The sequence below is a fragment of the Trachypithecus francoisi genome, unplaced genomic scaffold, assembly GCF_009764315.1.
Source record: "Trachypithecus francoisi isolate TF-2019V2 unplaced genomic scaffold, Tfra_2.0 Lachesis_group0, whole genome shotgun sequence".
In the NCBI taxonomy this organism is placed as follows: Eukaryota; Metazoa; Chordata; class Mammalia; order Primates; family Cercopithecidae; genus Trachypithecus; species Trachypithecus francoisi.
This window is the reverse complement of record NW_022681453.1, coordinates 10359932-10504110: the sequence shown is the minus strand read 5'-3', so window position 1 is coordinate 10504110 and position 144179 is coordinate 10359932. Positions and strand designations below refer to the sequence as shown.

General features: G+C 38.2%; 1 long non-coding RNA gene across 1 annotated transcript; it reads left to right on the top strand.

Annotated features, from left to right (window-relative positions):
* Positions 1–37228: 37228 nt before the first annotated feature.
* Positions 37229–107152, top strand: LOC117079756. The gene is made up of 4 exons (XR_004435602.1): positions 37229–37691; positions 38099–38574; positions 81740–81871; positions 106690–107152. It is a non-coding gene; the product is annotated as an uncharacterized LOC117079756 (long non-coding RNA).
* The last annotated feature ends 37027 nt before the right edge of the window (positions 107153–144179 follow it).

Sequence of the window (144179 nt, the reverse complement as noted above, 5' to 3'; positions counted from 1 at the left end):
CCGCGATCATGCCACTGCACTCCAGCCTAGAGACAGAGCGAGACTCCATCTCAAAAACAAACAAACAAACAAACAAACAACAAAAAATTTTTTAAAAACATGACTACAATAAAAGTATAACTTTAAAAAATTACCGGCCGGGCGCGGTGGCTCAAGCCTGTAATCCCAGCACTTTGGGAGGCCAAGACGGGCGGATCACGAGGTCAGGAGATCGAGACCATCCTGGCTAACACGGTGAAACCCCGTCTCTACTAAAAATACAAAAAACTAGCCGGGCGAGGTGGCGGGCGCCTGTGGTCCCAGCTACTTGGGAGGCTGAGGCAGGAGAATGGCGTGAACCCGGGAGGCGGAGCTTGCAGTGAGCTGAGATCCGGCCACTGCACTCCAGCCTGGGCGACAGAGCAAGACTCCGTCTCAAAAAAAAAAAAAAAAAAAAAAAAAAAAAAATTACCTTTATGATTTAACAGTTATATTCAGAAACTAGAATTAGCTAATAAAATTAATTTTTCATTTAGAATGGTAGATACTGGTTTGGCCTGTTTTCATAAAAAAGATGACACTTAAAATTGGTAATCTGTTTCATCATTCAAAAACAAATGGTAAATTTTTTCTTTAAACAGAATAAGACTTCTAGGGTCTCATTAGTTGTGTTAATTTGTTCAGGAAACACATATCACTTATTAATGGGAAAAACGGCAATCTGTGTTTCTTGTCTGATAGGAGGAAAATTCACATCAACAGTACTATCTAATAATATCTATTTCCTCCATGACTTTTACAGTGTTTTGTGTTTTGCAGCCTAAAATGCAATTAAAATAGTTATTTTATTCTGCAAAAGAATCCTGTAAGTTGGTTATTATCAGATTTATATTCATTTAAAGAAGAGGAACTATAGCTCAGAGAGGTGAAGTACCTGTGTAAGCCCCAAGTCAGGCTCCAAAACAAAAATTCTGTGTCAAACTCTGGAATTTTTTCACCTAATCATACTGTTTTTCTACAAAGTCTTCTATTAGCACCCTCTGGCAAATTTTTACACTATCCATATTTCACATGATCAAACTTTCAAGTCCCTAAGTAAAGGGGAAAGGTAAAAATGAGAATGTGTCCCAGCTTTCTAATCTGACTAGGCTGCTGATGCTCAACACGTGTTTTTAGCCTGCATCACCCACACACGTCTTCTGACACAGCGTGCAGAGCCAGGCTAGTAATACTATCAGAATCAGGAGGTGAAATCAAACAAGTATCTCTTCCTCCCTGGAGAAAAATGACCTCTTGTTGGAGGGATTCCTCTTCCAACATAAAATTCTCTTCTGCCAGCCTTAGTTGCACACACATTGTTAAGGATCTGCAAGATTTATGCTTTGCTAAGACAAATAAGTAACATGATTTTTAAAAAATTATAAACCTTTCTGCTACTCTTTATTTTTCTCTTTTCACCACATCAAAAATGCTCATGCCTGACAGAATTTATTTTCATCATTTCTGTTGTCGTGGCTTTTATACTTTATTATTATGGATATATATAAGAAGACTTGATTTATATTACAAATCCAGAATTGATTAGTGGAACACTCAGAAACAAGACAAATTGAAATTTTAACAGTTCTCAAAGGTATTATTAATCTTAATCAAGTAATCACTTGGAACACAATTGTTTTATGAAGAAGAGAAAATAATTTTTGAGGTTTGGAATAGAAACAATTCAATTGACCAGTTGGAAACATTTTAAAAATAATATGTTAAATTGATATGTAATTATTATAATTTAATGATTCCTATCAGTTATTTTATTGCTTTTCTTTTGGAAATAGAATTACTACTCCCTCCCTCCCATCCCACCCCTCCCCGGCACCCCATGTAATTACAATGAGAACCTTCTCATCATCTATGATCCTGACTGCTACAGTAATCGTTGGGGAGGGTCCCTGTCTCAGGCTGGTCTACTCATAGTACCCAGCACTCCTGGACACAGTGATTGGTTGAGGTGTAGAACTGTGACCCAGTTCAGCTTGGAAAAAAGTCCTTCTATAAGGTTTTTGTAGCTGGGGCTGTGAGTTAAGTGCTTGTTTCCTCTTTGGTCATAAGTAAATAAGGTATACATCAGGAGCTTCTGGAAGCCAGATCTCCTACTTCTCAGAAACCCTGTGTAAGAGAATGTAGCCTGCCTGCGGAGGGAGGCAGAGAAGAAACCTGGAGAGTGAGAGCCCTGAGAATGCCAAAGCCTGTGTTGCTGCTGACCATCCAGCCAATCCTTCCCCTTCCTTGACCATATTTTGAAAGGTAACCAGAAATTACTTCCCTGTCACTGTTTTTGTTTCTGTTTTGCTTATACTAGTTTAAGTTTTTGTCATTTGCCAATAAAAAAATCTTATGTCTAGTATACATATACAATACTTTATTTCTAACATAGAAGTAGACATAGATTAGAATTCCTGTTCCATTCCCGTGTATCATTGGAAAAGTAACTTAAACTCTCTAATTTTATTTGTCATCTGTCATGTGAATAATATTTATTCATTGTCATCTACTTATGGAATGGTCATGCAGATTACAGGAGATGCTGTGTGTAAAATGCATAACTCTAAGCTTCTAAAAAATGCATAACTTTAAGCTTCTAAATTGTACCTGCTCTCATTATTTGTTTACTCAGTGAGTTAAACAATGTGGTAAATTGAAATATTGGGCTCAATACTCCATCTCTTCCTATGCCTGTCTCCTTTGTCTGTAACTTTGCAGTTTCTCCCTCTAAAGGCTGATATACTTCCTCATCCCATTGACTTTGAACTTGGCCTCATGACTTATTTTGGCCCATGGGTTGTTAGCTGACTTAACACAAGTACAGGCTTGAATAGTGCTTGCATTGTAGGGTTTGCTCTCTTGCACTCTGCCATTGCCCAGAGAGAAACATATCCTGGCTGGTTCCAGGAGAATGTGAGACATGTGGAGCAGAGCTGCTTCAGGGGACTCACAGACCCTTGAGTCAAATACATTCTTCCTGTTCTAAGCCTTTGAGATTTTGTGGTTACTATACAATAATGGCTGAGTGATACAGCAGTTAACCACATCCCGGTAGGTAGACTTTAACTCAAACTGATTCATATAATAGAAAATCATTCAGACCAAGGGCCTGTATTCTACCAATGGTAAAAAACAAAAGCAAAAACAACAACAACAACAACAACAACAACAAAAACAAAAAAACCCCTATTCACTACAAATACCGGAAAAGAAAGGTTTTGTCTGATGGGAGGAAAATTCACATCAGCAGTGCCGTCTAATAATATCTATTTACTCCATGACTTTTGGAGTAATTTGTGCTTTGCAGCCTAAAACGCAATTAAAATAGTTATTTTATTCTTCAAATGAATCCTGTAAGATATAGCAGAAAATGACCAAGGATGCTGGTTTCTAACCTATTGGGGTCATAGACTCTTGAGAATATGATCAGATCTCTGAACTCTCATGAGTCTGTTACAAACACAATAATGTGTATACAGTTACATGGAGCTTACAGATGTCTTAATGCCCACTGAATCTGTAATCCTCAAATTCAGATTCCTTGGTCTAGTGAGTCACAGTGTAGGAACACTGAGATAGCCATGTAGCATTCAGTCTGCAGTTTTGACAAAAATTCTGATTATGGGAAATTATTTAGAAGTATAGTTTGCAAGGGCTATGAGTTAGGTATTTTGGCCTCACCCTACCTGATATCCTCAGGATCATTCAATGTGCAAAATATATACATAGTAATGTTTAAATGTAATATGTGTATTCAGTTGATATTTAGTTGAATATGTCAGCTAAATATGATATTTAGCTGAATAAGTTGATATGTCATCTTATATGATTTTTTCTGTTTTTTTATATTAATGTACGATATGTGTCTACACATGAATGCTGGCTACAAGAGTTCAACAGAAAAAGGAATGACAAGGGGTTGGGTGTAGTTGAGAAGACATTTGTGAAATATTTAGTCATAGGATTTACCTTGAGGGAAGCATGACTCTTAAGTTAGTAGAAAATATGAGAAACACCAAGTGATGTGGGTATGAATGTCAGCAAATGTATATAGAGAAAAACAGACATGTCATGTATTATCATGGCTAATTTTATGTATCAACTTGACTGGGTCATGGGGTGTCTAGATATTTGCTTAAACTTAATTCTGGGTGTGTCTGTGATGGTGTTTCTGGATGAGAATGATGAGCGGATTGAGTAACGCAGACTGCCCTACCCAATGTGGAGGTGAGCTTCATCCAATCTGTGGATATACGGAACAGAACATGTAGGCTGAGTAAAGGGGAATTGCTCTCTCTGCCCGTCTTTGAGGTGGGATATCAGTCTTCTTCTGCTTTCAGATTTGGACATGGATTGGAGCTTACAGCACTAATTTTCCTGCTTCTCATACCTTTGAACTTGCCATCAGAACTATACCATTGGCTCCTGGGTCTACGGCTTACTGACTGTAGATTTTGAGACTTAGCTTTCGTAGCTGCCTCATGAGCCAATTTCTTATAATCAATCAATCAATCAGTCTCTTCTTTCTTCTCTCTCTCTCTCTGTTTCTTTTTCTCTCTCCCCTCCTTTATCTATGTCTTCCTGTCTGTCTTCCTGTATCTATCTGTCTATCTATCTATCTATCTATCTATCTATCTATCTATCTATCTATCCATTCATCCAATAGCTAGTTATCTGTCTAGATATTGGTTTTGGTTTTGTTTCTTGAAGAACCCAGATTATTACATGTGTTGAGTGGGATATTTTTGATAAGAATGTGAATGTATTGCATAAGGTGAGGTGAAAGACATTGCTTAGGTAGTAGAAATAAATAGAATTTAGGCTAACAAATTTAGAAAAGACTGCCTAGAGGTCAGCCAGCCTTTGTGGGAAGGAAGAGATAAAACAGTAGGGTAACAATGTGGAACTCTGGTTTGGTGTGCTTCCTTTTGATCATAAGACTGAGTCTAGCATAGAAATAGTGGGATTTTTTACTAGGTCAAGTTAAGTCTTTGTCAAAATTGTTTTGCACATTCTTCTCTTTGCTCTACCAATAGAACCTCTGCCTTATGGTAATTGCATTAAATGTAAATAAAGTAAACAAGAATTAGGTTTAACTAGTTGTTTTTTGTTTTGTTTTGTTTTGTTTTTGAGATGAAGTCTTGCTTTTATCCCCCAGGCTGGAGTGCAATGGTGTGATCTCGGCTCACTGCAACCTCCGCCTCCTGGGTTCAAGTGATTCTCCTGCCTCAGCCTCCCAAGTAGCTGAGATTACAGGCGCCTGCCATCATGCTCGGCTAATTTTTGTATTTTTAGTGGAGATGCGGTTTCAACATGTTGACCAGGCTGGTCTCAAACACCTGACCTCAGGTGATCCGCCCATCTCAGCCTCCCAAAGTGCTGGGATTACAGGCATGAGCCACCACGCCCGGCCGGTTTAATTAGTTTTAAAGCTTCCCTTGGGGAGAGTTTGTGCCAAAGACAGAGATGAAAGAATTTCCTGTAACCATTGACTTGTTACTTCTTTTGCTGACTTTGGCTGGTGTTATTTTTATTATTATTATTATTATTATACTTTAAGTTCTAGGGTACATGTGCAAAACGTGCAGGTTTGTTACATATGTATACATGTGGCATGTTGGTGTGCTGCACCCATTAACTCATCATTTACATTAGGTATATCTCCTAATGCTATCCCTCCGTCTCCCCCCGGTGTCATTTTTGAGTGAAGAGTCTTGGAATATTTTATTTACATTGTCTTGCTTAGGATCCTCTCCAATGCTGTTTATAAGGAAGTCCTAAAATTCTGAAACCCAGAAATTGGGAAAAGTGAAAAGCAACTTTTCTTGTGCCGACTATTGGGAGTGCTGATTTGGGTAGAGAGGTAGATAGAGATGAGGTTGGCCAAATAAACAAGGAACTAAGTGTGCAAGACCTTGAATGTAAGATTAAAAATTATCAAAAATTGTATGTATGTGTGTTGCCTTGGATTCGAGGAGTTAGGTGAAAATATTGATTTAATGATAATCACATGAGACCATGGATTGATAAATTAGAGATAAAAAAGTCACATGAAATGGCAGGTGTACCCTACACCATCGTTCAACATGAGTTTATTACATGCGGACTGCTGTGCTGGGAGACTCAGAAGATGTAAGCCAACAACTGTTCTTTTCTTGCATGGCATTGACACACAGAACAGCACCTGTATTCTAACAGCACCTGTATATTTAAAACAGTACTAAAGTGCCCGTGATATATTCAGAAGAAAATGACAAAGATAAACAAATAAGTAAGCACTTACATTGCCAAATTGTGTTCCCAAAAAGTAAATGACAATAAGTGGTTTGAATTAAATGAATGATAAAAGTGGTGGAGAGAATGAGTGTGTGGGTAAAGACTTCCAAATTGGGGAACTTGTATGCAATAGATTGCAAGGTAAGAGAGCAACAAAGATGTTAGCAAAGTAATAGAGTGGCAGTGGTTATGAGATTATAGGGAAATGAAGCACTAGTTATAACCACCGCTTAAGAGTTACATCTTAAAAAGCTGAGTCACTTCAGGGACTAAAATAAAATGTCATGTGCTGATGACTGCTAAGACTGCACATAGGAAGGGTGACCAGCAGCAGTGGGAAGTGCAGTGAATTCATTTTGTTTGAATAGAATTTGTGGTGGGAGAAGAGTGAGAAGCAGTTTGCTCAGTGTTTTAACATATCTGGAGATCAGCAGAAAGGAAGAGGGATATAAGAAAGGTGGGGAAATACAGCTTGAATTGTAAAGATGAAAGGATTGTTTCTTTTGCAGTGGAGTAAAATAGAGTTTGAGGCACTTAATTGGCATAAGACTTTTCAGATATAGACATAACAAGGCATGTTTCCTACACTAATGGCAAATACAGAGATAGTAGCAAACAAAATTGTTTCCTTCTGTTTTTGATTATTTAAAACTTGAAAAGAAAGGCTTAATTATGCTATAAGTGTCAGGTGCTGAGTAATTACTTTCTATAACAATTAAAAAAAAATTATGTCTACAATGTCTAAAACGTTTTGATGATTTATTGCCAGTATTGACAATATAATGAATGTGTTTAAAGGGTGCAATTTTTTTGGCTCCATATTTAAAGCCTCAGCCTATATCACTCTTAATGTGATGTAATATGGCAGTGTTTTAAATTAATAAATAATTCACAATGTTGATGTGCAGGTAAAAAACCATAATGCATAACCAAGTTACTTTTTAATGTGTAAAAACACTGAGTTTATAGAATCTACATCTTTGAGTAATGAATGTGTTTTTCTCCTTAGCATATTGCTGTAAATCAAGTTAATTTGTGAGCAGCATAGGAAGTTACAGAAAATTTAAAATCTTCATTTAGCTTCTCTTCTTAAAGATTATGACATCTAGAAAAGCATAAAGAGGTATTCTGTCACATGAAACACCTTTTGCTAAAGAAAACCTTCATGTAGGAGGCAACTCCCCCTGCTGTGATGTCTGGGAACAGGGAAACTGAAATCTGTGGTTGAGAGATGGCAAATGTGGGGGTTTTCATAGAATTAATAGTGCTGAAATTATTTTCTTTTTATATCTAGGATCAGATGAGGAACATTTTCATTGTCAATATTGTGTTGCCAAAAAGAAAATAGAAGCTATCTTTAATATTTGCACATGCAGCTCCTTCTATCCCTTTCAAATTCTTTAAGTAGAATTTTGCCTTTTGTTTTATTCTACCACATAGTGCGTATTTGTTCTGCTTCAGCTTCAGTCTCATTTAATTGTATTAAAACTTTTCCACTGGGCTGGCAGAACTTCAGGATAAACCACAGTTTCAAATGAACAGCTGCTTTTGAGTACTCAACAGATTAAATTGTTTCAAAATTTAATCTTTTATTGTAGCAAACAAGTGCAGATAGTTTAATGATTTAAAAAAGGTATTTTTTATGGACCATAGAAACACTCAACAACATACCTGTAATATATTCAGAGTAAGATGACAGAGGTAGAGAAACAACAGCCCATGAAGCACAGAATGAGCTTTGTAGCTATGCTTATTCAATTTATGAGAATGTTCAGTCTTTAAGCAATAGGCAATGCAGTCATCTTATTTCTTCAAAAGCCTTAAACGTTTTTATGTTGGATAACATCACACTTGATGGCATGGAGAAATAAATGTGTTCTTTTGATTTATCTTGTAATTATATGGGGCTGATGAATCTGGTTTCTCCTTGACCCTCTGAGGAAGTCAGTATAGGGAGCCGGAGTTACCTTGCCAGTGGCCCTGATCTAGGACGCTTCAATCAGGCAAGAAAAAGGGATGTAGCAGAGAGCCTCCTTCGTGTTTCAAACAATTGGAATAGGTGCAGTGAGGGTAGCAGAAGTTTTCTAAATGAGATATGACAAGATTTTTATTAAGTGTTTTGATGTTTCATAAAGAAAAGACTTACCATTTACAAATGAGGCCTTTATGATTTCCCATGATAAAGAGTAACATTTGTAATTTATGCAAATTAGGCATTGCATAATCTACTTATAAGCAGTTCTCCTTGGAAATGTGTTTGTGGATTTCGTAATTGTTATCTGAGGCACTGATGTGCAAGTTATAGTACAGAAGTAGTGCACTGCTAGATTTTGTCTTAGTTCTTAAATTTTCTGTCTATCACTACTTTCTCTCTTCTTGATGCTTGCAAAAGAATAACCTCCTGACATATTTCTCTGCTTCCACTCTTACTCTCTTATATTCTGTTTTCAGCAGTGGAGCCAGGGTGATCCTTTACAAGTATGTCAAATGTCAACAGCTCTCTTCAAAAACCTTCCAGTGGTTTCCTACTCAGAGAAAAAGCTAAAGTCCTTACAATGGCCTCCAAGATCTTCCAGCATCTGGGGACTCACGGCTCTCTATGAGTTACCTGCTGCTTTCCTCTGTTCCAGCCACCTGCCCCCCATAACTCCTCAAACACTCAAGCTCATTTCTGCCTTATAGATTTTGCAGTGGCTCTTCCCTCTGCTGAATGCTTTTCCCACAGGTAAACACTGATCTAAATCTTTGCTCAACTATCACCTTCATAATAGGCCTAGGCTACTCCTAGTTCTCCTTACTCTGCCTTATATTTTTTTCTATAGTATGTAATCACTTTCTATCCTACTATATAATTTACTTATTTACTATGTTTATTACTTTTTGTCTGTTTCCAGCCACTAGAATTTAAGTTCCAAAGGCAAGGAATTTGTACAATTTCTTGTACAAAAAAGAAAAAAGACAAAAAAACAAAAACAAAAAAAAACCCTTTATTTTCAGATAATTGTTGATTCACATATAGTTGTAAGAAATAATACAAAGACATCCTTTGTGTTTCATCCAGTGTCCGCCAATGGTAAGGCTGCAAAACTATATTGTAATATCACAACTAGAAAGTTGACACTGGTAGAATCCATTCACTTTTTTCAGATTTCACTAGTTTTACATGTATTTATTTGTGTATGTGTATTTAGTATGATGCAATTTTATTACATGTAGATTACATGAATGTAGATTTGTGTAACTAATACCAGTGTGAAGATACAGTACAGTTCTCTCAGAAGAATCAATGGTAAGAATTTTTTTTTAATTTTAGTTACTGATGTATTCCAAAGCCTCAGCACATAGCATATGCTCAATAAATATTCAGTAAATAAACCAAGTTATTTTTTGAAATGGAACTTGTATAAAATATTATAAGCATTGTGTTCTCAAATAATTTGAAACCATACTCAAGGTTTTTTTTTTTTGTTTGTTTTTTTAGGTTATTGTTAATTTAAAATATATTTATATGGGAGGCTGAGGCAGGTGGATCACGAGGTCAGGAGATCGAGACCATCCTGGCTAACACGGTGAAACCCCGTCTCTACTAAAAATAGAAAAAGTTAGCCAGGCATGGCGTCAGGCGCCTGTAGTCCCAGCTACTCAGGAGGCTGAGGCAGGAGAATGGCGTGAACCCGGGAGGCGGAGCTTGCAGTGAGGCCAGATCGTGTCGCTGCCCTCCAGCCTGAATGACAGAGCGAGACTCGGTCTCAAGAAAGAAAGAAAGAAAGAAAGACACAAAGAAAGAAAGGAAGGAAGGAAGGAAAGGAGAGAGAGAGAGAGAAAGAGAGAAAGAGAGAGAGAGAGAAAGAGAGAAAGAAAGAAAGAAAGAAAACACACGAATTAGTCTGTTGCTTCTTAAAGTGCTGATTATTATGCTGTGGTTACTGAAAATGTGACTTAACATAGATCCTAAAAACATTATTGCTTAAAGGCATAGAAAAATTATTAAATATCCTTGATATTTTAACTATTTAAATGTAATATTTTTAAGAAGTAAAAGACAAGTGTTTTACTGACAAGCTAATCCCATTTCAAATACATACCAGAAAAGTAGTATGAGAGTGAGTGTGGCAGGACTGGCAAAGCCGTTTTGTGATGTTACTATCCTTTTTGGAGAGGACTCATTAATACAGCAAAACTGGAATCAGACCAAGTCTTCTCCCACCAGGACAGTATTTTATTATTATCCACCTACGTTTTCTTGTCGTTATGCTGATTCACTCTCTAACAACAGTGATGGTTGCTCAACTTTATTTGTCAGTTTATGAAATAGCTGAGTTGGTTGCTTAGTCTGGAAACAAGGAGAGCTTTCCTTTTTGTTTTGTAAAGTTCCTTGGCATGTTCAGGCATTGCACTCAAAGTTTTAACCATATCAACACCACAACTTCATAACAGTGGGTGGTTAGGATAGATAACTGTGGGAAGCCTTCTAAGTTTAACAATTTCTGTCAAGATAATTCTCCAACCAATGGAACACATGAAACTTAAGGCCTATCAAATTTTTTAGAAAACAGTAAGCCCCTTCCCTTTCATTGCCTACATGCAAGCTTAAAGGTTAAGAATCTAAAAGCAACCTAACTTCCTCCTATTTTTCCTTGGATTTTATATCTCTTATAGTCTTGGATGACATTGTTTAGTCCTGCAAGAAAAAGAAACAAAGCAAAGAAACACTGAGAGCTCAAATAACCTTGAAATGTAGCTCTCCCTACTTAGCTATGTCTTGAGTATTTTTTTGTTTTGAACCAGGCATGTCCAATTTTGATTGAACCTGACTAATTTTGATAACTTCAGTTTTACACCTAGATTATTAATCTTATTAGCATAAGTAGAATACTAAAGAAAAAGTGGCTAAATTATATGAGATTAAAGAATTTTCTAAGGCCGATTGTGTGTAAATATTAAATAAGGAAATATAAGAAAATATTAGCTATCTAGCTGGGGAATGATTTCATTAGTGAAGAATATTAAAAGAAATTATAAACAAAAGGATCAACAGATATGATTAACATGAAACACTTTGTATTTTTAAAATTCATATATATTTAAAGCAAACTATAATGGAGAAGTATTTAAAACAAACAGATAATTAATATATTTACTACATAAAGCATTTTTAAAAGGTTCTATGCCTTTGGCATTATTTTCAGTTCTGTACATAGTTTAGCTCATGGAACTTGGAAATATATAGAAATCTTAAAAATATGAATCCTTTTTGACCAAGTAATTCCATCTCTTGGGTTCTACTCTAGGTAAATAATTAAAATGTGGAAAGTGATTTTTTTTTTTTTTTTTTTTGACAGAGTCTTGCTCTGTCACCCAGGCTGGAGTGCAGTGGTGTGATCTCGGCTCACTGCAAACTCGGCCTCCCGGGTTCATGTCATTCTCCTGCCTCAGCCTCCTGAGTAGCTGGTACTACAGGTGCCCACAACCATGCCTGGCTAAGTTTTTGTGTTTTTAGTAGAGATGGGGTTTCACCTTGTTAGCCAGGATGGTCTTGATCTCATGACCTCATGATCTGCCCGCCTTGGCCTCCCAAAGTGCTGGGATTACAGGTATGAGCACTGCACCTGGCCAAAAGTGATTTATTTTTAAAGGTATTCCTCATATCAAAAGAATAGTTAGACATAGCATATTTATATAAAGGGCTTCTACACAGCTATTAAGATCATATTTAAGCATGATTTTAAATAATGTAAAAAATGTATATGCTGTAATATAAAATATGGTATAGTGTAATCACAACTATGGAAAAATAAAGCATAGAAAGATTTTGGTAAGAAAAATACCAAACGGTTAAAAATAGTTGCCACTAGGTGGTTTTTTGGGAGCGTACTTAGAAAATAATATTATTTATATAATTACATAAGCTATAATTATATAATTTCCCTAAATTATACAATAACTTTGCATTGATTTTATAATAAAAATCCATGAAAAATACCTTATTAGCATAATAACTTAGCATAAAGCTTTTAATTCAAAGTTTTCATAGAGATAGATGAACTCAGAACTCTCAAGTTTTTCGAAATTGTTATAATAAGAGCAGCAGCAGCAACAACAAAAACACCACAATGTTGATACTTTTATGATCCTCATTTTATAGATGAATAGATGGTGCAACTAAGAGGTTCCACAGAGAGGTACAGTAAGTTTTCCAAGGTAGCACAGAAAGCCATCTGTAGTGCTGGGGCCTGTAGTCTTAACCACCATGGTGTTTATTGCCACTATTGGTTTGAAAGAGAGTTCTAGAAAATAAACAGGACTTGGCATTCATAGAACTTGTTTTCATATACCAGCTCTATACCACTGATTCACTGTTTGGCTCTAGTTAATTTAATAATGTAAAGATCAATTTCCCAGTCTGAATAGGTATGATGATGATGTCTATCTCAGAGAAATTCAGTGAACCTTATATTGTATGCCAAAGCTAACAATTATAGAAGTCTAATATATATTAGCTCAGTATGCGTACAAATTGAATACAAATATTTATCTGTATCTGACTTGGCCATTTTACTAAAGAATATATAAACATCTTTTTAAATTTAAATATTTGACACATATTTGAACTGGAAATAAATGCCTATCATATTATCTTATCTTTAATATTAGTAGGTGAGAAAATCAATATACTTTTACACTATCTCCACTCTTTTTCTTTTTAATTCCAGCTATAGCTATGTTTAAAAAGCAATTTCTACATTGTGTTCAGTAACCATAATACACATGTTTATATTTGTTTCAGTTACCACTAATAAAAGGAATTAATAGTCATTGCTAGTCAGTTTGCTTTGGTATTTCCAGACAACTCTTGTTGGCTGACGTTTGTCCTCTAACAGTTTATGTAAGAGAAGTGATGGGAAATATATTCTCTGGGTTCTCACATATTCAGAAAAAATTTTCAATGGCCTTTATACTTGCACAATAGTTTGGCTAAGAATACAATGTTTGGGTTATACTTTCTTTGTGGCTTTTGAGAATACAGCTCCAATGTTATTGAGTTGAATGTTTCTTTGTAGACATACAAGGACAGCCTGCTTATTTTCTCTTTATGATGATGTGATTATTGTACCCGGAGATCCAAGAAAGTCTTTATTTTAGAATCCCAAGATGTTACTAGGATATATCTCAAAGCTTACCATTCTGTGCCTTTTATATTTTTGGTCTGAGATACAGTACTTGCTTTCAATCAGAAAGAAACTTCTTTCTGAAAAGTTTTCTTAAAGTAAACCATTATTTATTATCTTTCATTATTTTTCTTTATTGTGAACATCAATTATGTACATATTGTACGTCTTTTATCCATCCCCCATATTTATTATTTTCCCTCAAAAATATTTTTGAATATTTTGTTCATTTATATTTTATGTTATTCTCTTTCCTTTGTCCTGTTCTTTATATGGCCTTCCTGGCTCACTAAAATCCCTAACACCTAGGAGAGTGAAGCAGAATAAGTATTTACAGCACAAATAAATTATAGTGTATGATTAAGAAAAACTCCTTAACTTTCTAGAGCCATAATCAAGAGGAAATATAGAGTAATTTTTAAGAACAGTGCTCCCCAACCTTTTTGGCACCAGGGACAGGTTCTGTGGAAGACAATTTTTCCACGGGAAGTTGGAGATGATTTCAGGATGAAACTGTTCCACCTCAGATCATCAGGCATTATTTGAATTCTCGTAAGGATCACATATCCTAGATCCCTGGCATTTGCAGTTCACAATAGAGTTCAGGCTCCTAGGAAAATCTAATACTGCTGCTGATCTGACAGGAGGTGGAGCTCAGGTGGTAATGCTTGCTTGCCTGCTGCTCACCTCCTGCTGTGTGGCCCATTACTAACAGGCCACTGGACAGGTACCTGTCCATGACCTGGGGGTTGGGGAAACCGAGCACCGCATATTCTCACTTATAAGTGGGAGCTGAACAATGAGAACACATGGACACAAGGAGGGGAACAACACACACGGGGGCCTGTCGGAGGTGGAGCTGTGGGAGAGAGAGCATTAGGAAAGATAGCTAATGCATGCTGGGCTCAATACCTTGGTGATGGGTTGATAGGTGCAGCAAACCACCATGGTACACATTTACCTATGTAAAAACCTGCTCATCTTGTACATATACCCTAGGACTTAAAATAAAAATTAAAAATTAGGAAAAAAATCCTAATTAAAAAATAAAAGAGGGTACAAGCTCTGAAGCTAGCTATGATCCTGAACAAATTTCTTACCTCTCTGTAACTCATTTTTCTTATTTGTATAAAGAGGGTATTAACAGTATTCACTTTATGACTTTGATATGAGGATTAAATAGAGTATGATATAATTAAAATAGCACTTGGATGATATGTGTTGTTGTTGATGTTATTACTGTTATAAATGTTGTTACTATTATTATTTTGACAAAATGAAACTGCAAGTTCAATGAGTCTTATGGAAATAAAAATCAATCTACTACTGATTCCTACAAAATCAGAGACAGATGTCCACAGTACAAGACATCCAATAACATCAAAGAACTAGTTGAATCATAGATAAGTGAAAATGTTTTATAAATAGATAAAAAGAACATTTAGATGAAAATAGCTTTTGAGGACAGATTATTTGATGAACTCTTTCCCAGTCATTTGTAATTAACAAAATGAGTCAAATACTGCAAAGACAGTTTGAAGCAGAACCTGGTTTTCAAACACCTTAATCTTACAATTAATCATCTCATCTCCTTAAATCTATCTCATGAAATCTCTTTTTTAATCTTAAAGTTATTTTAATTACGAAATATTTCAAATGTACAGAAAAATGGAGAAAATACGTCCTCCCTTTTTTCTCTATTACTCACCTATTAACATTTTGCTATATTGTCCTTAGGTTCCTTTCTATCTATCTGTTATTCTCTGTCTCATAAATTCTGCCACCTAAACAAGTTCTGTCTTATTTTAGTGAGGCTGAATTTCTAAAGACTCTCATTCCACTGTCTCAAGATTTTATGGTATCACTTCAATGATTCAGATTGCATATTATAGCTGTTTTTCTTCCCCACCTAGCCAAAAGTTCTAACTGACGAGTCCTACCTCAAGTCTTGTTTATAACCCTTTTACTTTTGAATCGTTAGAGCTGTGCACGCCTTTGTTTGGGGAAAGGAGAAGCCTCCTATAGGGGTGTAGTGGTAGTTGAATGTACTTCTGCCTTAAATATCTTCAACTCACTTGAAAGCTAATATGTGCTTTTTACCTCTGTAATAAACTCTGATATAATAATGTAAAGAAAAGAAATAATCACCTTTGGTCACTTAAAAGATAAAAAGAAATTTTTGTTGCTATGGATACTTGAGTCTTCCTGGCTTTTTCTCATCATTAAAACCCCAATATTATAACATTCTAGTCTCAACTTTCCCTGTTACAATAATGAATTAGAGATATAATTATTTCAAAGCCTCGAGGCAGGAAAATGCCATGGTTTCTGCAAATCATCATGTATTTTATATAAAAGTTCCACAATCAAAGTGAAAATATTAACTGTGGATTCAATAATCGGAAATATGCTGAGGGCTTCCTTGAAGACAAACACAAAGCATTTGCTAATTTACTCTTTTGAAAGTTAGACCTCTTCTAAAATATATAAGCTCTTTACAGTGGAAGAAAAGGGATATGTATTCACAGGTCGAGTCAATGGAATTCTGTATGAATTATGAGCACATATACTTCCTTTATTCATTCAACAAATATTTACCAAACAGTTATTGTATGCCAGGTACTGTTCTAGGTGCCAGGACTATATTGGTGAATGAAATAGAAAAAAAAAAAAAAGGGGGGAGATTGACAATTAATATATGGTGTACATTTTTCTTCTAACCATCTTCACCTGTATCAACGAGTTATAAGTCAGTCAGAGAGTTAGATTTAACCAGAGTAGGGGTTTTGCCAAGTGAGTACAAAGATGAGAAGTCAAGGTAAGGAAGTTGAGGGTGTACTCAGGGGAATACCATAGGCTTCGTCATGAAATGGAATCTTAGGTGAGAAGTTAAGTAAATAAAGGTGCTTTGGACGAGGGGAATCAAATGCTAGAGAAGTATTTGGATCAATGGGTTGTAGGTCCCAGTGTAGTTGAAGGACTGAAGGACTAAGATGCTTCAATGGGTGCTTAGAATTTAGATTTTAGGATCGCTTTATTTGTTGTGACAAGGTCTAGCATTCAACTGTGGGAGTGAGTGGCTGAGGTAATATAGAGTTCATGACAATTGGAGCATAGGAATCCAGAGAGTTACATGACAAGCATGTTGGAAGGGCAGTCCAAACATTTAACCATTAAAGGAGAGTGTTGGATAGAGTACCAATAAGATAGAAGCTAAAATCTTCCAAGACTAAAGGGAAATAATATAGTCACTAAAGACTGCAACAAAGAAGTACAGGATTATCTAATATCTCATACATAGGGAACTGAGATCCAAAATTTTGAACTGACTTACCCAGGATTATTTAACTGTAACTTATTAACTCAGTTGTACAACTTACACTAAACTAATCTATCTCCACACCAAGTGTTTTTCCCACTATATGATACCATTAGCCATGATAATTTCTGTGAATTCAACACTGAATGAGGATAAGAAATACTAGGAATTAGGAACTTTCTTTAGCTGTGTAGGAAGATGATGAATTAATTTCATTGCAGCCCAAATTTGAGCTACCTGTGAACACTATAGTGAAGAGGGTGACAATTAACTACAGGTTATACATTCAAGTGGAGAGGTTTTGTAGACATTTGGAGGTCACAGAGATCTCAGTTAAAAGTATAGCTTTGTGAACCATCAGTTTCTAATGATAGGTGAAGCAATAAATACAGATGAAATAAAAGAGGGAAAGAACGTAGGAGAGAAGAGAAGGCTAGCAAAACATTGAGAAGCAAAATATAAAGATTGAACAGAGAAAAAGGAATTCCGTAGGAAACAGAAAAGAGAGCCAAAGAGGTAGAAGAACCAAGAACGTGAAATTTTAAGTAATATTGAATGATCAGTGCTATCAGATGCCCCAAAAAAATTAAATGGAGGAAGGTATGGAAACAGTCCTTTGGATCTAAGAAGGTCATGGGACTATAGAGTTGAGTTACTGCTTAATAATATAGATCATTAAACAATGAATAGTAAACATGAAGCCCTGGAATTTCAGAGGTCCAGAAGAAGGCAAAAGAGATTATGCAGTTTTGACCACTGCAGTTCTGCTGGACTCATTGTCCACTAAGTCTATGGGAAAGCTCCAGTTCTTTCATCAGACAAGTGTCCCAACAATGTCAAAGATTTTCACATGATGAATGACAGAAGCATTTTCCAGAACACTTCTCCAAAGATATTCCTTAAGATAATGGTTCAGTGGTCAAATCATTTGGGAAACTGGTATTTAATTCCTCTTTGAGGTTTACAGTTTATTTTAGTATATGCAAGGCCCTAAGAAGTCCTACAGCAAAGAAACTAACTAAATTTTTATTAGCAAAATCTTTCCCAAGCTTATTGACCAAAGAACTTTATTATTATTGTTGTTGTTATTATTGGCAAATTACCTTTTAACATTCTAAGATTTACGTACTGCAGAACACACTTGGGGAAATGCTGGTTTATATTATTAGGCCAGTTTTACTGGTAAAAAGAAAATACTTCCAGCCATGAGGGTATACCTGGTCATAAACGTAGTAGGGGGTAAAAAATATGATTGGCTGGGCGCAGTGGTTCACGCCTGTAATCCCAGCACTTTGGAAGGCCGAGATGGGTGGATCACGAGGTCAGGAGATCGAGACCATCCTGGCTAACACGGTGAAACCCTGTCTCTACTAAAAATACAAAAAATTAGCCGGGCGTGGTGGCAGACGCCTGTAGTCTCAGCTACTTGGGAGGCTGAGACAGGAGAATAACGTGAACCTGGCAGGCGGAGCAGCCTGGGTGACAGAGTGAGATTCCGTCTCAAAAAAAAAAAAGTATATACACACACACACACACACACACACACACACACATACTATATATATGATTAAGGGAGGATGAAGCACTAGAGGAACCCCTAAATGTAGCATGATTGCTTCCTAATCATGCCCAAAAAGTAAACCTACTACTATTTTCATTCATTGTTACTATTATTATCACAATTCAAATTCTTAATCAGAGTTTTTGGTCAATAGGATTGTAATACTTTAGTTATTAAATCACCCCAAACCATTTTTTCTGTATATTAAATTTTCAATAATGATTGTGTTGAAAACCTCATTAAAAGTGCCTTGATTTAAGTTTACAATAACAGACTGATCGATTCAGATGAAAGAAAAATAAACCTCAACCTGCCTAGAATTTTGATCAGTTTTTATTTTTATTTTTTCTGCCATCAGAGGGAAAGTATGCTATTTATCTGAGGCTGTCTGGGACTTTCTTTAGGATTTATAGATGGTCCCTGCTGAGTATATTAAAGTAAAATGACATCAGAATTATTTGTAACTGACATTCATCAATTTTAAGATTGGCAGTACTAACAAAGTAGCTAGTTAAGAACATTCCTCGTGATGACAAATTACATTATTATTGAATTTAAACTGCCAAAGAGAGAAATGGCCTTAAAGCCAATAAAAAAAGAGATGTTTTTAAACATTTACCCTTCAGTGGGTAATTTTGAGATTAAGACTTATTTGAACAGTGGAAATTAACCTATTACATAAGAAATTTTGTGATTTTTAAGGTTAAATTTATGATTGTACATTACTTTGTTAACACTACAGATTAAGTAGGTTTTTCTGAATGATGTCATTATTCTCTTCTTACCAATGCAAACATTGGTAAGCACTGGTCAGTTTCAAGCAGAAGAAAAGCGTCATCTGACTTGCATTTTCTTTTTTCTTTTTTTTTTTTTTTTGAGACAGAGTCTCATCCAGGCTGGACTGCAGTGGTGCAATCTTGGCTCACTGCAACCTCTGCCTCCCGAGTTCATGCTATGCTTCAGCTTCAGCCTCCCGAGTAGTTGGCGCTACAAGCACGCACCACCACCACACCTGGTTAAGTTTTATATTTTTAGTAGAGCAAGGTTTCACCATATTGGCCGGGCTGATCTTGAACTCCTGACCTTGTGATCCGCCCGCCTCGGCCTCCCAAAGTTCTGGGATTACAGGCGTGAGCCACCACACCTGGCCCTGACTTGCATTTTAAAGACCCTTCGAGGGCTGCATGAAGAATTAACTGTAGGAAAACTTACTAAAGCACACCAGCCCGGGGCAGAGAGGATGCAGGTATGGACCAAGAAGATAAGAATGAAGGTGGTGAGAAGTGAACACATTTGGTGGGGGGGAGCTATTTTGAAGGCACAGGTGAAAGCTATTGGATTTGATATGGGGCCTGCGGGAAGAAGAGCCAGCAAGAATCATGGCTCTGTGTGGGCCTGAGCATCTCAGTTAATTATGTGAGATGGAGAAGACTAAGATAAAAGCACATTTACACTAAATGTTAAAAAAGAAATCTCATTAACACAATCAGAAGAGTCTCTAAAAATTCTTAAGGCTGTTTTTGTAAAGTTAGTTTACTTTGATAAAAGAAACTCCACTAGAATTTAAATCTTAATTACAAAAATGCCTTCGCTGGAACGGATGGCAAAAAAGTATATTTGGGTTAGAAGCTGCTTTTTGCAAGCATTTTTATTACTTCGGGAACATAAGTGAGGACAAAAATAGTTCATAATAAGATATAGATTTATGTATCTCTTTGTATGTGTCCTTTTCAACAAACTGTCTAGACTACATTAGATAGTGTTTTCAGTAAATACAAGTTTACTTGTACTTTTTCCTTTCTTTTCTTCTTAAAATCTATTTTCTTCCATGGATGCACAAGAGAAAAACAAATCAGCAGCCAGAGAGTCTTACTTGCCTTTAAAAATAAAAGCAGCTATATTCATGCTGAGTTATAGATGAGGAAGAATAACCTGCTAACCTTTCCTTTCACTGAAAACATAACGAGAACAAATTATGGAAGTAGTGACTGGAGTTAGGCACAGAGTAAGAGTTTTTGGCAGTAAATCAGTCTTATAAATAAGTAGTTGTTAGTCTAGAGACACCTAGACTAGATTATAACAAAACATTTTTCTATAATAGGCTTATAATGAAACAATAAACTTTTTAAATTTCCACAGGAATCTGTTCATGTAATTACTATTACATAATAAGAGAAATGAGGAATAATTACATTTACCTAAAAATACAACAAATTTTCTTCAGTAATACTGAACAGCTTCAAGACACTATTTGAGGGCTATTTGTTGCTGAAATAATCTCTAAGGTACTGTACGAGGATTCCTTACAGTATAAGCAAATTTCAGCAAGGTTTTCTCATGGTACGCTTTGAATGCCCCTTCCATGGTTTGAACCAATAAATTGAAATGCTTTGAGTTAACAGATGGACAGAACTATACTTTGAAATTTTCCAGATCAATGTCAATGTTTAATTTTTTTCTGTTTCATGAATTTTTAACATATGACTACCTCTCAGATCTGGACACAATAAAACAAAATTATCTAACTGTTCAGGGCTTAGATATTTAAAAACAAGTGAGCAGATCCTGTATGATCATACTTTTTATCAAATTAATTGTTTTTTAGTTGCTTTCAAGTTGTCTTTATGAGTGCAACTGAATTGTGAAGTGTTCAGTTCTTTAAAGAGTAAGAAATTGTGGAAAAGCAGAATTGCAAGATTTTCCAGAATGATCACCTCAGGGACTGAAGAGATAAGGTCTAAAGTATTTTCTCTAAATTTACTGCAGGCAGCAAACATTGATTAGCTCACCTTTGCTTAGGTCAAAATGTGTAGTGTACAGATATTTTGAAGGGAGAGAATTATAAAAAAGAGAGAAACTAGTTTTTCACTAAGACATGCTTCCAATAACAAGAAATATTGCCACAAATGGTGATTTCTATTTTCCTATCTGCCTATTGAGTAGGTCAGTGTGGGACCTTAAATTTGTTTCATGATATGTGAATTTCAACTCTTACTAGACTTGCAGAGGGAATCTCAGCTCTAATAGTGTATGATCCCAAGAATAGCCATACTAAATTTAATTAATACTCAAGAAAACATTCCCATTCATCACATTATAGGTATGATTTGTTACTTTGTAACAATTTTGTGTTTATTGCCTCACTTTTATATCCATCGCAAATGTATAGTAACAAATTATTGGCTTAATTCAGCATACATTACTCAGTAGAAACTGAATGTAATTTGCTTATATAAGGGAGTTAAGCCAGTTAAAAATTGTGTGGCTTTACCTTTAACCATCTTTAGTGTGATGTTACAATGCTTAATTACTTCATACATTGAATCTAACGAATTAAAGTAAAAAACCCCTTAGTTGTTCCTGTTCCTTATCAAGTTATATGTATTAAACAACCAGAACTAGATCTGTAAAAGAGAACTGTCAAAATTCTAAAGACAAAAATTTGTTCTCATTTAATTTTTTGCAAAGTAAGGATAACTTTTCTTCAGGTCTGAAGAGCCAGGCAATCCATCGGGGAAGCTCTCCTGAGCAGGCTTGATGAAATAATTTAAGTTAACCTTGTTTGGCAGGCAGTGCCGTCTGTTCTGTGGTAGCACTACTTGGCTGAGAAGGTGGGCCAGAGGTGATTTTCTCCTCTTAAAATATAAACAAAGCATGACTTATTTCTGTATGCTTTGCAAACATCATATGCCGTGTAATATTTTGCTTACAACATGAACTTTTTGAGGACCTGAAGTGGAAAATTTGAAAACATGGTAATTATTGCCAGCCAAGGAACCCTGCCAAGCTTTAGGGGATACCAATGGTCCTGACCAGGCAGAAGACACTGTACAAAAGTAAATCATCAAGGTAAAGTTCACAGATAGTGGAGAGAAACATGAAGATGGGTTGAATAATAATCTAGTCCTGCTTTCAGACATTAGAGAAAGGGACTTTGGAAGAAGAGAGCCCTGGGGATACACACAAAAAATCACCCGTGGGGATCTCTAAACATAATTTAGGGTGAGCCAATTCCTGATTATACTTCTAAGGAATATTTGCTCATAAAAGGTTTAACTTAACTAAACTAATTGAGAGATGTGATGGAATTACACTGGGAAGCTGTGAGCTATCCTATCTTTGAGAGTTGCCAAGGCAACTCAGAAGGATTGAATTGGGTATCTATGGGGTAGGTTTTTAAAATGAGACCTGGAGGAGGGAGAGAAGGGAGAGGACCAGAAAGAACAAACAACTGGTATTAAACAGTAGCGGAAGGCAAAAGAACTGGTAGGCTTCCCTTGTAAACAGAGCTGATTGGGCCCTATTGCTCATGCTAAGCCTTTGGGATTTATACATGAGAGGAATTTAGCAAGTCGCTGGTTGGTCTTGTGTATATTCTGGACCACACAATATGCAAAAGCAGGGCTGCATATCCAGTGAGATAAGGCATTTGGATTTTATTTTATTATTGTTGATTGTACACATCTCCATTTGTTTTCAACCCTTTTCCATGTGTGTTCATAAGAATACTGAATTTGGAATAGACAAAATGAGAATTCTAGAAGCTGATCCATATGTAAACCAAGCAAGGCGATAAAAGATAATTTGATAAATGTATTGTGCTTTACCTAGCCCCCAAAAGTTAAAACCAAAATGTTTACTGTGACAGACTAAATCTTTAGCTTCTAAGAATTTTCTTTCTTTCTTTTTTTTTTTTTTTGAGGTGGAGTCTCGCTCTGTCGCCCAGACTGGAGTGCAGTGGCGCAATCTCGGCTCACTGCAAGCTCCGCCTCCCGAGTTCACGCCATTCTCCTGCCTCAGCCTCCCGAGTAGCTGGGACTACAGGCGCCCGCCACCTCGCCCGGCTAGTTTTTTGTATTTTTAGTAGAGACGGGGTTTCACCATGTTAGCCAGGATGGTCTCGATCTCCTGACCTCGTGATCCGCCCGTCAGAATTTTCTTTCTTTAAATTTGCACTGCCAAATACAAACATGCTTTACCAAAACTGCCATCTTCTCCCCAGTACCCTCAGGGCCATGGTGCTTTTTGTATGGGAGTTGTATTACGTTGAGCACTTTTTTTCTGAAGTTTGAACCTAAGTCAATTAAAAATAAAGTTCACTTCTTTTAACATAGAACATTGTTTGTGATTATTTTAAAAATCCAATCAATTTTCTTCAGGCTTATTTTCAAAACAGCCTTTTAAAAGTGTGTATAAAATTTTAATTAACTGCTGTCCAACGATACCTATTCATAGCCTTTGTAAAATAATTAGATTTTAAACAGCTGGTCCTAAAACGCACACAGCCAAACACAGAAAAATTGATGCTGGGCTGAAAATGTGGCCTTTTTGTCAACATCTCCCTGTTCTGAACTCACCTATACCAATTTGGTGATACATAATGCATGAATTCTTTTGAGAAGATATATCAACAGTATCAGTGGATGAAATTTTGAGCTGAGTGAATACTATTCATGTTCCCTCAATCCAGCATTGTGCTGCTAATGTTAAACAACCAGCTCTGAAAAATGTGTGTGTGTCAGATACAGGTTTATTATACATTTGAAGCATGCAATTTACAAATAATCAAATATTACAACATTCATTATGTAAATTCCATATGCCCAGTTGATTGTCATGGAATATCTCACCAATTTGAGCCAAACAAATATCTGCAGCTAACCTATGATTATAACTGATGAATAAGTAGGCTCTACATGAATATTAGTTAATTTTTTTGTTGGAGTTAATGAGGAAGATGAAAGTAGAACTTTAAAGACACATTGGAACTTGATTTTATCAACAATGACATAGGCAACTTTGCTGAATCAGATGAGTTTTTGAATATTGGAAGAATTCCTTAGTTTTTTTTGTAATATTTATAATGTAATGACTGTAGACATGACATGCTCTTAAGTTTAATCTGCATTATTATTTTCTGCAACACTTTCTTAATACAATCAATAAAACTAAATCACACCCTGATTTGTAGAAAGTAACTGATAGAGATGTGGATAACAGAAACACTTGTGTTAACTCCCTTTGAAGAACAGTCTTCCTAATTAGAAGGCTAGTGGGCCACACCATAGACTACTTACTCCTGAATGAAATGTTTGCAGCCTTAGGGCTGTTGCATAAGTCAAACAGTACATACATAATATTACACTCTATATGTTAAAGTATTTTAATGTGCATTATAGCTATTGTAACACTGCCCTTTGATATCACTAAGATTTATTGGTTGTCACATGTCAACATGTCTGTAATTAATTACACACAAATAATGAGGTATAAGCTGTCTCTATATAAAAAGTGAAGCCCTAGGGACCACATAGAGTAATACAAAAGTAGTGTATACTTTCACACAAAAAATTAATAAAACAATATAAAAGCATATAAAATTAAAAAATGTGAAAGTTAATACCCCCTTGCCTACTACTGTAATCCTATTTTTAGTTAACTTTTTTTTTTTTTTTTTTTGAGACAGGGTCCTGCTTTGTTGCTCAGGCTGGAGTGCAGTGGCGTGATCTTAGTTCACTGCAACCTCTGCCTCTGGTGTTCAAGCAATCCTCCCACTTCAGTCTCCTGAGTAGCTGGGACTACAGACGTGTGTCAACCTACCTGGATAATTTTTGAATTTTTGGTAGAGATTGGGTTTCGTCACATTGCCCAGACTAGTTTTGAGCTCTTGGCCTCAGTGATCTGCCTGCCTCGGGCTCCCAAAGTGCTGGAATTACAGGCATGAGCCACTGCTCCTGACCAGTTAAGCATTCTTGATAGTTGGAATGTATCCATTAAATTTTTCTGCACACATAATTATTTTAATGAGATTGTATTATAAAATGCTTTACTTATTTTTAATAAGATAATATTCTACTATTTTTTATTCTTTCTTTCTTTTTTTTTCTTTGAGATGAAGTCTCGCTCACCCAGGCTGGAGTGTAATGGCGTGATCTCGGCTCACTGCAACCTCTGCCTTCCAGGTTCAAGTGATTCTCCTGCCTCAGCCTCCTGAGGAGCGGGGATTACAGGCAGGCGCTACCACACCCAGCTAATTTTTGTATTTTAGTAGAGACGGGGTTGACCACCATGTTGGTCAGGCTGGTCTGGAACTCCTGAACTCGTGATCCGCCTGCCTCGGCCTCCCAAAGTGTTGGGATTACAGGCATGAGCCACCGTGCCTGGCCCTATTTTTTATTCTTAAAAGGATACATTTATAAATATTATTCTGCAACTTTTTTTTCTATACTTAATATATTCTTCTTGGTCAGTACATATTATTCCACTTCATATTTTGTAAGAGTTGCAAAGCATTCTATAGCAAGAATTTACCACTCATTGTAATCATTCCCATACTAAGAGAAGTTTAGAATTTTTTCAAGTTTTTCACCATTTTATATGCTTTTTTATTTTTCAGTGAAAATAGCAGTAAATATCCTTTCATATATATTTTTGTACAGCATATGAATTTCTGTAGGAGATAGAATCCTAGAAACAAAATTTTTAGGCTTCTTCAATCATTGATCATATATATTCATTTATTTTGCAATTATTGAAATCATTCTGGCTTTAATTCTAGTTCTGTATACAAATATTTGCCAATACACCATCCCCAGCTAGTTACCAAATAAACCAAATAAACTTCAAGGGTCATAGAGTTCTGCATTATTTTGTAGTTGAATATTCTGTGGTTCAAAAGTTTTTGTTCTGGAATTAACATTTGCTACAAATGCTTTTATTAATGAATTATCTGATGATTCATTTTAAGAAACAAGTTATTTTATATATCATGTTTATTGTTAACAAATGAGAGTGGATGGAATTCTTATTTTTTGGGTCTATTAACACAACTCCAGAATGAGATTGTCAATGTCTCACTAATTTGAGTAAAAGAATATATAGCCTTAAGATATACTTGCTATTAAAGTGAGACAAACATTTAAAATTTTTCAAGGGCCGGGCGTGGTGGCTCAAGCCTGTAATCCTAGCACTTTGGGAGGCCGAGACGGGCGGATCACGAGGTCAGGAGATCGAGACCATCTGGCTAACATGGTGAAACCCCGTCTCTACTAAAAATACAAAAACTAGCCGGGCGAGGTGGCGGGCGCCTGTAGTCCCAGCTACTTGGAGGCTGAGGCAGGAGAATGGCGTAAACCCGGGAGGCGGAGCTTGCAGTGAGCTGAGATCCGGCCACTGCACTCCAGCCTGGGCGACAGAGCGAGACTCCGCCTCAAAAAAAAAAAAAAAAAAAAAAAAAAAAAAAATTTTCAAGTAGCAGAGATTGTTGTCCACAGGTTAGAATCTGTAAAAGTGACTAGCTGAGCCATGATAGGTATACTATTCTGGGGGCAACTTTCAGAGCTGTTACACAATAGGGGATTATTAAGCCATTCAAAATCGAAGCTGCTGCTGGAATCTGGGACAGGCAGATTCTTGAGTCTTAGCGATTTTAAAAGGTCTAAATGCGTGGAGGTCTTGTCAGTTTGCTTTTATAAAACATTTATATCACATATATAATATACTTCTTTCTGTTAGATATATCAAGGTTGTATCTGCAATTGAGCTAAGTGATTTGCAACATAAACTTGCTTCACATATATTCATTGGTGTTATTCAATGAGCTTAATTATCTGTTTTAATTTGTTTTGATGCATTTGAGCCTTTCTTTTCTGCCACCTTGAAATACTCAGATTATTTAAATGCACTTATGTAGAAAATGCAATCTGTATTGGGTGAGCAAGATGGTGTGTGTGTGTGTGTATATGAAGGTATTGTGTTTCTACTAAAATTGGTGACTCAAAAATATGAAAATGTTATGATATCTGAGAAGAAAATAAAATGCTTTAAGTATACTCTCTTGAGAAATGGGCTGGAGTATGGACACCCAGCACTGTATGAAATATTCACTGAGGAGGCCGGGCACGGTGGCTCACGCCTGTAATCCCAGCACTATGGGAGGCCGAGGTGGGTGGATCACGAGGTCAGGAGATCGAGATCATCCTGGCTAACACGGTGAAACCCCATCTCTACTAAAAATACAAAAGAATTAGCCGGGCGTGGTGGCTGGTGCCTGTAGTCCCAGCTACTTGGGAGGCTGAGGCAGGAGAATGGTGTGAACCAGGAAGGTGGAGCTTGCAGTGAGCTGAGATCATGCCACTGCACTCCAGCCTGGGCGACTGAGTGAGATGCCATCTCAAACAAAAAAATAAATAAATAAATAAATAAATTCACTGAGGAGAGAGCCTGATAAGGATGAACAGAAATAACTTAAAAAATTCTAGAAATAAAAATTTCAGGATCCTTCAATCACTGATGGTTTGTTTTCTATTTTGAAATAATCCTAGTTTTAATTCTTGGTAAAAAACTTCTCAAGTTTTTCATTAGAAGACAAAGCATTGGTTATAGAATCTGAATGGGGCCTTACCAACCTTATAAATTTTTTCTGTCACTTTTTGGCTTGAGAGGAACAAAGAGCTAAATTCATTAGCAGCTTCTCTTTCCACAGCTGTGTAAGCTCAAATTTCTGGTCTGTAGGCCTTACACTGTATTGTCAGTACAGAAATTAACACAAATCACTTGCGCTTTCACTGAGCTAGAAAGTCTACAGATCCAAACAAAGGGTTATCACAAAATTATGATGTAGGAAGATCAGGGTAATTTCTCATCTTTACTGAAAGGTCATCAGTATTTGATTTACAAGAGCAACAGTTTAGAAAAAGCAGTAACACAAAAAGTTCCTGAAGTAAGTTTTCTTGCTGTTTAAAACACTTTATCCTTTGTGATAAAAATCATTTTAGGTTTAATTTTAAGGACAATAGACTGGAGATTTTATAAAGACCATGAGAATATCTGCTTTGCTCCCAAGATCTCTAGGGCCTGGTACAAAGTAGGTGCAAGATAAATACTGCTGAATGAATGAATGATGGAATCACTAACCACATTTTCCAGGCATAAAGCGTTGTAAAATTGTTTGTCATTGAGGTTGGCAGTCTCTAGAATGGCTCTAATGATCCCTGCCTCCAGGTGTTCATGCCCTTTTGTAATCTCTTAAGTACGGGCTGGATCTAGTGACTTGCTTCTAGTGCACAGAGTACAGCAAATGTGATGGAATGTCTCTTCTGAGATTAGGTTACAGAAAAAATTGTGATTTCCATCTTGTGTGACCATCCTTATCCCCCAAGCCCTCATTCGGGAGGAAGCAAGCTGGCATGTCATGAGTCCTGTGAAGAGGCCCATGCAGAAAAGAGCTGATGACTCTGGCCAACAGCCACACGATTGGGCTAAGAAGTGGAGGTTTCCCCAGGTGAGCCCTGAGATGGCTGCAGACCTGGCCAACACCTTGATGCATGATATTGTGGCTTCATGGGAGACTCTTGAGTCGAAGGCACCAAGCTGTTACCTGTGGTCTCCTGTCCCACAATAAATTATGGGATAATAAATGTCGGTTTTCGGCCACCATGTTTTGGGGGGTATTTTGTTACACAGCAATAGATAATCAATCTAGTTGAATTACTTCTTGGACTAAATTCATTAGTTATAAAAGCTCCTTCTAACTGCATAACCCCTGAGTAACACTGATAGTTTGTTGAGACATAAGCCTTCCATTTCAACCTTATTTCAAGTGGCCATATCTTCTAAAACTAAGTTACTTTACTCAATAAATATTCATTTTGAGTTACTTAGTCGTTAAGAAGTATAAGCATGTTGATAGTCTTTTTACTGTTATATGAACAGTAAACATTATATTCAGATCAGTGAGTACTATACTTACTTAGACACTTACTATCTTCAAGGAACTATGCCCACACATTCAGATATAGTCCCATGCAGAGCACTGAGGTGAAACTTGTGGTCGGTGGTGTCAGACAGCCTGGATTTGATGCCAGCTTAGTTATTTATTATAAATAACTTAATACATTTGAGCAAGCCACTTGTCTGGCATTAGTTTTGTCATTTACAAGGGAAAGGGAATTGTAAAAATAAAAGACATCTTATATATAAAGAGTAGTCCATACAGGAGATGAGATCCATGTTCAGATAATATACAATCTACAATTTCACATAGAACTTGCTCAGGGAAGTTCCTTTTTCCCTGGTCTTTTCAATTATATAATGTCCTCTGAATGACATTAGTACATTTCTGTATTCATGGAGTAAGTGGACAACCTATTAACACCAGTGCTCCTTTACAATTTTTTAAAACAGTTATCACAGTTATACATGCACATAGTTTAGAGTTGTCCTGTTGAATAAGGTAGCCTTAGACTTATGTAGCTACTGAGTGCTTGAAATGTGGCTAATCCTAACTGAGATGTGCTGCAAGTATAAAATACACCCTGGATTTCAGACTTAGTATGAAAAAAGTGTATCTCTTTAATAATGATTACTTTTGAAAATGATGGTGAATTTGGTTAAATAAATTATATTAAATAAAATACATGGATAGACCAGGTATGGTGGCTCATGCCTGTAATCCTAGCACTTTGGGAGGCCGAGGCAGGTGGATCATGAGGTCAGGAGTTTGAGACCAGCCTGGCCAACATAGTGAAACCCCGTCTCTACTAAAAATACAAAAAATCATCCAGGTGTGGTGGCGCCTGCCTGTAATCCCAGCTCCTCAGGAGACTGAGGCAGGAGAATCACTTGAACCCGGGAGGCGGAGGTTGCAGTGAGCCGAGATTGTGCCATTGCACTCCAGCCCGGGCAAGAGTGTGAGACTCTGTCTCAAAAAAAAAAAAGGATATATTTGGTTAAATAAGATGTATCAAAATTAATTTCACAGCCGGGCATGGTGGCTCATGCCTGTAATCCCAGCACTTTGGGGGGCTGAGGTGGGTGGATCACGTGAGGGCAGGAGTTCGAGACTAGCCTTGGCCAACATGGTGAATCCCTGTCTCCACTAAAAATACAAAAATTACCTGGGAATGGTTGCAGGCACCTGTAATCCCAGCTACTTAGGAGGCTGAGGCAGGAGAATCACTTGAACCTGTGAGGTGCAGGCCGCAATAAGCCAAGATGTTGCCATTGCACTCTAGCCTGGGCAACAAGAGCAAAACTCCATCTCAAAAAAAAAAAAAAAAAAATTAATTTCACTAGCTTTTTTTTTTTTTTTTTTTAACTTTTCCTTAAATGTGGGTACTAGAAGATTTATACTTACAAATGTGGTACCAGTTTGTTCAGAAAAACAACAGTACATCTTTTCTCCATGGCCTCTGCATCTTCAGTCTTTGCATGCATTTTCACCTCTTTTAAGTGATTTATTTTGTTGGTAATTGTAGCATTTTCTCTAAATAACATACTTCTATCACAACTTTTTGATTTTTTAGCCTCTGGCATTATCTTTTGATGGCACATTCAGTCACCACTCTGTCATCTCTCAGTCCCCAAGGATTATTTTTTATCCCATCATAGCAGTTGCATCATTATGACTTACGGGGCCCCATTCACAATTGGGGCCAGTAGGGAAACATGATTAATTCCTTTTTCTGTACAACTTTTTGTTTCCTTGCCTTCTTTCATTTCATTTTCTGTGTTTTCTATGTACTTACAATTAATACAGTCCCAAATGCTTTGCCAGTTTTCTACCTCTCTTCTTAAGATGTCAGATGTGTCTGGCGTTCTTCTGGTTTCATCTTTCACAGAAGTCCCTCCCAGAGCCATCAAACCTACTCAGAACCACACCGGGTGTTCTTTTTATCAGGTGTACAGTTACCATCTGAGACTCTTTCTCTGCACCATCCCTGGGATTCCCCTTCTCAGATTCCTCTGTAGGATCATTTCAACTTTATACCAGGACTTCTTCTTTCTTGGTTTATTTCTTCTTTTCAGTGGAGTACATTTTCCAAAAGTTGTCAAGAAAAGTGAGCATAGGAGGTACATTTTTTGAGATGTGCATGTCTGAGAATGTTTTCCTACTGGCTGGGATGGTATGGTTGTGTAGAAGTCTGCAGAATTTTCCTTTTGAATTTTGAAAACCTTCCTTAAAATTTCTTAGCATTCATGCTGCTAACTGAGAAGCCTGAAGTTATTATGATTTTTTTTTTTTTTTTTGTACTTTGTGGCTATTTTTTTCCTTTCTCTGGAAGCTTTTGTGATTGTCATTTTGTCCCAGTGTTTAGTAATTTCACTATGATGTATGCTGGTTTGGGTCTCTCTGAATCTAATGATTCCAGGATCTGAAGTCTTTGTCTGCTTTTGTTGTTTGCTGTGATTGCTGACTCTTATTTCTCTCTCTCTCTCTTTCTCTGTGTGTGTGTGTGTGAGAGAGAGAGCATGTGTATTAGTAATTATGTAATCTTAATTTTTAAAATTCTAAATAGGAATTTTGTGATGACAGGGTTGAGAGGGAATCAATATTTACTGCTGCTATGGTGCTGGTGACAGTCCATCATCATCCACTCCTTAATAAGGTTTCTTCTTGGGGAATTTTGGGATAACACACGTGTGAATTCAGGCTTGAATGGGCTAATTTGTCCTTGCTAAATTCCAGGGGTATTTTCCACTGGATAAAACATAGAGATTAGATAGTTTTCTTTTTAATTTACCATTGCTAAAAGGGTTTTCTTGTAGGCCATCCTGTTTTATACGGATAGAACCAGCAAAGTCCTAGTTTTATTTGGAGTGGTTCAGATCTTTTATCTTGCCCTGCACAGGTGCCTGAGGCTTCAGGCCATCTGCATGAATCCCACAGATGGCCTCATGCTATGCTGCATACTGTTTTCTCATACCTTCTGAGGTTTTCTGCTATTTTGTTTTGTTTTGTTTTGCTCTTGACAATCCTGAAGTTTAAAAACTACTAGTGTTGCGGTCTTTCTGCTCCTTAGCTCAGCTAGGTCCAAGTTCTTGTCTCACAACCAGGAAGAATTAGGCACGCAGACACCAGAGAGTGAGTGGAACAGAATTTATTAAGTGAAAGGAAAGCTCTCAGCAAAGAGAGGATGCAGGGGTCGGGTGGTGCTTCCCCTACCCGAAGGCAGGAAATTTCTCCTGTTTGGCTGGGTCTGGGGCCTCTTACATACTCAAAATGGGGAGTGCATGCTGATTGGGGAGTATGTAAAAAAGTTTAAGGCAAAGACACCATTCAAAGATGGGCACGACAGTACAGAAAACCAATTAGGAAAGGGTAGGTATATGTAAAATAGATGAAGGGTGGGGATCAATCAGAGGAAAGAAAGCCAAATGGGAAGATAAGTTCTCAATCCAGTCAAGGATTTAACTTGCAGCTTGTCTTTCAGGTTTTAAATGGCCTTGGGCTGGGAGGTAGAGTTTCACTGGCGACCCACCCCTATCTGCCTAGGCATTTGGCTGCCTCCTGCCACTCTCACCAGTTAATCGATTTAAATCTATACTACGTTGCATTTCTAACTTTACAGATGAGACATTTTAGGATTTTAAATCTGTTATGATAACACTAGAAACAGAAATATAAGGCACTTTAAAAACTATGAATTATTTTATCATATAATGTGTATAATGTAAAGCATAATATACATAAAATTCATCCCCCACCAACCAGCTTAAGAAACAGAACGCTTTCAATATGTTCAATGCTCCCTATTTGCCTTCCGTAATTATACTGCACTTTCTACCCAGAAGATCTCAATTATTATGCATTTTGTGATAACATTGTCTTGTTTTCCTTAGTAATTTCACCAAGTGTGTGAGTATTCCTTAAAAATAATGTTTACTTTTGCATGTCTTCATATTTTACATAAAAAATCATACTGCTGCAATTTATCTTCAACTTGCTTTCTTTTATTTGCTGAAGATTGTAAGATCCTATAAAAAGCTTTTTAGTTTCTCAAAAAAACCTATTATTCATGAAATTGTCATGTCACTGAATAAACACCATAAAACAAATCATTACTAGAGGGCTTGGGAATTTCTATGCCTTCTTTTTATTGGAAATAAAAATTTACTAGAAAAGCTGAATACTGACTATCTTCCAAATTAGAAAAATGTCATGATCACATGGAAAGAAATGCATGTTGTTCTGTTGTGGCAGCAGTTTTCCATTGTATTTTTTATTCTTCTTTCTACAAATCCAATGCCAACCACACAATTCCAAATGAGTTAAGAATGTTTAACTTAGTTTTTACGGATTATAAAACTAAGCAGGAATGTAAGTAACTTAAGCTTTCCCTTTATTTTTATACACAGGCACACACAAAATTTTAACTTGTTAAGAACTTTGAATTGGATGGCATTTGTTGACTTTCTATTGATCCATTCAGCTTCAAACAGACTTATCAATCTAACATTTTCTCCCTTTTTGTTTACTTCTGTTTTTTAGGGAAGGCTGGAAATACTTCTTAAAGAATTATACATCAATCAAGTTTCCCTTTTTCTCCCCAGTCTGTTTTCAGATATCTGCGAGTTAATTTCTGGGATGGTAAGAGCCAAATACAGAGAATAAAATAACAACAGAGACAAAAATAAGAGAAAGGAAAAGGGCATGCTAAATCCTTTCCCCCACCCCCACCATAGGGAAACTGCCATGCCTTTTTCAAGTATATAAATGCTTTTTTCAGGCTAATGTCTACCTGCCACTCATCAGACGAGGCAAAGGGAGTTTTATGAAAAACAGACTAGATCATAGTACACAGTCTGCCTCAAACAATGTGTGAACTCAACAAATGTTTTGCTTTAAGTAAATTTCAAGTTTCTATTCAGATTTTTACTTGAACTGCCTCTTAAACATATACTCCGTAATCTAAATTCTGTAACATACATATTGAAACATAGCTTATACTTCTAACATTTAATAGAGGTTCTATCATTGTAGAACTTCTTTTATTATCAAATTTAGCCATAAATATTTCTTGTGGAGTCATATTTTCAACATTTAGAAGTTATAGTATTTTCCTATGGAAGTTAGCATCTTGACAGTTCTCTAGAACACTTAGTATGTATTTTATTACTTCTAAAACACTTAGTGTGTGTATCATTCAGCACTACTATATATCACCATCTATTTTTCTGTTTTCTTCATTCGTGTATGCTTTCTCTTCTCAACCAAATACTCAGTTTCCACTGCTTTCTGATTTTTATGCATTCTCCCCTCTCACTAAAACATTATTGGCCACCCTGTCATCCAACAAATCTTTCTTGAGCATCTACCATATGCCAGGAATTGTTTCGAGGGCTCAGGATATAGGATAAGAAAGACAAATACTCTGCTCTTGGATAACTCATAGTGGAGAGGCAGGCAATAAAGAAGAAATTAAACAAAAAAGAATGAGATGATTTCTTATAGTCATTGGTGCAATAACAAAGAAATAGAAGAAGGTGATATGAAGCACGGTGTCCAGGATGTAAGAACCTTCTTTACCTTTTCTTTCTTTCTTTCTTTTTTTTTTTTTTGAGACGGAGTCTCGCTCTGCCGTCCAGGCTGGAGTGCAGTGGCCGGATCTCAGCTCACTGCAAGCTCCGCCTCCCGGGTTCACGCCATTCTCCTGTCTCAGCCTCCCGAGTAGCTGGGACTACGGGCGCCCGCCTCGTCGCCCGGCTAGTTTTTTGTATTTTTTAGTAGAGACGGGGTTTCACCATGTTAGCCAGGATGGTCTCGATCTCCTGACCTCGTGATCCGCCCGTCTCGGCCTCCCAAAGTGCTGGGATTATACCTTTTCTTAAGAAAAATTACGGCCGGGCGCGGTGGCTCAGGCCTGTAATCCCAGCACTTTGGGAGGCCGAGACGGGACGGGCGGATCACGAGGTCAGGTGATCGAGACCATCCTGGCTAACACGATGAAACCCCGTCTCTACTAAAAATACAAAAATTAGCTGGGCGCGGTGGCAGGCGCCTCTAGTCCCGGCTACACGGGAGGCTGAGGCAGGAGAATGGCGTGAACCCGGGAGGCGGAGCTTGCAGTGAGTGGAGATCATGCCACTGCACCCCAGCCTGGGTGACAGAGCCAGACTCCGTCTCAGAAAAAAAAAAAAAAAAAAAGAAGAAGAAGAAAAGTTATACAAATTTTACTGCATGTCTCTTTAATACCATACTGGTCTACTGTCTATCAGCCACTAAAAGTGATTGAATTCTTTAGGGATGTATATCAATCTATCATTGCGTGTCTTAGTATTTACCAGTGATTAGGGTCCAGACTCTGAAAAGTTACATGTTAACATGAGGATTATTGTCCAGTAGAAATACCAGTGGGTTCTATCTGGCAGAAAAGATCACGTCCAATTTTATAGCTTTATTGTCTTATAGGATATAGCTAGTTTTATCTCTAATATAGCGAATTTGTTTCAGTATACCTTTCCGGAATGATACATAAACATCTGTTTCTTAATTTTTCCTTGGAAAAAGGAAAACTATCTTTCTGGTTCCTTTATTGATGAGTGAAATAAATCTAATATTCATTCAGCCATTAGTATGATAGTCATGATTTTAACTTTTTGAAAATTATAACTTACCAGAAGAGGAAAGATAAAATTTTTCTAAGAGAATATTTAAAGCCAAATATAAATGACAAGGAGACAGCCATGTGAACAACTGGGAACTGAGTGTTCTAGGCAGACAGAATAGGATCTTTAAAAACCTAAACCAGGAGTGAGGGTGGAGTGTTGACCTGTACAGAGCCTAAGAGTAGAGGGAAGGGGCCGGGCGCGGTGGCTCACGCCTGTAATCCCAGCACTCTGGGAGGCTGAGGAGGGCGGGTCACGAGGTCAGGAGATTGAGATCATCCTGGCAAACACGGTGAAATGTCGTCTCTACTAAAAATAAATACAAAAAATTAGCCAGTCGTGGTGGTGGGCACCTGTAGTCCCAGCTACTGGGGAGGCTGAGGCAGGAGAATGTCGTGAACCAGGGAGGCAGAGCTTACAGTGAGTAGAGATCACGCCACTGCGCTCCAGCCTGGGCGACAGAGCTAGACTCCGTCTCAAAAAAAAAAAAAAAAAAAAATTAGAGGGAAGTGAGTTTGAAGAAATAAGCAGGGGGTAGATTTTGAAGGGCTTTGACGACTGTGAATAATGACTTTTTTTATTGTCTTTTTTTTAGAAAGAGAGAGAGAGGAGCGAGACTGAGAGGAAAGAGAGAGAGGAGAGAGAAGAGAGAGATGAGAGAGAGGGAGAGATCTAGAGAGAGGGAGACAGAGAGAGACGGAAAGAGGAGAGAAAGACTCATACACAGAGACCGAAAAAGAGGGAGAGAGAGAAGGGAAGGGAGGGGAGGGGAGAGGAGGGGAGAGAATGGAAGAGAAGGGACGGGAAGGGAGAGAAAGGAGAGAGAAACAGGGAGAGATGAGAGAGGGAGACAGAGACAGACAGAGAGAGAGACAGAGAGAGAGGAAAGACACATGCACAGAGACCAAGAGAGGCAAAGAGAGAAGGGAAGGGAGGGGAGGGAAGGGAAGGGAAGGGAGAGAAAGGAGAGAGAAACAGGGAGAGAGAGATGAGAGAGGGAGACAGAGAGAGAGAGGAGAGAGAGAGAGAAGAGAGAGAGAGGGGGGAGAGAGAAACAGGGAGAAAGAGAGACAGGGAGAGAGAGGAGAGAGAAAGACTGAGAAAGAGAGAGAGGAGAGAAAGACACAGAGAGAGAGAGGAACCCAAAGAGAGGGAGACAGAGAGGGAGAGAAGAGAGAGAGAGGAGAGAGAAAGCAGAGAGAGAGAGGAGAGAGAGAGACAGGGAAAGAGAGAGAGAGGCAGGGACAGAGAGGAGACAATGGAGAGAGAGAGAGGAGAGAAAGACACACACACACACACACCACACACACACACACACACACACAGACCAAGGAGAGGGAGACAGAGAGGAGAGAGAGAGAAAGCAGAGAGAGATACACACAGAGAGAAAGGAGAGAGAGAGAGAGAGAGAAAAGAGAGAGGGGAGTACGAATAATGGCTTTAATAAATTTTTAAAATTATATATTTTCTAAGAATCTCAACTTATGTGTTTGTTTCCATACCTAATATGAGTCTTTCAATTCTCTAAAAAAAAAAAAAAAAAAAAAAAGAAAGAAAAGAAAAAGAAAAAAAATTTTAGTGGAGAAAAACATAAAGATTAGCACAAGCAACAGAAGGAGAAGACTAGAAAAGGTATTTCCAATTAAGAAAATATATTGAATCACACACTCTGAGATTGTGACTTCATTTAAGTTAAAAACTCTAGGTGGGGGTGCAAATATTCCTACAGGTCCTCTTTCTTTTCTTATTTTTCTCTGCAAGATAGAGAAACTCCAGACTCCAAAATTATCAGGGATCTGGGATGGAGAAAATAAAAGCAGAGTTCTGTGACCAATTCTGCCTCTGACTGACTGTGATTTTAATAATGTTGTAGCTTCTCCATCTCCACCGTGAGGCTGTAATTGCCTAGAGATCTGGGTGAGTCCTCCAAGGAAAGGGTTTAAGATAGCTACAATTAGCTGTAAGTTACATTGACTTTTAAGAGAGATTCCAGACCCTGTGGCTTAAGGGCTGTCTTTTTCCACCTTGCTTTGCCTGCATGTTTCCTCATATGGCAGGGGGAATAACAAAAACAAAACGGGCAACTGTAGTTCCTTAATCTTTTCTTCTTGTGACCAGAATACTCTGTGTTGTTAACATTTCACTTCTCAGTTTATAAAAGGTCATAATATTGTGTTGATTCTGTGTGGTCTTATTTTAGCAATTTGTCTTATTTTATTGGGAAAAAATGCGAAGAATTAGCATAGCAGATGATGGGGACTTTTATCTTTATTAATTTTTGAACTTGCCCTCTTCTCCTAGTTTCTTTATTATTGTGTACTGACGTTTTTGCAAAGTTCATTTTCAGTTTCTATTTTATTTTTCCAGTGTTGGGGAAAGGTCTCAAGTGAGACAGAGAAGGCAGAAATTCACCAGCAAATCCAAACTGGGGAAATCCCAGAGTTGAAGAGAAGCAACTTAAAGAAAGAAAACCTTACAAAAAGAAACATGCTTGGGGATACTCGTTTGCTGGTAAAATGATCTGCAGAAAATTCTGAGATAAGGGGTGTGAAAAGTAAGACAATGCAGGCATAATTATGATCAGACTATCAACTTTCCCCTTGTCTAATGGGAGCCAAAGAATGATGTTTTAATGCCCAGCTTCTAGATGAAATATGTATTAGCAAACTATTCTAGGCTTTTATATTCCTTTATTTTTCTTTTCAAAAATTCCCATAACAATATTCTGGTATGCATGCCACATGAGGATACATTTCGTGCCAAAACCAGTTTCGGAATCTGCAGATGAAAGGAGGAAGGTGTGCTGCAGCTGAGAGCACACACTTCTAAGGCGTCTTGCAAGGGTAAGTTCAGAACAGCATATTCTTTGAATACTGTCTGAGTATTGACAAGAAGATTCAAATAGACGCTGCAAACAATGGAGTGCTGTGAATTGTGTACATCTTGAGAAGTAATTTGAGTGGCATGTATTTAAGACAATCCATCCATATTTGAGCAAACCCAAGCTATTTATATTTCCTGGATGTCGGCTTGAACAGGAGGTTAGAAGAATGGTGATGCTTCAGTCTCATTTTAGATAAAAATAATAGATAATCATGTATTTACAAATTAATATACGTCATAGAAGTATGTCAAGTATGAAAACCGGACCTTTATACACTACTGTTGAGAACATAAATTGTTACTAACTTCCATGAAGGGCAATTTGAAAATGTATACACAAAAGCTTAGAAATACTCACGATCTTTCAATCATCAATTTTTCAATAAAATAAAAAGATAAATGTTCAGGATTCTATAACTTATTTATTATGTTATCACTGTGTTTGTAATAATGAAAAATCTGGAAAGAGCCTATAATGGAGGCAGAAATAGAAGAATTTTTAATATGGCTTATTCACAAAATAGAATATTTTGCAGCATCTGTAATGATAAACATTTATAATTATTGACATGGAAATATGTTTTTAATTATAAAATAAGACTACAAAATAATAGTTAAAGCATGATCTCATTCTATAACAATACATTATTCATTTGCTGCTATGTGTGAATAAAACATCTTTCAAATTATTGAATTACACCTTAAGCATTGTCATTGACTTAAACTTATGTGTTTCCTATTCTTTCCCACCACAAAAATTTTTGACTACAGTGTCATATAAGACTCTATTATTTTAAAAAGGCTTTTATGCATATCTAACTTGAAAATTAGAATTTTGATTTTCACTACCACCTTCTCAGGAGAATTCAAAGGTCTCAAAGAGACAATTCAAAGTTCGTAATATACTATTACATATTTTTCTGAGGAAACACATTTTTTCCATGTTGAATTGGATAAAATGGTTAACCCACGGGGTTCATGGACTTCTGCCTACACTTTTGCCTGCTTATTTTTTTTTTTTTTTCTCATTTCCATCCTGACAAGAAAGGACACAATTTCATGAATGGATGCAGAAAGTAGAGAGAGATTTAGAACAGATAACTTTTCTCCCTAATTCCAAGCACTGGGAAGTCAGGAAGTGTCCTGAGTGTATTACGAGAAACTGTACACTTTGGAGTAGCATTGAGGAGGGGGACCAAGGTATAAAAGCAGGTGAGATGAGTGAGAAAATTCTTCCTAGATAAGAAGGAGACGCCTGAGAGTTTGTGGTGCCATACGTTAATAACATTTGCTGTAGTCTAAGTATTTGCAGCTCCTTAAAAGTAAAGAAGGGCACTAATGAAGATTATATGTATTCCTTTTTGGGTCTAGAGTCTATATGTGAGACACTGCTCTTGGATTGGATTTAGGGGTGATAGCTTTATATACATTACTTTTGTATCTAGAGAATTCTGTCCACATGCTCTCATCAGACCAATTCTTGCTTTTGTGCCTTTTATTACTTCTTGAAACCCGTGTCAAAAGAGGAACAACAGTCTGTTTATTACTAAATCAATCCCCCCAAAAAGACAGACCTAGGGATTTATAATCAATTGTGAAATGTTTTTTCTTCCCCAGGTCATACGAAAGATTTGTTTGCAGTTCTTTAATTGCAGTTTTTAGTGACCATGATATGCTTCACTAAAATAAACTTTAAGAAGTAAAATAGGGGAATTTACAAAGGAACTCAGTAGAATATGTGGGTGTTCTCCACACATGAAATTTAGGAAAACAGGATGCATTCAAAGAGGTGAAAAGAATGACATATTGTCTTTCTTGCTAACATAGATTCTTAATTACCCTATAGATTGCATCTGCAGTCTCAAGAAATATTAAAACCTATTTTAATGTAGATAAGTCATCATATAGCCTTTGTAAATATAAAGCCCAAATATCACAATGCTTTCTTCCAGCTGAATCCTAATATGTATGAAAATTAAACTCTGCTACAGCACATGAAGATTTCATAAAATATTTATGACCAGATCAGTCTTTGCTGAGAATAACAAAACATGTGAAGTGTGCAAATTAGCTATCATATGGCTAAAAAATATGTGTATGCCTTTAAATTTATTGGAGGATTTAGACTATGAAGAACCGTAGGTTTTCAACAAATTGGGTAGGGTTCAATATTTTTAGTCTGTCCAATAGGTCACTGTGTTTAAGGTATGATACAAATATTTAACAATTATGAAATGTAATTATTGACTGTGACATGGTTTCAAACTATATTTATTTTTTCAGGAGAGACATGTTTCATTTTATTAACCAACATATCCCAAGCATATTTGCCCATTTTTTTTTAACATGAAGGTAATATTCATACTAATAACAATAACAATACTAATAATTCAGTACCATTATTGAATGCTTACTATGTACTTACTATTCATTATTGAATACTACCATGTATTAATGTATTCATACAATAATCCTGTGATGTAAATACCATTTTTATTCCTATTTCACAGATTAGAAAACTGAAGCATAAGGCAATTAAGAAATTTACTCAAGATCACATAAGTGGTAGACATGTGATTTGAACTCAACTTCTCTAAACCTAGATCCCTCACTCTGAACTGCTATTTTAATCTCCCATATTTAATGCCTACTGTCTGTAGAAATTCTGTGGAATTAATGTTTCCAGGAAATCACTTGGGGAAACAGCTGGATTAGAATGGTTTGTATGGGTGACAGATAAATTGCTTTCACTTTTAATATTCACAAGGTCCTGAGGTTGTTAACAGTACATTTTCTAAAATGGTTTGCAGTAACATTGAATATAAAAATTTCATTTTTTAAGGTACTGGACTTCTCCAGAGCATGACCCTTTACAAATATTTATTCTCTTGAGTTTTTCTGAATTAAATCTCTTACTATGATCATTTAAAAAACTATTTTATTTTTTATAATTTAAACTTTTATTTTAGATTCAATGGCACATGTGCATTTTTATTACATGGGTATATCGCATGATTCTAAGGTTTGGGTATGAATGATCCCATCTCCCTGGTGGTGGGCATAGTACCCAATAGCTAATTGTTCAATGCTTACTGCCCTTCCCCACTCTCCCGTCTAGTAGTCCCAAGTATCTACTGTTGTTATCTTTATGTCAATGAGTACCTGAGGTTTAACCCCCGCTTATAAGTGAAAATATGCAGTATTTGGTTTTCCTCTCTTTTTTTAACTTTTATTTTAGGTTTAGGGATACATGAGCAGGTTTATTATATAGGTAAACTACGTGTCATGGGGATTTGGTGTGCAGATTATTTCATCTCCCAGGTAACAAACATGGTATACAGTAGGTAGTTTTTTTGGTCTTCTCCCTCTTCCCACCCACCACCCTCAAGTAGGCCCCCAGTGTCTGTGGTTCCCCTCTTTGTGTCCATGTGTTGCATTGTTTAGGTGCATTTATAAGCAATAACATATGGTATTTGTTTGTTTGTTTGTTTTTGTTCCTTCTTAGTTTGCTTAGGTTAATGGCCTCTAGTTCCATCTATGTTGCTGCAAAGGACATGATCTTGTTCTTGTTTATGACTGTGTAGTATTCCATGGTACATATGTACCACATTTTCTTTATCCAGTCTGTCATTGATGGGCAGTCATGTTGATTCCATGTCTTTGCTCTTGTGAATAGTGCTGCAATCAATATACATGTGCATGTATGTGTCTTTGTGGTAGAACGATTTATATTCCTTCGAGTATATGCCCAATAATGAACTTGCTGGGTTGAATGGTAATTCTGTTTTAAGTCCTTTAAGGAATCACTACACTGTTTTCCACAAAGGCTGAACTAGTTTACATTCCTATCAGCAGTGTATAAGTGTTCCCTTTACTCTGCAACCTTGCCAGCATCTGTTATTTTTTGACTTGTTAGTAATAGCCATTCTGATTGGTGTGAGATGGTATCTCGTTGTGGTTTTAATTTGCATTTCTGTAATGATTAGTGATGTGGAGCATCTTTTCCTAGGCTCGTGGATCATGTGTATGTCTTCTTTTGAAACATGTGTTCATGTCCTTTGCATACTTTTCTGGATATTAGACCTTTGTTGGATGCATAATTTGTAAATATTTTCTCCCATTCTGTAGGTTGTCTGTTTGCTCTGTTGATAGTTTATTTTGCTGTGCAGAAGCTCTTCAGTTTAATTAGTTCCCATTTGTCCATTTTTGTTTTTGTTGTAATTGCTTTTGGCATCTTTGTCATGAAATCTTTGTCAGGGCCTATGTCCAGAATGGTATTTCCTAGGTTATCTTCCAGGATTTTTATGGTTTTAGGTTTTACATTTAAGTGTTTAATTCATCTTGAGTTGATTTTTGTATATGGTGTAAGAAAGGGGTCCAGTTTCACTCTTCTGCATATAGCTAGCCAGTTATCCCAACACCATTTATTGAATAGGGAGTCCTGTCCTCATTGTTTGTTCTTGTTAACTTTGTTGAATATTAGACAGTTGTAGGTGTGTGGCATTATTTCTGGGCTCTCTCTTCTGTTCCACTGGTTTATGTGTCTGTTTCTGGACCAGTACCATGCTGTTTTGGTTACTATAGCCCTATAGTATAGTTTGAAGTCAAGTAACATGAAGATTCCTTCTTTGTTCTTTTGCTTAGGATTGCCTTGGCTATTTAGGCTATTTTTTGGTTCCATATGAAATTTGAAATATATTTTTCTAATTCTATGAAGAATGCCATTGGTAGTTTGATAGAAATAGCACTGAACCTATAAGTTGCTTTGGGCAGTATGGCCATTTTAACAATATTGATTATTCCTGCCCATGAGTATGGAATGTTTTTCCATTTGTTTATGTCATCTCTGATTTCTTTGAGCAGTGTTTTATAATTCTTATCTTAGGGATCTTTCACCTCTCTGGTTAGCTTTATTTCTAGGTATTTTATTCTTTTTGTGACTATTGTGAACGGGATTGCATTCCTGATTTGGCTGTCAGCTTGGATGTTGTTGGTGTCTGACAATGCTTCTGATTTTTTTTTTTTCTTTTTTGAGATGGGCTATCACTCTTGTCACCCAGTCTGGAGTGCAATGGCGTGATCTTGCTTACTGCAACCTCCGCCTCCCAGGTTCAAGCAATCCTCCTGCCTCATCTTCCCAGGTAGCTTGGATTACAGGTGCCCGCCATTGCACCTGGCTAATTTTTCTATTTTTAGTAGAGATGGGGTTTCACCATGTTGGCCAGGCTTGTTTGAACTCCTGACCTCAGGTGATCCACCCACCTCAGCTTCCCAAAGTGCTGGGATTACAGGCATGAGCCACCACGCCCAGCCAGCTTCTGAGTTTTGTACATTGATTTTGTATCTTGAAACTTTGCTGAAGTTGTTTATCAGATCAAGAAGCTTTTGGCCAGACACTATGTATGGGATTTTTCTAGGAGTAAAATCATATTGTCTACAAACAGCGATAGTTTGGCTTCCTCTCTTGGTATCTGTATTTTGTTCCTGTGTTAATTCTCTTAGGATAATGACCTCCAGCTGCATTTGCGGCAAAGGACATGAGTGTTTTTTAAATGGCTGTATAGTGCTCCATGATGTATGTATACCCCATTTTCGCGATCCAGTCCACCGTTGATGAGTGCCTAGGTTGATTTCATGTCTTTGCCACTGTGGTGATGAACACACTCAAACTGTATTTAGTCTGACCTAGAACTGTGGTGTAATTTACAGCTAAACAAACTCAAATTCCTGACTAATTACAAACCAGGTAGTTTGTGCTCTCTTACAAATATAATGGGTGTTATAATACCTCCATTTTAGGGTTACTGTTGGGATTAAATGATTTAACAAAGGCAATGTGTCTAATACAGTGTTTGACACTCAAAGACACTGAGTAAATGCTAGTACCATTTTATTTTTTGCCTTATTTTTACTGTCAACTTTAATTATTCCAATAAATATATGATCACCTAAAACATATGCAAGGGAAAAAACTCATCTGGATGAGCCTGAAAGTTCAAGCCTCAAGTATAACAATAAATCAAAGCTTGAAATGGTTATTCAGGAAAGTAGCAATTTCATGGATCTCTGGATGCAATAGATTATAGAACAGAGAGTCCATATGAAGTGTGTGCTTTCCCTTCAGGGCCTCATGCACTGTGAGGACAAATGTGTGTATATAGGAGGTAAAACACTTTTTTGGTGCTATCCTCACTTTTTTTTTTTTTTTTGAGACGGAGTCTCACTCTGTGCCAGGCTGGAGTGCAGTGGCACAGTCTCTGCTCACTGCAACTCCCTGGTTCAAGCAATTCTCCTGCCTCAGCCTCCCGAGTAGCTGGGATTATAGGCACCCACCACCACACCCAGCTAATTTTTGTATTTTTAGTTTAGATGGTTTTCACCATGTTGGCCAGGATAGTCTTGATCTCCTGACCTCGTGATCCGCCCTCCTCAGCCTCCCAAAATGCTAGGATTATAGGTGTGAGCCACCATGCCCGGCCCCTCACAATTTCCTATATACCTAAACCTATTCTAAAATAAAATGTTTATTTAAAAAATACACTCTGAGAAAACAACCCAAAATGAAAACATACATACAAATACATATACTGTTTTCCCCTTTATTCTTTTTGTGTTTTCTTGCATACATATACTTTTGAAAGTAGAAAACCTTCATAGTAAAAATTTTGGATTGGTCGCGGTGGCTCACACCTGTAATCCTAGCATTTTAGGAGACTGAGGCAGGCAGATCACCTGAGTTCAGGAGTTTGAGACCAGGCTGGCCAACATGGCGAAACCCCATCTCTACTAAAATTACAAAAATTAGCTGGGTGTGGTGGTGGGCACCTGTAATCCCAGCTACTCAGGAGGCCGAGGGATGAGAATCACTCAAACCTGGGAGGCGGAGGTTGCTGTGAGTCAAGATCACACTACTACACTCCAGCCTGGGGGATAGAGCAAGACTCTGTCTCAAAAAAAGAAAAAAATAAAAAGAAATAACATATAAAAAACTGGTTATATAAACTGCGTGGTCCACAAATAATAGTAGATACTATATGGTTATTAAAGATGCACAAAATTTAGAATATCTTAATATGTGGGAAATCATACATGGGATATGAAAAAGCAAAGCACATAGCATGTTTACTCTGGTTATACAAATTTCAAAAGCTAGGAATATTCACATCAAAAATAATTTGAAAAAGATACGTTACAATGAGGTAGTTGGCATTTCAAGTTTGTCTGTGTTTTCTGTGGATATATTAGATAAAATATTCATTAGAAATATTCCTTTATTCAGATACAAAAAATGCTCTCCTCACTCAGACTAGTTATTCTGAACATTTTTTGTTTTTCTCAATCTAATTATTGGACTCTTGAGAGACAGTGCCCTTTCTATTGCATAATTTAGTGATATGAACAGTGCTTACTAGCTTGATGCCTGGTGTAAAGAACTCAAGAAAAGTTTATTAAATGAAAACTAAATATAATCTACTTGCTAAACCTTAAAACTTTTTTAAAGCTTTATGTTCAATACTATAAAAATTTAAACATTTTTGTAATATATATATTTCTGAGAGACAGTTTCACTCTGTCACCTAGGCTAGAGTGCAGTGGCACGATTTCAACTCACCACAACCTCCGCCTCCAGGGTTCAAGCGATTCCCGTGGGATTTCTATTGATCTTTATACTTTACAGATTATTTATAATTTTCTATGTACGATTACGTTATCTGTAAATAATGACTGCTTTATTTCCTCCTTTGCAATCTCTTTTTTTTTTTCCTTTTTTCTTTTTTTGAGACAGAGTCTCGCTCTGTCACCCAGGCTGGAGTGCTGGAGTGCAGTGGCATGATCTTGTCTCACTGCAACCTCCACCTTGCCCGACCTGCAAGCTCGCTTTCTTTTTCTTGTCACTTTGCATTGATTAAGACCTCAGCAGAATGTTTAGTAGAAGTAAAGATAGTGGGTATTCTTTATTTATTCATAATCTGTCATGGGTTGGATACCCTGGGAAGCAGATTGTGAGACTGCAATTAGCATGCAAGAAGTTTGCTAGCAATGCTTTTGGGATCCACCTATGTGGATTGAATGGAGTGAAGGAGGACTGGACGTTAGAGAAGTTAGGCTGCGATGCAATCTCAGTGAATGGATATCCCTTTCAAGCTGTTCTAAGGGTAAGGGAGTAGTCTTTATGCCTCTGTATCTATCAGTAATTGGTAGTGTGACCTGGGGATAAGGATGGCTCAGGATGAAGTGACTCTCCTCAGTCAACCCAATTCCTAAAAGGGATAGACAACTAAAGGGCTCTGCCAAAAGTACCCCTAGAGACTGGTAAATGGTTCTTCAGTTCTGAAGAGTCAGCATCTTCTACACAAGTTGTCATGGGGAAAGATGATAAATTTCACAATGATATTAGTGTCAGTGTTCTCTAAACAACAAATATAACAATAGTTTAATAAAAAAATGACAATGATAATAAGAAGATAACAAACAAACAAAAACAAAAGTTAGTTACAGTAACTAACGTTTCTGTAACGTTAAATGGTACTTTTCTTGTTTCTTTCAGGTTTGTCAAAGATCAGATGGCTGTAGATGTGTGGTATTATTTTTCATCAAAAAGGATGAGTTGGTGTCCTTTGTAGGGACATGGATGCAGCTGGAAACCATCATTCTTAGCAAACTATCACAAGAACAGAAAACCAAACACCGCATGTTCTCACTCATAGGTGGGAACTGAACAATGAGATCACTTGGACTCGGGAAGGGGAACATCACACACCAGGGCCTATCATGGGGAGGGGGGAGGGGGGAGGGATTGCATTGGGAGTTATACCTGATATAAATGACGAATTGATGGGTACTGATGAGTTGATGGGTGCAGCACACCAACATGGCACAAGTATACATATGTAACAAACCTGCACGTTATGCACATGTACCCTAGAACTTAAACTTAAATAAATAAATAAATGGTACTTTTCTTATCATCTCAGGATTTCAGCTGAAGTCCCCAGTTGAGCCTGATGGATGATAGAACCCTGTCACATTTTGCAGAGAGACATTTCTAAGCAGGACATACTAAAAGATATGTGGCTTTGTGTACATTACTTCAAATAACTTAGATAAATAAAAATTTGAAAAGAAAAAGTTGTCTATATTGCAGTCTTCCCTCCCTTAAGGCAAAATGAGTTGTTTTCTAGAGATTTTTGTGGTTGATAATGTCATTGTTTTGTTTTGCTTTTTTTTTTGCAAGAGAAGAGATTGGAATTTTATTCCTCAGCTGGATATTTATTGAACTGCAGAAATGCACAGTCTTTCCTTATACTTCCCTTACTGATCTTGAGGGCATTTGGGAATGTCTATATCACAGACACTGGTGCCTGGGGGATTTGAAATTCAAGGCAAGGTAGAGTTGTCTATGACAGCAGGAAGAGCAAAGAAGCTAGTTTTGATATCAACAGAATGGATGCACATTCCCATGGGCCAAGTGAATCTCTTGAAAAATAGCCATTTGTGCCATCTTGAAAGGACTCTGTTAAAGAAGATTTTTTATGGAGTATGATGAGCTCAGCTGAGTCTGTGAGATCATCACTGGAATGAGAGTGGAAGATGCAGAGATGAGAGAGGTCATTAAAGGTCCATTACCTTGTCAGAGAATGGTGCCATGTAGCAGTCATAGAGGGAGTCTCCAGAAAGCTCTCCAACACTCTCTAAGAAAGTGTGAAAGGGCCGGGCGCGGTGGCTCAAGCCTGTAATCCCAGCACTTTGGGAGGCCGAGACGGGCGGATCACGAGGTCAGGAGATCGAGACCATCCTGGCTAATACGGTGAAACCCCGTCTCTACTAAAAAATACAAAAAAACTAGCCGGGCGAGGTGGCGGGCGCCTGTAGTCCCAGCTACTCCGGAGGCTGAGGCAGGAGAATGGCGTAAACCCGGGAGGCGGAACTTGCAGTGAGCTGAGATCCGGCCATTGCACTCCAGCCTGGGTGACAGAGCGAGACTCCGTCTCAAAAAAAAAAAAAAAAAAAAAAAAAAAAAAAGAAAGTGTGAAAGAACCTGCATTCTGTACCTGCCATCACTAAGGACGCATATAGATTATAACAGCACCAGACAAGAAAGACAATGCTGTTTTCCTTTAATTTCTTCTCTAACAATTACCTCCCACCCCCATGACCCTGGAGGTGTGAGTACCAGGTCAAATAGGGGGAAAGGGAGAAAAGATCAGCAAACCCCCTCAGGCCACAGATCTGACCTGAGCAGATGGGAGTGGGGCATAAGTGGGCGGTGGTGGTGGTGTGGGGCAGATACGGAATTAGATGGGATATTAACGTTTTGATTTAGACTGGAGTTTTAGAGGTGTAGCTAGTCTTAAAAACTGTAACTTTTTAAACAACTGTAATATTTGTTCAGATGTTGCCAAGAAGTAGAGAAGGGTGATCCAACATCCTTCTTAAGGGCAGTAGTAAGAGAAAAACAAAGCCATGAAAACCACCAAACTCAGAGAATAACAGTAATAGTGACAACGAGTAAAAGTAATCACTAACTTTCAGTCAGAGTTTTGCTATTTATGAAGCACTCCCACAGAGTCTAACTTATAATTATCTATATAGTTGGTCCTCCTCAATACAATAATCAGTATGGTTTTTCTTTCCACTTCAGAACCTTGGAGCAAACTGTAGCTCTTCCTGGAATGCTGTTCCTCCTGTTTTAGCCTAGTTCATTTTTGCTGCTATTTTGGAGCCTAGATCAATGTATTTGCCTCACAGAAGCTATCTCTGCCCCTCCAGACAGATCTACCCATTTTATGCTTTCATAGCACCCACTATTTCCACTTCAGAATACTTTTCCCCAATTTTACTTAAATAATTACTTGTGGAATTAATTGGTTAATACCTATGTCTCCAGTTAGAATCTAAGCCCCATGAGGGCATGGCCCTAGTGGATCTTGCTCAGTCTTGATTTTCTGGCATCTACTACAAAGCCTTACACATAGTATAAGTTCAATAGGGATGTCAGTTGAAGAAATGAAGAAATGGTGAAAGAACTAATATGACTCAAGATTCCTTATCCCTAAGAAGAGTTTCTCTGGATTCCATGGTCTGTGAAGCAGTAGGCCAAAATGACTTCCTGATAGTGGACATTTGTTGCTGGATTTAGTATTTCACTGTGATTTGTTAGGAGATACTGAACTGGGTGGGGAAGGCCATCACTTACCAGGACACGGGTGTGGGAAGAAGGGAGTGCGCAGATAGCTTGTGGAGTGGGGCACAGGTGAACTTCTTTTACTTTAGACAGCCACTATTCATTAGAAAGAATGCAAGTCCCTTTCACCTTTATCTCTGTAGAGATAATGGGAGATGGACAATTTTTTTAAGGCACATTCTTTGGTTCCTTTGAAGGAAAGTGCTATATAAGTCCATGATGTTATTTTTGACTAATCAAAGGGAAAAATGTCAGACTAACATCAAGGACAGTGCTTTTGATAATTTTTTAAAAAGGTTATGCATGCTACCTTTTATTCAGCAGTCAACTAAATGCCTTCATATTTAAGCATAAAACTGAGCAACTGATTTTTTTTTCAATGATATTTTTTATCCATAAAAAATTGGGCATATTTTTTTCAATGAATTATTGGAAAAGAAATCAACCACCCAGCCATAAAAATTCTAAAACCAGTATATCCCCTCTTTGACATTTTAAGGCAGCTTAGCTAATGTGGTAATATATTTGAATTCTACTCAGAGTATTTCCAAAAATATGAAAATAAAGGTTTACCCTGAGGCTTCCTAATAAAACTAAAACAAGTTTCATTTCATTGAACTGTTGTTTCTTCTTTGACTTTTGAATAGGATGATTGTTAAGGGTCCTTTCCAGGAACAGAATATCATCCACTCACTTTCTTTTTTTTTTTTGTCTTTTTATTATTATTATTATTATTATACTTTAAGTTTTAGGGTACATGTGCATAACGTGCAGGTTTGTTACATATGTATACTTGTGACATGTTGGTGTGCTGCACCCATCAACTCATCAGCACCCATCAATTCGTCATTTCATCAGGTATAACTCCCAATGCAATCCCTCCCCCCTTCCCCCTCCCCATGATAGGCCCCGGTGTGTGATGTTCCCCTTCCCGAGTCCAAGTGATCTCATTGTTCAGTTCCCATCTATGAGTGAGAACATGCAGTGTTTGGTTTTCTGTTCTTGTGATAGTTTGCTGAGAATGATGGTTTCCAGTTGCATCCATGTCCCTACAAAGGACACCAACTCATCCTTTTTTATGGCTGCATAATATTCCATGGTGTATATGTGCCACATTTTCTTAATCCAGTCTGTCACTGATGGACATTTGGGTTGATTCCAAGTCTTTGCTATTGTGAATAGTGCCGCAATAAACATACGTGTGCATGTGTCTTTATAGCAGCATGATTTATAATCCTTTGGGTATATACCCAGTAGTGGGATGGCTGGGTCATATGGTACATCTAGTTCTAGATCCTTGAGGAATCGCCATACTGTTTTCCATAATGGTTGAACTAGTTTACAATCCCACCAACAGTGTAAAAGTGTTCCTATTTCTCCACATCCTCTCCAACACCTGTTGTTTCCTGATTTTTTAATGATTGCCATTCTAACTGGTGTGAGATGGTATCTCATTGTGGTTTTGATTTGCATCTCTCTGATGGCCAGTGATGATGAGCATTTTTTCATGTGTCTGTTGGCTGTATGAATGTCTTCTTTTGAGAAATGTCCGTTCATATCCTTTCCCCACTTTTTGATGGGGTTGTTTTTTTCTTGTAAATTTGTTTGAGTTCTTTGTAGATTCTGGATATTAGCCCTGTCGGATGAGTAGATTGCAAAAATTTTCTCCCACTCTGTGGGTTGCCTGTTCACTCTGATGGTAGTTTCTTTTGCTGTGCAGAAGCTCTTTAGTTTAATTAGATCCCGTTTGTCAATTTTGGCTTTTGCTGCCATTGCTTTTGGTGTTTTAGACATGAAGTCCTTGCCCATGCCTATGTCCTGAATGGTATTACCTAGGTTTTCTTCTAGGGTTTTTATGGTATTAGGTCTAACATTTAAGTCTCTAATCCATCTTGAATTAATTTTCATATAAGGAGTAAGGAAAGGATCCAGTTTCAGCTTTCTTCTTATGGCTAGCCAATTTTCCCAGCACCATTTATTACTAAGAAAGTTGGCCTTTTAATCTTCATTTGTTGATGGCTATCTTTGGCCTGAGCAACTAGGAAGTATCACATAAAATAAGAAGGAAAGAAGTTAAATAAACTTCAGGAGACTCTTCCAAGAAAGGTCATCTGTTTAAAAAATATTAAATATGTTTGTTCAATAACCATGTATGTAAACTAAATGCAGCAGCTTAATGAAATAATTCAATTAAATAGCTTTATTGATAATGACAGAGCTCTATAGTGACTGCTACTGTCATAATGGATAATTATAATAGTATGATATGATTTTTCTCTATATAATCATAAACAAGCTTAAGATCCAAAGCTTATAAGAAATTTATGAATCAAGAGAACATTTCCCCTCCATTATTCTGGCTTAATTATAACCATAGGCCATATCTTTCTTGGGAAGATAAACAAAGCACATGTAATAATAAATGTTTCATCTCAACCATGAATTTTCATGTTGAACAGAATAGAGATCAAAGTCATATTAATCTAAATGTTAAAAGTTCTGTGACTTTATTTGGTGCCTCCTGTTGGTGAAGCTTGACAGATTGGTTAATGCTATTATTTAATTTAGAAAAAAAATTGATCTTGTAAATACATGTTGTTTCTCACTCAGGAATATGGTATTGTTATTTATTTATTCAAGTCATTTTTTTATATCTCTAGTGGAGTTTTCAGCTTAAGCCTGAGCCAAGTACACCCTTGGAATACTGACAGGTATGATAGTGTCTGGGAAATTGACAGGGTGGTTCCCTGAGGCTTAATTACATGAGAGAATGAGGCATCTACTGGAAGAGAATTTGATTCTCAGGGAAGAGGATGTCAGGCAACAAGTCAAATCTTAACAAATCTGTGGTCATAGGTAGGGAATAAATAGGACTGTGAGACCTGAAGAGAGCCCAGTATTTATCTCCTATTGCAGCCACGTTCCCCTTGCTCTCTTCTTTATTCATATTTCCTAGAGGAGAAATTTTGTAATTAAAAAAGAGAAAATACCATGTTCCTATACACTGCTTAAGATATCAGGTCACAAAGGTATTTCTTTGGTATTCTTCATACAGAATATAATCCAAAATGAGAGAGGGGTCCTCTCTAGTCTTCTCCACAGAACGCAGGGCAGCACTGCACACGGAAGGCTCAGAGGGCGAGCAAGTCTTGAACCAATGGTCATGAGAAAGTAGCTGCTAACACAATGGAGGTGGCAGCTGTGCCTGGTGGGGCAGAGGGTCAATGGGGGACATTCTTAGAGGAAGTAGTATACCCATTAAAGGAAGTTGTAGTGCCTATGAAGATGGTGGAGTTCAACAGAAGTACAATAATAGAAAAAGCACTGGTGGAAATGGAAGCAGCAATGTAAAGTGCTCATCTAACAAAGCAGTTCCTGGAGGAACAGAGCTCAGCTGTAGGTACTGGGGAGAGCAAACTCACACTGGGACATGGTGGCATGGTGGGGTATGGAAGGAGGATTTTGCAGGAGAAATTCTGAAAGAGGAGGTGAGACAAGTGATTGTAAATGTGGGTTATCGATACTGGTGAAATATAATTTTAAGTTTTGGGTTGAAATCCTCAGGGGAAACAGACCACAGAATTCTGAGCAACTTTCTTAATAAAAGCCCTAAATATTATATGGGTTGGTTGGATTCAGTTTTGATAGCTATAGTAAGTTTGAGCTTTTTTTTTTCTGGTTTTGTATTTTAATTTTAATTATTTTCTATTTTATCTATTTTTCAAAACCAACAAAAATCTGAAAACATTATAATAAAATAATAAATGTAAGAAGAGTCAAAAATAGCCGGGTGCGGTGGCTCATGCCTGTAATCCCAGCACTTTGGGAGGCGACACACACACAATGAAATTAAGAGTCTACTCTCCCTCTCATAAGCAAGTACTTTTGACATATATGTGTCTTTGCATTCTTTTCTCTACATGTTTTTGTTTGTTCATTCATATATAATGTTGAGCCCTTAGTGAGATCTGTATGCGAAGGCTTCCATGGAGGAGAGCTGATTTTATCTGTGAGGGTTGTGGTTTCTATGTATTAAAAAATATTGGAAGATGATGACTATAATGTTAATATTCTCCTTGACCAGAAGAATAAAAATGATTTAGAATTTTTTCACAGATTCCGATATTTTCTAAATTTTTTACATTGACTATTTATTATATTTCAAATTTAAAAAACCCTCAGTGTCAAGTTAAATAAATCATACCAGTGAGTTTCTAAGGGCACAGATGCAAAAAGAAGACTGTAAGACAGAGGTTTACATTTTAGGCCATTTGGTAATGCTTGGATGGTCAAAATCTATTAGAAGTTTACATAAAATTGTTTAGTAGTACTAGCTAATAAATTGCATGCAGCTTGCTTTTTGTTTCCTCAGTTCTATGAATAACTTATTATTTCTTAATAGTCAGCAGACAGGCCCAGATTGAGGTTTTTTTTTTACACTTAGATTTAGCTCATACCCAAATAGCTTATGCAAGCATTGAAGGCCCACAAGCCAACCTAGAGGTTATGGCACTGGGAATGTTGCTTGTAAACCTCAGGTAATGCTGTGTAGATCATATAGTGCCATCTATACCCATTTGCTGAAGTCAAGTTCTTTACAACAAATGTTTACTAAAAATCTACTGTGTGCTGGACATTTTGATAGATACCAACAATAAAAAAAAAAAGAAATAATATACAGATCTTGCTTTCAAGACTAGTGATACAAATCAGTTACACAGTGACTGAAGGTTAATACTTAGTGTGACTCTTGGGTAGATGGAAGTACAAAATCAAAAAAAGAGAGCTGACGTGAATCCTAGTAAGATAAAATGGTACTGTATGCTGACTTGTTTTTTAATCAATTATTTATACAATAGATTTCTCATTGTAGAATTGGTAAAATTATTTGAAAATTAACAAGATGTTCTTTGCAATTTTCCTTTGTGTTTAGAGTCCTAAATGTTAAGTGTTTGATTTAAGTTTCCGATGTAGAGTTTTCCTCTGTTAGGTAACAGGTCTCTAGACTTCGAATCAAAATTGCTCTAACAGTTTGTTTTCTTTTTTTTTAGAGCAGCCCAAATTTGAAGCATAATTTACCAGTGTGGTTCCACCAAAGCCCCCTAGGCTCCACTCCACACTGCAGTATAAGTTAAGGTCTTTCTGAGAGCACCATATTGTGGACTGATGTTTGTAAAGCTTAATTTTGCTGCATAAGTTCCCAAACAAGCTGTGATCTGCATAAGATCCAAGTAGGGAGCTAGTTCATTTGAAAAGAGTTAAGATCCAGTTGAGAATTAGCTGATAAATACAAAAAATCTGCTTAACCAAGTGAAGCATTTACAGGGCAGCGATTACTTGTAAGATTTTTATCCTTTATGTTTAATATTCATGAGCGCTGATCCACGCAAGAATTCTTAGGAGCCTCCAGAAAATACTAATTAAATGAGAGTTGGGTATTGTATCTGCTGTAGCTATTTTCCAGCAGATTACATTGTAAAGAAGTTTACCCAGAATGAATGTTCCAACGCCTACTCAGTGTAATAGCAGGAGCAATTCTTCTTTAGAAATCCAAGCTCTGGGGAATGCATTTTCCAAGCTTGCAAAGCACAGCGGCTTGAATAAATGCAGTAAGGCTCACCTTGTTTTGGGAAATATTTGCTGAGTTTCACTGTGCAAAGACCCTAAGACTGATTTGAGTGATAACAAGGCTTGAACATCTGAAGAAGTCCTTAGAGTAGATGCTGACTCCTGTCTTATTCACAGTTCCAAGAAATGTTTTTTTTTAAAAAATAATTGCTTTAGTTTCATTAATTTCACAAGGTAAATGTTCTGAATCATTTCTGCCTTGAAAAGGTTTGATGAACCATTAATATTAGCATCATTAAAAATAGTTAACTCATTCATCAATTGTGTATTTTAAGTTTTAAATCCAAATAACTTTTAACTTTTCTTTGAAAAGTTAGAGTGACAATGAAAATTAGTATCTCATAGTTTCTTGATTGAATCTAAGATTCAGTCATTAAGGAAGGGTCATAATTTTCTTTTTATAATACAGCAACTGAGTGTTTTCAATCACCATCAAAACTAGATGTGATATATATCATGATATATATGTGATATATATACACACACATATACATACATATACACATATACATGTATATATGTATATATACACACATATATACACATATATGTATATATACACACACATATACACATATACACATATATACACATATACACATATATATGTGTGTATACATACATATGTGTGTGTGTGTATAAATATGTATAGTCTCTATCTCAGGTTCCTGACACAGAGCTACTAAAATCCTTGTAATTTTCTGAACAAAAGGGGTGCTAGAAGCATTTTTTTTGTTACAATATTTGGTCTTAGTCCCTGGTTCCTGAGAGAAGAGCTTCCAAGATCTTTGAAATCACCTGAGTGGTAAGAGTATTTTTTGTATGCTAATGAGATGACTGGTGGCTAGAGATCCCTAGATAACTTCAGATTGGAGGGTGGTCACTAGAAAGATCGCAGCATGATTAGAGAGTTATAACTTTCAGCCCTACTCCTGACATCCAGGGAGTGAAAAGAGGCTGAAAATTGAGCTAATCATCAATAGCCAGTGATTTAATCAATCATGTTTCTAAAAGAGGCATGATAAACGGAACCTCAATAGAAACCCTAAACAATGAGCTCTCTAAAACCTTAGAGAGCTCTGAGGTTGATGAATGCATCCACATGCTGGGAGGGTGGTGTGCCCCAACTCCATGGGACAGAAGCTCCTATTCTCAGGACTCTTTTGGACCTCACCCTATGCGCCTCTTCATCTAGCCATTTGTTTGAATCCTTTATAATATCTCTTATCATAAACTAGTATATGTAAGTAAATGATTTCCCTGAGTTCTGTGAGCCCTTATGACAAATTATCAAGTATAAGGAGAGGGTCGCAGGAACTCCCAATTTATAGCCAAATCAGACAGATTTGTGAGTAATTTGATGGCACACTACTTGCAATTGACATCTGAAGTGGAGGCGAGGGGGGCAGTCTTGTATGATTGAACCCATAAACCCTGGGGTCTGCACTAACTCCAGGTAGTTAGTTTCAGTTGAATTAAATTATAGGACATGCATTCGGTGTCCAGAGAATTGGAGAATTGGTTGCTGGGGTGGAAAAACACATTTGGTGTCAGAAGTGTAGTGAGTAGAGAAGTAGTTTTTGTTGTTGTTGTTATTAGTAGGACATGTAGAACCAAATGGAGGAAATAGAGTCTTAAACAACAGCAAATGAAAACTATGGAGATTAGTAAGATCCAGAATGTTTAACCGAGGTAGTCTAGTTTCAAAAATAATTCCCTTCCCAAGAAATCAAAAGTGATTGTGAATTTTTGGATAAACACCAACACATCATGGAAAATTTCCTAGACAAAGGTGATGACATTCTGTAGTTTGCTGATCATGGATCTGGGAGTGCAATTATTTTGGGAAAGAAGGATCTCTGGTCCAGAGCAAGATTTGAGCCAGCAATTTCAGGGGGTATATTGTACAAAGAAAGAAGGCTCTTCAGAATTAAAATTTAGGCTCAAGGATGCAATTTAATTGACGATCTGGCAATTTGTTAATAGGCTCAGTGGGAATGTTTTAAGACTATAGATGAGTAAAAAGAGATGTCAAGGGAACAGAAAGAAAATACCAGATGGAGAGCAAGGAATCTAGGATGTAGTAAAGGTAATGACAGCTTAGTCTAAAAGCTTGTTAAGAATCTTATCAATGTTCTCATTAACATTAACAGGTTTTGGAGGCTGTCCAGACTCTTACGTTGAACGGAATCAGCCTGATACAAGGAGAAAAGATGGGTATAAATTACAGTGATATGAAATAACATTTTAAATATGTGTTGACTGATACCTGTAGTTACCACTTCAGCTATTTTCTGTTGGTTACTGTTGGCATAGTGAGTTAAATTCCATATATGAGGTGGTGTGGAGAGGACCTGTGCTACCAGGAGTTTTATTTATTATTGTGGCTTTTCTCTATTACTTTTATGTGACCTAAATTATGTGACATGTTGGCAGCAATTCATCTCTGCTCTTACAGAGTATATGCCTATGGCATTTGATAGATGATATGGTTAAAGGTCTTGAAATCTTCATTTTCCTTATGAACTTATGCTTGTCAGCCACCCACACATATCTCTATTTTTAGTCATCCCAGAACTGGGACTGTTTCTCCATGAACAGCTGACCTTTGTTGGCTTTGTTCACTGTTATAGCTGACTTAATGCATCTTTGAGAACTCATTTCCCCAGAGTTTCGACCTGAAACCAGAGGCTCAGTCAAGGGGATTCTATTTCCTAGAGACCAGGAGTCTTGAAGAGAGGACCATGTCTGGTCTAAGAAAAAAACAAAAAAGTTTAGGAGCAAGAGGAGTGGACACGAATGGGGGACAAGTAACAGGAGAGGACCACCCCCTTGAGATCAGGCCTAACAAATTAAATCAAATATAACCTCCATCGTTCACACCATGTGTGCATCTGACTTCATTTTTAGTACTTCCTCATCACTCCTTTTCTGCTACCTTTCTTATGGGGCCTTTGTAGGCATTTCCATTTGTGGTCACTATTTTATGACTCTATGCTGAACTAAACAAATACCACAGTTTGCCCATAGTTCATCGTCTTTATTCCATCACTTTGTAGAATAGTCATGTAATTGGACTGAGAGTAACTCCCTCGTTTCCCCCTCCTCCCATTGCCCCACTTCAATTCTTCAAGCACTTGAATGATTTTAAACCTTTCTCTAACCATTTCCTGCTGTAGGTTATTCTTTTCACCAGGGCAAGCAACTCAAGCAAGTCAAAATATTGCTTTCATCTTTTATCATTATGCTGTTTAAAATTACCTATAAAATTTAGTTTTTTTTTTTTTTTTTAAACTTAGACTTCCATTTTCTATTAAAGCATCTTTCTAGTTTTTTCTTTTCCTACCTCTGTGGTTCTCTGATCTGGCTGGTAAAAATTTCCTGGACAACTTTTAAAAAGTAGCAAGGCCAGGGCCCCACCTCTAAAGTTTTTGGTTTAAGTGGCTCAGGGTATGATCAGGAGATTAGAAAATTTTTCCTTGCTTTTAACTCCTCAGGGATTTCTAGGCTTGAGAACCACTTATCTATACCAGTGGTTCCCAAAGTATAGTTCCCAACCATCATCTGCATCACCTGGGAGCTTGTTAGAAATGCAAATTATCAAACCCCACCCCAGATTTACTAAATCTGAGAAACTCTGGGGGTGGGGCCCAGCAATCTGTGGTTGAACAAGCTCTCCAGGTGATTCTCATGTACTTCAAAGTTGTGCTGCCCAATATGGTAGCCACTAGTTATGTGTGGCTATTGAAAACTTCAAATGTGGCTAGTCCAAATTGGAATGTGCTGTAATATAAAGTACACACTGGATTTTAAAGGCCTCACACAAAACTAGAATATAAAAATCACATGAATAATAGTTAATTACATATTAAGATAATATATTGGGTAGTTTAAATCAAAGAAAATATATTACTAAAATAAATGTCACTTATTTCTTTTTTACTTTTTTAATATGTCTGTTAGAAAATTTGAAATTACATACTTGCATTACATTTCTGCCAGACAGCACTAAAGTCTGAATGCACTGATCTATGCAATCACTATTTTCTATACTGTTGGGAACAGGCCCCCAAAATCTGGCCATAAACTGGCCCCAAAACTGGCCATAAACAAAATCTCTGCAGCACTGTGACATGTTCGTGATGGCCCATGACACCCCATGCTGAAGGTCATGGGTTTACTGGAATGAGGGCAAGGAACACCTGGCCCACCCAGGGCAGGAAAACTGCTTAAAGGGCAAGGAACACCTGGCCCACCCAGGGCGGAAAACTGCTTAAAGGCGTTGCTAAACCACAAACAATAGCATGAGCGATCTGTGCATTAAGGACATGCTCCTGCTGCAGATAACTAGCTCAGCCCATTCCTTTATTTCTGCCCATCCCTTTGTTTCCGTAAGGAATACTTTTAGTTAATCTATAAACTATAGAAACAATGCTTATCACTGGCTTGCTGTCAATAAATATGTGGGTAAATCTCTGTTCGAGGCTCTCAGCTCTGAAGGCTGGGAGACCCCTGATTTCAAACTCCACATGTTGTATTTCTGTGTGTGTGTCTTTAATTCCTCTAGCGCTGCTAGGTTAGGGTCTCTATGACCGAGCTGGTCTCAGCACTATACAAACTTTTTTTCCACAATGGCTTAAGCAGAACACATTCACCATTTCTGATTCCATACATCTGGACCTTTCATGTATCATCTTCTTCACTAGATAGTCCTTCCTACCTCTCCAAACTTGTCCCACTATGGCTGGTTCTTTTAGGCTCAACCTTTATATTTTCTTATTTCAGAAGTATTTCTTAGTCATTCCAGCCTCTGGTGACACCCTCTCCCATCCCCTTTTTTTTGTAGTTCCTGATTCCAGAAAGTAAGAGATATTCAGAAAGGAAACTATTGTGATTAGAGAACTCATGGAAAGGGGCATATGTGCTCAATCTTCTAGAATACTAGAATCATTGAAGGGTGGAAGAGGAGAGGAACAGACAGAGCTAGTGAAATCAGTAGCTCCTGGACATCAGAGGCCATTTCCCGTCCCTTAGGCATCCCTCATACTATAGTATGATGTATGTCCCACAAGGTAGGTACCCAATACATATGTGTGGCTGGTGAAGATGATGGACTTTAGAGGCTAGAGAAAGGACAACTCCTAGAAAAGTGGACAAATGCCACAGGATCTAGAGTCTCTTTTAGAAAAATCTCCTCCATCTTATGGAGATGGTCCCCATGAAAGTTGCCAGAGTAATTGTCTTTAGTCACTTGTAGAGATCAAACTATCTACTTGGTGCTTTTGTGATGATGAGAATTGACATGGCAGCAGGGAGAGCTTTTCATTATAGTTCATGTGACATTTTAGGGAATTTTTCGTGTTTCCTATGTTTTATCTTATATCTGGAATAATTTTGCTTAAAGAATGGGAGATACACTAGACTTCAAGACACTACTTTCTGCTGAGGAGTCTACTGCCTACATTACAGAAGGCAGACTGGTAGCATTGGAAGGAGAGGCAATTCCCTTTCTAATCTATTTAAAACATAACCATACTTTCCCTTCCCAATATTCTTCCTCTACTTTTCCAGCACTCTCTTTCTTGTAATTTCCCACCATGATAAAACATTATTATGAAAGAGTTTGTAAAGTGAAAAAATAAAAAAGCATACCATGTTTCTCCCTATATGTGACTTACTTCCTATCTGATACAGTTTGGATACTTGTCCTGCCCAAATCTCATGTTGAATTGTAATCCTCAATGCTGGAGGTGGGGCCTGGTGGGAGCTGTTTGGATCATGGAGCGGACCCTCGTGGCTTGGTGCTGTTTTTGCAATAGTGAGTGAGTTCTCAGGAGATCTGGTTGTTTTAATGTGTGTGGCACCTTCCCACTGCTTTCTCTCTCTTGCTCCTGTTCTGCCATGTAAGATACCTACTCTCGCTTCACCTTCCTCCCTGAGTAAAAGCTTCCTAAGTCCTCTCTAGAAGCAGATGCCAACACTGTGCATCCTGGACAGCCTGCAGAGCCACTGGCCGTTTAAACCTCTTTTCTTATAAATTATCCAGTCTAGGACATTTTTTATACCAATGCAAGAATAGCCTAACACACGATCCTTCATACCACTCTTGTACGTGAATTAATTCTATTCCTTCTCTAATCATGCATTTTCAGAAAGTTAATGTTTAACATTTCCCAGAAAAGACCATTTAAACCACTAGACATTCCAGACACTTTTGCAGTTACTTCAAGCTCTTCAAAAAGTTCTCATATAAAAACATGGATTTGATCTTTGCAGTCTCCTCCGGGGGACAAGCAGCACCTCTTGAATTGATCAGAACTTTCTGCCCTAGATCCTTTAATCTTCATTATAGGAAAAGAAATATCTACTTGCAAATACTTTTTGAGGCTCAAATGGTGATGTTCTAAATTCAATTAAGATATATGAATCCCAAGACAATGAAGTACCTGAGAATGGCATTATGAAGTTACAAATTACCAATTTCCCATCACCACCTTGAAAAGCAAGTTTAAAAAAATGAACCTACTTGCAAATGAACCTGTAAAATACCACCAGCCAAGCATGGGATTGGAATAAAGCATTTCATCAAAATGTCTATAGATCATTTCTTCTAGATGAGTATCTTGCAGATATCACACAGCACACATTTTTAGAGCCACTTTGGAGAGAAAATGTTATATATATATGTATGTATGTGTGTGTGTATATATATGTTATAAGAGTCAATGCAATCAATAAAAAATACAATTCAGTAGACTTAAAATGCATAAATCAATTTTAAATGGGGAATGAAAGATATGAAAGATAAAAAAGGTAAGTTATTTTATTTCCAAAAACCTGTGTAGTCTGTTGGTCTATTTTACTTTTCATAGTTTTTTTACTCAGCTGTCATTTTGGTTTCCATTTCCTAGGAATCATCTAATCTATTCTGTTGCCAAAGTTGTGTTGCTGATGCAGGTTTTCAAGGGCAAGAGTGGCACTGTCAAATTTCTTTTTCCTGAAGACGATTGGATATTGTTAGTCCCACACCCCTGACTCCCAATTTGCTGTGTGAAAGAAAAATTAAAAGCTTGGGACCCCAATTCACTGTGCCAAAAGGAAAAAAAATTAAGCTGAAAGCTGAGTCATGCAAGAAGCTGCCTTTCCTTTTGTTCCTAAGCAGATAGCTTCAGATAAAAGATTAAAAAATCTCCACTGGTAGCTACTCTAGGTTTGCCTTATCTTCTATAGAGTACTACTTACTGAGTGCAAGAAGAATACATGACTATTACCCTACCTGCTCCTTTTATCTTGCAATATAGATTTAGTGATTTGTCCATACACTACCCTCTACCCTTTTTTCCCAGCCTACTTTTCCCCTTTACATATTAAAGCCCTCAAAATCATCTTTGGAGAAAGGCACAGACCACAGACTGTTTCTATGATTCTGTGTTTGTTTCCTCCCAGGCATTGTCCTTAACGTTGGCAAAACAAACTTTTAAATTGATTGAGACCTGGCTCAGATACTTTTTGGTTGACAACTGTAAACAGAATTTTACTTCTTTAGGAAGTAGAAAAGGTAAAAAGTTAGATGAGACATCTGTATATCCTCAGAACACCTGTCAGGCATAAACAAGAACTGTACATTATATATTTAAAAACGTCAACAAGATCTACTCTCTATACATAGCAACTGTTGGGATTGCAAACTGTCCAGCAAGCCAAGAATTGGACTTGATTTGGGGAGCTGTCACTTCAGAGATGCGGCATCCTAATCAGCTTTTCTTCCCCCAATTCTGAGTCACTACATGCAGACAGTCCGATTATCTGAATTCTCTGGTTTCAGACAGTGGAGTTACAGGTTGACCCTTCTAGGAGGAGCTGCCCTCAGTTCTTCTAGTGGGCACTCACTTAACTTCGTGTTGGCCATGAGATCTGTTCCCCAAGCTTCCCCTACTCTCCTCTGAGTGATGGAAAAGTATCTTCCAGAGGCTCTTGTGCGTACTGGTAGGTTTATCCAATAGGAGGCAAGATTAGGGTCAGGGGATGGAAAGATGGCAGTCATATTTTTTTCTCCTCCCACCCCCCATTTTCATGGCATTTTCAGCAGCATCTCTTCCACAGTTCCAATTTCTGCAAAAAAACACCTCTTCTTGTGGGTCCCAGCTTGCCTGGTAAGTGCCTGCCATGTCTCAATCCCACAGGTTGGCCTGGCTTCTGGGCTCTTGTAGTACCACCTGTTCTGCTGGTCTTGCCAGGCTTAGGAATGATAGCTACTTCTTGCTGTTGCCAAACTCTGAGTGGCCTCACCTTTCCCTCTTGAGCTTCTTCGTTCTCCCATCAGCTGTTTCAGGAGGTACTCTAGTTTCTGTCTAGATCTTCCTAGTGGCTTGGTGGACTTATTACCTTGCTATAAGCTTTGATTGCTAAGGCCTCAAAACTGTCCCTTTGTTAAGACTTGCCTGGCAGGAGTTGACAAAGCAGGTGCAGCCAATGATGATAAATGTTATAAAATGTCAACTTCCTTTTGTCAAGGAGGGGATGATTTTGTGACATGTTTTATGTTCCAGATTCCTCCCCCTGTGGATCAGGCCAAGGACTGGGGTTTGCTTAAACGACATCTTTCTTTGCTCTTTTCTCTACCCTGCTTTAGTCCTCCTCCATAAGCTTGTCCTAAAGAAATTCACGTGCACACAAATCCTTGTCTCACGTTGTCCTTTCTAAAGAATCTGAACTCAGGAAGCTGTGTGACCACATCCATCTTTTTGAAAGTCTTAGAGTGGTTAGTGTTTTTCCTGGCTGTATCCTGAATGATACAGAAATCTAAAGTGACTCTCAGCACTTTGATTCCCAGAGAAAAACTACAATGATAACATCTGGCAGGGTGTCCTAGTACAAAAGCAATTTCTTTTTATTTTATTTTATTTTTTTATTATACTTTAAGTTCTAGGGTACATGTGCATAACGTGCAGGTTTGTTACATATGTATACTTATGCCATGTTGGTGTGCTGCACCCATCAACTCGTCAGCACCCATCAAGTCATCATTTATATCATGTATAACTCCCCAATGCAATCCCTCCCTCCTCCCCCCTCCCCATGATAGGCCCCAGTGTGTGATGTTCCCCTTCCCGAGTCCAAGTGATCTCATTGTTCAGTTCCCACCTATGAGTGAGAACATGCGGTGTTTGGTTTTCTCTTCTTGTGATAGTTTGCTAAGAATGATGGTTTCCAGCTGCATCCATGTCCCTACAAAAGACGCAAATGCATCCTTTTTTATGGCTGCATAGTATTCCATGGTGTATATGTGCCACATTTTCTTAATCCAGTCTGTCACAGATGGACATTTGGGTTGATTCCAAGTCTTTGCTATTGTGAATAGTGCCGCAAGAACTTAAAGTATAATAAAAAAAGATTATAAATTAGCACAATTATTTTTCTGATAAAAAATAAAAAGAATAATTTATATACCCAAAGGATTATAAATTATTCTTTTTATTTTTTTATCAGAAAAATAATTGTGCTAATTTATAATCTTTTTTTATTATACTTTAAGTTCTGGGGTACATGTGTACAACGTGCAGGTTTGTTACATAGGTATACATGTGCCATGTTGGTTTGCTGCACCCATCAACTCGTCATTTACATTAGGTATTTCTCCTAATGCTATCCCTCCTCCAGCACCCCACCCCCCAACAGGCCCCTGTGTGTAATGTTCCCCTCCCTGTGTCCGTGTGTTCTCATTGTTCAACTCCCACTTATGAGTGAGAACATGCGGTGTTTGGTTTTCTGTCCTTGTGATAGTTTGCTGAGAATGATGGTTTCCAGCTTCATCCATGTCCCTTCAAAGGACATGAACTCATCCTTTTTTATGGCTGCATAGTACTCCATGTTGTATATGTGCCACATTTTCTTAATCCAGTCTGTCACAGATGGACATTTGGGTTGATTCCAAGTCTTTGCTTTTGTGAATAGTGCTGCAATAAACATATGTGTGCATGTGTCTTTATAGTAGCATGATTTATAATCCTTTGGGTACATACCCAGTAATGCGATTGCTGGGTCAAATGGTATTGCTAGTTCTAGATCCTTGAGGAATTGCCACACTGCCTTCCACAATGGTTGAACTAATTTACACTCCCACCAACCGTGTAAAAGCATTCCTATTTCTCCACATCCTCTCCAGCATCTGTTGTTTCCTGACTTTTTAATGACTGCCATTGTAACTGGCATGAGATGGTATCTCACTGTGGTTTTGATTTGCATTTCTCTAATGACCAGTGATGATGAGCATTTTCCCATGTGTCTGTTGGCTGCATAAATCTATTTTTTTTTGAGAAATGTCTGTTCATATCCTTTGCCCACTTTTTGATGGGGTTGTTTGATTTTTTCTTGTAAATTTGTTCAAGTTCTTTGTAGATTCTGGATATTATCCCTTTTTCAGATGGATAGATTGCAAAAATTTTCTCCCATTCTGTAGGTTGCCTGTTCACTCTGCTGATAGTTTCTTTTGCTGTGCAGAAGCTCTTTAGTTTAATTAGATCCCATTTGTCTATTTCGGCTTTTGTTGCCATCGCTTTTGGTGTTTTAGTCATGAAGTCTTTGCCCATGCCAATGTCCTGAATGGTATTGCCTAGGTTTTCTTCTAGGGTTTTTATGGCTTTAGGTCTTATATTTAAGTCTTTAATCCATCCTGAGTTAATTTTTGTTTAAGATGTAAGGAAGGGATCTAGTTTCAGCTTTCTACATATGGCTAACCAGTTTTCCCAGCACCATTAAACAGGGAATCCTTTCCCCGTTGCTCATTTTTGTCAGGTTTGTCAAATATTAGATGGTTGTATATATGTGGTATTATTTCTGAGGCCTCTGTTCTGTTCCATTGGTCTATATATCTGTTTTGGTACCAGTACTATCCTGTTTTGGTTACTGTAGGCTTGTGATTTAGTTTGAAATCAACTTTGAAGTTATTTGAAGTTCTGGGATACATGTGCAGAATGTGCATGTTTGTTACATAAGTATACATATGCCATGGTGGTTTGCTGCACCCATCAACCCATCACATGCATTAGGTATTTTTCTTAATAAAAGAACAGAAAACCAAACACTGCATGTTCTCACTCATAAGTAGGAGTTGAACAATGAGAACACATGGACACAGGGAGGGGAATATTACACACCAGGGCCTCTTGCGGGGTGGGGGCAAGGGATAAGGGAGAGCATTAGTACAATGCAATTTCTCTCCATTATTCATTTGATTGTCTTCATCCCCTCTGAGGTGTAGCGTCTCTTCATCGGTTTCTCCAACTCCAGTGGTTTTCTCTTAGTTTCTTGAGCACAGTATATTTCTTTCTATCTCATATTAGCTCCCAAATGCTCTTCTTGCTGGAGTGAAGATTAGAGATGTTAGGTGACTTGTGTACAAGGCAACTAATCCAGGATATAGAACTGGGCCAATAAAGACTTTCTGAGCCCCAGAACAGTTTTCTGTTAGCCCACATCCTTCTAATTAGAAGCAGCCAGACAGAAACTTCTTTTTAAAGAGGAAATTAATACAGACCCTTAAGATTGTGCTGCTAATCCCTGTGCTTGTGTTGAGAGGTAAATTATCTCTGCTTGATGCCCATTTAGAGACCTTAGAAGTTTCTGTCAGGAACAGCTGGGATCATGATAAAACTGGGCCTCCTAGAGGTAATTCTCTTTGTCATCTTTACATTCTGCCCCAGGCAAGAGAAGCTATCCACCAATTCAGTTGTGGGAGAGTCCTAACAAGTGAACTGCTGTGTGTAGTGGGCATTCTTGCACTGACGGCACAGTTGGCCCACTGTCTTCCTCTCCACTATATTCCTCCTTGCTTTCAACTGCAAATGGATGACTCAGTGCTCTTGTCCCTCAGAGTTCTTCAATTTCTGTAACTTCTTTGACTTTCACATGTGCTTTCCTTTGTGATGATTTGAAAGTCCCCTCCTCTGAAATATCAAACTCCAATAACTCACCTCAAACCACAACTTATCATTCCAGCTTTTACTCCATCACCCTACCATACTTTTTTATTTTTTATTTTTTTATTTTTTTATTTATTTTTTGAGACGGAGTCTCGCTCTGTCGCCCAAACTGGAGTGCAGTGGCCAGATCTCAGCTTACTGCAAGCTCCGCCTTTCGGGTTCATGCCATTCTACTGCCTCAGCCTCCCGAGTAGCTGGGACTATAGGCGCCCGCCACCTCGCCCGGCTAGTTTTTTTTTTTTTTTTTTTTTTTTTGTATTTTTTAGTAGAGACGGGGTTTCACCGGGTTAGCCAGGATGGTCTCGATCTCCTGACCTTGTGATCTGCCCGTCTCGGCCTCCCAAAGTGCTGGGATTACAGGCTTGAGCCACCGCACCCAGCCCACCCTACCATACTTGTTAGCCTCATAAAAGGTTATATTTCAATGATTGCTTCATTCTCTTCCAATTCCTCAGCTATTTGTCACTTTCACTTTCTTCCTTACCTTGCTTAGACTCCATGATCTATAGTGTTTAAATATAGAGAACACCATAATCTATGGAGTTGAACAAGTGTCTTGCCAATAATTTCAATTCCCATACCCCTTTCTGCCTCTTTACCCTCAGGGCGTTATTCTAACCTAAACCTGTGTATCTATAGTTTCTCTTTTCAGCTTCTGTATGCTGCTGACTGCGTATTGCTTGAGGACATCAGTACTCACTCTCTTACTCTCCTCTTTTACTCTTATTTCACTTGGACAAGTGCAACTCTTAAATATGAACTTACCTAAAACATATATATCCTCATTCATCATTTCCAAACCAATCCAGATAAAATGTCACCTCCTATGAGTTCATGTATCATGAACATGTATTTTTTAATTTCTATTTTATGAATATTAGAACCTGGGACATGATAGACAATAATTGTTCCATTTAATGACTCACTGTCTTTTGTATATTATTCTGTTCCTGGTATATTTATTTATATCTATCTACCTTACTAAATTGTGAATTTCTTGAAAACAAGAATTGTTTCTTAGTCATCTTTTATTCACTGTGCCTGGCAATGTCTGAAATGTAGTAGGTGTTTGTGAAAAAGGTGAGAAGAAAATGAATACCTTGGTGACATGGTTCATTTTTATGCATTTAAATAATTTTTAATGAATGATTTTTGTTTAGCTGTGATGATAAATGAATGTCTAAGTGAGAAAACCAGCAACATGACAAGTCCAAGTGTACATTATTTCAAATAAATGAATTCTGAATTATTTTACTACTGAAGTCATTTATGTAATTATTTTCAGCTCAAATTTAATTCATCAGAAAGCTAATTAGATGATTTCTAGCCTAGAGAATGGATAGTCTGAGAGCCCCACATTTTCTTTTGCTCAGGTTCCCTTTAACTTAATGGAATTAAAGATAACTGATTATGCACAGACACAAGTTCTCATTTTGAAATTGACTGTCTTTTTCTCTTTGGCAATTTAGTTTGGTGCTTATATAGTTTCCTTTATGGTACCCTGCTCTTTCTCCCCCTCTCTCTCTCTCTCTCTCTGTGTATGTGTGTGTGTGTATTTTCTAGTTATCATAACAGAAACCATCACAGAATCACAACTCCTACCTTCCTAATCCATTACGTCAGTCCACTTATTGCTGGCCATTTCCCAATCACGGTAATACACACACATACACACACATGCACATACACATTAAAGTATGGCATAGATAATAAAATAAATATTCTAAAGCATTTATAACTGTCTTCAATGCAAACTTTCCCAGTACTTTCTACATTTAAATAAACCATATTGAAACCTCCAAATACTACATTTGCTTACCTGAGGTTTCCAGGCCACTTAATACATGTTCCTTGGGACTGTGACTTTGATTGCAGCAAAAAATCTCTCTGTAAACTCCTAATTTACCACAAGCCTCTAAAGAATGCCAGATGAAAGAATACCTCTCCTTTCATCTTGTCATAAAAATCCACATTTCTGGTTACTCACAAATGAAGAAACCATGATCTTAGTACAAAGGCAAATTCCTGACACAGTCAAACTGTGGTTCTTCAGATGTATAGGTTATATATGTCTGAGTTTTTTGTGGTTTGTAATTCTAGGTTGAATTTTCCCTTTTGCCCTGAATAGCTCTAGATCATCTCCTCTTTTGTTGTTTGGGTGTGGTAAGGGTTTACAAATGTTAAAAACATTAACCATAAAACAAGATATACCTAAATAAAACATATTTAGGGAGTTAACTAGGTTGCCCCAAATCATATAAGATAGCCAAGACCAAAAGTAATTGTTTGATGCATGGCCGAGATCCCCCTTCAGGATGTAGGCTGTAAGCCTTCATTTTCTTAATTTCAAAGATTGGGACCTGCTGAGTCTTTCCTTTGGAGATGACCTTGGTCCAAAGGAACTGCTTTGCCCAATATTATAAACCCTTCCTCACAGTAGCCCATATACAATGACTCCAAAGTGGGATGTTACAAAATCCACCTCTCATCTTTTTTTGAAATGGGAGAGTTCCTTGGCTGCCCTCAAAGGAAGTGTGACAGGGGAGTGGCTCTTTATCTGGTCACCGTGAATTCAAACCCCTTATGGGAGGGGGAGCATGCATACAGGCAGGTGCAGAAACCAGGGTGGGCACTTTTGCTCTCTGGCCTCACAGCAGCATCTAGGGGTGGGTGCTTACGACTCCTGAAGACCCAGTGTTACAGTGCTATTTTAGCTCTACTGTCCACAGCCAGCTTAAGTTTTAACCAGCTGAGTGTCCCCTTGGTACCTGCGCCCTTGTCTGGCGTCCAGGAAGAATCAGGCTACACACGGACTTGAAGAGTGGTAAATGCAAGGGTTTTATTGAGTGTTGGAGGTGGCTTTCAGTGGGATGAATGGGGAGTTGGAAGGGGGATGGAGTGGGAAGATGATCTTCCCTGGAGTTGGGCTGTTCTGTGGCCAAATTCCTGTCTTATCATCCCCAGCTGGTCTCCTCTTGATGTTCAGATGCTCCTTTTCTTCTCTCCTTCTCTGCCACACAGTTCTTCTGCTCCTTGGCTCTTCTGCTCATCGCCTCACAGACCCAGAGGTTTAGGGTTTATATGGGTACAGGATACAGGGTATAGTAGGCCAAAAGGCAACATTTTCGGCACAAAACCAGGAATACCTGTTCCCATTTAAGGCCACAGGTTTCCAGGCTTTAGAGTGGGGCCTTTGCTGGGAAACCATCCTCTTCTACTCAGTATTTCCCTGTCTCCTGTCTGCATCACTTTCTTCAATTTGGGGAAGTTATTCCAGCATTAGAGCTCCCTAGGTAATAAGTTGAGACTTCTATTGCAATTGTTTTTAGTTTAATTTATCCCTGTCCGCAATGTTGTTTTCTTTTTTTTTTTTTTATTATACTTTAAGTTCTAGGGTACATGTGCATAACGTGCAGGTTTGTTACATATGTATACTTGTGACATGTTGGTGTGCTGCACCCATCAACTCGTCAGCACCCATCAATTCATCATTTACATCAGGTATAACTCCCAATGCAATCCCTCCCCCCTCCCCTCTCCCCATGATAGGCCTCGGTGTGTGATGTTCCCCTTCCCGAGTCCAAGTGATCTCATTGTTCAGTTCCCACCTATGAGTGAGAACATGTGGTGTTTGGTTTTCTGTTCTTGAGATAGTTTGAAAACAGTATGGCGATTCCTCAAGGATCTAGAACTAGATGTACCATATGACCCAGCCATCCCACTACTGGGTATATACCCAAAGGATTATAAATCATGCTGCTCTAAAGACACATGCACACGTATGTTTATTGCGGCACTATTCACAATAGCAAAGACTTGGAATCAACCCAAATGTCCATCTGTGACAGACTGGATTAAGAAAATGTGGCACATATACACCATGGAATACTATGCAGCCATAAAAAGGGATGAGTTTGCGTCCTTTGTAGGGACATGGATGCAGCTGGAAACCGCAATGTTGTTTTCTTTACTCTCTTAGGCATTGTTCCTGAGAATAGCTCCAAAAAGCCATTTGGATGCAATTATTCAGCTCAGGGGCTGTTTCTTGTGGAATCCAACCTATGACTGTTGATGCCAGGAGTGGTCCCGGGAAGGAGACTCTGAGAATTTTGGAGCTGGCTGGGAATAAGAGTCCTGTCATTGTTAGCAGGTAGAATATGGTTAGCCTCTGTCCTGTAATTATTAAAACTCTCATAGGTGATAAAATGATGTGGGAATAGGCAGGTGAAATATCTCAGTCCTTGGAAAGTTAGAAGGAGCATAGCAATGATAAGAAAAGGGGAATCAAATGACTCATTCCCTCAGTGCATTGAAGGATAATAAGCAGCTAAGGGAGACTAATGATCAATTTAAGGCAAAATATGAAAGTTAGTTTTGGTGGCAAAAAAAATTCTTTTTCTCTATTGGAAAGGGGAGAAAAATTTGAAGAGTTAATTATAAGAGTAGTGGATCTCTTGAAACAGTTGAATTCTCTACCCTTGCCAGTCAAGTCTGTTATGTCAAGGTCAGCACCTGGTTAGGAACGAGTGAGACTTTGAGACATGTCGTGGTGACATCTGAGCTAAGGCACTAAAAACACCTTGAAACCCCAGTTTTTTTCTGAACTCACTGGTACTGCATTAGTGACCCAGTTTTCTCCACTAAAAATTAGCATTCTGAGGCTGGGTGCGGTGGCTCACGCCTGTAATCCCAGCACTTTGGGAGGCTGAGGCGGGCGGATCATGAGGTCATTAGATTGAGACCATCCTGGCTAACATGGTGAAACTCTGTCTCTACTAAAAATACAAAAAATTAGCCAGGCGAGGTGGCGGGCGCCTATAGTCCCAGCTACTTGGGAGGCTGAGGTAGGAGAATGGTGTGAACCCGGGAGGGAGAGCTTGCAGTGAGTGGAGACGATGCTACTGCACTGCAGCCCAGGCGACAGAGTGAGACTCCATCTCAAAAAGAAAAAATAACCCAAAAATTGGCATTCCCTCTTTGTTGAAAATGATTCAGAAAGATTTGTCTTACAAAGCAACATGTACCTTCCTTCTCTCAAGATCTACTTCCACTTTATCTCCTGGTCACAGGACAAGAAAAATAAACTGGAGTCAGGAGAACACAGTCTAGGCTGGGAATCTCAGGTCCTGCTAATGGAGGAAAGGAACTATTGTAAAACCTAGAAAATATGTACTATCAGGAGCTGGGAAATGATGGGTACTGGATCTTGAGGATGCTGGATCAAGTGGGGAGAGAATAAAAGGTTGGATAAGAGAGAATTTGCTGATATAGGACCACCTTCCAGTGATACAGAATATAACACCCTGGCAAGGACCCTGAAGATTGGTACCAATATGCTAGTCATTGACTTTCAGAAGCTTAGAAAAACTGATGTTAGAAATTCTAGAACTGTCATGCAAATAGTAGAAAGAGATCAAAGGCTTAGAGAAGTGGCTTGCTAGAGTGGATATAGTATATAAGGATCAAAATAGCTACCAGCTGACTATGGGAGGTAGGTATTTTCTATGGAAGGACCCAGAGGACACACCATTTAGCAATACAAAAAGAAATGTGCAGGTGAGAGGGGTTCCAGCATCATTGAAAAACTTAGTAGTGTCTTTCAAGAGAAGATCAGTGCTAACTTCCTCACAGCAATGGGGATGATTAGATCCAAACATTAAAACAAACAAACGGAGGGGCAGAGCAAGATGGCCGAATAGGAACAGCTCCAGTCTCCAACTCCCAGCGCGAGCGACACAGAAGACCGGTGATTTCTGCATTTTCAACTGAGGTACTGGGGTCATCTCTCTAGGGAGTGCTGGACAATCGGTGCTGGTCAGCTGCTGCAGCCTGACCAGGGAGAGCTGAAGCAGGGCGAGGCATTGCCTCACCTGGAAGCGCAAGGGGGAAGGAAATCCGTTTTCCTAGCCAGGGGAACTGAGACACACAACACCTGGAAAATCGGGTAACTCCCACCCCAATACTGCGCTTTAAGGAAACAGGCACACCAGGAGAATATATCCCACACCTGGCGGGAGGGTCCCACGCCCACGGAGCCTCCCTCACTGCTAACACAGCCTTCTGCGGGGATCTATCCGCAAGGCAGCAGCGAGGCTGGGGGAGGGGCGCCTGCCATTGCTGAGGCTTAAGTAGGTAAACAAAGCCGCTGGGAAGCTCGAACTGGGTGGAGCTCACAGCAGCTCAAGGAAGCCTGCCTGTCTCTGTAGACTCTACCTCTGCGGACAGCGCACAGCTGCAGTCCAATAGGGGAAAGAGCGGGGGCTGGTGCAGACGCGAACGACTCTGTCTGACAGCTTTGGGGAGAGCCGTGGATCTCCTAACGCGGAGGTTGAGATCTGAGAACGGACAGACTGCCTGCTCAGGTGGGTCCCTGACCCCTGAGTAGCCTAGCTGGGAGACATCCCCCACTAGGGGCAGTCTGACACCCCACACCTCACAGGGTGGAGTCACCCATGAGAGGAAACTTCCAAAGGAAGAATCAGACAGGTACACTCGCTGTTCAGCAATATTCTATCTTCGGCAACCTCTGCTGCTGATACCCAGGCAAACAGGGTCTGGAGTGGACCTCAAGCAATCTCCAACAGACCAACAGACAGTCCTTCTGACTGTCAGACGGAAAACTATCAAACAGGAAGGACACCTATACCAAAACCCCATCAGTACGTCACCATCATCAAAGACCAGAGACAGATAAAACCACAAAGATGGGGAAGAAGCAGGGCAGAAAAGCTGGAAATTCAAAAAATAAGAGTGCATCTCCCACTGCAAAGGAGCGCAGCCCATCGCCAGCAACGGATCAAAGCTGGTCAGAGAATGACTTTGACGAGATGAGAGAAGAAGGCTTCAGTCCATCAAACCTCTCAGAGCTAAAGGAGGAATTACGTACCCAGCACAAAGAAACTAAAAATCTTGAAAAAAAGTGGAAGAATTGACAGCTAGACTAATTAATGCAGAGAAGATCATAAACGAAATGACAGAGATGAAAACCATGACACGAGAAATACGTGACAAATGCACAAGCTTCAGTAACCGACTCAATCAACTGGAAGAAAGAGTATCAGCGATTGAGGATCAAATGAATGAAATGAAGCGAGAAGAGAAACCAAAAGAAAAAAGAAGAAAAAGAAATGAACAAAGCCTGCAAGAAGTATGGGATTATGTAAAAAGACCAAATCTACGTCTGATTGGGGTGCCTGAAAGTGAGGGGGAAAATGGAACCAAGTTGGAAAACACTCTTCAGGATATCATCCAGGAGAACTTCCCCAACCTAGTAGGGCAGGCCAACATTCAAATTCAGGAAATACAGAGAACGCCACAAAGATACTCCTCCAGAAGAGCAACTCCAAGACATATAATTGCCAGATTCACCAAAGTTGAAATGAAGGAAAAAATCTTAAGGGCAGCCAGAGAGAAAGGTCGGGTTACCCACAAAGGGAAGCCCATCAGAATAACAGCAGATCTCTCGGCAGAAACTCTACAAGCCAGAAGAGAGTGGGGGCCAATATTCAACGTTCTTAAAGAAAGGAATTTTCAACCCAGAATTTCATATCCAGCCAAACTAAGCTTCATCAGTGAAGGAGAAATAAAATCCTTTACAGATAAGCAAATGCTTAGAGATTTTGTCACCACCAGGCCTGCCTTACAAGAGACCCTGAAGGAAGCCCTAAACATGGAAAGGAACAACCGGTACCAGCCATTGCAAAAACATGCCAAAATGTAAAGACCATCGAGGCTAGGAAGAAACTGCATCAACTAACGAGCAAAATAACCAGTTAATATCATAATGGCAGGATCAAGTTCACACATAACAATATTAACCTTAAATGTCAATGGACTAAATGCTCCAATTAAAAGACACAGACTGGCAAACTGGATAAAGAGTCAAGACCCATCAGTCTGCTGTATTCAGGAGACCCATCTCACATGCAGAGACATACATAGGCTCAAAATAAAGGGATGGAGGAAGATCTACCAAGCAAATGGAGAACAAAAAAAAGCAGGGGTTGCAATCCTAGTCTCTGATAAAACAGACTTTAAACCATCAAAGATCAAAAGAGACAAAGAAGGCCATTACATAATGGTAAAGGGATCAATTCAACAGGAAGAGCTAACTCTCCTAAATATATATGCACCCAATACAGGAGCACCCAGATTCATAAAGCAAGTCCTTAGAGACCTACAAAGAGACTTAGACTCCCATACAATAATAATGGGAGACTTCAACACTCCACTGTCAACATTAGACAGATCAACGAGACAGAAAGTTAACAAGGATATCCAGGAATTGAACTCATCTCTGCACCAAGCGGACCTAATAGACATCTATAGAACTCTCCACCCCAAATCAACAGAATATACATTCTTCTCAGCACCACATCGCACTTATTCCAAAATTGACCACATAATTGGAAGTAAAGCACTCCTCAGCAAATGTACAAGAACAGAAATTATAACAAACTGTCTCTCAGACCACAGTGCAATCAAACTAGAACTCAGGACTAAGAAACTCAATCAAACCGCTCAACTACATGGAAACTGAACAACCTGCTCCTGAATGACTACTGGGTACATAACGAAATGAAAGCAGAAATAAAGATGTTCTTGGAAACCAATGAGAACAAAGATACAACATACCAGAATCTCTGGGACACATTTAAAGCAGTGTGTAGAGGGAAATTTATAGCACTAAATGCCCACAAGAGAAAGCAGGAAAGATCTAAAATTGACACTCTAACATCACAATTAAAAGAACTAGAGAGGCAAGAGCAAACACATTCAAAAGCTAGCAGAAGGCAAGAAATAACTAAGATCAGAGCAGAACTGAAGGAGATAGAGACACAAAAAACCCTCCAAAAAATCAATGAATCCAGGAGTTGGTTTTTTGAAAAGATCAACAAAATTGACAGACCGCTAGCAAGACTAATAAAGAAGAAAAGAGAGAGGAATCAAATAGACGCAATAAAAAATGATAAAGGGGATATCACCACCGACCCCACAGAAATACAAACAACCATCAGAGAATACTATAAATGCCTCTACGCAAATCAACTAGAAAATCTAGAAGAAATGGATAATTTCCTGGACACTTACACTCTCCCAAGACTAAACCAGGAAGAAGTTGAATCCCTGAATAGACCAATAGCAGGCTCTGAAATTGAGGCAATAATTAATAGCCTACCAACCAAAAAAAGTCCAGGACCAGATGGATTCACAGCTGAATTCTACCAGAGGTACAAGGAGGGCTGGTACCATTCCTTCTGAAACTATTCCAATCAATAGAAAAAGAGGGAATCCTCCCTAACTCATTTTATGAGGCCAACATCATCCTGATACCAAAGCCTGGCAGAGACACAACAAAAAAAGAGAATTTTAGACCAATATCCCTGATGAACATCGATGCAAAAATTCTCAATAAAATACTGGCAAACGGATTCAGCAGCACATCAAAAAGCTTATCCACCATGATCAAGTGGGCTTCATCCCTGGGATGCAAGGCTGGTTCAACATTCGCAAATCAATAAACGTAATCCAGCATATAAACAGAACCAAAGACAAGAACCACATGAGTATCTCAATAGATGCAGAAAAGGCTTTTGACAAAATTCAACAGCCCTTATGCTAAAAACGCTCAATAAATTCGGTATTGATGGAACGTACCTCAAAATAATAAGAGCTATTTATGACAAACCCACAGCTAATATCATACTGAATGGGCAAAAACTGGAAAAATTCCCTTTGAAAACTGGCACAAGACAGGGATGCCCTCTCTCACCACTCCTATTCAACATAGTGTTGAAGTTCTGGCTAGGGCAATCAGGCAAGAGAAAGAAATCAAAGGTATCCAGTTAGGAAAAGAAGAAGTCAAATTGTCCCTGTTTGCAGATGACATGATTGTATATTTAGAAAACCCCATTGTCTCAGCCCAAAATCTCCTTAAGCTGATAAGCAACTTCAGCAAAGTCTCAGGATACAAAATTAATGTGCAAAAATCACAAGCATTCTTATACACCAGTAACAGACAAGCAGAGAGCCAAATCAGGAATGAACTTCCATTCACAATTGCTTCAAAGAGAATAAAATACCTAGGAATCCAGCTTACAAGGGATGTCAAGGACCTCTTCAAGGAGAACTACAAACCACTGCTCAGTGAAATCAAAGAGGACACAAACAAATGGAAGAACATACCATGCTCATGGATAGGAAGAATCAATATCGTGAAAATGGCCATACTGCCCAAGGTTATTTATAGATTCAATGCCATCCCCATCAAGCTACCAATGAGTTTCTTCACAGAATTGGAAAAAACTGCTTTAAAGTTCATATGGAACCAAAAAAGAGCCCGCATTGCCAAGACAATCCTAAGTCAAAAGGACAAAGCTGGAGGCGTCACGCTACCTGACTTCAAACTATACTACAAGGCTACAGTAACCAAAACAGCATGGTACTGGTACCACAACAGAGATATAGACCAATGGAACAGAACAGAGTCCTCAGAAATAATACCACACATCTACAGCCATCTGATCTTTGACAAACCTGAGAGAAACAAGAAATGGGGAAAGGATTCCCTATTTAATAAATGGTGCTGGGAAAATTGGCTAGCCATAAGTAGAAAGCTGAAACTGGATCCTTTCCTTACCCCTTATACGAAAATTAATTCAAGATGGATTAGAGACTTAAATGTTAGACCTAATACCATAAAAACCCTAGAAGAAAATCTAGGTAGTACCATTCAGGACATAGGCATGGGCAAGGACTTCATGTCTAAAACACCAAAAGCAACGGCAGCAAAAGCCAAAATTGACACATGGGATCTAATTAAACTAAAGAGCTTTTGCACAGCTAAAGAAACTACCATCAGAGTGAACAGGCAACCTACAGAATGGGAGAAAATTTTTGCAACCTACTCATCTGACAAAGGGCTAATATCCAGAATCTACAAAGAACTCAAACAAATATACAAGAAAAAAACAAACAACCCCATCAAAAAGTGGGGAAAGGATATGAACAGACATTTCTCAAAAGAAGACATCCATACAGCCAACAGACACATGAAAAAATGCTCATCATCACTGGCCATCAGAGAAATGCAAATCAAAACCACAATGAGATACCATCTCACACCAGTTAGAATGGCAATCATCAAGAAGTCAGGAAACAACAGGTGTTGGAGAGGATGTGGAGAAATAGGAACACTTTTACACTGTTGGTGGGATTGTAAACTAGTTCAACCATTATGGAAAACAGTATGGCGATTCCTCAAGGATCTAGAACTAGATGTACCATATGACCCAGCCATCCCACTACTGGGTATATACCCAAAGGATTATAAATTACTCTACTACAAAGACACATGCACACGTATGTTTATTGCGGCACTATTCACAATAGCAAAGACTTGGAATCAACCCAAATGTCCATCTGTGACAGACTGGATTAAGAAAATGTGGCACATATACACCATGGAATACTATGCAGCCATAAAAAAGGATGAGTTTGCGTCCTTTGTAGGGACATGGATGCAGCTGGAAACCATCATTCTTAGCAAACTATCACAAGAAGAGAAAACCAAACACCGCATATTCTCACTCATAGGTGGGAACTGAACAATGAGATCACTTGGACTCGGGAAGGGGAATATCACACACTGGGGCCTATCATGGGGAGGGGGGAGGAGGGAGGGATTGCTTTGGGGAGTTATATATGATATAAACGTCATGCACATGTACCCTAGAACTTAAAGTATAATAAAAAAAAAAAAAAGAAAAAGAAGGGTGAGTACAACACAAGACAGTTGGAGAGACCATATTCACCTAACTTTGATTACAAAAAACACACAAACAAACAAACAAACAAACTAGCAAACAAAAAACAGGTGGTGGCATTTAATGGTCAGAAATTGTGAGTGTAATTATTTTAATGGACTGTCAGCCAGGGGTCTGGTCGGTGAAGAGCTTTGAAGATAGTTAACAGAACATGTATCCTTAGGGCAGCCAACAGGCATCACTCAATGTGTGCGATCAAAAGAAATCAAGGTGGGCCGGGGCAGTGGCTAACACCTGTAATCTCAGCACTTTGGTAGCCTGAGGCAGGTGGGTCATTTGAGGTCGGAAGTTCGAGACCAGCTGGCCAATATGATGAAACCCTGTCTATACTAAAAATACAGGGCCAGGCGCAGTGGCTCACACCTGTAATCCCAGCGCTTTGGGAGGCCGAGGTGGGCCAAGGTGGGTGAATAGCCCAAGACTATTCACAGTAGCAAAGACTTGGAACCAACCGAAATGTCCATCAGTGACAGACTGGATTAAGAAAATGTGGCACATATACACCATGGAATACTATGCAGCCATAAAAAAGGATGAGTTCATGTCCCTTGTAGGGACATGGATGAAGCTAGAAACCATCATTCTGAGCAAACTATCACAAGGACAGAAAACCAGACACCACATGTTCCAACTCATAGGTGGGAATTGAACAAAGAGAACACTTGGACACAGGATGGGGAACATCACACACTGGGGCCTGTCATGAGGTGGGGGGACGGGGGAGAGATAACATTAGGAGATATACCTAATATAAATGACGAGTTAATGGGTGCAGCACATCAACATGGCACATGTATACATATGTAACAAACCTGCAGGTTGTGCACATGTACCCTAGAACTTAAAGTATAATAATAATAATAACAATAAAAGAAAAATTGCCCAAGATAAGAATATACAGAAATTTCTGCGCAGTGGCAATTAGCTTGACTGCTTGGTCAGAGATTGGAAAGAAAAAAATGGAAACCTTGGGGACAGGGAGGTCTGGGGAAGAGGTATGTGATATACCTATTGGAGTAAGTACAAGTTTGAGAAGTTTCTATGTAATTTATTCATGCCTACCAGAAAGCGTTTGTCATGAAAACGGCACTGAACTCAGTGGACAGAATGACTCTGTCTGCTGCTGGCTGACATGTGACAGCCAGCCTCTGTCATCAGCTCCTGCAGTGCTGGTACAACGAATGCATGAAGAGACTGTCAGGGATGAAAACAATTCATGGGTGCTACCAACATCATGGACTGATAATCACCATGGCTAACTACCACTGCTATTGGATATTCAAGTAGCCTGCATCAGAGAATGACACTCAAGCCTGATAGGATGCCATCTTTCAAGGAGACTAACCAGTCACTTGGTGCCAAGTTGATTCCATCCTCAAATAGGCAGCAATTCATTTTTACTGGAATCAGCACATATTCCAGGTATGGGTTTTCATTTGCCACTTTTGGAACCTCAACCATCTCCAATATCTGAAGGTTTACAGAATGCTTGATCCATAGACATAGTATCCCACTTGATACTGTATCAGACTAAGGACCATTTTAAAGAGAAAAAAGGGATGGCCGTGGACATATCACAATGAAGAACATTGTTCCCATGACAGAGCATACCACCAAAAAGCTGCCAGTCTTACAGAGTGATCAACAGCTTTTTGAAGGCATAGAGGCACAAGCTTGCAGATAACACTCTGCAAAGATGGGGTGCCATTCTCCAGGATGCAGGATACATCCTAAATCAGTGATCATTATCTAGTGGTATGTCGCTAGTAGACAGAAGGAAAGTGTAAAAGTAAGAGTGGCCCCTTTTGCTATTACTTCTAGAGACCCACATGAAGAATTTGTGCTTCTGACTCTGCTGCAATGAGCTCTGTAGGTCTATCTAGCATTTTTGTTCACAGAAGACGGGTGCTTTTACTAGCAAGATTTTAAGCTCTATTTACATCTCAGTCAACCAGCACTTGAGATTTCATGTACAAAGACCAGGAAAAGAGTCACCATTCTGGCACAGATAATGGACCCTGATCATTACAAGTATATATCACTGCCATTACATATTGGGGCAGGCAAGAATACATGTGGCAGCCAGGTGATCCACTCCCTACCCAATATTCCACATAGTTCAAAAATTAGCAGTAAAAATTTTGTTTACACAATTAGCTGGGGACTTACTGCAATATTCAAAAAATTTAAAAAAGTAGACTGTCATAAGAAAAGGTATTTTTTATGTGTTCATCATTCCTGTCTTTAAATCTGGAAGGTAGACGAGAAATTAAGAAGACAACGGATGGCAGAGGCCCAGAGGCTTAGTTCTTAAATACATTTGTGCTATAGTTTCACTGGCTTTCCTTTCTCTAGAGTGTGGATAAGCAGTAACCAAAACAAAGGAACAAAACTATGAGAAATCCACAAATAAGTAGAGAGTTTTCTGGCCTTTCCATGTGGGAGAGATGAGAGTCGATGAAAAAACAAACAAAACAAAGCGAGCTTTGTGGCTTATTTCCCACAGATATCTGAGAGCAACCTTCTGCCAGGATTTGCCCTGCCCACAGGCGTTAGCATGGACTTGAAGACTGCAGTGCGGCTTCCACTTTCTCAATTTTCCAGAGGTCATACTCCTCAAACTCCAGAGGAATAAGATGTAAGTATAATTGGTGACCATAGAGCCCATGAGTCAAATTAGTCTGACCTAATTATTTGAAAATATAACTTTCTCTGCTTTTTTTTTCTAAAATTATTTTAAACTTGATCAAGCAAAGGGTACGTGGTGTTTCCTGCCATGTCATGAAAACAAAAAACAAATAGAGTCCTGTTGGGCAATACTAATCATTATACAGAAGAGAAATTTAGCCTCTTTTTATTTTACTGTTAAAATCTATGTTTCATGGAAATTCTGAAACTCAATTTTATAAGACTAAAATCAATGAAGAATTTTGCTAGTCTCATTTATTGTTGAGTCCTCACGCTAGGAAAGACTGGAGGCTCTGAGGAAAAGTTCATGCTGTTTTTATATCCATGTTGCTAAGGTGATTTTGTGAGATGAAAACACACTGGCAACTCTCCATTAATTTGTTTACAAAAGAATATGAATGAGTTTCACCTCCTACAGTCAGGAGCACTTCAGCTTCTGCTTAACTCTAGCAAACCATGAACCAACTAGCAAATTAAATAAAAATTCCTTCAGTTACTGTTGAGGTACAATTACTCTCAGCAGAAACATATATAATCTGTTAAATAGTCCCAATTAACTAACTATTTAAAGCACAAAGTGAAAAACAGAATATATGTGAAACTAAGTGAGGAAAAGATAATTTGATTCCAAAATGAAATTTTTCTTGCTTTTCACAGTAAGTGTCTTATCTCTCAGTCAAAATGGTTTAGAAAAACAGGTGGCTTGTTGCCTTTTGCAAGTGTGTGAATGTGTAGAATAATATATTTGTATTTAATCGTTAATTATTTAATACAATGTGGATTTTTGGACGGGGCAGTGAGGAATGGGGCAGAGAGGGTGTTAGCTGACTTTGTATGAATAATACCAAGGAAATGCAGTAAAGGTCTAGATGTTTTAATGCTTAACGACACCATATTGCTTTGTACATTTCTTCTGAAACCCCAAGCATATTTTTTTGCATTATTGCATCAGAAGAAAGACTAATCATGGAGCACTGATTCAACTTTATGGGACACCTGGCAAAAATAGTCATACTACAGTGTACTGGCCTCCTAGGATAAGCAAGAAGTAAAATTCTTATCATGATATAAGAGAACATGATTACAACAGGCCATCAGTGAAGTTGTCATGGATTCTGGTGCTCAATTGCCTAGGTCTGCTACTTTCTACTTCATGATATAGGAGCAAATAACTTAACCTCTATATCCTGTGTCATCCTCTGTAGAAGAAGAAGAATAAAAGTAACTTATCAACAATTAACAGATTTAACCATATTATGTCAGTATTTATTATATTTTTAAAATAGATGTGGTTTGAATTCTTTAGTATATAGAGAATAAATTTAAATTTCAGGGCCAGAAAGTCTATTTTTTCTTAATATGAGGAATATGCATTTTGTATAGGTTTTACACAAATCTCTACCAAGATCTTCTGTTCTCTAACTCTAAATTCACTAAAAGAATCCCATAATTTGACTACAGGTTGACTTCTCAAATTATTTGGTTTGCTGGAAGCTGAACAGTATTGCCCACAGTAGATTAAAAACCTAGAAATAACCTAACATAGCATGACCACTTTTCCTGTTCTTGCATCTAAAATTTTCTTTTTCTTTCTTTCTTTCTTTCTCTTTCTTTCTTCTTTCTTTTTCTTCTTTTTCTTTCTTTCTCTTTCTTTCTTTCTTTCCTCTTCCTTTTTTCATTTCCTTTTCCTTTTCTTTTTCCTTTTCCTCCTTCCTTCCTTCCTTCCTTTTCTCTCTCTGTCTATATCTGTCTATATATGTTTTTGGGTTTTTTTTTTTTGAGAAAGGATCTCCCTTCCTTCCTTCCTTCCTTCCTTCCTTCCATCCTTCCTTCCTCCTTCCTTCCTTCTCTCTCTCTCTCTCTCCGTCTATATCTGTCTATATATATATATATATATATTTTTTTTTTTTTTTTTTTTTGAGAAAGGATCTCATTCTGTTACCCAGGCTGGAGTGCAGTGGTATAACCTCAGCTCAGTGTAGCCTTGACTTCCTGGGCTCGGGTGATCCTTCCACCTCAGCCTTTCAAGTAATTGGGATTACAGGTGTGCACCACCATGCCTGGCTAATTTTTGTATTTCTTGTAGAAATGGGGTTTCAGCATGTTGCCCAGGTTGGTCTCGAACTCCTGGGCTCAAGTGATCCTCCCAAAGTGCTAGGATTACTGGCGTGAGCCACAGCTCCAGGTTGCATCTACAATATTTTAATTGAGGAAAAGAATATGGATTGGTAGAATCTTAGGGTTGAAAGGACTCTTAAAAGGCAAAATTCCTTAAACCCAGAGGCGGAGGTTGCAATGAGCTGAGATGGTGCCATTGCTTTCAGCCTGGGTAACAAGAGCAAAACTCCATTAAAAAAAAAAAAAAGGCAAAATTCCACCCAATACAGGTGCTCTTATTCCCTCATATATTTATTCTGCTGATTATTGAACACTCCTTAAGGGCAAAAACTGTCTTATTTTAATTCTGGATCTTGCCATTGATATAGTGCCTGCACTGAGGCAATGCTTATTTGGAATGGAATTCATTTATTCTTCCATTAAGCATATATTGAGTATCCAATAAATGCCAACACTTGGATAAGCTATGGAGTTATAAAGATAAATAGTACAGAGTTTCTGCTCTTTAGGAGCTCATTATATTGGAGGGTTATGCAAACTAAATATTATACAGTAGGGGCTAGATGAGATTGATCAACAGAATGTAGCAGGTTGTACACGAACGGCAGTGTTCTCTTTAAACTTTTGGAACGGGGAATTATGCCCTTGGTCTCACACTTGCTCTCCAACAGTCTGACTTTTGTGCTAGCAATGACCAGCTCTGTAGGATAGTAGTGGGCAATCTCTAAGTATGTCTTGGCATGTAATAAGGAAACTGCCAGCCCAGGCCTTTTGACATTTCATCGTCTTTTGGAGACTTGAGATGTCCATCTTACAGTGATAACAAGGGTCAAAATGGGGTCTGGACCACAAAGACTAAGGCTGTCTCATGAATGAGTGATTCATTGATATTTTAATTCATTGAAAGCCTGAGACAGTGAGCCTCAGAGAACTCTCCCTTACTCCACCTACGTGGTCCTTCAGGAAGTGCCTGAACAGCAGGAAGCTCACTCCTGGGTAAAGCAGCCCTTTATGTTGTCAAAAGATTCTTATGTTGAATCTTGTCTACCTCCTTGTAATTACCAATAATCAGTGCCAATTCTGCCATCTGGAACAAGATATAAAGTTAAGCACTTTACCTTGTAACAGGCATTTGAACAAAAGAGGATCCCTGAAATTATTATGATACCACATCATCTTATCTTTTGGTTAAATATTTCCAGTTCTCTCTCTCTCCAGTTCCTTCAAGCATTCCTCTTGCCACAATTCCTCAGACTTCTCAGTTTGAGGCACTCAATTTGTCAGTGATCCTCCTAAAATATGGAGCTTGGGATTGGACACTGTCAAGATCCACACCACATTAAAATAGCTTCCCAGGAGGCCTAGGCTACATCTTGCAGAACAGAAAATAGGTTGCAGAAACACAGCATGGAATCACTTTGCCCTCTGTAAAGCCCTTTTACAGATGTACGGTATACAGTATATCAGTATATAATACTTTGTAGATTTTCTCTCTCTTTTTTTTTTGAGATGGAGTCTCACTCTGTTAGTTGCCCAGGATGGAGTGCAGTGGTGTGATCTCAGCTCACTGCAACCTCTGCCTCCTGGATTTAAGCAATTATCCCTGCCTTAGCCTCCTGAGTAGCTGGGACTACCACGCGTGCCACCATGCCCAACTAATTTTTGTATTTTTAGTAGAGATGGAGTTTCACCATGTTGGCCAGGATGGTCTCGATCTCCTGACCTCCGCCTGCCTTGGCCTCCCAAAGTCCTGGGATTACAGGTGTGAACCAGTGTCCGGCCTCGTTGTTGTTTTTTTAAATCTCATACATCAAAGGGGTTAAATGACTTTGTTCAGAGCCAATGGCTCAACAGTACCTATAAGAAGAAAAGGCAACTTTAGTTGTTCCTTAATTAAGACTGTTGTAGCATAGGGAGTGTTGAGAAATTAATTTGGCAGCCTAAATTAACATGCATGACTGTAACAATTATCTCCAATTTACTTTTTTGAGAAGCTAAGCAAGTATTGATTCATTTCTGCAGACTCCTATGAGTAATCACATTCAAAGTAGACAACATAAATTATTAAGAACCTGCTTTTGCTTGGTAACTAACTTCATGCTGAAAGAGCAAATGTCAAAATACATTAGAAGAAATGGTTTGAATCATTTTTTTGTTAACTTTAAGAAAAGCTCACCAAAACTAACTTATAAGTGCATGTCTTAGTTTCTGTATTGCTTTTCAGAAAATCACATTTTAGTGCTAGAAGGAAACTGAGGAGCCATCCAACCTAATCCAAATAGGAATATGTGGAGGTAGGAAAGATTTTATGATTGTGAAAGCTGGAGATTTAGCAACCTAATTGATTTTTTTATCAACCAGCAATTATTTTTTAAGCTAGAGTAATTAAATCTCTTAATACTCAGAAATCACTCAATATAATTGTGACTAAGTTTTGTTTAAGGACTCTAACTGACTGTAACTAAGAAGAAGATAAGGGGATACAATAATAGGTAATGGTTCATTCTTTCTATAGGTAATATCTTAGTATTTGCAATTCAGTGTTAAATCTATTGACCCCCAACAACTTGTTGAAAAGGCTTGTTGGTGACATAAATGGTGGCAGTGTTTGGTGATGAGATAAGTTAGGGTTTTAAATTCTTTTTGTTTGTACTTTTTCATATCACTTTTTTTTTCTAGTGGAACCTATATTCTTTGTAATTTGAAAACTTATATGCATTAATATTTTAGAGAAATATATTTTCTATTTCTGACTCTCTGCAATGAAGAGAAAACTAGGAGGTCACAAAATGACTTTCTGTTAAAAGTCTAAGTAGATTATAGTTTATCTAATGCTACTTTCTTACTTGTATGTTCAACCTCTGTTCCACCTCTGGCCTGGGGTACCAGGTACCAGTGCCTGTCATGCAACTAGAGCCTTTGCTTTGCCTTTTCCCACCCACATTCCTGTCCCCTGCATGGTTCATCTCTACTTACACATCACACAGCTGATGCAGGGGCAGCAGGCTGCACACAAGCCTGGTGGCAGTTATATAGGTTTCTATTTCATGGTGGTGAGAAAGTAGCTGTAGTTGTAGAATTGTGGCTGATTTTACTATTGTTTCTTTTTTACATCTGTATATTCTAGCACTTATGTATGGGAATATTATTTAGGTTAAAGTCAGTAAAAATTCTATAAAGTATGTTTGTAAGTAGCAGTAGTTTATATTACTTATTTACTATTATTATTATTATTATTTTATGTATTTATTTATTTTTTTTAGAGAGAGTCTCACTCTGTCACCAGGATGGAGTGCAGTGGTGCGATCTCGGCTCACTGCAACCTCCACCTCCTGGGTTCAAGCGATTCTCCTGCCTCAGCCTCCCAAGTAGCTGGGACTACAGGCATGCACCACCACACCTAGCTAATTTTTATGTTTTTAGTAGAGACGGGGTTTCACCATGTTGACCAGGATGGTCTCAATCTCTTGACCTTGTGATCTGCCCACCTCAGCCTCCCAAAGTGCTGGGATTACAGGCGTGAGCCACCATGCCCAGCCAGATTATATTACTTATAGATGACTTATAAAATAGGTTAGATTTTATTTTCTGCAATACAGGAAGGATATAAACATTTTAGAAGAGATTGAGATTAGCGATTTGCCTGTGACTACATAGTGAGGAAACAGAGAGACTCTAAAATAATTATCTTTATGTGAAGTGTTTATTAATTTTTTTTGTATTTAGTCTTAAAAAGCTGAGGCAAGTTAGTAAGAAATAAAAAGAGAAAGGCTGGAACTGTTTAGCATATAAGAATAAAATGAATTATATGATGGATTTTCCTTTTCTTTATTTTCCTCAATAGCCAACATTTGCTCATTTTTCTCTACTTTAATAAACAGCCAATGTAAAATTGCTTCTGAAGACCTGAATTTGGAACAGCAAGATTTGAGGGATAAAAACTTGTTTTGCAAATGTATGGTATAAATGGAATAAAGCTGATATTGATGAATGCTCATGATAAGAAAATGCAGAAGACTGAGAATGACTTTTAAAAGAAATCAACTGTCTTGTAGAATGTTGCATTTTGACTTTTAAGTCAATCTGCATTTTTAAAAAACAGATAAGTTAAGCCTATTTACATGTAGTAATTTGATGGATATTTGATTTTTTTATCTGCAGATGATAATTCATAACATAATATTTACTGGATATCTTCCATTCAGTAGTGTTACTGAAATATCAGGGGTTCAGTCTAGGTCTTGCTGCTCACTGCACAGAAAGCCAATCACTGAGATGAGTACTGCCAGGGAAGAAGGCTTTAATGGGGTGCTACTGCTAAGGAGATGGGAGATCAGTCTCAAATTCTTCTCCCTGACTGATTAAAAATAGGAGTTTATATAGCAGGGAAGACTTGTTAACTACATGCAGGAGGACAGCAATTAGAGAGGGTTAAACAAGTGGAGTTGGTTAACAGGAAGCAGGTAGCCACTTAGGCAATCGTGATGAGTGAGGGGTCTGAGGGCTCACTGTCCAGATAAGGTGATCTGGTAAGTGCATCAGTTCCTTGATGCTATCTGGGAGGCCTGATGGTTAGTTTCCTGACAAAGGAACTCAGATAAGACAAATGGGGGGCGGAGCAAGACGGCCGAATAGGAATAGCTCCAGTCTCCAACTCCCAGCGTGAGCGACACAGAAGACCGGTGATTTCTGCATTTTCAACTGAGACTTCACCTCTGGGGACAGGGCACAGTTAACAACAACAACAACAAAAGCAGCAGGAACATCTGCAGATGCAAACGACTCTGTCTGACAGCTTTGAAGAGAGCAGTGGATCTCCCAACACCGAGGTTGAGATCTGAGAAGGGACAGACTGCCTGCTCAAGTGGGTCCCTGACCCATGAGTAGCCTAACTGGGAGACATCCCCCACTAGGGGCAGTCTGACACCCCACACCTCACAGGGTGGAGTACACCCCTGAGAGGAAGCTTCCAAAATAAGAATCAGACAGGTACACTTGCTGTTGAGCAATATTCTATCTTCTGCAACCTCTGCTGCTGATACCCAGGCAAACAGGGTCTGGAGTGGACCTCAAGCAATCTCCAACAGACCTACAGCTGAGGGTCCTGACTGTCAGAAGGAAAACTATCAAACAGGAAGGACACCTATACCAAAACCCCATCAGTACGTCACCATCATCAAAGACCAGAGACAGATAAAACCACAAAGATGGGGAAAAAGCAGGGCAGAAAAGCTGGGAAATTCAAAAAATAAGAGCGCATCTCCCACTGCAAAGGAGTGCAGCCCATCGCCAGCACGGATCAAAGCTGGTCAGAGAATGACTTTGACGAGATGAGAGAAGGCTTCAGTCCATCAAACTTCTCAGAGCTAAAGGAGGAATTACGTACCCAGCGCAAAGAAACTAAAAATCTTGAAAAAAGAGTGGAAGAATTGACAGCTAGACTAATTAATGCAGAGAAGGTCATGAACGAAATGACAGAGATGAAAACCATGACACGAGAAATACGTGACAAATGCACAAGCTTCAGTAACCGACTCGATCAACTGGAAGAAAGAGTATCAGTGATTGAGGATCAAATGAATGAAATGAAGCGAGAAGAGAAACCAAAAGAAAAAAGAAGAAAAAGAAATGAACAAAGCCTGCAAGAAGTATGGGATTATGTAAAAAGACCAAATCTACGTCTGATTGGGGTGCCTGAAAGTGAGGGGGAAAATGGAACCAAGTTGGAAAACACTCTTCAGGGTATCATCCAGGAGAACTTCCCCAACCTAGTAGGGCAGGCCAACATTCAAATTCAGGAAATACAGAGAACACCACAAAGATACTCCTCGAGAACAGCAACTCCAAGACACATAATTGCCAGATTCACCAAAGTTGAAATGAAGGAAAGAATCTTAAGGGAAGCCAGAGAGAAAGGTCGGGTTACCCACAAAGGGAAGCCCATCAGACTAACAGCAGATCTCTCGGCAGAAACTCTACAAGCCAGAAGAGAGTGGGGGCCAATATTCAACATTCTTAAAGAAAAGAATTTGAAACCCAGAATTTCATATCCAGCCAAACTAAGTTTCATCAGTGAAGGAGAAATAAAATCCTTTACAGATAAGCAAATGCTTAGAGATTTTGTCACCACCAGGCCTGCCTTACAAGAGACCCTGAAGGAAGCCCTAAACATGGAAAGGAACAACTTGTACCAGCTATTGCAAAAACATGCCAAAATGTAAAGACCATCAAGGCTAGGAAGAAACTGCATCAACTAACGAGCAAAATAACCAGTTAATATCATAATGGCAGGATCAAGTTCACACATAACAATATTAACCTGAAATGTTAAAGGACTAAATGCTCCAATTAAAAGACACAGACTGGCAAACTGGATAAAGAGTCAAGACCCATCAGTCTGCTGTATTCAGGAGACCCATCTCACATGCAGAGACATACATGGCTCAAAATAAAGGGATGGAGGAAGATCTACCAAGCAAATGGAGAACAAAAAAAAGCAGGGGTTGCAATCCTAGTCTCTGATAAAACAGGCTTTAAAGCATCAAAGATCAAAAGAGACAAAGAAGGCCATTACATAATGGTAAAGGGATCAATTCAACAGGAAGAGCTAACTATCCTAAATATCTATGCACCCAATACAGGAGCACCCAGATTAATAAAGCAAGGCCTAAGAGACTTACAAAGAGACTTAGACTCCCATACAATAATAATGGGAGACTTCAACACTCCACTGTCAACATTAGACAGATCAACGAGACAGAAAGTTAACAAGGATATCCAGGAATTGAACTCATCTCTGCACAAGCGGACCTAATAGACATCTACAGAACTCTCCACCCCAAATCAACAGAATAACATTCTTCTCAGCACCACATCGCACTTATTCCAAAATTGACCACATAATTGGAAGTAAAGCACTCCTCAGCAAATGTACAAGAACAGAAATTATAACAAACTGTCTCTCAGACCACAGTGCAATCAAACTAGAACTCAGGAATAAGAAACTCAATCCAAACCGCTCAACTACATGGAAACTGGACAACCTGCTCCTGAATGACTACTGGTTACATAACGAAATGAAGGCAGAAATAAAGATGTTCTTTGAAACCAATGAGAACAAAGATACAACATACCAGAATCTCTGGGACACATTTAAAACAGTGTGTAGAGGGAAATTTATAGCACTAAATGTCCACAAGAGAAAGCAGGAAAGATCTAAAACTGACACTCTAACATCACAATTAAAAGAACTAGAGAGGCAAGAGCAAACACATTCAAAAGCTAGCAGAAGGCAAGAAATAACTAAGATCAGAGCAGAACTGAAGGAGATAGAGACACAAAAAAACCCTCCAAAAAATCGATGAATCCAGGAGTTGGTTTTTTGAAAAGATCAACAAAATTGGCAGACCGCTAGCAAGACTAATAAAGAAGAAAAGAGAGAGAAATCAAATAGACGCAATAAAAAATGATAAAGGGGATATCACCACCGACCCCACAGAAATACAAACTACCATCAGAGAATACTATAAACACCTCTATGCAAATAAACTAGAAAATCTAGAAGAAATGGATAATTTCCTGGACAATTACACTCTTCCAAGACTAAACCAGGAAGAAGTTGAATCCCTGAATAGACCAATAGCAGGCTCTGAAATTGAGGCAATAATTAATAGCCTACCAACCAAAAAAAGTCCAGGACCAGATGGATTCACAGCCGAACTGTACCAGAGGTACAAGGAGGGGCTGGTACCATTCCTTCTGAAACTATTCCAATCAATAGAAAAAGAGGGAATCCTCCCTAACTCATTTTATGAGGCCAACATCATCCTGATACCAAAGCCTGGCAGAGACACAACAAAAAAAGAGAATTTTAGACCAATATCCCTCATGAACATCGATGCAAAAATTCTCAATAAAATACTGGCAAACCGGATTCAGCAGCACATCAAAAAGCTTATCCACCATGATCAAGTGGGCTTCATCCCTGGGATGCAAGGCTGGTTCAACATTCGCAAATCAATAAACGTAATCCAGCATATCAACAGAACCAAAGACAAGAACCACATGAGTATCTCAATAGATGCAGAAAAGGCTTTTGACAAAATTCAACAGCCCTTTATGCTAAAAACGCTCAATAAATTCGGTATTGATGGAACGTACCTCAAAATAATAAGAGCTATTTATGACAAACCCACAGCTAATATCATACTGAATGGGCAAAAACTGGAAAAATTCCCTTTGAAAACTGGCACAAGACAGGGATGCCCTCTCTCACCACTCCTATGCAACATAATGTTGGAAGTTCTGGCTAGGGCAATCAGGCAAGAGAAAGAAATCAAGGGTATTCAGTTAGGAAAAGAAGAAGTCAAATTGTCCCTGTTTGCAGATGACATGATTGTATATTTAGAAAACCCCATTGTCTCAGCCCAAAATCTCCTTAAGCTGATAAGCAACTTCAGCAAAGTCTCAGGATACAAAATCAGTGTGCAAAAATCACAAGCATTCTTATACACCAGTAACAGACAAACAGAGAGCCAAATCATGAATGAACTTCCATTCACAATTGCTTCAAAGAGAATAAAATACCTAGGAATCCAACTTACAAGGGATGTCAGGACCTCTTCAAGGAGAACTACAAACCACTGCTCAGTGAAATAAAAGAGGACACAAACAAATGGAAGAACATGCCATGCTCATGGATAGGAAGAATCAATATTGTGAAAATGGCCATACTGCCCAAGGTAATTTATAGATTCAATGCCCCCATCAAGACCAATGAGTTTTCACAGAATTGGAAAAAACGGCTTTAAAGTTCATATGGAACCAAAAAAGAGCCCGCATTGCCAAGACAATCCTAAGTCAAAAGGACAAAGCTGGAGGCGTCACGCTACCTGACTTCAAACTATTCTACAAGGCTACAGTAACCAAAACAGCACGGTACTGGCACCAAAATAGAGATATAGACCAATGGAACAGAACAGAGTCCTCAGAAATAATACCACACATCTTGAGCCATCTGATCTTTGACAAACCTGAGAGAAACAAGAAATGGGGAAAGGATTCCCTATTTAATAATGGTGCTGGGAAAATTGGCTAGCCATAAGTAGAAAGCTGAAACTGGATCCTTTCCTTACTCCTTATACGAAGATTAATTCAAGATGGATTAGAGACTTAAATGTTAGACCTAATACCATAAAAACCTAGAAGAAAATCTAGGTAGTACCATTCAGGACATAGGCATGGGCAAGGACTTCATGTCTAAAACACCAAAAGCAACGGCAGCAAAAGCCAAAATTGACAAATGGGATCTAATTAAACTAAAGAGCTTCTGCACAGCAAAAGAAACTACCATCAGAGTGAACAGGCAACCTATTGAATGGGAGAACATTTTTGCAATCTACTCATCTGAGAAAGGGCTGATATCCAGAACCCACAAAGAACTCAAACAAATATAGAAGAAAAAAACAAACAACCCCATCAAAAAGTGGGGAAAGGATATGAACGGACATTTCTCAAAAGAAGACATTCATACAGCCAACAGACACATGAAAAAATGTTCATCATCACTCGCCATCAGAGAGATGCAAATCAAAACCACAATGAGATACCATCTCATACCAGTTAGAATGGCAATCATTGAAAAATCAGGAAAGAACAAGTGTTGGAGAGGACGTGGAGAAATAGGAACACTTTTACACTGTTGGTGGGATTGTAAACTAGTTCAACCATTATGGAAAACAGTATGGCGATTCCTCAAGGATCTAGAACTAGATGTACCATATGACCCAGCCATCCCACTACTGGGTATATACCCAAAGGATTATAAATCATGCTGCTATGAAGACACATACACACGTATGTTTATTGCGGCACTATTCACAATAGCAAAGACTTGGAATCAACCCAAATGTCCATCTGTGACAGACTGGATTAAGAAAATGTGGCACATACACACCATGGAATACTATGCAGCCATAAAAAAGGATGAGTTTGCATCCTTTGTAGGGACATGGATGCAGCTGGAAACCATCATTCTTAGCAAACTACGACAAGAACAGAAAACCAAACACTGCATGTTCTCACTCATAGGTAGGAACTGAACAATGAGATCACTTGGACTCGGGAAGGGGAACATCACACACCAGGGCCTATCATGGGGAGGGGGGAGGGGGGAGGGATTGCATTGGGAGTTATACCTGATATAAATGATGAATGATGGGTGCTGACGAGTTGATGGGTGCAGCACACCAACATGGCACAAGTATACATATGTAACAAACCTGCACGTTATGCACATGTACCCTAGAACTTAAAGTATAATAAAAAAAAAAAAAATTAAAAAAAAAACAAAAAAAAGTTGAGCTCGGCTGGGCACAGTGGCTCATGCTTGTAATCCCAGCACTTTGGGAGGCTGAAGCAGGTGGATCACTTGAGGTCAGAAGTTTAAGACTAGCCTGGCCAACATGGTAAAACCTCATCTCTACTAGAATACAAAAATTTCAATTTTTAAAATAAAGAAATTTCAATTTCTAAAAAAAAAAAAAAAAAAAGACAAATGTAACTTTCTCAAGTTCTGAGACTGAGAGTGTTAAATTCTATGTTTACTCAAAAGAAGCCATAAACATCAGTTCTATGGAACAATTGGGTTGGTTTCAGCAGTCTATTTTCTTTGCTTTTTTTTTTTTTTTTTTTTTGAGATGGACTCTTGCTCTGTCTTCCAGGCTGGAGTGCAGTGGTACGGTCTTGCCTTACTGCAAGCTCTGCCTCCCAGTTCATGCCATTCTTCTGCCTCAGCCTCCTGAGTAGCTGGGACTATAGGTACCCGCCACCACGCCTGGCTAATTTTTTGTATTTTTAGTAGAGATGGGGTTTCACCATGTTAGCCGGGATGGTCTCAATCTCCTGACCTCATGATCTGCCTGCCTCGGCCTCCCAAAGTGCTGGGATTACAGGCATGAGCCACTGTGCCCAGCCTTCTTCACTTTTTAAATTAAATGTTTTCTTTTATTTTGCAATACTTTTTGTATTTAGAAGGATTTGTATTTTTAAAAAGTATTACCTTATTTTAATTATTTCATTTAACGTTCTTAGTCCTTAGTTAGATTTTAACTACTCTGTCACCCTTAAATAATTTCCTTTTATTTCTACCTGTTATCTTTATAGCAGTCAATTAACGTATTCTATTTTCACTGTTTTATTTCTTTTGTGTTATTTTGATTTTGACAGAGCAAATAATATTTACATACTAATTTTTCTCTCTCATTCTCACCTATGTTATAGTCATAGATCTATAATTAAGCATATTACCAGTTATTTTGCTGTTTTCCCTAATGATCTCTTTGTTAAAATAAATTCATCCTTTAGTAGATTACCAGGAAAGACTCCTGGGTGTCTTTAATATCTGAAAAACAGTGTGGCTGGATATAAAATATTTTCCTTACATTTCTCCCTTTAAGTTTACGGGCAGTGCTATCACACTGTTTACTTGCTTTGTCTGTTGTTGACAAGAATTGTGATGCCAACCTGATTTTCCTTCCTTTGTAAATGACTTTTTGATTTTTCCTGGAAACCAAGAGGGATCTTTTCTTTTAAATTTCAATAATTGTACTAGGATATGTCTCACAGTTGACCTTTCTGGACTGATTATTTTTCTTTAGATAAAAGATAGATCCATTCAATATATAGATCTAGGCCTTTCTCTATTTCAGAGAACTTTTATTGAATTATAGTTTTAAATATCAGTTCCTACCCATTGGGAACTGGGTTGCTAGAAGACAGGGTAAGGAGGAACTTTCATTCTACTTTTTGTGTTTTGTGCTATATGTGATTTATTCAAAAATAAATAATTAGTGAAAAAGACCAAACCCTCATTTAATATACTGAATATGCTTTGCAATCTTCCTTTCCTTTCCTTTCCTTTCTTTTCTTTTCCTTTCCTTTCCTTTCCTTTCCTTTCCTTCCTTTCTTTTCCTTTCCTTTCCTTTCCTTTCCTTTCCTTCCTTCTTTCTTCTTTTTTTTTTTGAGATGGAGTCTCACTGTGTTGGTCAGGCTGGAGTGCAGTGACATGATCTTGGCTCACTGCAACCTCTGCCTCCCAGGTTCAAGCGATTCTCCTGCCTCAGCCTCCCAAGTAGTTGGGATTATAGGCACCTGCCACCACACCTGGCTAAGTTTTGTATTTTTAGTAGAGACGGGGTTTCACCATGTTGGCCGGGCTGGTCTTGAACTCCTGACCACAGATGATCCACCTGCTTCGGCTTCCCAAAGTGCTGGGATTACAGGTGTGAGCCACCACACCTGGTCACTTTGCTGTGTTTGCCACTTGTTAATAGAAATATATTGAAATACTAAAAATACCTGGATGTGCTATATGAAGCAATTTAATGAAAGTAGGTGTTATGTCCTCTATAAGGTAACTTTTAAAGTATTACTCTATGCTGTGCTTCTAAATATTCGGAAAATAAATTGGTTTATTGGTTTAGTATCAAAAAAAGTTCTACTGCTCTGATAATCTGATCTGTTTTCAACATGTATGTACTAAACTGTGGTACCATCATGTTTCACTCTTTCCTTTGGCAATTAAAAGCGGTAGTACTAAGTTAGTCTGAACTATTATTGCATTATTAAGAGTAACATTACATCCTTTTTTTTAAACTTTTAAGTTCAGGCATATATGTGCAGGATGTGCAGGTTTGTTCAATAGGTAAACGTGTGTTTTGGGGGTCTGTTGCACACATTAGTTCATCATCCGTGTCTTAAGCCTAGTATCCATTAGTCATTTTTTCTGATCCTCTTCCTCCTCCAAACCTCCAACCTCCAATAGGCCCCAGTGTGTGTTGCTCACCTCTATGTGTCCATGTGTTCTCATCATTTAGCTCCCACTTTTAAGTGAGAAGATGCAGTATTTGGCTTTTTGTTCCTGTGTTAAGACATGATCTTGTTCTTTTTTTATAGCTGCATAGTATTCTGTGAAGTATATGTACCACGTTTTCTTTTTTTTTTTTTTCTTGAGACGGAGTCTCTCTGTCGCCAGGCTGGAGTGCAGTGGCATGATCTCAGCTCACTGCAACCTTCACCTTCTGGGTTCAAGCGATTCTCCTGCCTCAGCCTCCTGAGTAGCTGGGACTACAGATGTATGCCACCATACCCAGCTAATTTTTGTATTTTTAGTAGAGACGGGCTTTTACCATGTTGGCCAGGATGGTCTCAATCTCCTGACCTCATGATCCATCTGCCTCGACCTCTCAGAGTGCTGGGATTACAGGTGTGAACCACTGCCCCAGACCCATATTTTCTTTATCTAGTCTATCACTGATGGGCATTTAGGTTGATTCCATGTTTTTGCTATTGTGAATGGTGCTGCAATGAACATAAGTGTGCATGTGTCTTTATAATGGAATGATTTTTTTTTTGGATATATACCCAGTAATGGGATCACTGGGTCAAATGATATTTCTGTCTTTAGGTCTTTGAGGAATTGCTATACTATCTTCCACAATAGTTGAACTAATTTACACTCCCACCAATAGTGTAAAAGCATTCCTTTTTCTCCACAACCTTGCAGCATCTGTTTTTTGTTTTTTTTGTTTTTTTACTTTTTACTTTTTAGTAATAGCCATTCTGATTGGCATGAGATGGTATCTCTTTGTGGTTTTTATTTTCATTTCTCTAATGATCAGTGAGGTTGAGCTTTTTTTTCATATGATTGTTGGCTGCGTGAATGTCTTCTTTTGAGGAGGGTCTGTGCATGTCCTTTACCTACTTTTTAATGGGGTTGTTTGTTTTATTCTTGTGAATTCATTTAAGTTCATTATATTAGACCTATTTTGGATGCATAGTTTGCAAACATTTTTCTCCCATGTCTGTTTATGCTGTTGATAGTTTATTTTGCTGTGCAAAAGCTCTTTAGTTTAATTTGAGCTCATTTGTCAATTTTTGCTCTTGTTGCAATTGCTTTTGGTGTCTTTGTCATGAAATCTTTGCCTGTGTCTATGTCCTGAAAGGTATTGTCTAGGTTGTATTACAGAGTTTTTATAGTTTTGGGTTTTGCATTTAAGTCTTTAACCCACCTTGAGTTGATTTTTGTATATGGTATAAGGAAGAGGTCCAGTTTCAATTTTCTGCATATAACTAGCCAGTTCTCCCATCACCATTTGCTGAATAGGGGATCCTTTCCCCGTTGCTTGTTTTTGTCAGGTTTGTTGAAGATCAGATAGTTGTAGGTGGGTGGTCTTATTTCTGCATTCTCTACTCTGTTCCATTGGTCTGTGTTTCTGTTGTACCAGTACCATGCTGTTTTGGTACTATCTCCCTGTAGTATAGCGTGAAGTCGGGCAGCATGATGCCTTCACGGTTGTTCTTTTTGCTTAGGATTGCCTTGGCTATGTGGACTCTTTTTTGGTTCCATATGAATTTTAAAATACTTTTCTCTAGTTTAGAATTTAAAATAACTAGAGTTAAATTTGTGATCTGTCCAAAGTTAGTAAATAAGACTTCATGACATGCATTAAAAATTATTATTATTATTATTATTATTATTATTGAGACAGAGTCTCACTCTGTTGCCCAGACTGGAGGGCAGTGGCATAATCTTGGCTCACCGCAACCTCTGACTCCCAGGCTCAAGCAATTCTCCTGCTTCATCCTCCCATGTAGCTGGGATTACAGGCGTGTGCCACTACTGCCTGGCTAATATTTGTATTTTTAGTAGAGACAGGGTTTCACGATGTGGGCCAAGATGGTCTGGAATTCCTGAACTCAGATGATCACCCGCCTCGGTCTTCCACAGTGCTGGGATTACAGACATGAGCCACCGTGCCCGTCCTAAAAAATTATTAACTCCGTTCTTCTCTCCATTTTTTATAACCCACTCTTATTTTAAGTGCTTACTACAGTAGTACACATGACTCCCAGAAAACCTTAAAAAATGTAAGCTAGCTAGATTTGTTTTTCGTTTTTTGATGTAGTTTACAGAGCCTTGTAGGTTTATTTTGGTCATTTAAAAATACATGGTATAGATAGAATTATTGAGTCATATACTTGTTTTTTATGTGAATCTGTTGAAGTAACTGGTTATAGATACCTAATTGTGCCACACTGCTTTGTAGTGTGACTTTTTGTACAGCAAACATCTCCCTGAGAATGGCAGGAACTGTTGAGATTGTGTAACTTTCTAATATGTAAGATTTGAATTTTTATTCTATAACTATAAAAACCATCAATCAATGTAGAAGAGGTTCAGAAATATTATAGATTTTAGCACAACTTCTTTTCCATGTCAGGAACACTGGTAGAGACTTTCCCAGCTTCCACTTCTTGCTCTCTCCAGGTTGATTTCTTCAAAACGAAGGCATTCTTATTTTTCCTTAGGCCCGGAAGTATGACACAAAAGGGGAAACAAATTTGGCTATGACCTGGGTGTGAATTCTAATTTTGTCACTTACTAGCTTTATGACATTGAAACTCTTATTGAATTTCTCTAAGTTCTAATCTTTTCACATAAATGAACATAAGAACATCTACCTTATTTGGTGGTTTTGGAAATTAATTGATAATATATGGAAGGTGATATACACACTGGTTAAATACCTGTCAGCTTGCTTATCTCCTCTGCTCTCTGTGCTTCATTTGAGACAAATTTCAAAGGAGCTTCTTCAGCAAACATGAATTCCTGTGTTATTGCTTTCAAGGATAATGTGCCATTACTTAATAGACCAGAAATGGAAAAGCAACCTTATGGATAGCCCCCAATTTGGAAAGTTCCTTGCATTAATATTTTTATTGCTTTATTCTTCCAAGCCAAAGGTAAACTTTGCAGAGGAGACTGCGTAACACCAAGCAGTGGCACTTGTGATATTCACGTTATTTTCCTTTTCCTGTATCTTATCAGTAAAAGTCAACCAATCAGTTATAGCCTTATGCTATGGAAGTCAGCTTCTGTAGCATGGATTTCTCAATGTGACTCTGCACTTAAGAAAGTGCACTCCATTCAGCTTTGCTGAAATGAACACACTTCTAAGGCTGACAGGCATGGATCAATTTCACTTCTGTAACCAATGAAAAATGCTCTCTTGTGTCCAACACAAAACATCTTTTTAAGACTGTCATCACCACAGCCTTGCCTTTGTCCAGCACATCTCCAAGCAAACTCTTGTCAAAAAAAATCTATATAGTATTGTGATATCGTGAAATACATATTTGGTATTTGGTATGTAAATGGTATGTATCCCATTTCGTGGCATTCAACTTTTGAAATCTTTAAAAATGCCTGAGTGATGTCTTTTTGTATGCTAATGAGTTGACTTAGGGCTGGCAGCCTCTAGGTAGCTTCAGAACAGGGGCTGGTCACCAGAAAACCAGCGCAGAATTAGAGGGTTGGGGTTTTTAGTTCCACCTCCTAACCTCCAGGGAGGAGAGAGGGCGTGAAGATTGAGTTGATCACCAATGGCCAGTGGTTTAACCAATCATGCCTACATAATGAAGCCTCCATAAAAGCCCAAAAGACAGGGTTCAGAGATTTGTGGATAGCTGAACACATGGAGATTCCTGAAGAGTGCCACCCAGGGAGGGCATGGAAGCTCTGTATGCCCCTTTCCTCATACCTCACTCTGTGCATCTCTTCATCTGTATTCTTTGTAATGCCTTTTATAATAAACCAGTAAACATGTTTCCTTGAGTTTTGCGAGGTGCTCTTAAAAATTAATCAAACCCAAAGAGAAGGTCTTGAGAACTCTAACTTGAAGCCAGTGGGTCAGAAGTTCTAGAGGCCCAAACTAGCAATTGTTGGTGTCTGGGGAAGGGGGCAGTCTTAGGGACTGAACCCTCAATCTGTGGTATGTGATGCTATCTCCAGCTACATAGTGTCAGAATTAAATTGGAGGTCACCCATTTATCCCCTGCAGAACTGATTGCTTGCTTGGTGATGGGTAGAACCCAGCCCCCTCCAGCAAATTTGGTCACAGAAGTTGTCTGTGTTGATTGTTGTCAGTGAAAGAACATAAAAATCACTTTGCGTGCTTTTGAGATGAATACACATAGACCAATAACAAAAAGCCTGCTCCGTCCAAGTCTTAGATTTGGTGGCAGAAATAGATAACACACATAATTGTAGCAAAATATAAGGTGTGCTATAATTTGGGTCTCAATAGTGTACTACGATAATAAAGAGGAGGGATTTGCCATCTTTGTCTACTATGGCAGCTGGTTTGGGGGTGGGGCTTCACTGGTAAACAACATTTCCATTGCACTTTGAAAATTGTCTAGACGTTGAAACAACAGCAATTGTTGAAGAGATGAAATTGCATCTGCAAAGACCCAGAGCCATGAACAAGACATGGGATTTATGTAGTGAGTGGAAGGAAGTTTGGGATGATGAGCAAAAGAGAAGTATGACAGTAATAAGGCAGGTGAAGGTGAGAGTAAATATATGTAATGGTGGAATCAGAGAAGGACATTTGAATGAATTAAATGTCTAGAGTATTCATTTTGTTTTCTGGAAGGTGGTAAGTAGTTTTTTTCTCCTGGATATGAAAGTGAAAGCTTGCGCAGGAGTGTGAAGTTATAAAATGGTCACCTTGGTAAATATGAAAAATATCTGAATGAATACAGACATAAGGATTGCCAAGCTGTACTGAAGACTAAGTTGAGATTGGAAATGGTAAATATGTAATAAGTCCAAGCAGTACAGTTATGCAATTTTTCTCAAGCAGCGTTTGGCAGCTTATAAATTTCTGTTGCGCAAGCAGATGGTTGGATTAATCATAGGTTAGGGACTGGTAATTCCGATGGGCTGAAAAAACAAGAGGTTTAGGCACTGGAGGGTATAGGCAATAATGCGTTGAATTGGTAGTCCAGGTTAAGTAGGGAAGGAAGAAATGGGGCTATGATTTTGGGAATTCAAAGTAATGCTATACATGAAACATGAGACTGAGTGAATTTTATAGTTGCAAACAAGATGTGTAAATGTATTTTTTGATGGAAAATAGTGGAGTAAGACAAATTAAGTATATTCCAAGTATAATGGCAATGCCTGGATACTAGGCTGAGTGGGACCATGGACTCAGTAATTAGCTCTCCTTAGCTCAAGGTTTATGCCTGCAATTTAGATAAACATGTGCTTATCAAAATGGCAAAGGTAAAAGAATAAATGTTTGAAATCATAATGTATGTTGGACCAACCAAAGCAAACCTGCTCTTTCTTAGTCTCCTTCTTCATAGTAAATGACACTGTATTTTCTAGGTGCTTAATCCCAAAAGATAGGGTCTTTCTTCTCTCTCACACTAGACATTTCACCATGGACAGATTTTGTTGATGCTACCTTGAAAAAATAGCACACATTTTCCAAACCTTATCACTTTTATACTGTAACCCTAGTCCAAGCCCCCCATCATCCGTCATCTAGGTCACTGCAGTAGCATCCTATCTGCTTTCCATTTCTACAGTCTATTTTCCACTGAGGAGTCAGAGCTTTCCCTAATGTGAATCAAGTCCTCCCTGTTGTTTCATTAGATATTTTTAATATTGTCTATGTGTTGAAGTGATAACGTTTTAGGTATAATGGGTTATACTAAACATATTCAAATCGACTTCACTTGTTTGTTTTCTTCTGCGTTGTTAATGTGACTGCTAGAAAATTTAAAATTATATACCGAGTTCACATTATATCTACGGGCAGCATTGGTTATTGAGTCTATGTTGTCTGTGTGTCTTCCCCCAAGTGTCTGGTGGTGGGCTGGGGGCTACTCTTGCACAACGGTGCCAGCAGTCAGGAAGGAGATTTGAATGTGGAGCACAGCACAGTGAGCACGAGCTGAAACCCTGCAAGCATATTTCCATCACTGTATTGCCTGTGAACATCTTTAGAGAGTGATGACCGCTACTTCCTCTGAATCTCATGGAAGTTCCTCTTTTGGCAGCTCTAACTCTAATCTTACAGCAAAGGGGAACATAGAAAACGTAGGTCCCAGAAAGAACTAGTTCCAATTAGTCAATTGAACCACTCAGCACAGCTTCTAAAAGAGGACTCCCTGGACTGTTATGGTCTTGGAAACCATGTCATACAAAGATGGTCTCATGCAACTGAAGATAATCATTCTGGAGAGCAGAGGATTAACAAGAGGCATACTGTTAAATATTAGAAACACTTCTGTGTCAAAGAGAAAATTGACTTACACCTATAAATTCTTCAGATTTTCTCTCCTAAACTCTATGGAAATGTATCAATATTTTTACTGATTAAAATTTTTTCCCCACCTGTTCAAACTCTTTGAGTCTTAATTAGGATGGATGAATGGAAGTTACAGGAACTCCAATTTCAATGCCACATAAGAGGGAACGTTCTAACATCTAGAATTGGGACACAAGAGCAGACTGTCTCCAAAGGTGGTGAGTTACATGTCAACTGGAGGTATTCAAACAACAATTGGATGACCATTTCTCAATTGTACTGAAGAATGGATTCTAGAACCTATCCAAAGTTAGGATTGGATGACCTCTGAACCCTGAACCAAATCTAAAATTTTGTGAGATCCTAAATTTCATTCACCAGTACTCAATAATTTCCAACTGCTACTTAATTAAGCCATGGCTTTTCATTCTAGACACAGGAAAATCATAATTTTCTTTCATCTAGAAAGACGACTAGGACTTCAAAGTTTCATTCTTTGATCTTTCCATAGCATTGGCCTCCTGGTGAAATATTTGTAGTTTTTTCATTGAAAGTGCTTCTTGATCTTTTTCCAGCTTTCTTCATTAAGACATCTGATAAAGATGACTTCTTTATTGTTGCTTCATTAATGTAAATGAACATAAAATACATTTTTCTTCCTTTAAGGGTAATGTGTGCTCATTAAATATGAGGTATTTATGTATACCTCATGTTAATCAAAAAGATAGACACCATCCGGGGGTCGTTTTTTTCCTCACACACTACACATTTAACCGTGGACAGATTTTGTTGGCTCTACCTTAAAAATATATCACATATTTTCCATATCTTACCACTTTTATACTGTAACCCTCATCCAAACTCTCATCATCTGTCATCTAGGTCATTGCAGTAGCCTCCTACCTGCGCTCCATGTCTACAGCCTATTCTCCACTGGGGAGTCAGAGCTTTCCTCAAAGTAAATCAAATCTTGCCATTCCTCTGCTCAAAAGTCTTACTGCATTCTGGAGAGAAAGAATACCTCATATTTAAAGAGCACACAGTACCCTTCAAGGAAGAAAAATAACAAGATATAAAAAAGAAAATATCTTAAAGACCACAATCTAGAAATAAACACTTCTAAAATGTTAGTATAATTACTTCCAGTTTGATAAGAAGTCAGATATGTATTTTACACAATTGAAATCATTCCATATATACATGTGTATAACCGGTTTCACTTAACATTAGGTTGTTTTTCATTATATAAATAATCCATCTTTATAGACACAACTATTATTAATAGTGTATAATATTCCATTATGTTGACATCTCAAAGTTTATTTAAACTTTTTGCTGTCATTGGATATTTAGATTGTCTCTAATACGTAATTTTTACTAATTATTTATTTTTAAATTTCTAATCTCTCACATCTGGCTGAAATTTTTATTGTTTAAATGCATAAATAAATAGCTATATCCTTACTTAATTCCATAGTAGCTATCATTGATATCTACTCAGTTCCTCCAAATTACTACTACTTGTCCTCTGGATTCTTCATTTATAGTGTGTATTCCTTTTTTATTCCTCTGCAGCATGGTATAACATGATTTAATTTTTTAAAATCTCAGATAATTTTAGTTTTTAAATGTATTTTTTTTCTCTTTGCTTTAAATAAATAACATTAAGATTCCTTAGAAGTATTGGTCAGAACAAGTGACACAATCATCAGATGTTCTGTTTCAAGACTCTGGCATGTCCTTTGTTAGGATAATATTTTCTAACGTATGCCTTAGAAAAATTTGATTTAGGTAAGGGTCTTAGGAGATATTAGTATCTAATAGGTGAATTTCTTAGACAGTCTTGAAAAAAAGAGGAAAAACACTCTTTTGGCTTAAAGTCAGAAGATTTAAGAATTGCTCTACCTGGTGCTTTTCCCATTTCTGAATGAGGCTCAAGTGAGGAAATGTTTCTTATTTTTGATGCCAAGAAGAGCACATAAAGAGAAATAAGAAACTGAAAGGATGGAATTATTATATCCAAAGTTCTTGGTATTCCAGGGACAACTGTTATTACCAGACTCTGAACTTCTGGGTTAAGATATGTAAACTTCTCTTCCATAATACCTAATAAAATGAGCAAAATTAATCAGTCAATCCTAACAACAAAACAGGGAAAGGAGCCTAATATGGCAGCATAAGTTTCAATATTCACAACCAAAAAAAGAAATGGAAGGTTCTGGAGGGGAGTAGAAGGATCTGGAAAGGAAAGGCAACACAAGTGGGGTTCAAACTTCCCCTGAATCCAGAAGTCAGTCTGGTGCATCAACTAACTATGGTTAGTCTCATATCTCTAGCTATGCAGAAAAGCAAACTATCATTACCACCATCTTTTTGTTTTAGATGGAACTGTGGCAGAAATTGCTGCTGAAAATTAAAGGAAAAATAGGGAAGATGAAAAATGAGGTTGATGCTGTCAGAAAGAAAGTCCATGCAGCTACATTCTGAATTTGGAAAATGGCCCAAAGTAGTACAGTACTCTCTTTTGTCAGTCTTCCATCCTTCTGTAGTAATTAGTGCATCCCCAACCAACTTAGAAAACCCTAGTCTAGAACACTGAACCAAATCTTAAAACATGTCAAAACCGATACCCTCCCACTTCAGTCCTTTTTCTTTCTGTTCTCTTTCTCTGGGAATGTCTACTGAATACGTAAGTGAACACACTGAAATTTTCATGCATTGCCTCAGGGGAAGGATGACCGAAGGAGAGTTAGAGAAACAGAAAGAGAATGAAAACAGAGAGACCGGGTGCATTGGTTCACGCCTGTAATCCCAGCACTTTGGGAGGCCGAGGCGGGCAGATCACGAGGTCAGGATATCGAGACCATCCTGGCTAACACGGTGAAACCCCATCTCACTAAAAAATTCAAAACAATTAGTCGGGCGTGGTGGCGGGCGCCTGTAGTCCCAGCTACTCGGGAGGCTGAGGCAGGAGAATGGCGTGAACCCGGGAGGCGGAGCCTGCAGTGAGCCGAGATCACGCCACTGCACTCCAGCCCGGGTGACAGAGTGAGACTCTATCTCAAAAAAAAAAAAAAAAAAAAAAAAAGAAAGAAAGAGAATGAGAACAGAGAGAGGTAAGTGAAGTCACTGCTGCACAGTATCATGTAATGTCTCCACACAGCCCTCCAACCATGAAGAAAAGAAATATAATGACATGTCAACTCCATAATCTTGCTACTATTTGTAAAAAAAAAAAAAAAAAAAAAAAAAAAAAAAAAATTAACAAATCAATCAATTAAGGAAAGAAGGATAATAGCACATATAAGATATTTACAATGACAATTTTGTGATGGTAGAATACAGAGTGGTTTTCAAAATCCTTTTTTGTGTGTATGTTTTCTTACATTGTTTGAATGTATTTCAGTCCACAAGATATACATCAATAACATATGGTGTTTTTTTCAATGAAAGCAAATATTTAAAGATGTTAACTCTTTTTCAGAAAAAGAAAAGCATACAAAATATTTATTGCTGCATTTCCATGCCTTCTCCACAATATTGAGGCCTGAATTAGGTAGGTAGTTGAAATCTTTCTAAAAGTGAGTCAGATGTAAGCATCCTACAGTTTCCACACTAGGCCAGATAAGCAGGAATCCCTTAACTCTAAGAGCCATGGTGGGGAGGAGTGTTGGTCGGGCTACCATGTGTATTTTCTCTGTTCTATAAGTTGAATCCACATGAATAGGCTTCTGTTTTAAATCCTGGATATTAAGAACATGTTTTAATTAGTTCTACAAGTTAGGAATAGCTGAAAGCTCTATATTTGCATTTACAAATTTGTACCTAGTCTTGAACCATTTCTGACTATACTGTCATCACTGTAATCTAAACTGCTTTTCTAAAAGTGATATCCCAGGATCCTCCTATGAGAATGCAAAGCACATTTTCCATGCCACACCTTTGTTCTCCTTGTTTCTTTCTCTTTTTTTTTTTTTATTATACTTTAAGTTCTAGGGTACATGTGCATAACGTTTATATCATGTATAACTCCCCAATGCAATCCCTCCCTCCTCCCCCCTCCCCCGATAGGCCCCAGTGTGTGATGTTCCCCTTCCCGAGTCCAAGTGATCTCATTGTTCAGTTCCCACCTATGAGTGAGAACATGCGGTGTTTGGTTTTCTCTTCTTGTGATAGTTTGCTAAGAATGATGGTTTCCAGCTGCATCCATGTCCCTACAAAGGACGCAAACTCATCCTTTTTTATGGCTGCATAGTATTCCATGGTGTATATGTGCCACATTTTCTTAATCCAGTCTGTCACAGATGGACATTTGGGTTGATTCCAAGTCTTTGCTATTGTGAATAGTGCCACAATAAACATACGTGTGCATGTGTCTTTGTAGTAGAGTAATTTATAATCCTTTGGGTATATACCCAGTAGTGGGATGGCTGGGTCATATGGTACATCTAGTTCTAGATCCTTGAGGAATCGCCATACTGTTTTCCATAATGGTTGAACTCGTTTACAATCCCACCAACAGTGTAAAAGTGTTCCTATTTCTCCACATCCTCTCCAACATCTATTGTTTCCTGACTTCTTAATGATTGCCATTCTAACTGGTGTGAGATGGTATCTCATTGTGGTTTTGATTTGCATTTCTCTGATGGCGAGTGATGATGAGCATTTTTTATGTGTCTGTTGGCTGTATGGATGTCTTCTTTTGAGAAATGTCTGTTCCTATCCTTTCCCCACTTTTTGATGGGGTTGTTTGTTTTTTCTTGTATATTTGTTTGAGTTCTTTGTAGATTCTGGATATTAGCCCTTTGTCAGATGAGTAGGTTGCAAAAATTTTCTCCCATTCTGTAGGTTGCCTGTTCACTCTGATGGTAGTTTCTTTTGCTGTGCAAAAGCTCTTTAGTTTAATTAGATCCCATGTGTCAATTTTTGCTTTTGCAGCCGTTGCTTTTGGTGTTTTAGACATGAAGTCCTTGCCCATGCCTATGTCCTGAATGGTACTACCTAGATTTTCTTCTAGGGTTTTTATGGTATTAGGTCTAACATTTAAGTCTCTAATCCATCTTGAATTAATTTTCGTATAAGGGGTAAGAAAGGATCCAGTTTCAGCTTTCTACTTATGGCTAGCCAATTTTCCCAGCACCATTTATTAAATAGGGAATCCTTTCCCCATTTCTTGTTTCTCTCAGGTTTGTCAAAGATCAGATGGCTGTAGATGTGTGGTATTATTTCTGAGGACTCTGTTCTGTTCCATTGGTCTATATCTCTGTTGTGGTACCAGTACCATGCTGTTTTGGTTACTGTAGCCTTGTAGTATAGTTTGAAGTCAGGTAGCGTGACGCCTCCAGCTTTGTCCTTTTGACCTAGGATTGTCTTGGCAATGCGGGCTCTTTTTTGGTTCCATATGAACTTTAAAGCCGTTTTTTCCAATTCTGTGAAGAAACTCATTGGTAGCTTGATGGGGATGGCATTGAATCTATAAATAACCTTGGGCAGTATGGCCATTTTCATGATATTGATTCTTCCTATCCATGAGCATGGTATGTTCTTCCATTTGTTTGTGTCCTCTTTGATTTCACTGAGCAGTGGTTTGTAGTTCTCCTTGAAGAGGTCCTTTACATCCCTTGTAAGCTGGATTCCTAGGTATTTGATTCTCTTTGAAGCAATTGTGAATGGAAGTTCATTCATGATTTGGCTCTCTGCTTGTCTGTTACTGGTGTATAAGAATACTTGTGTTTTTGCACATTAATTTTGTATCCTGAGACTTTGCTGAAGTTGCTTATCAGCTTAAGGAGATTTTGGGCTGAGACGATGGGGTTTTCTAAATATACAATCATGTCATCTGCAAACAGGGACAATTTGACTTCTTCTTTTCCTAACTGGATACTCTTGATTTCTTTCTCTTGCCTGATTGCCCTAGCCAGAACTTCCAACACTATGTTGAATAGGAGTGGTGAGAGAGGGCATCCCTGTCTTGTGCCAGTTTTCAAAGGGAATTTTTCCAGTTTTTGCCCATTCAGTATGATATTAGCTGTGGGTTTGTCATAAATCTCTTATTATTTTGAGGTACGTTCCATCAATACCGAATTTATTGAGCGTTTTTAGCATAAAGGGCTGTTGAATTTTGTCAAAAGCCTTTTCTGCATCTATTGAGATAATCATGTGGTTCTTGTCTTTGGTTCTGTTTATATGCTGGATTACGTTTATTGATTTGCGAATGTTGAACCAGCCTTGCATCCCAGGGATGAAGCCCACTTGATCATGGTGGATAAGCTTTTTGATGTGCTGCTGAATCCGATTTGCCAGTATTTTATTGAGAATTTTTGCATTGATGTTCATCAGGGATATTGGTCTAAAATTCTCTTTTTTTGTTGTGTCTCTGCCAGGCTTTGGTATCAGGATGATGTTGGCCTCATAAAATGAGTTAGGGAGGATTCCCTCTTTTTCTATTGATTGGAATAGTTTCAGAAGGAATGGTACCAGCTCCTCCTTGTACCTCTGGTAGAATTCAGCTGTGAATCCATCTGGTCCTGGACTTTTTTTGGTGGGTAGGCTATTAATTGTTGCCTCAATTTCAGAGCCTGCTATTGGTCTATTCAGGGATTCAACTTCTTCCTGGTTCAGTCTTGGGAGAGTGTAAGTGTTCAGGAAATTATCCATTTCTTCTAGATTTTCTAGTTGATTTCGTAGAGGCATTTATAGTATTCTCTGATGGTTGTTGTATTTCTGTGGGGTCAGTGGTGATATCCCCTTTATCATTTTTTATTGCGTCTATTTGATTCCTCTCTCTTTTCTTCTTTATTAGTCTTGCTAGCGGTCTGTCAATTTTGTTGATCTTTTCAAACAACCAACTCCTGGATTCATTGATTTTTTGGAGGGTTTTTTGTGTCTCTATCTCCTTCAGTTCTGCTCTGATCTTAGTTATTTCTTGCCTTCTGCTAGCTTTTGAATGTGTTTGCTCTTGCCTCTCTAGTTCTTTTAATTGTGATGTTAGAGTGTCAATTTTAGATCTTTCCTGCTTTCTCTTGTGGGCATTTAGTGCTATAAATTTCCCTCTACACACTGCTTTAGATGTGTCCCAGAGATTCTGGTATGTTGTATCTTTGTTCTCATTGGTTTCAAAGAACATCTTTATTTCTGCTTTCATTTCGTTATGTACCCAGTAGTCATTCAGGAGCAGGTTGTTCAGTTTCCATGGAGTTGAGCGGTTTGGATTGAGTTTCTTATTCCTGAGTTCTAGTTTGATTGCACTGTGGTCTGAGAGACAGTTTGTTATAATTTCTGTTCTTGTACATTTGCTGAGGAGTGCTTTACTTCCAATTATGTGGTCAATTTTGGAATAAGTGCGATGTGGTGCTGAGAAGAATGTATATTCTGTTGATTTGGGGTGGAGAGTTCTATAGATGTCTATTAGGTCCGCTTGGTGCAGAGATGAGTTCAATTCCTGGATATCCTTGTTAACTTTCTGTCTCGTTGATCTGTCTAATGTTGACAGTGGAGTGTTGAAGTCTCCCATTATTATTGTATGGGAGTCTAAGTCTCTTTGTAGGTCTCTAAGGACTTGCTTTATGAATCTGGGTGCTCCTGTATTGGGTGCATAGATATTTAGGAGAGTTAGCTCTTCCTGTTGAATTGATCCCTTTACCATTATGTAATGGCCTTCTTTGTCTCTTTTGATCTTTGATGGTTTAAAGTCTGTTTTATCAGAGACTAGGATTGCAACCCCTGCTTTTTTTTGTTCTCCATTTGCTTGGTAGATCTTCCTCCATCCCTTTATTTTGAGCCTATGTATGTCTCTGCATGTGAGATGGGTCTCCTGAATACAGCAGACTGATGGGTCTTGACTCTTTATCCAGCTTGCCAGTCTGTGTCTTTTAATTGGAGCATTTAGTCCATTGACATTTAAGGTTAATATTGTTATGTGTGAACTTGATCCTGCCATTATGATATTAACTGGTTATTTTGCTCATTAGTTGATGCAGTTTCTTCCTAGCCTCGATGGTCTTTACATTTTGGCATGTTTTTGCAATGGCTGGTACCGGTTGTTCCTTTCCATGTTTAGGGCTTCCTTCAGGTCTCTTGTAAGGCAGGCCTGGTGGTGACAAAATCTCTAAGCATTTGCTTATCTGTGAAGGATTTTATTTCTCCTTCACTGATGAAACTTAGTTTGGCTGGATATGAAATTCTGGGTTTCAAATTCTTTTCTTTAAGAATGTTGAATATTGGCCCCCACTCTCTTCTGGCTTGTAGAGTTTCTGCCGAGAGATCTGCTGTTAGTCTGATGGGCTTCCCTTTGTGGGTAACCCGACCTTTCTCTCTGGCTGCCCTTAAGATTTTTTCCTTCATTTCAACTTTGGTGAATCTGGCAATTATGTGTCTTGGAGTTGCTGTTCTCGAGGAGTATCTTTGTGGTGTTCTCTGTATTTCCTGAATTTGAATGTTGGCCTGCCCTACTAGTTGGGGAAGTTCTCCTGGATGATATCCTGAAGAGTGTTTTCCAACTTGGTTCCATTTTCCCCCTCACTTTCAGGCACCCCAATCAGACGTAGATTTGGTCTTTTTACATAATCCCATACTTCTTGCAGGCTTTGTTCATTTCTTTTTCTTCTTTTTTCTTTTGGTTTCTCTTCTCGCTTCATTTCATTCATTTGATCCTCAATCGCTGATACTCTTTCTTCCAGTTAATCGAGTCGGTTACTGAAGCTTGTGCATTTGTCACGTATTTCTCGTGTCATGGTTTTCATCTCTGTCATTTCGTTTATGATCTTCTCTGTATTAATTAGTCTAGCTGTTAATTCTTGCACTCTTTTTTCAAGATTTTTAGTTTCTTTGTGCTGGGTATGTAATTCCTCCTTCAGCTCTGAGAAGTTTGATGGACTGAAGCCTTCTTCTCTCATCTCGTGAAAGTCATTCTCTGACCAGCTTTGATCCGTTGCTGGCGATGGGCTGCGCTCCTTTGCAGTGGGAGATGCGCTCTTATTTTTTGAATTTCCAGCTTTTCTGCCCTGCTTTTTCCCCATCTTTGTGGTTTTATCTGTCTCTGGTCTTTGATGATGGTGATGTACTGATGGGGTTTTGGTATAGGTGTCCTTCCTGTTTGATAGTTTTCCGTGTGACAGTCAGAAGGACTGTCTGTTGGTCTGTTGGAGATTGCTTGAGGTCCACTCCAGACCCTGTTTGCCTGGGTATCAGCAGCAGAGGTTGCCGAAGATAGAATATTGCTGAACAGCGAGTGTACCTGTCTGATTCTTCCTTTGGAAGTTTCCTCTCATGGGTGACTCCACCCTGTGAGGTGTGGGGTGTCAGACTGCCCCTAGTGGGGGACGTCTCCCAGCTAGGCTACTCAGGGGTCAGGGACTCACCTGAGCAGGCAGTCTGTCCGTTCTCGGATCTCAACCTCCGCGTTGGGAGATCCACGGCTCTCCCCAAAGCTGTCAGACAGAGTCGTTCGCCTCTGCACCGCCCCCGCTGTTTCCCCTATTGGACCTCAGCTGTGGGCTGTCCCCAGAGGTGGAGTCTACAGAGACAGGCAGGCTTCCTTGAGCTGCTGTGAGCTCCACCCAGTTCGAGCTTCCCAGCGGCTTTGTTTACCTACTTAAGCCTCAGCAATGGCAGGCGCCCCTCCCCCAGCCTCGCTGCTGCCTTGCGGATAGATCCCCGCAGAAGGCTGTGTTAGCAGTGAGGGAGGCTCCGTGGGCGTGGGACCCTCCCGGCCAGGTGTGGGATATATTCTCCTGGTGTGCCTGTTTCCTTAAAGCGCAGTATTGGGGTGGGAGTTACCCGATTTTCCAGGTGTTGTGTGTCTCAGTTCCCCTGGCTAGGAAAACGGATTTCCTTCCCCCTTGCGCTTCCAGGTGAGGCGATGCCTCGCCCTGCTTCAGCTCACGCTGGTCAGGCTGCAGCAGCTGACCAGCACCGATTGTCCGGCACTCCCTGGTGAGATGACCCCAGTACCTCAGTTGAAAATGCAGAAATCACCTGTCTTCTGTGTCAGTCGCGCTGGGAGTTGGAGACTGGAACTGTTCCTATTCGGCCATCTTGCTCCGCCCCTCCTTGTTTCTTTCATCAAGAATGTCCTCACTCTACACTCTACTTCCCAACTAGTGAAATTCACCATACTCTCCAGGTTGAGCCCATGACTCTATTTCCTTCTAGACTACACAACTACAAAGGAATGTCTCCCTCTCTGAATATTGGAATGATGCATTCCCTATTGCCTGTGGTGGCATTCACAGGCTCTTAGCTGCATTGGTATTTAATTCTGCATTATGATTGAACATTTACCCATGTTTTCTCTTGATTTTCTCTACTAGACTGTGTTCTCCCCCAGGGCAAACATTTTCTGCATGTGGAGGAGCCATTCCTGGGCTGGGGCTAATCCCAGCAGAGACTGATCCATTTTAAAGATTTCAGGTCCCTGGAGCTCCAGGTGACGGGCACTGGCTTAGAAAAAAGGAGCAGGTTCATTGGCTGATACTAAAAAGACCTGAGGCTCAACTATATGCATCTACTTGGCCCATAAATCTTAACATCAAGACAAAGCTTTTGTCTCTTTATAGACTGAAACCCTCTCTCGGAGCTGAATATATCCTTTTATGAATTATTTGGTCTAACTTCCACAGTATAAACCTGTAATGTAGTATTTAGTAGCATTGACTTTGGAGTTAGACTCCTTGGGCATAAATTTCAGTAGTACCACTCTTTCCACACAATTTATTTACCATTTCTGTCTTTTACACGCCTCCTTTATAGAATAAGGAAAATAATACGCAGTTGATGACTGCTGTACTAAAGGTACTCGTGACAAGCTATGCATGTGCAAAATACAAGGTTACTAACTCAACTGGAGTTAAAGAAGCCCTAAATAAAAAAAAAAGCAATGCTTAAATTATTATTATTAGTATTGATTATTGAGTTAATATTAACTTTAAAGTACTTAGCACATTATGAACGCAGTGTTAAATATTATTTTTGTTACTATTGGTATTGCTATTTCCCCAGTGCTAGGAAGGACTAGAGATGGGGAGAGATATTACTGGCTAATTTGTGCAGGACTTGCACCACCTTATTGCCAAGTCTGGATTCCAGAGCCCCACATGACCCTCTGTGTCCACAGTGCCGACACAATATTATGTATAAAGTAGCAATAAAATGCACTTATTGTTTAAATTTATTATGGCCCAAAGCAATAAATACCAAGTACATTACATAGGTTTGGAACACTAAGAGTCCACTTACACACACATACACCCACCCACCCACAAACACTTTGGACTTCATCAAGATCTGGAGATACACTTTCCTATAAAGCTTATGTTAATTAGATTTTCATAGACATCTTGCCATGAGAAGAAAATAAAAATTGTCAACAGACTTGCCTTATCAAAACTCATGAATTTCTGCAAACACATATTTTCACAGTTGATGTAAGCATTTGACTGAATATCTTGACTTTTTGACTTATATGAAACAGCTCATTAAATGTTTTGGTATTAAAAGCGTGTCATTTTTATACTTTATTGAATGTTTTTCTTCTGCAGCTTTGAGGTGGTACACTGAGGAATTGACAAAACTTGTGTTCAGACTCGAGTCTCATGACCTGAATTTCAATGTTCTGTCCTTAAAGTGATCTGAGTTTTGTGTGGAGAAATTAATATTCCAGAAAATACTTGTATTCCAACATAACACCTATTGTACTAGATGAGTGCATGACAGATTATTAAAGTGCAGAATCAAGGACTATGTTGGGGTGTGGGAATAAATGCAGTGGATCTTGTTTTGCTCACAGAAAAGTTGATGCTAACATTGTCCTTAGTGATTAGGGGGAGTCTGATGGGTAGATATTGGCAGGTGGGATGAGGGTGGGATGGTCAGAGGGAAGGGGACATTTTAGGCAAAGGAATAGAATGTCCCAAGGCTTGGAAGCATGAAAAATCAAGGCATAATGAAGGAAAGCAGGCCAGAGAGCATTTTATACGTGGAAGGAATATTTTGGTGATTAAATTTCAAAGGATGGCATCACTGTGACCAGACCATAATAGACCCCGTATAACATTTTAAGGAGTTTGAATTTTGTCCTGTAGAGCAAAGTGAAAGATTATAAGGAAAAAAAAAGAAAAAACTAACTTGATTAGCTCGTGCTGTAGAAAGAGTATTCTGCCTGCAATGAATGAATTCTGGAAGGCAGTCGTGAAGTCTAACCTGTACATCAGGAGCTATTCAAATAATTCGGGAAAGTGACGATGGGTGTGTGAATTAGGGCAGGAGTAAAGGGGCTGGAGAGGAGTGGTAAATTTGTCAGGGCCTTGGGACATAACACTCATGGTACTTCAAAACTGGTGATTGAGCTATGAGGTGGAGGCCATAGGCCCACTCCACACTCAGGTGCATGTCTTGAAGGAGGAATAGATTTTGAAGTAAGTTGCTGAGTTTGAGAGTAAAACATATTTGATTCAAGATGAATATCCAGGCAGAACTCTTAAGTAAGCCATTAGATACTTTCATTGGGTGAAAAGTCTGGGTATTAAATAGTGATTTGGAAGATTTTTTTAGGTGAACATGTTGTGGTTAAAATCATTAGGATGGGTAGGTTGTTCAGGGATGTGGGGTGTAAAAGCAAGAAGACAGATGATGAACTTTGGAAAATACAAATACTGAATGATAGGCAAGAGGAAGAAAATACAGGAACAGGACATTTTATGTTACCAAAATAAATCATCATCAAGAAGTAACTTTATAATACCTTAGGCCGGAAGTTTACATAATTTGATGCTGAATATAAATAAAGTACTGTAATAATCTGTGTGCAGTCTTAATGACATACTGGATACATATTGTGAAATGTCAATTATTTAAAGCAACTTTTGAAAGGAGGCCCCTTTCTAGCAGTGCACAATACCATAATAAAATACATTTTAGGAATCATCTTCTATAAACAGTATCCCTGATAATCATTAAGATGTCATCTTTATTATGCCAAGGCCAAAACCAATGTTAGGGCTTAATATAGTTTGCATTTCTGTTTATTCTCATCTTATGTAACCTGTATTTTTGACAGCCATTTATCTTACATTATAATAGTATAATGTACCATGACAATGTATGTGTCATGACAGTATTGCATTCAGTGAAAAAGCTGTTGCATCTATGGACTTGAAAACATAAATCATGAAAGCTTTGTTGCAAAAATTTATTATTTAATCAGTTTGGAAGTTGCGTGATATTTTAATTGCCTCTTTGTTTACCATTCTGATCATGATTTACACTTTACTGCTATCCAGAGTCCGTGTTAACTAGTAAAAACAAGACATATTTGAGAGTTCACTCTTAAATCTAAGATCGAATGATTTTTCAGATTATTTATTTAAAAACAATTCTACAGGCCATGTTCACAATTTATAATTGCTTAGGCGCAAGTCAGTGTAAAACAATAGTGCTACGTTTAAAACATGTTGTTTAGAATGAATTCACTCATTAAAAGCTCACAGAACCTCATCAAGCTTCTCATAAAACTGTATGACTTAAAATTTAACCTAGCAGTTTCATGGTGTGAAATCTTTTTTGACATGTTTCTCAAAAAGATAAAAAGAAAACTTGCAGAAAATTTCATTTGGGTAGGATATCAACTAATAAGATTCAATCAAAGGTATTTGAAATTTCTTCAAGTCAAGATAAAAAGATAAAAATTAAAGGTAAAATTAAAGATAAAAGATAAAAAAGATATTTTAAGTAAAAGATAAACTTTTAGCACTAGTAGTTGGTTAATTTAAACTGCCTAAGTATGACCAAGAAAAAGAGAGAGAGAAAAAAGATACCTCATACATGTCTAGAAAGCAATAAACTCATTAAAAGTTGCTTACAAAATCTTCATAGATTTTCCAAACTTTAACAAAATTCCAAGGCATTACTCGAATAGGCCAGATGATTGAAAAGGTTATTTAGATAGAACTGTCTCATGACTTACAACATAACACACATGATATATATTATTTTTATTCTGTTAGAAAGTCAAGACATAAAATGATTGGCAGGAGTTCCTTATCAGAACAGAATCTCTTAGAACAGAAATGAATGCCTTTTTCCACATATGAACTCTTTGGCTGCATAAAAGTATCCATGGAAACCCTTACCTGTGAGTTCTAATATGCATATACAAGGTTATTTTCTTTTCCATTTTATTTCAACAAAAACGTGAATGGAATAGAAAGCACTGAACTACTAGAAACTTCCAAGGCCTTACATAACAGTTTTTGACAAAAAGCTCATTATATTTTTATAGTTTCTATTTGGCACAAGACCAAATGACTTTACAGAATATGTTCATCAATATATGTAACAAGGATTATTAAATGTCCTATTATGCTTATGGATACAAATTTATGTTTTTATTATTCAGGAGCCACAGTTGGTGTACATTCAATTTAAATGATATTTTATCATTTTTCAGTCAAATAAAATATACATAGTGAAAAAAAAGTACCTCCTAAAACTTCCTGAAAGCTAGCTTGCATCTGGATAAGGTGTGGAATTGAAGGAAGAAGCTAGAGAGAGTTGATGATTGCAGAAAAGCCAAGACTATGGTATTTATTTTAAAAAGTTTTTAATTGGATAGTTCACAGAATGAAAGAACTATGGAAACAAATGAAGTGTACCCAGATGCGAACAAGAAAAGGATATTTATTCAGAGCTAGCATAGTAAGGAAGTCAACCGCCATTATTTATGTTTGGCAGAGACTCAAAGGCAGGCAGAGGAGTAGGAAAGCTTTAGAATGGAAAAAAGGGAAGACTTCGGGTCTGCTTGATTGAAGACTATTGGTATGGGGGAGCTGGAAGCCCGATAACTGAAAGAAAAGTATCCTATGAGGGTGATTAGGCAGCATATTTGTCTTTCTCCAGTTGGTCCAAAGTTAGAAGCGGGGGAAGGCAGCTAAAAATTGTGAAAGTTGTCCATTATTGATCGGGTCCTGACCATTTTGGGCTAATTGCCGTGGAGGCTGTGGTCTTGCTCTGGTTATTGCAGTTTGTGGGTTAGAATTCTATTTCTATGTATGGTGTGACTGTGTATTCAGTCTCTCTGAACTAAAGGCTAGTGATATCATCAATTAACTAAAAAAGCTGAGCTCTGAGCCAGACATTAAAGAAAAGTAAAGAAAGTGGACTGGGTATTTGAAAAATGAGTAAAAAGAGAATGGCAGCAGCAAGAGAACATTTTTAAAAATGGAAATAAATGTGTGAACCACAGTTTGGGAATAAGGGTGGAGATGGGGCAGAAAAAAACAGAAGCAAGCAGGCTAACCGTCTTTATGTATCTCTCTTCTGAAAGGAGAGAGATCAAGAAATAAGATTCAATAAAAGATACTTGAAATTCCCATACGCAACACTGAATTTATCATAGCAGGCTCATACATTTTTCACTGAGTTAAGAAATATTCAATTAAATGGAAATATCAAACACATAGGATAGTCAATTTACTGAAATATGAAAGCCCTTCGATATTTCAGTTGATACCTTTTTAACATTGTGAGCCAGTGTTTGTGTAGCAGGGCTCTTCTGTCAAAACTAGATTCAATTATATGTTTCTCAGGTTGGCCCTGGAGATCAAAATATCTTTATTCAAGGGCATGCAGGCAAAAGAACAAGCACATCTATCATGGAACATTCAATAGTCCTTTACTGTCTGATGCATCAGATCTTCTGTCCAAACTTCCCACGGATTGCTCCAGTCCTGCAGATCTGGATCATTCTGTGTTCCCAAGCCCATCTGTGTTCTGTTGGCAGCTGAGAGATTGCATACTGAAATCTCTCTATCTCTGATGTATGTCTTCTAAGAAACCCAAACATAAAGAGTAACACAAGTTTATTAATTTTACTTTTACATATGAAAAGTTGCAATGTTACAAGTGATTCTGGAGTTGTGGGAAATTAAACATGCACAAGAGGGTCCTCAAATCAAAGGCCAGGATGTGATCCCTAGTTCTTAGCTCCAGTGTGACTCCAACAACCTCCAGTAGAGATAAAGGCAGCATCTCACTATAATTATTCAGTTCTACTCTCCATCAAGAGGAGAATAAAATAATTCTTTTCATTGTTTTTTTTTTCATTTTAAAAGCATTCTTTCACTTTTAAAAGCACTTTTGAGTTAATTCTGGATCTGCTTTATAAATGTCATGAATCATATAGGTAGTAAAACAATGGAGAGGGGGAATTAGCAATAAGATTATGCTATTTGGTTAATTTCATAATGTAATATTCTTCCCCTTAATTTACTCAATATTGGTAATTAGTAATGTGATTTTTAACTTACCTCATAAAATATGGTCTTGGATTTCAGGACAATCCTTGGTGTGAGGGAACATTTTTCGTTTGTGTCCTCTTCCTTTGTAGGGGTACTCAAGACTTTGAATGCATAGGCTCAGTCCTGCTGTGCACGTTCTACACAAATCCTGACCAAGTCTGAGAGTATGGACAAATATTTATTCAGACCAATAGGTAGACTTTGGCATTGACCTGGCACCCAGAGTGCCCAAAGTAGTTGCTGTTCTATATATTCACCAACCACCTGTCTTCATCCCAAACTTTACCTTATGATCAGATTTCTATTGATTTCTCTTTTTGTCATATATGCTAAACCTCAACAATTTTAGCTCAGCTTCTCTTTGTCATGTACTTTATTGCAGGAGATAAGGGAAGACTCTGTTGTTCAAACCTGTAGCCACTGGATCACATCTTGTTCAGACAGAGCTCACTGAAACCATAATGCAGGCCCTTCCTTGAAAAAGGGCTACTGATCTACCTCTCGAGTAACTTTGATCTCATGGCTTATAAAGCCAAACTGAATTGAATGGGCAAGTGATTTTCAAACCAGTTACAGATATTACATAACAGCTTCTCATGCACAGGGGAGATGGAGTCTCACTCTGTCGCCAGGCTGGAGTGCAGTGGCATGATCTCGGCTTGCTGAAACCTCCGACTACCTGGTTCAAGAAATTCTCCTGCCTCAGCCTCCTGAGTAGCTGGGATTACAGGTACACACCACCATGGCCAGCTAATTTTTGTATTTTTAGTAGAGGCCGGGGTTTCACCATGTTGGCCAGGATGATCTCCATCTCCTGACCTCGTGATCTGCCCACCTCGGCCTCCCAAAGTGTTGGAATTACAGGCGTGAGCCACCATGCCCGGCCAACATTTTTGCTTTTTGAAAGACACTGATGGGAATGAAAAAAATCTACAGATTAAGAGAAAATCATTGCAAATTACATATTTGATAAAAGATTCATATCCAGAATACTTAAAACACTGTCAAAATTCACTGCTAAGAAAACAGGCAACCCCATAACAATTTGGGCAAACAATTTAAACATATACTTCCAAAAATAAAAGATGTGCATAATATATTAACACATAAAAATATATTCAATTTTTTTCATCAAAGAAATGTAAAATTGAAACCACAGTGATATACCACTAGACATCACAGTAGTGCTTAAAGTAAAAAAGGCTTATCATAATAAGCATTTAACAAGGATGTGGAGAGACTGAAACTTTTACAATTCTGACAGGTAATGTAAAATGGTAGAACCACTTCCAGCAACAGTTTGTTGGTATCTTAAAAAGTTAAACGTGTAGCTATTATATGTTCTAGCCACTCCACTCCTATACATTTACCTAAGATAAATGAAAATATATGTCTATTCAAAGACTTATACATACATATTCATATCAACTATATTGGGAAACAATTCCAAGTTTTATCAACCAGTGAATGGATAGAAAATTCTGGGATATCCATGCAATATTTTTTATTCAACAATAATAACTAATGAGTTGGCCAGCATGGTGTCTCATGTCTGTAATCCCAGCATTTTGGGAGGCTGAGGCAGGCAGATCACTTGAGGTCAGGAGTTTGAGACTAGCCTGGCCAAAATGGTGAAACCTTGTCTTTACCAAAAATACAAAAAAATTAGCCAGGTGTGGTTGTGTATGCCTGTAATCCTGGTTACTCGGGAGGCTGAAGCAGGAGAATCACTTGAACCTGGGAAGTGGTGGTTGCAGTCCGAGATCGTGCCACTGCACTCCAGCCTGGGTGACAGAGTGAGACTCTGTCTCAAAACAAACAAACAAAAACCAAAAAAATTATTAGTTATTGATACCCATATGACATAGATGAGTTTCAAAAATAACTAAGCAGTGTAAAATAAGTCAGACAATAAAAAGAGAACATATAGTTTGATTTCATTCATATAAAATTCTAGAAAATACGAACTAACCTATAGGGACAAAAAGCACACCAGTGGTGAGAGTTGATGAAGGCAGAGATGATAAAGAGAGATTGTAAAGGGACATGAGGTAAGTTTGGATGTGATGGGTATGCTTATTTCCTGCTCATAGTTTTCTGGGTATATATATTTGTCCAAATTTATTAAATTACACATTTTCAATATATGCCATTTATTTTATGTCAATTGTACCTCAATATAGTTGTAAGGGAAAACAGCAACATGGTGATCTTTGAATTCCTCACCTTTAAAATAAGAAAGACAAACTATAATTATCGCTGAGGACCAAAATTCAGTGATTCTGTAAACAAGAAGGCTAAAGATGAGTCCCAAAAGGTAAGAGATTGTACATACAGTGTTGTTAATGTCTTGTTGAAACTGCAGAAAGTATTACTGGGTAGTGAGAGTATTTCCCCTAAAATAAAATGGATTCTAGTTTGTGGCTCTTTGGCCTTGGGATGGGGAAAATCTTCCTCCTTCTAGTCCTAATGGTGATGGCCAGCCATTCTTAGCTACATGGAGATAGGCTGGAAGGGAACAGCAAAACAGGCCTGCAAGTTCTCAGTGACAATGACATTGACCATAGCTGCTACAGTCAATGTTATTCACATTGAGAACTTGTGTGGAGATATGTCAAGATCCTGGGATATGTGACAATCAGGGCAGTGGTGAGGAATATCCTAAGTTCCTGGGGTCATGTAGGAGTTTTGGATTTTATACCAAGGTAGCAGAATTTCCAAGAAATCCTTTTGAGTAGAGAGAAGGAAAATGGATCTCTTGAGTCTCAGTCACCAAAGAAAGTGGCACGGTAGCAATTCAAGAAGGCCAGCTTGGACCTGGCAGACTACATCCCGAGGACATGTGAGAAAGTACTTCTTGAATTGGTGGATCAGCAGAAAAGAAGAATTTGGAAATATACTTACATTGACAGCATTTCTTTATATATCTGAGATAAACATACAGTTTAATAGGTTAGGGCCAATAATGCAATGGTTAGAAGAGTGGACACGAATTCCCGGTGCCTTTCTTAACCTTCTTCAGCATACATGCCTTACAAAATAATGCAGGGATTTAAAAATCAGGTTATATTCCTGACCCACATACCACTATAACCCATAATTATACTGTTTCTGCTCACTTAGCAACTAGCCTATATCTTACATGTAGCTCATAGTACAAGATAGCTTTCAGTGGAAGATCTTTAGAAATATGATTAAATACCATCTTGATATTTGGGAAATTAACATCAGATTATTATCTTGAAATATCACCTAAGAATTATTTCATGTCTTATGTACTTTGAACCATACAAAACTGCTGTTTTAATAGGTCAAATATGGTTTCAAATTGGAAATTTCATGATTCAAAATCAAAAGGTAAAGAAGGAAGGAGGAAAAAAGTCAGAATAACAAAGAGAAGGAAAAAACCATAGATGTTATTTCAAGCCATCAATGTGCATTAAAGAGATATTTCTCAAATCTAGACTATTAATATGAACTGCAAATAAAATAACTTCAGAAACATAATTTACAACTGATTAAACTTGTTTCAAGTTATTTTATATTGGTTACCACTATTGTTGAACTTGCTTCCACAGATTACATATTTTGGCAGAGATATCAGTTGTTTTTTCTTTATTCCTTTTTTTTCTCCTGGAGCCTTCAGATGAGATATATTATTACTTAGGAAGAACAGGAACAAAAGAGACATTTTTCTTGACATTTTCTATGAAACTGTAAATTGGATTATACTACAGCTATTTCAAGAGGTCATTTTACATGTTTTTTGAAGACAGAAAAAGTGATTAATGTTAAGAAGGCCTTGATATAGGAATTTAGTGTCCTTGAGCTCCATGTAACTACCTTTTCTAAAGCTGCTAACACACTACAAGCGATCAATGACTCAATAATATAAATTTATAAAACACATTGTACACACATACACACACATACACACATACGTGACCTTCCAGAAGTTGTTCATGTGTTAGAAATTAACAGTTTTTGAAGCCTGTAGGTTACCATGGAAATCTGCTGTTGATGCTCACTCCATTAACACATTCATTCCTAGAAAATAACAGCTCTGATTCCTTTACCAGTGTCGTTAATAATACTGTTGTGCTATCAAATACTACATCTTATTTATTCTATCTAACTATATTTTTGTATTCATTAACCATCCCTTTTCCTCCCTACACCCACTTCACTTCCAAGCCTCTGGTAACTACCATTCTACTCTGTATCTCCATGAGTTTAATTATTTTGATTTTTAGTTTCCACAAATAAGTGAGAACATGCAATGTTTGTCTTTCTGTGCCTGGCATATTACACTTCATATAGTATCCTCCAGCTTCATTCAGGTTGTTGCAAATGACAAGATCTCATTCTTTTTTTGGCTGAATGGTACGCCATTGTAGATGCATACTGCATTTCCTTTATGTGTTCATCCGTTGAAGGATACTTAGGCTGATTCCAAATCTTGGCTATTGTGAATAGTGCTGCAATAAAAATGGCAGGACACATATCTCTTTGATATACTGATTTACTTCTTTTGGGTATATACCTAGTAGTGGGGTTGCTGGATAATATGGTAGCTCTATTTTTAGTTTTTTGAGGAATCTCCGTACTGTTCTCCATAGAGACAGTACTAATTTACATTCCCATCAACAGTGTATAAGGGTAACATTTTCTCCACATTCTCATCAAAATTCATCATTGCCAGTCCTTTGTATAATATAAAAGTCATTTTAACAGATACGAGATGATATCTAATTGTAGTTTTGATTTGCATTTTCCTGATGTTCAATGCCATTGAGCACCATTTCATATACCTGTTTGCCATTTTTTCATATACCTTTTGAGAAATGTCTACTTATGTTTTGCCCATTTTAAAAATTGGATTATTAAATTTTTTTCCTATTGAGCTGTTTGAGCTGCCTATATATTCTGCTTGTTAATCCCTTGTCAGATGTATAGTTGGAAAATATTTTCTTTCATTTTGTGAGTTGTCTCTTCACTTTGTTGATTGTTTTGTTTGCTGTGCAGAAGCTTTTACACGTGATGTGATCACATTTGTCCATTTTTGCTTTGTTACCTGTCCCTGTGAGGTTTACTCAAGAAATCTTTGCCCGAATCAATGTCCTGGAAAGTTGACCCAATGTTTTCTTTTAGTAGTTTTACAGTTTGAGGTCTTAGATGTAAGTTTTTGATTCGTTTTGATTTGATTTTTGTGTATGGTAAGAGATAGGGGTCTAGTTTCATTCTTCTGCATATGGATATCCACTTTTCCCAGCACCATTTATTGAAGAGACTATCCTTTCTTCAATGTATTTTCTGGCATTTTTGTTGAAAATGAGTTCACTGTGGATGTATAGGTTTTTTCTGGGGCTTCTGTTCTGTTCCATTAATCTATGTGGCTATTTTTATGCCAGTACCATACTGTTCTGGTTAGTATAGATCAGTAATATAATTTGAAGTAAGGGGAAGTGATTCCTTCAGTTTTGTTCTTTTTATATCAGGATGTCTTTCTGGGTCTTTTGTTGTTCCATATAAATTTTAGGTTTTTTTTCCTATTTCTGTGGAATGTCATTGGTTTTTTTATAGAGATTGCATTGAATCTGTAGTTTGTTTTGGCGTGTGGACATTTTAACAATATTGATTCTTCCAATTCATGAATATCAAGTATCTTTCCATTTTTGTGTCCTCCTCAATTTCTTGCATCAGTGTTTTATAGCTTTCATTACAAAGGTCTTTCACTTCTTTGATTAAGTTAATTCCTAGGTATTTTATTTGTAGCTGTTGTGAATGAGATAACTTTTTCAAGTTGTTTGCTGTTGGCATATAGAAATGCTACTGATTTTTGTACACTGATTTTTGTATCCTGCAACTTTACTGAATTTGTTTATCAGTTCTAATAGTTTTTGGTGGAGTCTTTAGGTTTTTCCAAATACAAGACCATATCATCTGAAAGGGCAATTTGATTTCTTCCTTTCCAATTTGGATGCCCTTTTTTCTTTCTCATGTCTGATTGCTTTAGTTAGGACTTGCAGTACTATGTTGAATAACAGTGGTGAAAGTGAGCATCCTTGTCTTGTTTCAGATCTGAGAAGAAAGCCTTTCAGTCTTTCCTTGTTCAGTATGATACTAACTGTGGGTCTGCCACACACATGGCTTTCATTATATGTGTCAGTTGGTTTTATGTGTCTAGAAATTTATCCATTTATTATTGTATTGAGGTGCATTCCTCGTATACCCAGTTTTTTTTTAGGGTTTTTATCATGAAGGGATGTTAAATGTTATCATATTCTTTTTTCAGCATAAACTGAAAAGATCATATGGTTTTTGCCCATCATTTTGTTGATGTGATGTGTCACATTGATTGATTTCCATATGTTGAACCATCCTTGCATCCCTGGAATAGATCCTACTTGGTCATGAAGAATCATCTTTTTAATGTGTTGTTGAATTCAATTTGCTAGTATTTTGTTGAGGATTTTCGTATCAATGTTCTTCAGGGATATTGACCTGTAGTTTACTCTCTCTGTCTCTTTTTTAAAATGTATATGTGTCTACTCTTTCTGTCTCTTTTTAAAAATGTATATGTGTCTAGGGTAATACCAGCCTTGTGAAATGAGTTTGGAAGTGTTCCCTCTTTCTTTATTTGTTGAAATAATTTGAGTAGAATTGGTATTATTTCTTCTTTAAATGTTTGGTAAAATTCATCAGCGAAACAATAGCATCCCAGAATTTTGCTTTGCTGGGAGACATTTTATAACAGCTTTAATGTCATTACTTGTTATTTTTCTATTCAGATTTTGGATTTCTTCATGATTCAATCTCGGTAGATTGTATGTATCTGGATATTTCTCTGCTTCTTCTAGGTTTTCCATTTTATTGGCATAGAATTGCTCATAGAGGCCTCTAATAATCCTCTAAATTTTTGCCATATCAGTTGTAATATCTCTTTTTTCATCTCTATTTTTATTTAGGTCTTCTTTCTTTCTTAATCTGGCTAATGGTTTGTTGATTTCTTTTCATGTTTTCAAAAACCCACTGTTCATTTTTTTAAAATCTTTTGTATTGTTTTTTCTTTTCATTTTCATTTATTTCTGCTCTGATCTTTATTATTTCTTCTACTAATTGTGGGTTTTGTTTGCTCTTGCTCTTTCAGTTTCTAAAGATGCATCATTAGGTTGTGTATTTGAAGTTTTCCTTTTTTCTTTCTTTCTTTCTTTCTTTTTTCTTTCTTTCTTTCTTCTTCTTTCTTTCTTTCTTTCTTTCTTTTTTCTTTCTTTCTTTCTTTCTGCCTTCTTTTGTTTCTTCTATAGCCTCTACTTAGTACTTCTTTTGCTGTATCCATAAGTTTTAATATGGTGTGTTTCTATTCTCATTTGTTTTCTTTCTTTCTTTCTTTCTCTTTCTTTCTTTCTCTTTCTTTCTTTCTTCTTTCTTTCTTTCTTTCTTTCTTCTTTCTTTCTTTCTTTCTTTTCTTTCTATAAGCTTCTACTTAGTATTCTTTTACTGTATCCTATAAGTTTTAATATGGTGTGTTCTATTCTCATTTGTTTTGAAAAATTTTTTAATTTCCTTTTGAATTTCCTTATTGACTGATTGTTCATTCGGGAACACATTGTTTAATTTCCATGTGTTTATATAGTTTCCAAAATTCCTCTTGTTATTGATTTTTAGGTTTTCATTGTGACTTGAGAAGATACTTGATATTATTTCAATTTAAAAAAAATTTAAGACTTGTTTTTTGCTTAAGATGTGGCCTTTGAGAATGCTGAGGAGAGGAGTGTGTTTTCTGCAGCTATTGGATGAAATGTTCTGTAAATATCTATTAGGTCCATTTGGTCAACAAAAGGACAAAGCTGGAGGCGTCACGCTACCTGACTTCAAACTATACTACAAGGCTACAGTAACCAAAACAGCATGGTACTGGTACCACAACAGAGATATAGACCAATGGAACAGAACAGAGTCCTCAGAAATAATACCACACATCTACAGCCATCTGATCTTTGACAAACCTGAGAGAAACAAGAAATGGGGAAAGGATTCCCTATTTAATAAATGGTGCTGGTCAAGAGTACAGATTAAGTCTAATGTTTCTTTGTTGATTTTTTTGTCGATTATTGCTCCAATGCTGAAAGTGGGGTGCTGAAGTCTCCAGCTATTATTATTTTTGGTCTGTCTCTCTCTTGGCTATAATATATTTGTTTTATATACCTAGGTGCCTAGTGTTTGGTGCATATGTATTTTCAACTGTTATATCCTCTTGCTGAATTGGCCCCTTTATCATATAATGACCTTTTTGTCTTTTTAAAATAGTTTTTGTTTTGAAACCTACCTTGTTGGATATAAGTATAGCTACTCTGCTTTTGTGTTTGTTTGTTTCATTTGCATGGAATATCTTTTTATCATCCCTTTATTTTCAGTCTTTATTTGAGTCTTATAGGTAAAGTGTGTTTTATTTGTGTCTTATAGGTTGAGTATGTTTCTTGTAGGCAACAGATCATTGGGTCTTGCTTTTGAATCCATTCAGCCACTGTATGCTTTTGGTTGAGAAGTTTAGTCTATTTATATTTAGTGTTTTTATTCATAAGCAAAAACTTACCCCTGCCATTTTGTTACTTATTTTCTGGTTGTTTTGCAGTCTTCTCTTCCTTCTTTTCTTCCTTTCTGTCCTCCTTTTGGTAAAGATGACTTTCTCTGGTGGTATGATTTAGTTTCTTGCTTTTTATTTTTTGTGTATCCATTGTATGTTTTTTAATTTGAGGTTACCATGAGCCTTCAAATACTATTTTATAATCCATTATTTTAAGCTGACAACAACTTAACACTATTTGCATAAACAAAGAAACGAAAAGAAAACTAATACTTTACACTTAATCTGACCCCCCATACACTTTTAAAGTTTTTGTTTTTTCTATTTATATCTTATTACATTGTCTATGTCATGAAAAGTGTTGTAGTTTTTATTTTTGATAGGTCTTCAGTCTTTATCACTGAAGATATGAGTAATATACATACCACAATTACAGTGTTATAGTACTTTTGTTTATCTGGGTACTTACTATTACCAGTGAGTTTTGTACCTTCATATGATTTCTTATTGCTCATTAACATCCTTTTCCTTCAGATTGAATAACTCCCTTTAGCATTTCTTCTAGGACAGGCCTGGTGTTGATGAAATACATCAGCTTTTGTTTGTCTGGGTAAGTATTTATTTCTCCTTCATGTTTGAAGGATATTTTTTGCTGGATATACTATTCTAGGAGAAAAGTTTTTTGTTTCTTTTTTCAGAAATTCAAGTACCATGCTACTCTCCCCTGGCCTGTAAGGTTTCCACTGAAAAGTCTGTTGCTAGACATATTTGAGGGCCATCGCAGGTTATTTCTTTATTTTTCTTGCGCTGCTTTTAGCATTCTTTTATTATCCTTGACCTATGGGAGTTTTGATTATTAAATGTCTTGAGGTGGTCTTCTTTAGGTTAAATCTGATTCATGTTCTATAACCTTCTTGTACTTGAATATTGATACCTTTCTTTAGATTTGAGAAGATCTCTGTTATTATCTCTTTCATAAACTTTCTACCCTTATATTTCTCTCTGACTTCTCTTTAAGGTCAATAGCTTTTAGATTTGCCCTTTGAGGTTATTTTCTAGATCTTGTAGGCATGCTTCATTGTTTTTCATTATTTTTAAATTTTTCTCCTCTGACAATGTTTTCAAAAGTCTGTCTTCAAGCTCACTAAGTCTTCCGCTTGCTCAATTTTGCTGTTGAGAGATTCTGATGCATTCTTCAGTTTGTGAATTGAATTATTCAGTTGTAGAATTTCTGCTTGATTTTTTGTTAATTATTTTGATATCTGTTAAATGTGTCTGCTAGGATTCTGAATTCCTTCTCTGTGTTATCTTGAGTTTCACAAATTTTCCTCAATAAAACAAATTTAAATGATCTATCTGAAAGGTCACATATTTCTGTCACTGTGGAATCAGCCACAGTATCTTATTTTGTTCATTTGGTGAAGTCGTGTCTTCCTGGATGGCCTTGATGCTTCTGGATGTTCATCAATATCAAAGCATTGAAGAGTTATTATGTATTCTAATTGCTGTAGTCTGGACTTGTTTTACTCTTCCTTCTGAGAAGGCTTTCCATTATTCAAAAGTATTGTATGTTTTGATCTATGTCTTGGTCACCGTTGGTGCATCTGCATTAGGGAGCACCCCAAGCCTAGTAACACTGTGGCTCTTGCAGATTCATGGAGATATTACCTTGTTGGTCTTGGGTAAGATCTGAAAGAATTCCATGGAATTACAGACAGAGTCTCTTGTTATCTTCCCTTACTTTCCCCCAAACTAGCAAAGTCTCTTTCTCTGTGTTGAGGTGCCTGGAGCTGGGGGAGGGGTATACTGTGACCATTATTTCTGGCACTGTTCTAGGTTACACATGAAAGTCTTGCCCATGGCCTGTGTTGACTATTGCCTGTCTACCAGTGAAGTTTATTCAAGGCCCAAGGACTCTTTAGTCCTGCCAGTTCTAGGTCTCTCCCTTCAGGGTGGCAGGTTCCCTTCTGGCCCAGGGTGTGTCTAGAAATGCTCTCCAGGAGCTAAGGGCTGGAATCAGGGGCTTTAAGTATCTGCTTGATTATACTGTGCCTGAGCTGGTACCCAACTTGCAAGACAAAGTCCCTTTTACTCTTTCCTCTCCTTTCCTCAAGCAGAAGGGGCCTTCCCACAAGGTCACCACAGCTGGTTATGTGCTGGTCTTACCTGAAAGCAGCACAGTACTGGATCTTACTCCCTGCTTGTGGCAAGTACTGCCTGGCTACTGGTGATGTTTATTCAAGGCCCAAGGGCTCTTTAGTCAGCAAATGATGAATTGTGCTATGATTTGGTCCTTCTTTTTGGGGCAGTGGGTTCCCTTCTTGCTCAAGGCAGGTTTAGAAATATCATCCAGGACTTAAGGCCTGAAATAGGGGTTCCAGGGCTCTTCTTCATGCTTCATTTTACTGTGGCTGAGCTAGTATGTAAGTTGCAAGACAAAGTCCTCTTTCCTCTCCTCTTGTCTCCTTAAGCAGAGGGAAGGAGTCTCTCCCAGAGCTGCAAGCTACGAGCTGTGATGACTGTAGTTAGGGGACAGGTGATGCAAGCACTCCCTAGCAACCCCAATAAGGCACTCAATGGGTCCTGTGCACCCCAAGTTCCTGGCTTGGATCCCAGCACAGCCCAGGCCAGGAGTTGTCCAGGAATTGCAGTTCTCATGGCCTGCCTTTCAAATTATTTAGCACTCAGAGCACTTTTGGAGTCAAGCACTGTGGTGGCAAGGTTGCTGCAACTCAGGTTCTGATCACAGGGGTGGACAATTTCCCTCTGGCTGGGTCATTTTAAATGCTCCCTCTTGGGTGCTCACTAAATTTGTCCTATTTTGCTTTCCACTGTGACTGGGCAGCACTGAGTACATTACAAAGTTCCATAATCACTTTGCTCTGCTTTTCCCAAGTGCACAGATTTTCTCTCTGCACCACTGGTGCTGCCAGGGAATAGGGAGGAGCAACTTTGGCAATAAAAGACTGTCTTTGCCACCCTTTTCAGTGCCTCTTTCCTTGATAAAATGTTAAAAGCAGATACTATGATCATTCACCTGATTTTTAGTTCTTATGAAGGTGCTTTCTTATGTGGATAGTTGTTCAATTTGGTATTCCTGCAGGGGGAACAATTGCGGAGGCTTATTCATCCATTTTGCCCTGTTTCTGTTTAGTTATGTCAGCATAGTTTTAAGATAAATAAGCCCCTTTAAACTGGTTGCAGCTTTCATGCAGCAGCCATGAAATTCTTACTTGTTAGATATCAGAGAATTGGATCTTCTTGGATTAGTATGCATCACAGATTCCTGAAACCCTGATACCTAATGACCCAATCATTTCTTTATATAGTGAATGGAGTGTGAACTATTCTATGGGTGTGAATTTATTATCCACATACATCATCTTCATACCTAAATGTCAAGGCCGATTGGCCTGTCAGTGATAAGAGTCAACCTGTGTGTACTATAATTATTAGTCTGTTACTGTAGCAGCATGATTACCACAAGCAGAGGGAAGAATAATAATATTTTCAATGACATTTGAAGCATAACTACAAGTATGGCGTAGATAGAAATGGTTGAAAGACAAGACTGACCTGATTAAAATACAGAGGTTTAAAATCTGGTTTTACTGTATACCTCTATCCCATCCATTACCTTCTATGTATGCATAATCTTGAGAATTTACTTCTTTAAAACTTAATTTCTTTCTCTATAAAATGGAGTAATATCTAATAAGAGTTGCTAGCTAACCATGATAGAGACTAGCAAGAATTCAAAATAGCTATATATATATATATCTATATATGTAGAATATATAAAATTACAGATATATTAATATATAGATAACATATTTAATATATAATATAATAAATTCACCCCCATAGATTAGTTCACACTCCAGTCTATAAAGAAATGATTGGAGGCCAGGCGCGTGGGCCTCAGCCTGTAATCCCAGCACTTTGGGAGGCCGAGACGGCGGATCACGAGGTCAGGAGTTCGAGACCATCCTGGCTAACACGTGAAACCCCGTCTCTACTAAAAAAATACAAAAAAAGCTAGCCGGGCGAGGTGGCTGGCCGCCTGTAGTCCCAGCTTACTTGGGAGGCTGAGGCAGGAGAATGGTGTAAACCCGGGAGGCGGAGCTTGCCGTGAGCTGAGATCCGGCCACTGCACTCCAGCCTGGGCGGCAGAGCGAGACTCCGTCTCAAAAAAAAAAAAAAAAAAAAAAAAAGAAATGATTGGGCCATTAGATATCAGGTGTTTCAGGAATCTGAGAATATATAATATTCAATATATAATATATATTAACATTACATGGAATATATATTCAACATATATTCTATATATATTCAATATATAATATTTATTGCACATATATTCAATATCTATACTATATAATATATAAGTATGCATTATATATTATATTGCTGTATATATACATATTCACCAGCAATCAAATAAGAAAATAGCTACAGCCAGTGTTTTAGACTTCAAAGAATGGCATTTGATATTGATTAAACAAAGAAATTGTCAGAAAACAAAGAGAGATTCTTCATGGCTGCTTTAGCCTACAAAATTTAATAAGAATATAAATTCAAAAAATAGCAGTATGAGGAAAAGATAGATTCTGTCAGAATGAAATGGAAATGGTGAGATTAAAGTGTGAAGAAAAAGTTAAGAATCAAATTAGTATTAAGGAAATAAGAAATAAATTAGAAATAAGAACAAAATGCAGTGACTGAAATAAAATTACTGAACAAGAGGAGTTAGAGGTAATCAAAGGGAGAGAATAAAAAGAGACAAATGAATTAAATAAATTAGAAAGAAGAATCTAAACTGGAGGCCAGACAATTAGAGAACTGGACATGCAGAATAGAAAAAGTATTCAAAGGCATAATATAAAAAGTGTACTTCAAAATAAGAAATATTGTGCAGGAATTTTTGTTAATCTCTTCTAGTATTAGAGGAAAAATTTACACACAGTGACATTTATAGCTATACTAGGCAAGTATTGTAAGTCAGGCCTAAAAGAGAGCACATTTCCCCTCAAATTTCTCCACAGCTAAATTCAGAGCCAGAAGAAAGGAGCCAAGTTTTGAGAAATATAGAATGTTTTCACCAACCCAAGACATTATCAAAATGTAAAGGCTCCTAACCACATTTTAAAGATATTAAATAACCTAGGGAATAGAATGTCTGAAGCCTTCTTGAAAAAACAAAACATAAAACATTAAAACCAAGACTACCATTCAATGCCAAAATTCACTTGATAAAGAGATAAAATAACTTTTCAGAAGAGGAAAAGGCATGGTTAAAAGCTTGGAGGTACATATTACTTCTGTTTTACTGAGAATTATGGCTAAATATCTGTGGAAATGACTATGGAAATGTTATAAGTCTCACAATATCAAAACAATAGTATGATTGACAACAATTAGAAGGAAAGGGTAGAAAACATTGAATGAAGGGTTAGAATGCTAACATTCTTTTAAGGCAAAAGTCAAACTGTCTAAAATTGAAAAAAAAAGTTTAAAAAATGACTCAACCTTAGTCAAACTTTTAAATATTTTTCATAATGTTTTTTCTTAATCTTAGTGAAATCTTTTAGAAATAAACATATCTCATGGTATAAAAGTTTAACTGTTTACTTTTAAGTTTGTTTGGAATTAGAATTGATTTTATTTAAAAATAAATGCAGAGTTTTCAATTTCATTTTGACACGTAAAGAGGTTAAAAATATTCCTGTCCCTACTAGAGGAAAGCTGAAGAAACTGAAGATCAATGACTTAGACCCACTAGATAATAGAAGTTGCAAAGGAAACAGCCACCCTGAAATCTGAAAACACCCGTAGATGAAGAAAATCAGAGCCAATATCTGCATACGTGAAGATATGCATACTTTGAGCATAACTGCTGAAGTTAATACTGGTAGGAACACTTAAATAATAATTTTGATTAATTTTTGGAGACTGAGCATGGTCTAGCTTGATAATTTGAAACTTCTGGGGACCACAGTATGTGTATGAGGTTGGTCTCCACACATTCTTGAGTTTTACCTACAGAAATTCCATGAGGTTCTCCCAGTAAAGGTTTGAGAAAGATCTTCCTGGCTCTGGTAGGGATAGAGGAAGATCAATGATTGTGAAATATATCCACAGCATTCTCCATAACAAAGGAAAACTTTATCAAAACCTTATTCCAGCTGAGGGAATGTAATTTCTTCACATCCATCTCCTTCTTGCCTTCCTGTCTTAACCAAGGTCAGAGCTTTCTGTCTAACAGGGCCAGAGTTTCAAAGACATAGACCAAGAACATGTAGTCATGGAAGGGAGTAGACAAAGTGGGGAATAAAGAAACTATACCATTGAAGAAACAATTCTGAGGGTCAAAGCCCTGAGACTCAGGTTAAAACACTGACATTTATTGAATGATTATAGGATACTTTCTTGCCCCAAACCTTAGCATCACACCAAGAGGACTCCAGGATATCAGTGAATTGTAGCTGAAAGAGCTGCAAAATACAGAGTCTTCGGAAAAGGAGTAACTACAGAAGGCCAAAGCCAAGAGGGAATTACTAGACAAAGTGAAGCCTCTGGCACCTAGGGCTAGAGCAAACATTAAACATAGCCCAATTTCTAGTTATACTAACGTAAATCTTCACACTAAAGGCCTGTTTACCTCAGTTCCTTTTACCTGATATGACATGTCTAGCTTAAAAAAAAAATTATTACAAGGCATACATACTAAAAGGCAAGCAAAAACACAGTCTGAAGAGACAAAGCAATTATCTGACTCAGCTATGACACATGTCAAATAGGGAGCTTAAAATAACTATGGCTAATATATCAAGAAACCTCATAGAAAAAGTAGAATACATGCAATACTATATGGTTAATGTAAGCAGAGAGATGAAAACAGTAGGAATCAAAGGAAAAATAGAAATAGTAAGAAATCAAAGGAAAAAATAGAAATAATAGAAAACATTATAACAAAAGAATGCTTTTGACATGGTTAAGGTAAGCTTAAGTGAGCTTGACAATAGGTTCACAGAAACTTATCTGCAAACTAAAATGCCAAACTGGTTCAATTTCTAGTAGTGTTGTCAACTCCATGCTTTCAAATTAGCCTCTAAACGTCATTACAAACTTACTTTCTCAATAATTTAAACATTAAAAATTGCATATTCTCACTGTTTTGTTAATATTAAAGCAAATATACATATAAATGCAATAATTCATACACTTCTAATTGATCAGATTCATGCCTTCTAAATGAGAAAAGATAATTAAATTTATTACACATATATACACTTCAAAATCCCAGTGATTCTTAGTACTGTAAAGATAAGTCTTTAAATGGTTTTGAATAAAGCCTTTACATGGTTAAAGACATTTAGGCATTGGTGAGAAATGTAAGATTTTGCTCTAACTATATTTTATTAACCGAAAGTGGTAACTGCTGCTGAAAATTTATGACGTTGATTTTTTTTTTGTAGCTTTGTAAGAGTTCCTGTTCTTGCCTTTTTAATAATTAATGGAGAGAATGTCTTTTATTTCTGAGCAAGAATACTTTTTGTTTTGCTACTGCGTTGTGGGTTAACACTAGGTATTACGGCCGGGCGCGGTGGCTCAAGCCTGTAATCCCAGCACTTTGGGAGGCCGAGACGGGCGGATCACGAGGTCAGGAGATCGAGACCATCCTGGCTAACATGGTGAAACCCCGTCTCTACTAAAAAATACAAAAAACTAGCCGGGCGAGGTGGCGGCGCCTGTAGTCCCAGCTACTTGGGAGGCTGAGGCAGGAGAATGGCATAAACCCGGGAGGCGGAGCTTGCAGTGAGCTGAGATCCGGCCACTGCACTCCAGCCCGGGCGACAGAGCGAGACTCCGTCTCAAAAAAAAAAAAAAAAAAAAAAAAAAAAAAACACTAGGTATTACAAAGATTTGGTTAAGAAAACTAAGTATATCTAGATATATATTTTATGCATTGTTTTAGTTTATTAATTTATGTAACTAGAACATCACATGATCATGTGAGCTGTTCAGTGATTTTCTCTGAATTCTACAAATAAATTGAGAAAATGGCTATAGTTCAAATAGCAGTTTTAATGTTGAATTAGTGTATTTATCCTTTGACATAACCAAAAAGCTTAATAATTGGTAGATTTCAAGACGTCTCTATGATAAAGAACGATGTTATAGCTTATGTCAACAAATTCCATTAATAATTTAACTTGCTAATTATTATCAAAAATAATGATGGATGTGAGTACCTTAGGTTTTTTACTTTGTATCATATACCTGCTTCTACTCTGGAAAACAGACACACATAACTTAACGAAACCTTATCTTACTCATTAAAAATGAATAAATCAGGAATGCAACAGTCTAGAAAACAATCACAATTAGCCCAAAGTTTATGGTCATGTTTTTCCTAGTTTTAACAGTTCCCATTCAAGATGAAGCTTATTCACTTTTCATTATCACTTTCTTATAAAGATCTTATTTTTTTCTTTGAATTGAAATATGTCTAAAAGCCTTACGTTCAGATGTAGAAATGCCCAAGGTGGGGCAACTCTAGGATAAACAGCAGATGTCTAAATGTGTACCATTTCCACACCAATATATGCTAACCCTAGTTTGCTATGATTACTTTCCAGAAATTTTTAAGGCATTTCCTCCATAATTCAACTGTAACAGTGAGTCTTATTGGGACAATGCATTCAGATGGATTTTGATGAATTTGAACTTTTTACTGAAATTTTTTCTTTTTACTAAAAATATTGTTATATTTTATAGAGTTCATTCTTCACAAACCAACTTGTTCCACATCTTTATACCACTAGGTACCTTCATATAATTTAGCACAGCTTTTAGTCATATAATTATTTTATAATTGTTTAACTCATGTGTGCATAGTCTAGTAGACCAAGGGGTCCATGAAGAGAAACTTCAGTTTTGGATGCTTACTATTGCATCTGTAGCATCTAATGTAATACTTCTCATCTAGTAGTCATTTGATAAATACTGTATTTGTTGAATCAGTGAATAAATGCTTTGTATTGAGACTTTCTTCCAAATCGGTATTTACATAGTTAACATATGTTATCCTTGGAAATTATGACTTGCTGTTCCTTAGGTTTTGGCATCCAATCTTTTAGCCACTATTAACTTTTTCTGAAACACTGTCTTCCTGTAGTTATTACAATGCAAATTAAATTCGTCTGAATTTGTACCTTGCAATGTACCAGCCAATGTTTTCCAGACAGGATTTTATGCATCTCACAGAAAGGATGTAAACATATGCCTTTGCCCTACATTTTATTTAAGTGAAATTTTACATACTGATTTCTTAATTATATACTTTCAAAACAGCCTGCATTTTATTTCTCTCTATGGGAAACTTTCCAACAATAAACAGCAGATTTTTTCACTGCTTCTGTAATATATAATTAAGAGTTAATAAATTAAATGTGCTGTTGTGTTAAATAGATTATAATTAAAAGGGACTTTTTTGTGAAATATAAAAGCATGTTTTATTATGGGATAAGAAAATCAGACATTCAAATATTTTATAATAATGCTAATGTAAACACTGCAGAATTATTTGTATTTAAAATTTTATTTGGATCTCCTGATTTTAAGACCACGTGATTAAAACTACCTTAGAAAAAATCTGGAATTTTAGTTTGTGAAACTAGTTTCTTATGTGATGGGCTTTAAATTTAATGTCTCTATAATTGTTTAAATAAAATTTGAAAATAGTTTGGCAAGATATTTGAAAGCATTTTACTTCTATGCCAGGTATGAATCTTTATAGCAGTCTTCATCTCCAAAAGGAAAGAAGATTTCCAACTACGACCTATCATGTTTTCTGAGACAGTCTTTGAGCCTTGCAAATCTATTATAGTTTTAGAGAAATGTTATAATCAGTTGTGACATACAAGGACAAAGATAACTCATTCCTTCTGTTTGACTTTAAGGTATTCATATTCTCTGTAAAGAGCAGCAAATTTGGTTCTGTCATTACTTTTATCCTGAAAAATATATGGCAAAATGTTACTATAATGTTGCTTTTCAAATATAAAGGAATGGCTGCCCTATTTTTCTGGGTGAAAATTATATCCATAAATGTCACTATTCTTTTTGTTTTTGTTTTTGTTTTTTTAGACAGAGTCTTGCTCTGTTGCCAGGCTAGAGTGCAGTGGTGTGATCTTGGCTCACTGAAACCTCCACTTCCCAGGGCCAAGTGATTCTCCTGTCTCAGCCTCCCAAGTAGCTGGGACCACAGGCGTGGGCCACCACACCCAGATAATTTTTGTGTTTTCAGTAGAGATGGGGTTTCACCATGTTGGCCAGGAGGGTCTCCATCTCCTGATCTCGTGATCTGCCCAATTCAGCCTCCCAAAGTGCTGGGATTACAGGTGGAAGCCACCATTCCTGGCCAATGTCACTATTCTTTTAATTATAATTATTCTTTGAAAAGTGTTTGTCAATATTTGAAAAATAAAGATCCCCAGAATGATTGAAGTAAGTCTGAGAAGAAGAACCAGCTGTATTTGAGAACTTCTGGGACACAATGGGGATAACATATAACATGCATATTACAGGTCCATTCTGATTGAATTTTGATGGATAACTTCCTGGTTCACATCATTGAAGATTTTGAACCTGTAACAGATTATCTTTAGTGCCATTGGTAAGTGAGGGTGAGGGTTCTTCATAGCATGCAAAAATGGAAACAGAAAGAAACAAAGGTATTCAGAAACCCTGAAGAAAACCTCAGGTCCCTGTCCCCCTGGAGGACATCTAAATCAGAAGCAATAATCATATTCCTACTTAATCAGTGTTTTGGGTAGTTACAGCACCCTAGAATCTCCTCTGAGTATTATTACAGACGTGGAAGTCTGAGAATTAACTCCGTGATTTAAGCATGGCCATATACTTGTTTAGAAGAGTCATTCTCAGACTTAACTCTACATTACAATCAGTTTTGGAGCTTTTAAAAACTACTGATCCCTCAGTTTTATTCTAGACTAAATAAATCATCATCTTTATGACTGAGGCTCAAGGGCTGATATTTTTTTAAAAACTCTCCAAGTTGCAACCAGGGTTGAGAATCACTGGTTTAGAACATTAAGTGAAGAATGGAAATTTCTTGTAATGGCAAAACCAGATGGTAGCTGAATACATCTATTTCTCCATCCTCTTTCCCAACTTCCCATTGGATGTGGAAAAGTGAATAACAATAATTTAAAAATATATCAATTCTGGAAAAGAAGAAGTGACATCAGAAGTCCAAACATCTTCAGATATTTTATATAAGACAAAAGCAAATGGAATTAGTTGGTGATGAAAGAACAGAAAAGCCACAGTGCAAGATACCAGAGACTTACAAACTCAGATTCAGTCAATACAAGAATCAAAGAATCACATTCTTCACACATGGCTTCCCAGTTTCTGTTTATTACGTAAATAAAGGGGCTGTGAACAAAGGCCTGAAGAAAAGAGCAGAATTAGAGCTCTCATCAGAACTCTACAAACACACAGAAGACAGAAGGAGAGAAAAAAGGAAATGGGGGTGTTTGGACGAACGGAGGCAAGATGGCGCAGTTCCGGGTTCTTCACCGTCAACTTTCCCATGCCCAGGAAAGACACGGGTCAACTGCGCAGGCGCAACCCAACTTCCCACGAAGAGAACCCGGAATCCACCTTGCCACGCCTACCTCCCCACCCCTGACCTGCCTCTGTCCCGCCCACTGCCCACCCACCCCTGGGCCCAGGACAGAAATGCTGCTCCTGGCGGGCACGCGGAGCAAACTTCCTCGGCCCCTCCTCCTACGCGGGACTCAGGAACCTTGTCCGAGAACACCGGTGTGAACTTCCTCGGCCCCTCCTCGTACGTGAGACCCAGGAACTTCATCGGAGAACGCCGGTGCCAACTTCCTTGTCCCCTGCTCCTGTGTGGACCTAGGTGTTTGGATGAACGAGGCAAGATGGCTCAGTTCCGGGTTCTTCACCGTTAACTTTCCCGCGCCCGGAAGAGACACGGGTCAACTGCGCAGGTGCAACCCGACCTCCAACGGAGAAGAACCAGACCTGCCTAATCATGTCTATGGACCGGCACCTGACCCGCCTGTGTCCCGCCCACTGTCCTCCCACTCCCAGGCCCAGGACATAAAAGCCGCTCCTGGTGGGTGCCTGGTGCAAACTTCCTTGGCCCCTCCTCCTACGCGGGACTCAGGAACCTCATCCGAGAACGCTGGAGGGAGCTTCCTTGGCCCCTACTCCTGCACGGGACCCAGGAACCTTGTCCGAGAATGCTGGAGTGACTTTGTCGGCCTCCACCACCGGAGACGAGTAAACCTCGCTCCCTCCTTCACATTGGTTTCTAAATAAAGTTTTTTTGCCTTGCCTACTTGCCTTTTCTCTGGCATTTGCTCTGGGGCTCGCATTAAAGCAAATCAACTGGTGCCGAAACCTGGGAGGAGACCCCTCCTCAGGGCCTCCCAAGGTCCAAGGAGCCTCCTTCCATGACCCAGACGGACCAGGACCTGGACATCGCTTTCCCCACCTCCAAGTCTCCTAGGGGTGGGCACCTTTTGCCTCCCTCTTATATCCCTTGGCCAGAAGTCCTGCACAGGCCCAAGGCTTTTTATCCCGGTCACCAGGTGACCCAGAGAAGTTCCCAAAGGCAGAGACATCTGCCCAAAGGAACTCCATTCCGTTCCATGGGAGACCCGTCCAAGACGGAGACGTCCGCCTGGAGGTAATCTCCATTCCGTTCCGTGGGAGACCCGTCCAGGACAGAGACGTCCACCTGGAGGTAATCTCCATTCCGGCTCCAGGAGCCTCTCACCAGTCTCTGGTGGCTCCAAAGGATGCTTTGTAGCCAGGTAGATTTCGGTTTCCGTTTCCGCCTATTGGCGAGAGGAAGGCAATGGGAAACCCCCAATCCAAAATACCTAGAGACTCCCCTTTAGGGTGTCTTCTAAAAAACCTCAAAACTTTGCAATTAGAACAAGATCTCAGGTGAAAGCGACAGGTGTTCCTCTTCACTGTGGCATGGCCACAATATAAATCAGACAATCAGTCTCAATGGCCGCCTGCAGGTACTCTAGACCATAACATTTTGACCGACCTCAGTAGTTTTTGTCAATGCTTAGGCAGGTGGTCAGAAATTAATTATATACAGGGATTTTGGGCCTTGCATTTTCATCCAGACCTGTGTAGCCGGTGTTCCTTGGCTCAAGTCATGTTGGCTAGGGACGCAGGCCTAAAAAGGTCCAAAAAAGTGGAGTCATATTTCCTGTCTGAGTTGCCCGAAGACCTTACTTCCCCTCCCTCCCTTCTACTCCTGCCATATACTCCACCTCACCCTCCCGCTCTGGCGGTTGTTCTGCCTCCCTCCTCAGCCTCTCCCACCATTGTTGAGGCTACACTTCCCTCCAACATCTCAGCACTTTCACCTGGTCATCTTAGTTCGCCTATCTCTGCCCATACCCGCTCTAAAGATTGCCTAACTGCCTCCGCTCCTACTCCCACCTTATTCAACCCCCCTGTGGTCTTAGCACCCTTGCGTGAGGTGGCCGGAACTGAGGGTGTAGTTAGAGTTCACGTTCCCTTTTCATTAGCAGATCTTTCAAAGACTGAAAGATGCCTAGGAGATTTTTTCTATTTTTTTTTTTTTTTTTTTTTTTTTTTTTTTTTTTTTGAGAAGGAGTCTCGCTCTGTCGCCCAGGCTGGAGTGCAGTGGCCGGATCTCAGCTCACTGCAAGCTCCGGCCCCCGGGTTCACGCCATTCTCCTGCCTCAGCCTCCCGAGTAGCTGGGACTACAGGCGCCCGCCACCTCGCCCGGCTAGTTTTTTGTATTTTTTAGTAGAGACGGGGTTTCACCACGTTAGCCAGGATGGTCTCGATCTCCTGACCTCGTGATCCGCCCGTCTCGGCCTCCCAAAGTGCTGGGATTACAGGCTTGAGCCACCGCGCCCGGCCGATTTTTTCAACCCTACAATTTATAACAAAGATTTTAGATACCTTTGCCAGGCCTACAATTTAATCTGGAATGATCTCCATGTTATTCTTACCTCTACTCTAAATCCTGAGGAGCAGGAGCGCATCCCAGTGGCCGCCAGGCAGCATGCCAACCAATTACACTTAACAGACCTTGCGTTCCCACTAGGGGAACAAGCAGTCCCCTCTATAGACCCAGACTGGAACTGTCAAGTAGGCCAGCCAGGCCACCGAAGACAAGATATGATGACTCAATGTCTTCTGGCTGGTATGCAGGCAGCCTCCAATAAGGTAGTAAATTTCAATAAACTAAAAGAAATTATTCAAGGTCCAGATGAGTACCCGGCCACATTTTTAAACAGGCTAACTGAGGCTTTAATTCAATACACTCGGTTAGACCCAGCTTCCCCAGCCGGGGCCACTATTCTAGCATCATATTTTATTTCACAATCAGCCTCGGATATTCGGAGAAAAAAAAAACCCAAAGGGAGAGGATGGACTTCAAACTCCTATTCAAGACCTAGTCAAGTCAGCCTTCAAGGTCTATAATTCAAGGGAGGAAAGGCTGAGACCCAACGACAGGCCCGCCTAAAGCAGAAGGTACAGCTCCAGACTCAAGCTTAGTTGCTGCTTTGCAGCCTAGCCATAACCCAAAACTGGAGAGCAAAACCTCCGGAGGCTCAAAGACAATGAAAGGGGCTTGCTATAAATGTGGTAACCCAGGGCATTGGGCTAATGGATGTCCCCAGAGTCCCCAACTGTCTGAGCCAGTGTGACCGTGCTACAAGTGCGGAGTAGCTGGACACTGGGCTAAAAAGTGTCCTAACCCTCGTCTGCCAACAACTCCTTGTTCAGCATGCCATGCAGAAGGGCACTGGACGTCTGACTGCCCCACCCTGAAAACGGGCATGGCGTCCCAACGTGATGTCCCTTCTCAGGACCTTGGGAGCTCCTTCCAGCTCTTACATCTGGATGACGACTGAAGGTGCCGGGACTCAGGGATCTCCATCACCCTCGCCGAGCCACGGGTAACTCTCCTGGTAGTGGGTAAGACAATTAATTTTTTAATCGACAGCGGGGCTACCTACTCTGTTTTGCCATCTTTTGAAGGGCCTAGGCTTCCTTCCAATATTTCTGATGTAGGAGTCAATGGCTCCCCATCCAGCCCTCGAAAAACCCCACCCCTTAATTGCTGCCTGGCCAACAACTATTTTGCACACTCGTTCCTCATTATACCCTCATGCCCCACTCCCTAATGGGCCAAGATGTTTTAAGTCAACGGAAAGCCTGTATCTCCATCCCTACGAGCGCACCCCATCCTACCCGCCATCTGCTTCTAGTAATGACTAACTCAAATGACTCCAACAATCCTACTAACCTTTTCCCCGATTTCCCCATTCCTATCGACCCCCAAGTGTGGGACACCTCCATTCCTGTCGTGGTGGACCATCATTCACCAATACTTATAAAACTTAAGAAACCCTCTCAGTTTCCAACCCGCCCACAGTTCTCTCTCTCTCCACAGCACTTACAAGGACTAAAACCAATCATTACTGGGTTACTCAGCCAACACATCCTCATCCCCATTCATTCTCCCTGTAACATCCCAATCCTACCTGTAAAGAAGGCAGATGGAACTTTTCAGTTAGTGCAGGATCTTCGTCTTATCAACGAAGCTGTTTGTCCCACCCATCCAGTAGTTCCCAAACCCTATACTCTTCTTTCTCTCATTCCACCTAATGCAACACATTTTACTGTACTGGATCTAAAAGATGCATTTTTCACTATCCCCCTGCACCCAGATTGTCAGTTTCTTTTTGCTTTTACATGGGAAGACCCAGACACCCATACCTCCACCCAACTGACATGGACAGTGCTTCCCCAAGGGTTCCGAGACAGCCTTCAGTTCTTTGGGCAGGCCCTAGCAAAAGAGTTAGCCTCCTGTCCTCTTACAAACAGTAAAATTCTCCAATATGTAGATGACCTTTTACTCTGTAGTCCCATGGGACAGGACTCTCTTTTAGACACTGCAATCCTCCTTAATCATCTAGGATCCAAAGGTTACCGAATATCCAAACACAAAGCTCAACTCGCACAAC